General features: G+C 38.7%; 2 protein-coding genes and 1 pseudogene across 2 annotated transcripts; 1 reads left to right on the top strand and 2 right to left on the bottom strand.

Moving 5' to 3' along the window:
* The first annotated feature begins 9,231 nt into the window (after positions 1-9,231).
* TBC1D12 (TBC1 domain family member 12) lies at positions 9,232-108,709 on the top strand. The gene is made up of 13 exons (XM_036265030.1): positions 9,232-10,266; positions 42,269-42,392; positions 71,429-71,544; positions 85,567-85,649; positions 88,403-88,520; positions 89,846-89,952; positions 95,325-95,405; positions 99,945-100,033; positions 101,458-101,529; positions 104,033-104,161; positions 104,668-104,777; positions 107,176-107,434; positions 108,351-108,709. Exons 1-13 carry the CDS (start codon positions 9,314-9,316, stop codon positions 108,417-108,419), a joined length of 2,310 nt encoding a protein of 769 aa, XP_036120923.1. The 5' UTR covers positions 9,232-9,313; the 3' UTR covers positions 108,420-108,709.
* Positions 72,526-72,773, bottom strand: LOC118632191 (annotated as a pseudogene).
* On the bottom strand, positions 78,658-81,774 carry LOC118632189 (ubiquitin-conjugating enzyme E2 D3-like). The gene is given in 3 exon segments (XM_036265031.1): positions 78,658-78,943; positions 81,622-81,687; positions 81,689-81,774. Coding segments are annotated over 3 exon segments (438 nt in total).
* Positions 108,710-130,795: the final 22,086 nt, after the last annotated feature.

Raw genomic sequence — 130,795 nt, 5'->3', positions numbered from 1 at the left:
CGAGGGTGTGGAGAAAAGGGGACTCTAATACACTGCTGGTGGGAATGCAGACTGGTGCAGCCGCTATGGAAAACAATATGGTGTTACATCAAAAAATTAAAAATTGAACTTCCATTTGACCCAGTGATCCCACTGCTGGGAATATACCCTAAGAAGCCTGAAACACCAATCAAGAAGAATATATGTATCCCCATGTTCATAGCAGCACTATTTACAATAGCTAAGATCTGGAAACAGCCCAAATGTCCACCAGTAGACGAATGAATAAAAAAGCTGTGGTACATATACACAATGGAGTACTATGCAGCGGTAAGAAAGAAAGATCTCTTATCCTTTGAGACGACATGGAGGGACCTGGAAAGTATTATCCTAAGTGAAAGAAGCCAAGCAGAAAAAGACAAATACCACATGATCTCACTTATATACGGAATATAATGAACATAACAGTCTAAGGAATACAGTAGACCCAGACACATGGAAGTAGGGCACAGACTGACATCCCTCAGAAGAGGGGATGGGGGGTGGGGGGTTGGGAAGAGATAAACCACAGAACTTATATGCATGTGTGCATGACCAATGGACATGGACAACTAAGCCGGGGACAGGGTGGAGGGGGGGTGGGGTGGGGGTGCCAATGGGGTAAAAAGGTAAAATATCTGTAACAAAAAAATAAATAAAAATTCATAAAATAAAACAAAATTAAAAAAAAATTTAAAAAAAAACACAAAAAGGTCCTCAGGTGAGGATAAAAACAAAACAAAACAAAAAAAATACTGAGTCCCGCCTTGGCTGTGTAGCTCAGTTGGTTAGCATGCTGTCCCAATATACCAAGGTTGCAGATTCAATCCCCAGTCAGGGCATATGCAGGAATCAACCAATTACTGCATAAATAAGTGGAAAAACAAATCTGTCTCTCTCTCTTTCTTTCTTCCTCCTCTACTTCCTCTCTCTCTAAAATCAATTAAAAAATGAAAACTAAGTCCTGAAGAAAGAGTAGGACATAGATTAACAAAGTGTGGAAAACCCTATAAGCAGGAGGACAAACTTGCACAAAGATCCTGAGAGAGAGAGGGCTTACTTAGCACACGATTTTAGAAACAGAGAAAAGGGCCATGTGTCTGAAACATAATCAGAAAATAAATGTGAGATGAGGCTGGAGATGTAGACAACAAAGATGCTGATCATCATGGAGAACATTCTAGTTATATAAGCTTGGAAAAAGAACTTTGCTTTATAGTATCTAGGATGAAAAGAAGGCCAGTGTAACTGAAATTCAGGGAGTTTGGGAGAGAAATGGGAGAAAGGCTAGACAAGAAGACCATGAAGATCTTTGTAGGTCATGAAAAAAGATTTTGTCTCTGGCCTTAAGAAAATAGAGTCCAGCCAGTGTGGCTCAGTGGTTGAGCATCGACCCATGCACCAAGAGGTTACCAGTTCAATTCCTGGTCAGGACACACGTCCAGGTTGTGGGCCTGATCCCCAGTGGGGGACATGCAGGAGGTGGCCAATTGATGTTCTCTCTCATCAATGTTTCCATCTCTCTCTCCCTTTCCCTTCCTCTCTCTCTCAAAATCAATAAAGGGAAGGAAAAAAAAAGAAAATAGAAAGCCACTATATTTTGATTAAGGAAGAAGAACTCTCCCAAAGAGTACTTAGAAGAAATAGCCAAAAGTGTAGGAGGGAAAAAATGGAAACAATAGAGTAATGGAAAACTGAGGGAAAAGTGTTTCTTTAAAAAAGTTGAAAGGTTAATATGATGATGACTAAAATGCAGGGCACTGACATGATCAGATTTGTGTTTATAAAAAAGTACTTAGACTACAGCATGGAGAATTGCTTGGATGTGGCCCCAATTAAATGTAGGGAGACTGGAGGTTAATTCTGTCACCTAGGAATGAGATGATAGTAAATTAGTCTGGGTGGGTGGAAATAGTGTGAAATGAATAAATGTAAAAGACATTTGCATTAGATCCTCAGACCTTAGTCATCTTACAGCTGAAAGTTTGTAAAGATCTTTCAGCTATCTCATTTTAGAGTATGTAATGTAAAAACATGGTGAGCATAGTTGATAATATTGGATTATATAATTAAAAATAAAGATAGGAGGTAAAACAGAGAAACTTTAATAAATACTTGGTATATTAGTTTCCTAGGGCTATGATAACAAATTACCACAAACTTGTTAGCTTAAAACAACAAAAAGTTGTTCTCTCACATTTTTGATGACCAGAAGTCTGAAATCAAGGTGTTGGCAGGATTGCTTTTTTCCAAAGGCTCTAAGGAGAATTTATTTCATGTCTCTCTCTTCACTTACGGTGTCTGTCAGCATTTTTTTTGTGTGTGTGTCCCTTGGCTTGTAGATATATCACTCTAATCTCTGCCCCTATCTTCACATGGACTTCCCTGTGTCTCTGTCTTATATGAGGATACCCATCATATCCAGTTATTAACTCTATGAGGAGAGGGAGTATGTCCAATCCAGGATGATTCTGAGTGCCTTACCTTGATTATGTCTGTGGAGACCCTGTTCTAAATAAAGTCATCGGTACTAGGGGTTAGGACTTAGTCATATATTTTTGAGGGACACATTCAACCCACTATACTTGGCTAATGGGGTAAGGAAAAGGTAGGTATCAAGGATGACACTAGGGTTTTAGGTTTGTAAAACTAAATACAATACTGTCATTCAGTGATATACAGAATGCTATAATAAGAGCAGATTCAGAGGAGGCAATTATGAGTTTACACTTGGACATATTGAGTTTGAAGTGACTTTGAAACCATCAAGCAGAGAAGTTGGGTGTACAGTTAGCATATAAGATCTGGAGAAACTGAGTAGATAGTAGTGGTATCTATAAAGATGAGAAATGCCAGAAGAACTAGGAGAAACTCATTTTGGTCATGTTATGTTTATGATGCCTAGAACTATCCATATGGAAATAATCAAGAAGGCATTTGGATTTTGACGTGAAAGCTGTAAAAACAAAGTCTAGAGACATCAGTTTATAGATGATCATCTAAATCATGAGAACTGATGAGATTGCCCGGGTAAAGAGGGTTGAATGGGAGGAAAAAAGGGTTAAAGCCCTGGCTGGTTTGGCTCAGCGGTTAGAGCGTTGGCCTGCGGTCCAGAAAGACCAGGGTTTGGTTCCCGCTAAGGGCATGTACCTGGGTTGTAGTTTGTCCCCGGCCCTGGTTACGTCGTGTAGGTGGCAGCCACTCGATGTGTCCCTTTCACGTTGATGTTTCTCTCTTTCTCTCTCTCTCTCTTCCTCTCTCTCCCTCCCATTCTATCTGAACAAAAAATGAAAAAATGTCAAGTGAGGATAAAAAGTAAATAAATAAATAAAAGGGTTAAAACTATTTCATTAGGAAATTTCAGTTGAGGAATTACATCACTTGAGAAAACTGAGACATATTGGCCAAAGAGGTAAGAGGAAAACCAAGATAGTATTGTGGCAATAAAGTAATGAAAACTAAAAAAAAAGTGTTTCTTGTAAAGGGGGAAAGAGTGATTTAAAATGGAGGGAATGGTCAACAGTATAAATGCTATTGAGAGATCAAGCAAGATGGGGACTGAAACTTTCTATTGGTTTAAGAACAGGAAAGTCATTACTGAGAGTAAAGAATTATGGCCAGAAGCTAGAATGGAGTAAATGGGAGGAGAGAAAATGGAGATATCTTAAATATTTGTCTTTGGGAAAAAACCTTAAACTTACAATAAATTGTAAACATAAAAATAGTACCAGAAACACATATATCTTTTCCGGATTTGCCTATTGTTAACATTTTATCCTATTTACTTTATCCCTTGCTTTGTATGTATTTGTGTGCATGTGTTTTTTGTTTGTTTGTTTTTTTAATCATTTGACAGTAAATTACAGATATTATGGACCTTTATCTTAAATATTCCAGTGTGCATTTCCTAAGAGTAGAAATGTTTTCTTATAGATCTGATATAGCAATTATCCATTGTAAATATCAATAGTTACATTGACACCTTTATTGAATCCACTGTGTATATTCCAGTAGTGTCAGTTGATCTAATAATTTCCTTCATAGAATGTTTGTTATTTTATTTAGTACAAAATCCAGTTTAGGGGCAGGCAATGCATGTAATTATCTTGTTATTTTATTTAATTAATTAATTAATCAATTTTTAATCCTCACCTGAGGATATTTTTCCATTCATTTTTTTCAGATAGAGTGGGAGGGAGGGAGAGAGAGAGAAACATGAATGTGAGAAAGATACATTGGATTGGTTACCTCCTGCATGACCCCACCTGGGGCCAGGGATTGAACCTGAAGGTACAGTACCCTTGAATAGGAATTGAACCTGAGACTCTTTGATCCACAGGCCGACACTCCAACCGCTGAGCAAAACTGGCCAGGGCTATCATGTTATTTTAATCTTTAATCTCAAGCATGTCCACAGCTTTTCTTTGCCTTTGATGATACTGACACTTTCTGAAGAACAGAGTCCCCCCATTTCATTTATTTAAACAGAATTTTCTTCATTTTGAGTTTGTCTGATGTTTTGTGTGATTAGGGTGAGTTTATACATTCTCAACTACATTGTATCTTTATCAAGGTATCACATCTGGAGGTGTACAATGTGTAAAAATCTTTTCAAAGAAGCTTGCCTATTCAGGGAAGCAGAGAGATAAGCTTGTAGGTATAAGGCAGTATTTATCAACTTTAGCTGCACATTAGAATAATTTGAGTAGCTTTTAATGCCAGTGTAAGGGCCCCTTCTCCAGAGGGGTTTAACTGGTCTCGGGTTTGGGCCAGACATCACCATTTTTTATTTTTATTTATTTTTATATTTTATATTTGTTTGTTTGTTTGTTTGTTTATTTATTTATTTATTTTTTGGTATGTGCCCCTAGCAGGAACCGAACCCGGGACTCTCTGGTCTGTAGGCTGACGCTCCAACCGCTGAGCCAAATTGGCCAGGGCTCAGCATTTTTTTAAAACTTCCTAAATATTACTAATGTGCAGCTAAGTTTGAGGAACTTTTCTGTAAGGGTTTGTGGGTGGTGATGGTAGTGATTTAACATGATAGAAGGTAAAGCATGTTTGAATGCTATTTGGAAATTCAGTATAATAAGCAAAAGGTTGAGGATTAAAGAAAAATATGAGGAGTTCTGAAGTCTTGTTTAATGTAAGTACAACTGTAGCAAAATAATAATATGGGATAATGATATCATATTTCACCCTCCAATAATGAGATTGAGTCATACATGTATAATATGACCACTTATATGTATTGTCTATGAAAGTCATATTTCCTTAGAAAATGTAAGAATCTGCCCAGCCAGTGTGGCTCTGTGGTTGAGCGTCGATCCATACACCAATTGATTGTCAGTTCGATTCCTGGTCAGGGCACATGCCCAGGTTGTGGGCCAAATTCCCAGTGGGGGCCATGCAGGAGGCGGCCAATTGATGTTCTCTCTCATCAATGTTTCTATCTCTCTCTCCCTATCCCTTCCTCTCTTTCTCAAATCAATAAAGAAAATGTAAGAATCCAAGTATACCAATAGTTTTTCATATTTTAACTAAGTTAATTAATATTTTACAGCAGAGATTATGATTATATTTTCTTATAGTAATTTGATCTGATTTATAGGAAAGTACAGTATATTATTATTTATGCCTAGATGAAGTAATGTAGGAATATGGTATCAAAAGTTTTTAACATCAAACTGATCAGGACTGCAAAAATATATGCTACACCTTGAAAGTAGATATTTTTTCTTTGTAAAGTAAGATATGATATTACTTACCAGATAAGACAGAAAATTTCAATGTTGAAAGTGGGAAGTAAAACCACTAACCACGAACAAGAACCACTACCATAATTTAGTATTATGCAATACATATTATTGTAGACAAAGTTGCAGAATATAAATGTGTTTCAGTTTTGAAGTCTGCACTGAGAAAATAGCAGGATCATATGAGCTAGTATGGTTCATAAAACCTTTGTTGCTATTGACTATGGAAAAGGAAGGAGATGAGCAAAATAAACCATGTAGAGAAACTGAAGTTTAAAAATAGAACGATTTCATAGATGAAGAAATAGAGTGGTAGCTAAAAGGAATAAGTTAACAAGTTAGTTCGGAAAGCTTTGACAGCCGAGAGAAAAATTACAAGGATAAATTCTCTAGGCAGAGAGGGAAAAGGTTGAAAAGACAAAAGATTGAGATTAGACTCTCAGCTACCCTCATCTTTACTATCACACAACTATACTTATGTCTAAACATCTCCTATATAACTTAAATTTTTTATTTGAGGTAACATTCACATACAATGAAGCCATTTAAAAAGGTATAATTCAGTACATTCACAATGCCATGAAACTACCGCCTACATCTAGTTCAAAAACATTTTCATTACTCCAAAAGAAAACCCCATATATATTAGTCCCTCCTTCTTTCCCCCTTTCCCCAGCTACTGGCAATCACCAGTCTGCTTTTTTTTTCTCTATGAACTTACTTATTCTGGATAGTTCATGTAAGTGGAGTTATACAATATATGACCTTTTGTGTCTGGCTTCTTTCACTTAGCATAAATTTTTTTGATTCACCCACTTTGTAGCACATATCAGTACTTTATTCCTTTTAGTGGCTGAATAATAGTCCATTGTATAGATATACCACATTTCTTTTTTTTTTCTTTATTCATTTTAGAGAGGAAGGGAGAGGGAGAGAGAGATGGAAACATCAATAAGAGAGAACATCAACTGGCCATCTCCTGCATGCCCCCCACCAAGGATCAGGCCCACAACCTGGGCATATGCCCCGATCGGGAATCAAACCAGTGACCTCTTGGTGCATGGGTCAATGCTCAAACACTATACCACATTTCTTTATACATTTCTATGGTGATAGATAGTTTTAGGTTTCCATCTTTTGGTTTTTATAACTAGTGCTGCTGTAAACATTCATGTATAAGTTTTTGTTTGACCATCTTTTAACTTTTGGGGGTATATACCTAGGAGTAGAATTGCTGGGTCATATGCTGATTCTATGTTTAACTTATTGAGGAATTTTCCACAGCAGCTGCACCATTTTACATTTTTTTCCAGCAGTGTATGAGGGTTCTACTTTCTCTGCATTCTCTATAACACTTGTTATTTTCTGCTTTTTTATTATAGCCATCAGATGTGAGTGCTATCTCGTGGCTTTGATTTGCATTTCTCTAGTGACTAATGATGTTGAGCATCATTTCATATACTTATTAATAGCTATTAGCACATCTTCTTTGGAGAAATGTCTATTTAAGTCCTTTACCCATTTCATAATTGGGTTGTTTGTCTTGTTGTTGAGTTGTATGAGTTGTTTATATATTCTGAATACTAGATCCTTATCAGATATATGATTTGCAATATTTTCTCACTTCCTATATTAACATTCCTACCTGTGTCCTAGAAGTCATTTTTTTCTTCTGGAAGATCTTGACAATAAATGCATTACTAACTATGCCCATGTCATTTAGTCCTTCCTTAGGACCTTCAAAAAATGCTCATTATAGAAAACCATTGATGATTCTTAAACTAGGTGCTGGGTGCATGGCTGTGCATTTTTTAATATTGATTTTAGAGAGAGGAAGGGAAAGGGAGAGGGAGAGAGAGGGTTTTATTGTTTTACTTATCTATGCACTCATAGGTTGCTCCTTGTATGTACCCTAATCAGGGATTGAACCTGCAACCTTGGTGTATCTGGATGATGCTCTAACCAAATAAGCTACCCAGCCAGAGCTGGATGTCCATTTCTTAAGACATATAGCCCTGGCTGGTTTGGCTCAGCAGTTAGAGCATTGGCCCACAGACCGGAGAGTCCCGGGTTCCCGGGTTCGGTTCCGCTAAGGGCACGTACCTTGGTTGCAGTTTGTCCCTGGCCCCAGTGGGATCGTGTGGGTGGCAACAACTCTATGTGTATCTCTCACATCGATGTTTCTTTCTCTCTCTCTCTTCCTCCCTCTCTCCCTCCCATTCTATCTGAAGATCAATGCAAAAATATCCTCAAGTGAGGATTTTTTAAAAAGACATATATATTATCACTCATATATAGGTTATATTTACTCTTTTGTGTATATATATATATATATATATACTTAAAAAAATTTTTTAGGGTTGACAATGCTGCTTCCTCTACTACTTCATTGTCTTGTTTCTGCCTTCTTTTATTGACATACATCTAGAATGAGTGGCCTATATTTGCTGCTTCATTTTATCCACAAGTAGTGCCTCTTTAATCCTTTGCATTACTTCTTTGTCTATCCTGAAATAATGACACTTTTGAGTCTCTGCCCCACCTCCATCTTTATTCTTTCTTCCCAGGTGATGTCATTCATTATGCAGATGACTCTTCCATTTGCATCTCCATCTAAGTTCTAACCCAAGTTTTAGACCTCTAGCTATATGCCAGATAGTCCAAGTCTTTTACTTCACCAGATATATTTCCTCTATTAATCAAGTTTTCCCAATCCCTATTTCTTCAAACCATGTCAGTTTCAATCTCAAGAGTTTTGTAGTAATTGCTCTTCAATCATTCCTTATAAGCGATGTTATCACGTTTTGTGATTTCCACTTTAAACCCACTTCATTTCCACTCAGTGGTTATCATCGTGTTTTAATCCATTTTCACAGTGTGCTAGAATTATTTCAATAGCCCCTCTCTGCCTGACTCTACTTCCTCTCCCCTCTTGAGTATAAAGGAAATCTTTAAGAAGAACGTGGTGAAGTGTGGTGCTAGATAAGAAAGATAACTTTAGTAGTGTTTTGGAAGATGAAGTGGAGAAGAGAGGGTGTTGACATGAGGAGATGAAGCCCTAAATTATGGCAACGGTGATGGAGAAGATGGATGTAGAAGGGTAATTAGAGCTGGAAGGACTTAACATCTAACATCCTCCATCCTACTCCTATAAATTAAGTGCGCCAAGTGAATTTTTGCTAAGTGAGCCATCCCATGCTTCTGTAAGAACTGTCATGCTCATAATGGACCAACCAACCTCCACCATCCAGATGGCGGATCCCAGATTGGCTGCCTAAATGTTATGGAGAGGGTCCCTCTAGCTGGCGTCTCTATGGTTCGCGGAATCTCCGGTCCGGGCTTGACCGGTCCAGCTTTTGCGCGTGCGCAAACCCAGGCACTGGCCCGCCCTCCTGCAACTGCCCGAACCCCCGTGGGAGGGGAGGGTTTGGGAAGGTTGCTGCGGCGGCCGGCGGCCCTAGCACCTAGGGCTATTCCCGGGTCGAGCCTGCGCCGGGGAGTCTTCTGTCGCCTCCTCGGGCGGCACTCACCCGGCCCAGATGGTGGGTCCGGAGGATGCCGGAGCCTGCACGGGAAGAAACCCCAACTTGCTCCCTGTGCCAGCGCCTGAGTCGGCGGGCCAGGACGGGAAGATGATACGGGCCACGGGCAGCTTTGGCGGAGGCGTCGGCGCTGTGGAGCCGCCGGAGGAGGAGGGGGAAGAGGAGGAGGAGACGCCGCCTCAGCAGCTCCTTCAGCGTTACCTCGCGGCGGCCGGGAGGCAAGTGGAGCCTGGGCTGTGCTACCGTCCGCTCGCCGCCGGCCAGTCCAGCACTCCGCCCTCGGCAGCCCCGCGCTCGGACACCTGCCCGCCGGACCCGGGTTCCAAGCACCGAGGCGCGGAGGCGGCGGATGCCGGCACGCCGCGATACGGAGGCATGACCAACGGGGACTCGGGATTTCTGCCGGGCCAGGACTGTCGCAACCTGGAGGAGGCTCACGGGCTGGCTCGCGCTAGCGGCCGGGACCCACGCCACCGCCACCGCCGCCTCCGCCCGGAGGGGCCTGGCGACGAGGGCGCGGACGGCGCGGGCAGCCGGTCCGACTGGGCCGCACCGCTCGAGGACCCGCTGCGGAGCTGCTGCCTGGCGGCGGCGGACACAGAAGAGCCCGAGGGCGCGGGCAGCGGCGTGGGGGGCAGCACAGCCAGCGGTGGCAGCAGCAGCAAGGACTTGGAGCAGCTGGGAGCCGGTGCCGGGGGTCCCCAGGAAGGCACATCCCCCGACACCTTGGCCGAGAGGACTAGCGGGGGCGCAGGCGCCGAGTCGCGCCTCGGCTTCTCCGACGTTCACTTGAACTCTCGGAACACGTTCGAGGTGAGCCGTCGCCAGAGCGCCGGCGACCACCTGCCCCCGGCAGGGCCGCCGGTGCCCTCGTCCGCCGCGGAGCAGGGCCCCGCGGGGACCTCGGCCCGGGCTCGACGAAGCGGTGGCTTCGCCGACTTCTTCGCCAGGTACAGCGCAGGCTTCTCGGGGGCTCGGGGTGGGTTCGGGCCGAGGCCGGGTGCCAGCCGAGAGCGGCTGGGGGGACCGCCTCCTCGCGGGCTCTTGCTGGCGTCTTGACTTAGCTTTGATTTGTCACCGGGGGAAGAGGAACTGGGTCTGCATTGTGCTGTCTGTGGAAGTTTGAGCTCTGTGGGGAGCGAATCTCTGTTCCTTTGTCGGCTGGAGGGTATACTCACCTGGTTTCTGTGTATTCAGGTCCTGCCAACCTGGTAGTATGTCCTGTCTGCAGTTTTGCCTCTTCTGGGAAGGCAGCCTGCTTCGTCCCCAATTTTTAAAAATTGTACTACAAGGATTGGGGCGGGGAGGGTGGTGGTGTGTGTAGGGTTGTGGTTGTGAAAGAGAAAGGGAAGTCGTTTTTCAGAGCTGTCTGCATGGAGTCAAATCCATTCAAATTATTTGGGAATTCTTGAAAATAGACGAGGTTGAACTTCAGTGTCCCCCCCCCCCCGCCCCCCGTGGCCTTTATTTAATTGTATTGGTGTTTAGAATTTGATCCCAGCCTTTAAAACCAAATTATGATGGCAGTTTATCTGGAAAATCCCTCTTATCTCCTTCTGCCAGATAGGCCTCCACTTTTTTCAGCATTATTTATATCATTTGACCTCTATTCTTGAAACTAAATTATGGTGTTGGACATTGCAAATGTCAGAATGGGGCTTTGTTGGTTTGTCAGGAATGATTCAGTAGTCAAAAAATACTCCTCTTAATGCACATTAATGAAAAGCAAAAGCAATCTCCCTTGAGTCAGATTTTGACCCGCTTAAAAAAAATCTATAAGCAAATAGGAAATTGTTCCCAACTTGTAAAACCCTGCCTTTCAGAGTTCTCTCGCCTGTGTTATTGTTAGTTTTTCAGGTATCTTCACAAAAACCAGAAATGAATTCTGCCCAAGCCGGTGCACTCAGTGGTTAGAGTGCCAGCTGGTGCACGGAAGGGTAGGGGGTTTGATTCCTGGTCAAGGGCAAATACTTGGGTTGCAGGTTGGATCCAGTTGGTCAGGGTGTGTATGGGAGGCAACCAATCAGTGTGTCTCTATCACATTGATGTTTTCTCTCTCTCTCTCTCTCTCTCTCTCTCTCAGATTAACAAAAAAAAGAAAAAAATTCTACAGCTCAAATTATAGAGGATTATACAACTAGTGTGCATTATAAACACACAGTCACAATTATCTGATTGTAATTAATATTTCTTATTCTTTTTTCCACTTTATTATCCCTTTTCTGTCTTGTATAAATTTACAGATAAATTATAAGGTTGTTTAAATCAAGATTGATAAATCCTAATTTTGTGTTACTTGCAGAACAAAATATATAGAGTAGTAAGACCTACATTTGTGCCTGTAGTTGCAAAAATATACTTAAAGCTTGTAGTGGCAGTATTTTTAAAGCTTTCAAGGTAACTTAAGTGTATATATTTGTAATCTTGTGTGGCCTTTAGGTATTTATTGGTCATATTTTGATGTCAGGTGTCAAATAATTTTAGACCTGGGCGGGGCTTTGGAGATCACTAATTCAACCAGTGTATGGAGAGTACTTGCTGTGTGCCAGCCATTGGGAATAGAGATGTTTTGGACAATGGTCATTGTCTTTAACTTGGAAGTGGAGGATGGGCTAGTGGGGGTTATATATATGCATTGCAATTTATGAATAATAAGGCAAATCTATTATAAGAGGCTTTCATTATTAAGTGTTGGCAGGAATTCTGATAGAATTTTTAAATTTTTCTTTATCCTGTAGGTTAATAGGACTGTAATTAATGCAGGTATTTGACATTCATATAACCACACTAATCGTGTGTATCAAATCACTGGGTTTGAAGTTAGAAAACTTAGGTACTCTGAAGTTAATTTCATTAAGTCTCATTTTTCTTAATTGAGATCTGAATGTAAAGATTTTAGGTGTCATTGCTTTCTTTATATAACATTGATAGGAAAGGACAGAGTCAGACAGGCACAGTTTTTTCCTTAGCATTTAGCCAAAACCTTAACTGGACTTTGAGTCTTAAAGGCAGAGATTATGGCATTCATCTCTGAAACTTTTAATATCTAATGCTTGTATAAAGAACCCCACTTGGGTTATGTTGAATTGGTAACTTGCAGGGACTCTGCCTCTACTGTTCTCTAGATGGTAATTTGTACCTAGTAATTTTGAACAGTCTTCCATCCCCAGGCAAAATAATGAGAAATGTTCCTTGCTCCAGCTGCCTAAGAGGTTTTTTTTTTTTCTTCCTGTGCACAGTTGCCATTCTCAAATCTGAAGCTCTGAGCCAGGGCTCCCTTTGGGGATACCTAGTTCTAGGATGTATTCTTATTCTTGTGTGCAACCGCTACACCTACTTCATTTTTTGATGCGGAAGTTCACTGTCTAAAGAAGGTAGTTTAGTCCAGCTGGTGTGGCTCAGTGGATTGAGCATTGTTCCATGTACCAAGAGGTCACTGGTTGGATTCCTGGTCAGGACACACATCAAGGTTGTGGGCTTGATCCTAGGTAGGAGGCATTCAGGAAGCAGTCAATTGATGTTTGTCTCTCATTGATATTTCTTTTTCTCCTTCTCCCTTCCTATCTCTCTAAAAATCAATAAAAACATATTTAAAAAAGTAAAGTAGGTAGTTTAGTTAGCTAATGGCAAACTGGGATTAGAAACCAGGATTCCTAATTTTCAGTCCTGGTTTACATTCCATCACAATTACTGTTCACCTGTGGCTCTTTTCTCTCCCACCTGATTATCCTCCATCTTTTCCTTCTTCCTGCTTACTGTCTTTCCCTTCCCTGGGCAAAAATCTATAACAGAAATACTTCTAAAGATTAGCTTCAGGTTTGTTTTGCCTTAAGTAAAGAGAGGGGAACATTTTACAGCAATTTATCTATTCCTATATAGTTGTGTTCAGTTAAGATACATTATTGGCAGGAGCTCCATTGATTGGGGTAGAAGCCTAATGGGAAGGAAAGGAATTTGGTCCAGGATGGGACTGCTGTCATGATCACCTGCTTTCTCTCCCTACCAAATGAGGTGAATTGTAGTTCTGTCCCTGTTGGGAGCTTGCCTCAGCTTCACAGGGGCATCTCTGTGTTTATGGTGATTGGACGATGATGGGAGCCCTAGAGGTAACATTCCCTTGGATCTTTAGCCCTTTCCTGTCTAGAAAGGTTTTATTGTGTGTTTTTATTTTATTTTATTTTATTTTAAATCCTCACCAGAGGATATTTTTCCCATTGATTTTTAGAGAGAGTGGAAAGAAGAGAGGTTGGGGGGGGGGGACATCCATGTGAGAGAGACATCAATTGGTTGCCTCCTGCACACATGATGAACAGTGCTGGGGATCAAACCTGCAATCCCAGGTGCATGCCTTTGACTGGGAATCAAACCCCAGACCCTTTGGTCAGAGCGCCAACACTCTAACCACTGAACCACACAGGCCAGGGCTCTATAAAAGTTTTAAAATGCTGGGTGGGGTCTGGCCGGTGTGGCTCAGCAGTTGAGCATCGATCTATGCACCAAGAGGTCACCGGTTCGATTCCCGGTCAGGACACATGCCCAGGTTATGGGCCCAATCCCCAGTGGGGGTCACGCAGGAGGCGGCCAATAGATGTTCTCTCTCTCATCGATGTTTCTCTCTCTCCTTCTCACTTCCTCTCTCTATAATATTAATAAAGAAAATAAATAAATAAATAAAATGCTTGGTGGGTACTACTACCCCCACTGTCACCAATTCACCTGGCTGGTATGGCTCAGTGGATTGAGCATTGTTACATGGACTGAGGGTCCTGGTTTGATTCCTGGTCAGGGCACATGCCCAAGTTTGTGGGCTCAATCCCCAGTGAGGGGCGTGCAGGAGGCAGCTCATCAATGTTTCTTTCTCACATTGATGTTTCTATCTCTCTCTCCCTTCCTTTCCATGTTTAAAAAAAAAAATCAATAAAAACATTAAAATAATAAAAATAAGGTAGCTTTAAACCATTTTTATGGGTCCTTCAAGCAAATTTATGTCTTAATTGTTTTTAAACTAGAATGGTTTATTGTTTTAGGTAGATTTACTCTTTATAGATATATTTTATTAAGCTATTTATTACTTTTGAGGCTTGTTCAGACTGCACTGGTATCATTACTTTATTTAGAAACCCATAAGTATCTATCTGTGTTTCCTGGTAGTTCTTTATTCTTCCCAATAGGAAAATTGTTAAGACTATATATTTTTGTGAACTATGATATTGAGAATTTAAAATTTCTACAGTTACAATTTTTCTTAATTTAAGGTTCTCAGAAACAACAAAATCAACCTTCTTTTTAACTCCAGAATTTGTGGTAGTTGACAAAAATCTTAATTCACTTGAATGAGCCATTATAGATCTTGCTGTTAGATAGGACTTTCTTACTTTTTCCTAAAATAAAAACTATAGTTCTAAAACCAGCTTCTTAGGGGAAAAAAAAAAAATCCTTCTTCAACATCTTGATTAAGTAAAGGCGCATAATGTCAAAAGATTTTTATAGTTCCCCAAAGCAAGCAGTTTTTCTTTTCTTTTTTTAATGTTTTTAATGATTGTTAGAGAAACAGTGATGAGAGAGAAACATCATCCATCAGCTCCTTCCTGCACACCCCCTACTGGGGACACAACCCAGGCATGTGCCCTGACAGGGAATCAAACCAGTACCTCTTGGTACATGGGTTGACATTCAACCACTGAGCCACATTGGCCGGCAGCAAGCAATTTTTCTAATACACATGTGGTATAATTATAAGAAGAATGAAGAATTATCTTGATCTAAATATTAAATATGTTACTACAAGATATAAAAATAAATGCAAAAGTATTCATTTCTATGTCACTAATGGAACTTCTTTGAACATTACTTATATATTAATAAAGTAAAATACTTTAAAATTTTTGAAAAGCTATATAAAATGTGTAATTAATTGCTCTGGAATAAAAAATAAGAGTCTATAAAGATTTTAGAGTGTTGTGAAGCTACCCATTATATGTTAGATGGGGATGCCAATGGCTCAAGAGCCTTTTGTATCTTTTCCCTGTGTCTGATCCCTTCTCCCCATCCTCTTCCCCGTGATTTGGTATTTTCTTAAAAAACAAAACAACCAGTCACAAAACACTGTAGAGAATAGAGATCTACACTGAACTGTGGGAAGTGTCTAGCATTGGTTCAAGGAATTCAGTCATGGTTTTAAGTTGGATGGTTAGAGATGTGACAATATGAATATGAATAATTTGGTAGGACAGTTTGGGGAAACTTCAGTTTTTGTGGGACTAAGATATTTCAAATGCTCAAACATCATTTGGAAATGTTGAACTAAGTTAACAAAGCAGACTATTAATCCAATATTATCTTGCAGTTACTTGTTCAGTAGAAATTTTCTGTATTATTCAAAATGGACATAGATAATTACTTTTTATTTTACTTATTTATTTTTTAATTTTTAAAATATTTTTATTGGGTTTTTTTTAGAGAGAGAAACATTCATGTAAGAGAGAAACATTCATGTAAGAGAGAAACACTGATCCACTGCCTCCTCCACGCCCCCACTGAGAATGGTGCCTGAGACCCAGGCCTGTGCCCTGACTAGGAATTGAACTGGTGACCTCCTGGTGAATGGGAATGCTCAAGCAACTGGGCCACACCACCGGGCTTTTATTTTATTTTATTTTATTCTATTTTATTTTTATTTTAGAGAGAGAGAAAGGGAGAGAGAGATAGAAACATCGATGTGAGAGAAAAACATCGCTTGGCTCCCTCCAGCACGCCCCCTACTTGGGGATTAAGCCTACAACCAAGGCATGTGCCCTGACCGGGAATAGAGCTAGGACCTCTCAGTATATGGGATGATGCTCAGTCCACTGAGCCACACTGGCCAGGCATAAGCTTTTGTTTTGTAAAATATTTTTTATTTTAGCCCTGCCCGTGTGTTTCAGTGGTTGAGCATCAACCCATGCACCAAGAGGTCACTAGTTTGATTCCTGGTCAGGGCACATGCCCAGGTTGTGGGCTCGATCCCCAGTAAGGGGTGTGCAGGGGGCAGCCAATCAACCATTCACATGATGTTTCTACCTCTTTCTCCCTCTTCTTTTCTCTCTCAAAATCAATAAAAATATATTTTAAAATAATAATAAAAATAAAATATTTTTTATTTTATAATAGTTTTAGATTTGCAGAAAAGTTGTACAGATATTACATAAGAGAGTTCTCCTATACTGCTCACCCTGTTCCTGTATTGTCAACATCATATTACTCTGATACATTTGTCACAACTTAGAAATCAACATTTGTATAGAAGTCCTCACTTAACATTGTCCACAGGTTGTGCAGCTTTAAGTGAAACCATGCATATGAAATTAGGTTTACTTTAGGCTAACTGATATAAACCAAAGTTAAGTTCCTACAGTATCTCAGCATCTTATCAATTAACGAAACGACATTATTCAAGGACCTGTTGTACATTCTATAACTTAAACCTCACAGTTTATTTGGCATAGAGTTTTTTGGGAAGCAGTGTGTTTTACTGTAAGGTCAGAAATGTTTAAAGTAGAAAGAACTTCAGGGATCACTTTATTCGTTGTTTAAGACCCTGTGGAAAACTGACAGTGCTGTTCTCAGTGAAATCTTTTATTTGCTAGACATCACCTAGAAAGGTGCTATTAATTTAATATTGGAAATGAGTTAGACATGGTAATAAGTTGTTAGTTAGGGGTACCTATAGCAATGGTTTTTGAAGCTTTTCAGTTCAGGCTATTTGGGGTAGTTATAAGATTTAACCAGTACCTGTTTGCCTCTAGAAAAAAATTTGAAAGTATATCTTAATTCTACATAATATTTTTCCAGAATTATTTTCCTATGTATTATCCTTGTAAGTTTTCTTTTTTGATTCTTGAAATATATTTGTGACCTAGGAAGGGTAGGATTTTTAAATTTTTAAAAAATAAATTTATTGAATTTTGAGAGAAAGAGAAACATCAATCAGCTGCCTCCTGAACACTCCCAACTGGGATCAAGCCTGAAACCCAGGCATGTGCCCTGAATGGGAATCGAACTGGCAATCTTTAGGTGCACATGATTATACCCAACCAACTAAGCCACACCGGCCAGGGCAGATTTATTTTTATTTTACAATTATTTGCCTAGAGTCAGATAGTTAATAAAAAATAAAAATCAGAACTAGACTATAGATCTGATTTCTGGGGTTGGAAGTTAAGGTGCTGACTTCTATGAATTATAAGAAGTTTATGAACAAAACATAGCTTTTGGTGTAGTGAAAATACTACTGGCTTGAGAAATAAAAACTGGCTTTTGTCCTGGGAAGCTTCTTTTACTATTAAATAATTTGGTAACGTTGGGCAAATTACTAAATTTCATTTTCCTCATCTGTGAAATCAGAAAATTCAGAATCCCTTCCATATCCAGTGTACAGTACTGTAATATTATATTACACGATTCTCTTGCACACACTGTTGTAGACCTCAAATATTTGCTGGCTAAGTGATACAAATGTGAACTGAGTTAAAGAGGATGCTTTAAAAAACAGGATTGTGCCCTGGCCGGTTTGGCTCAGCGGTTAGAGCGTCGGCCTGCGGTCCAGAGAGACCCGGGTTCAGTTCCCGCTAAGGGTGCATACCTCGGTTGCAGTTTGTCCCTGGCCCTGGTTGGTCGTGCGGGTGGCAGCCCCTTGATGTGTCCCTTTCATGTCGACTCAATTCTACGTTGAACATTTCTTTCAGTAAAGATCTAATTGACGCAGAGTAATCATGCAAAACTTCAGTGATCTTTGTTTAGTTTCTTGGCTGTAGACAGTATAGACCAGCAGTTCTAATTTTTTTTCTTTAGAAAAAGCTAGATTTTTTTCCCCCCTGATAATTCTTTGGAATGGGGTGTGTGTGTATCAGGAAAGAGAGAGAGAGAGGGAGGTAGGGCAGGAGAAAGAGAGAAGTAATAAGTAAATTCTAGTTAATCAATGAACTGGAATTTGAGACTTGAACTTTATGACTGACTATAAGTTATTTCTCAAAGGTTGCCAGTGCTCCACTTTGGTGAACTAATAGCCTAGTGCAATAGTTCTTAGTCTTTGTTAAACTTCAAAATCTCCTAGGAGAAAGCACATTTTAAAAAATCAGATTCTCCAGAATCTACAACCCCTACCTGGCCAGATTCAAGATACTTTCTTTTTTCTTTTTTTTTTTTTAATCCTCATCCGAGGACATTTTTCCATTTTTTGTACAGACAGAGTGGGAGGGAGAGAGAGGAAAAGAGAGACAGGGAAACATTGATGTGAAAGGGACACATCGAGTGGCTGCCACCCGCACGACCAACCAGGGCCGGGGACAAACTGCAACCGAGGTACATGCCCTTAGCGGGAACCGAACCCGGGCCTCTCCGGACCGCAGGCGGGCGCTCTAACCGCTGAGCCAAACCGGCCAGGGCCAGATTCAAGATACTTTCTTTTGGCAGATGGCATCTTCAAACTACAGGAGATTGTAGTTGTTTAAAATGCTAATTCTAAAGTTAGATAAGTGCCTGGGTTTAAATTAGTTTACTAGCTGTGTAATTATGGACAAGTTACTTAACCTCTCCGGACCTTAAAACAAGTCATCCATAAAGTAGGGATAGTAGTGATACCTACCTCATGGGATTGTCATAAGGATTAAGAATCTTTTTTTCTTTAATACATTTTTTTATTGATTTTTTAGAGAGAGAGGAAGGGAGAGAGAGATAGAAACATCCGCGTGAGAGAGAAACATTGATTAGCTGCCTCCTGCATGCCCCTCACTGGGGATCGAGCCCAAAACCCAAGCATGTGCTCTGACCAGGAATCGAACCGGGACTTCTCAGTCCGTGGGACAATGCTCAGTCCACTGAGCCACACCGGCCAGGCATGAGGGTTAAATGACGTAATATTCGAAGTGCTTTGTATTTATTATGTGGCATATCGTGACGGCCTGGCCAGTGTGGCTCAGTGAGTTGAGTGTTGCCCCACGGACTGAGAGGTCCTGGTTTAATTCCCAGTCAAGGCACATGCTCAGGTTGTGGGCTTGATCCCCAGTGGGGGGGAGGGGGGTGTGGCATGCAGGAGGCAGCTGATCGATGTTTCTCTCTCTCATTGATGTTTCTATCTCTCTCTCCATTTCCTCTCTCTCTCAAAAAAAACCATATTTAAAGAAAGGAAGAGATAAATGAATTATATATATATTGCTGAAGAAACATTACACAATTTATGTAGTTGATTTTTACACATAATTGGTATTTGGGATTGGATGGGTGTTAAAATGGACTCTAGTGTAGTGGTATAAAATTTCCAGAAGTCTTGAAGCTTTGACTAAAACAAATCTGAGAAGGAACTGAAAGGTAATGTTGAGAAAGATTAAAATACTTGTTATGAACTTTTTTTTAAATCCTCACTCAGAGGACATTTTTGCATTTATCTTCAGATAGAATGGGAGGGAGAGAGGGAGGAAGAGAGGGAGACTCATCAACTGGTTGCCACCCACACAACCCCAACAGGAGCCGGGGACGAACTGTAACCAAGGTACGTGCCCTTAGCGGGAACCGAACCCAGGTCTCTCTGGTCTGCTGGCCGACGCTCTAACCGCTGAGCCAAACCAACCAGGGCAAGGATTAAAATATTTGTATCTTTTATTGTTTTAAGGACCTTTTGTAGACAGGCAAAGCCAGTTTTTAAGTTTAAGTTCATGAAATGTTTAACTTGGCTTACTCAGACATTTCATACTAAGTATGTTGCGGTAGGAACGCTTTGGGGAAGAATGGAAACATTTGGAGCTTTTGAGGCAATACATCTGTTACCCATCTCTAAATGTATTACTCAGAAAAGGAAAGGCAGTCCCTTTTGAGGCTGCGTATTTCTTCCTAGGAACTCTGTTGGCTACACTAAGAGTTGTCCCCAGGTAGTTCTGGTTAATAGTTGCTTGGACCCTACTACAGTGATTCTTAAACTTGAGTGTTTTAAGGAGGGGGTAGGGATGTTAGCAATGCAGATTCCTTGAGGGCCTCCCCTCCCCTTTTTTAAAAATATATTTTCTTTATTGAGTTTAGAGACAGAGGATGGGAGAGGGAGAGAGAGAGAGAGAAACATTGATGAGAGAGAACATCAATTGGCCACCTCCTGCATGCCCCCATTGGGGATTTGGCCCACAACCTGGGCGTGTGCCCTGACCGGGAATCAAACCAGCGACCTCTTGGTGCATGGGTCGACGCTCAACCACTGAGCCACACTGGCCAGTTTCCCCTTCCCTTTTGATTGAGTAGATCTTGGGTGGGGCCCAACAGGAATCCAAATTATTTACCAAGTAGTACTCTCAAGTGATTTTCTTTTTTTTTTTTTTTTTATTCTCACCCGAGGACATTCTTCCATTTTTTGCTGAGATAGAGTGGGAGGAAGAGAGAGAGGGAGAGAAACATTGACGTGAAAGGGACACATCAAGTGGTCGCCACCCCGTACAACCCAACCAGGACCGGGGACAAACTGCAACCGAGGTACATGCCCTTAGCGGGAACTGAACCCGGTCTCTCTGGACTGCAGGCTGACACTCCAACCGCTGAGCCAAACCAGCCAGGGCTCAAGTGATTTTCATATAGATGGTTCCCAGACTATAATTACTGAAATAATTGTTTACAGGCAGTTTTCCTCAGGTAATTACTAAAAGAAGTTACAGCATATATTTATAGCTCAGATTGCTTTATTTATTTAAAATTGGGTCATGCTTATGTACAATGTAATTGATGAGTATAAATAGAGATATGACAGAGAACAGATATAAATACAAATGTAGAAGTATTTTCCTGCCTGGCTGGTGTGGCTCTGGATTGAGCATCATCCCATGGACTGAGAAGTTCCAATTCAATTCCTGGTCAGGGTACATTCTCCCTCACATCAATGTTTCTGTCTCTCTCTCCCTTCCTTATGCTGTAAAATATCAATAAAAAAAGAAGTATTTTCCTAACTTTCACCGGTTGAGAAGTTATCTCTGCCTACTTAAATCTTAGCTTCCTTTTTGTTGGTGACAAGGGTCTTTTACTTTCATTTTATGCTGTTTAGATAGCCATGCTTCCCTGTTCTGTAGCTTTAGCTCACAAAACTTGACTCATAACTCTTTAATGTAGAGTCATAACTTTACCTCTCCTTATTTACAGCTTATAAAAAGGGTGTTACTTTTTCTTCCTTTTGCTGCTAGTTATAATTATTTTCCATGCCTTTAAGAAAAACTCCTGCATATTGCACATGGCTTAGTCCCCTTTAGAATTTGCTGCTTCAGCCTTTCTTGCACTTAATTTTGTGGCCAAAAGAAGAAAGAGAGGGAAATCCATGTGACTCTCTAGGTTTTCAGCAGGCTCTTTCCTGCAATTAAGAGTTTACCTTAGGAAACCAAACTACAAGTTAGGCACCTACTTAGAGCTAGTTTGACAGTGAACTTAATAATGTGTTTTATTTACCTTTGAATTTTGCTGTTGATTTCTTTTTAATTAGAATTTTATTTTGGGATGCCTTTCTTGGTTAAAAAATATTTCTATCTGCCGGTCTCTAACCTCACACGGATTGAAACATTTTAAGTTTGGAACTGAACATGATAGTTTTGAAATCAAATTATGTGCTGTTTTCTAGTGTTTTCCCAAATACTGTAACGTACAACTACCCATCATACAATGGGCATTATTTAGAATTTCCTAATCTAGTTTTGACTGTTGGTAGTCTTCTGGTCAAGTAGGGGATATACTTTTCTGTTGTCTTAGGAAAAAGTTATTCAAAGACTGCAACAGTTTTATTTTTTTTATTTAAAAAACCATCAAATGCTCATATTATCTGCTTTTGAAAAGCAGGACAGGAAATATAAACTAAAACTAAAGATAAATACTTTGTTTCCATACTATTACAGTTGAGGTGGTAAAAAAGAAGATAAGCCCTGGCCAGTTTGGCTCAGCGGTTAGAGCGTCGGCCTGCGGTCCGGAGAGACCCGGGTTCGGTTCCCGCTAAGGGCACGTACTTCGGTTGCAGTTTGTCCCCGGCCCTGGTTGGTCGTGCGGGTGGCAGCCACTCGATGTGTCCCTTCACGTCGATGTTTCTCTCGCTCTCTCTCCCTCCCACTCTATCTGTACAAAAAAAAAAAAAAAAAAAAAAAAAAAAAAAAAAGAAGATAAAATCAGAGAGCGTTGGAGGTATGGTTACAGGCAGGAGAAGCTGTTAGAGAATGAATTTGAAGAGGCTTGTACAGAGAATTTCTGGGGAGAGAATAATTGTTAGCTGGAATTTAGCTCTGTACTTTGGCCTGTGGGCTTTAGAGTATTATCACAGATTATCTCCGTATTTATTTTTCTGCTTACCTCAATGCCTCTGTGGATGTTTCTGGCAACTGCTTTCCCTAAAGATATCTGCTATGCCTCTCCTTTCTTTTTTATTAAATTGATTTTTAGAGAAAGAGGATGGGAAGGGGGAGAGGGAGAGAGAAACATCTACATGAGAGCAAAACATCCATCAGCTTGCCTCCCCTGCTGGGGATTGAGCCCACAACCTAGGCATGTGCCCAGACTGGGAATGGAATCGGCAACCTTTCGTTGCATGGGACGAAGCCCATCCAACTGAGCCACATTGGCTAGGGCTATACCTCTCCCTCTTAACTTCCCTAATGTCCTCATCTGCTCATGGCCTCTTTTTTTCTTTATTAATTTTAGAGAGAGAGGAAGGGAGAGGGAGAGAGAGATAAAAACATCAATTGGCTGCCTCCACTCCACTGGGGATTTGGCCCACTACCTGGGTGTGTACCCTGACCAGGAATCAAACTGGCGACCTATTAGTGCATGGGTCGATGCTCAACCTCTGAGCCAAATAGGCCAGGTTGTCATGGCTTTTTAATAGGCTATATCATGCAAGTGAAATAGTTTTTAATGATAGGTTGTTTATTATATAAGGTTTAATTTAGGCTTCATAAGTTTAGATTGTATGTTAGATTCAGGTATTATTAAAAAGTATATGTATCAGAGGGTAAAATAAACACAATATACAGTTTTAGCCCTGGCCAGTTTGGTTCAGCGGTTAGAGCGTTGACTTGCGGTACAGAGAGACCCGGGTTCGGTTCCCGCTAAGGGCATGTACCTCGGTTGCAGTTTGTCCCCGGCCCTGGTTGGTCGTGCGGGTGGCAACCACTCGATGTGTCCCTTCACATCGATGTTTCTCTCTCTCTCTCTCTTCCTCTCTCTCCCTCCCTTTCTGTCTGAACAAAAAAATGCAAAAAAATGTCCTCGGGTGAGGATAAAAAAAAAAAAAAAAAATACAGTTTTACACAATGTTTTCTTACTTGAGTTGCAGTGCTAAAAGGAAAGTTTCTGTTATAAGCACCGCGGTAAATGTAGCAAACAAAATTAAAGTTTCTCTTACCCATGAAGAGAAAATTAATTGTTCATTACCAGGAAGATATAGTTCATAAAAATTTAAGTTCTGAAGTAAGTTACTGAAGTTTTAAATTAGTAAAAGGTTTCAATTGAGTAAGTAGTCTCTGTGTTTTTGAAGAGTGATAAAATTTAAATTTAAGTTCTTTTTCTTTTTTTGCTTACATGGCCCTTGACACTCCTCACCCTCACCCCTGTTGGACTGACTTTTTTTTTAATCCTCACTCAAGGACATTTTTTGCATTTATCTTCAGATAGAGCGGAAGGGAGAGAGGGAGGAAGAGAGAAAAACATCGAGGTGCGAGAGACATGACTGGTTGCCACCCACACAACCCCAACTGGGGCCAGGGACAAACTACAACCAAGGTACGTGCCCTTAGTGGGAACTGAACCTGGGACTCTCTGGTCCTTGGGCCGACGCTCTAAACGCTGAGCCAAACTGGCCAGGGCTGGACTGACTTTTTAACTTCATTGGTACTATCTAGAATTAAAGAGATAGATAACCATTGGATGTTGTTTGGAAAACAAAGGATTTGTTGTTATTCAGAATTGTGTGTTGATCACCAAAATTTGTTAACTAACCAAAGACTAATAAAATAAAAATTTTGATGGATAGCTCTGGCCGGTTTTCCTCAGTGGTTAGAGCATGGGCCTGTGGACCAAGGGTAGTAGACTTGATTCCTGGTCAAGGGCACCTGCCTCAGTTGCAGGTTTGATTCCTGGCCCTGGTGTGGGTCATGCAGGAGAAACCAGTCAATATGTTTCTTACATCCATGTCTCTCTTTCTCTCCCTCTCCCCCTCCCTCCCTCCCTCCCTCCCTGTCCTCCTCCCTCCCTCCCTCCCTCTCTCCCTTTTTCCCTTTCATTCTGTCTAAGAATCAATGGAAACATATCCTCAGGTGAGGATTAACCAAAAAAAAAAAAAGAAAAATTTTGATGATGATTATTATTTAACATAACTGGCACAACAGTTGAATGCATAACCAGAGGGTGATGTCCATCTTTATAATATACTCCCAGAAGCATAGTAATACAGTCAAGAATAGTAGGACAGTAATTGACTTTCAGTATGGGGCATAGTAATAAAACTGAGAATTATAATGCCTGAAGGAAAAATTTAGAAGATAACCACTATAAAACTTTGTTGAGTAAAATAATAACTAGGTACATGTTTTAATGAGGACATAAGTTTGTTTTGCTCTTAGACCACCAAAATACAATTTTTAAATGTTTAATTTGGTTTTTAATTTGTAATTTTTTAAATTTGATGGAAACATCATAACACTTGTAGAGAGAGAGGAAAAAAGACAACTACCTTGGTTAGGAGAAATATTTCAACTTTGCTACTAGAATGTAGGATCTATCACAGGTTGTATCATAGGTTCTATCAGTTCAAGAAGTACTTCTAGGTTAGCTCAAAATTCAACAAAAGAAAACAAAGTGACAACAACAACCCTAGAGCAAAGTTTCTGCCTCTTCTTAGATAGTTTTAAAGCACCTGATGGGTGTTGTTTAGCCCCTGCTTGAATTCTTTCACTAACAGGGAGCTCAATTTCCTCAAGGCAGCCTATTGAGCAATGTTATTGTTAGAAGGTTCTCTTTATGTGGAAGTACAGTGTATCTCTTTGTAATGTTTCTAGTCCTAATTTGCCCTTTAGAGCTACAAAGAACAAGTCAGGTCTTTTACATAATTTCCCTTCAGAAATTTAAAGATTGCTCTAGAACCTTGTTTTTATTTTTGTTTTTGGAGCCTCATAGCTAACCATATATAGTTCTTATGAGGTAGTTTGCATTTTTTTTTATCATTTATTCATTCACAATGCTATTGAGCCTTATGTAAATGAAGCACTAAGGAAATTAGATAAACAGAATATTAATAAACTTAAGATGGAGAAGTCATATAAATCAATACTTAACAATATTACCTGATTAGTGTTGTGAAAGAAGCCAAGGATGCAGCAGTAGCACTGGAAGAGTGATAAACTTTGGGGTGGGAAGTTAGAGAATCTTCATGAAGAGTACTAACTCTTTTACTAATGAGTTTGGATTGGAATGAGGCTGAGGACAGTACAGTTACACAACAGCATATGCAGAATTTATGCATGAAACAGCACAGCACTTTAGGGGCTGCAGATGTTCATTAATATGACTGTCCTTAGGCAGGTGAGGTATAGTGTCAAAAACAGTTAGGGCTAAATTATGGAGTTCGTGTGACAGAACTAAGCAATTTGAATTGATCCCATGAGGCATGGCAGTGCGTGGGACCGTAGATGGGTTTTAAAACATGGGCAGCATGCTTCAAATTGTGTTTTAGAACAGTCATTCCTGTAGCGGTGTGGCACATGATTTGGGACTTGAGAAACTGGGACTTGGATACACTTGTGGTAGTTTTTGGGTGCTTGTCAGTCTCTTTATTAAAATGCAATATTTAGATAATTGATTTAAATAACATTAAATTCCTGCCAGGAGGGATAACTAACAATTTGAATGACATGCTTATATCAGTAGCATTTTTGTGAAGCTTTAATGAAGGTAAATTTTGAATCTGATTTTTGTTTTGAGGGAGGACATGAAAATGGAGAGTCATGTGAAAAAGTATGTCTACCATGTTTTGTAAGGAATTTGATGAGGGAGGAAAGAGCCAGAATGGCTTAGACTAGTTGTTTTGCTGTCATCAATCAGAAAGGAAACAACCTCAGGGAAAACCTTGAGAGTGTAAAATTGTAAAGTCAAGTCTTTACATCCAATGCACAAGTTCTATATATTGCTTCATAAAAGTGGTTGGTAGCAGTATACCTATCAGCCATCTTTGAGGATTGAATGAAATAAAGACAAAATATTGAGACTTTCATAATTACTTGTATGCATGTGTGTCTGTTCTACTAAGATGCAAACTTCCTGGAGATAGGAACCCTATCTCTTTAGTCTGTATATAGACATAGAGCCTAATATATAACAGGAACACAAAATTATTGAATTTAAAACTTTTTAAAAGGAACCAGAATTTATATAGCCAAATGATTGGAACCTTTGAAGTGGTCATCTTGGGAGGCTCTCTACTTACTACTTTAGTGGTATCATTTCTCAGAGTATGTTTGTTATCTGTCTGGGAAATGTTTCTGTAGGAGAGAAATCAGTTGTGTCAATATTAGAACTGAAGAATTGAATGTTGGAGGGGAATCATAGCTGAAATACATCAAGAAAACAACTAAGCAAGTTCAGTTATATATTAATTGTAATAAGTAATGTCCTGAGTATAATTGAGTCATCCTCAGGCAAATAATTAGACATAATATGTAAATGGTTGAGGTTTGTACAAACAGGCATAAATGATTTCCCCTCTGCTACTCTTTCCAAAGAATAAAGTCAGATTTGGGGTCTGCCACCCTTAGATTTGATCATCTTTGGGTGGGTCTAGCTGTATCAGTTTACTTTTGGTGAAGCTTAAAACTCTTTTGTTACCAGTGTGTTTGCAAAACAGTCCATATTTAAAGGGCTAATTGACATAGATTGTGGTAAAATCCTTAATACAGCATCTGTAACTGACAATGTTATAAAGTAAAAGAAGTGTTGAACTTTGTATTATAAATATTGCCTAATGCTGTTGCTAGTTTTGAAGTATCCTTTATACTTTCCCACTTGTGAAGTAAATTCTTCAGCTTTCCTAATTAACAAAACAAATTACTATCAATTTTAGTAGAACTAAGGTATGTCTAGCTTTTTCTTGCACTCTGTTCTTATACTTTGATTTTCTATTAATAGCAAACATATCTTGTCATTTAACTCATTCTTAGGAGTCCATATTAAATGAAGTTTGTTCACAATTACTGAGATTTTTAATTTTTATATATTAACCTATATTTTGATTTGATAAAAGTTAAAAATAGCTTGTGTTGAATAGACAGCATTTGATATGAACAATCATTTCTGTTTGTTTATAAAGCCTTAGCCAGTGGAATTTAGTTTTCTACTCAATATATTTAATACCAAACAAGAGCCAGAAAATATTTGACTTCCTTGAAATAGTTATTTTATAAAAATATGTGGTTTAGCTATGGCTTTTGGTTTAGCATACTTATTCCTACTGAAACACATGAGTTTAATGTATTAATTAAACTGGTGACCATATTTTAAAAACTGATAATTGGAATTTCAGTTTCAGAAACTTGTTACAATTTTTTATTATGGTAAATACATATATAAAATACATAAAATTTACCATTAGTGACATTTACTATATTCACACTGTTGTGCAGTCATCACTATTCTCTAATTCCAGAACATTTCATCATTCCAATAGGAAACGCCATACCCATTAGCAGTCACTCCCCTTCCAACCCCTCAGCCCTATAGCAACCACCAGTCTGTGTCCTATCTCTATGGATTTGCCTATTCTGGATATTTCATACAAATTAAATCATAGAATATATGGCCTTTTGTGTCTGGCTTCTTTCATTTAACATATTTTCTTTTTAAGTTACAGTTTTTTTAAAAAATATGTTTTTATTGATTTTTTAGAGGGAGAGAGAGAGAAACATTGATGTGAGAGAGATACATCAATTGGCTGCCTCCTGCATGTCCCCAACCAGGGATCAAGCCTGCAACCTGGGCATGTGCCCTGACTGAGGATCGAACTGGGACCTCTCAGTCCATGAGGTGACCACTGACCCACATCAGCCAGGCAGTACTTCATTATTTTTGATGGCTGAATAATATTCTGTTATATGGATATACAACATTGTACCATATTTTGTTTATCCATTTATCTGTTGATGGACATACAGGTTATTTCCATCTTTTGGCTGTATGAATAGTGCTGCCATGAACATTCACGAACAAGTTTTTGTTTGAACACCTCTTTTCAGTTCCTTAGGGATGATGCCTAAGAGTAAAATTGTTGCCTCATATGATAATTCTATGTTTAACTTATTGAGGAACCGCCAGTTATTTTCCATAGCAATTGTACCATTTTACATTCCCACCAGGAATTTTTGAAGGTTCCAGTTTCTCCACATCCTTTCTAATACTTATCATCCCCATACCCCCTTCTTAAGTTATACCCATCCTAGTCGGTAACATTTCACTGTGGCTTTGATTTGAATTTCTCTAATAACTATATTTTGATCATGTTTTCATGTGCTTGTTGGCCATTTGTATATCTTCCTCGGAGAAATGTTTATTCAGCTCTTTTGACCATTCTTTAAAATTTTAATTTAATTTAATTTTTTTATCACCATTTATTTTTTGTCCTTTTTTTTTTTTTTTTTTTTTATCCTCACCCGAGGATATTTTTCCATTTTTTGTACAGATAGAGTGGGAGGGAGAGAGAGGAAGGGGGAGAGAGAGAGAAACTTTGACGTGAAGGGACACATCGAGTGGCTGCCACCCGCACGACCAACCAGGGCCGGGGACCAACTGCAACCGAAGTACGTGCCCTTAGCGGGAACCGAACCCGGGTCTCTCCAGACCGCAGGCCGACGCTCTAACCGCTGAGCCAAACTGGCCAGGGCGATTTTGTCCATTTTTAATTGGGCCGTTTGTATTTTTGTTATTGTGTTATTGAGTTCTTTACATATTCTGGATACTACACCGGTTCCCGTTACATGATTTGGAAATATTTCCTCCTATTCTATGGCTTGTCTTTATACTTTCTGGATGGTATCATTTGATAGACAAAAGTAGAAACTTTTTTTTTTATTATTATTTATCCCGAGGACATTTTTCCATTTTTTGTTCAGATAGAGTTGGAGGGAGAGAGAGAAACATCGACGTGAAAGGGACACATCGAGTGGTTGCCACCCACACGACCCCAACCAGGGCCGTGGACAAACTGCAACTGAGGTACATGCCCCTAGCGGGAACCGAACCCAGGTCTCTCTGGACCACAGGCCGACGCTCTACCGCTGAGCCAAACCGGCCAGGGCGAAACCTTTTAAATTTGGTGTATTACAGTCTTAAGTATGTGTAACCAACTTAGATTTTACTTTCATAGGGATTTAAGATGTGTATGTATCTATCCAGAGCATAGAGGTAGGAAACTACGCAGTGTATGAAAAAGAGTACAGTTTGGTTGCTATATTAGGATTTGTTTTACTTATGAGCAACAGAAGCCCACTTAAGCTACATTAAATGAAAGAGGGTTTATTGTAGTCATGTAATAGGCATCTTATGAACATTTTAAAGATAGAAAATAAAATATACCTGGGCTACAGAGTACTTGGAACAGTGGTTTATCTGCCTTTCAAGAGATATTTGAATGTTTTCTCATCTCTTTTCTGTCTCTGATTGTTCAATGCATAGTTTCTATTGACAAAAGTCATATATAGCTCTCCTAACTGTATATGATTTATTAATTCAAGCATCTATTATCCTTTGACTCAGTCTCTAAGTCTCCTGTTTAAAAATTATTAGAATTGTCAGGCCGGTGTGGCTTGGTGGTTGAGCGTCGAACCATGCATCAGGAGGTCGCCGGTTCGATTCCTGGTCAGGATACATGCCCAGGTTGTGGACCTGATCCCCAGTGAGGGGCATGCAAGAAGCGGCCAGTCGATGTCTCGCTCCTTGATGTTTCTATCTCTCTCTCCCTCTCACTTCTTCTCTCTCTAAAATCAATAAAGAAAAAAAATTTTTTTTAATTAAAAAAAAAATTCTTAGAATTGCCCGAGCCAGTTTGCTCAGCGGTTAGAGCGTCTGCCCGCGGACTGGAGAGTTCTGGGTTTGGTTCTCGCTAGGGTCATGTACCCTGGTTGCAGTTTGTCCCTGGTCCCTGTTGGGGTTGTGTGGGTGGCAACAAGTTGATGTGTCTCTCTCACATCGATGTTTCTCTCTTCCTCCCTCTCTCCCTCCCGCTCTATCTGAAGATAAATGCAAAAAATGTCCTTGGGTGAGGATAAAAAAATTATTGGAATTGATTGTCTCAGCCTACATATTAATTTGTTCCTGTTTTATCCACCGTCTAATCTAATTAGTACTCACTGAAAGACAATACAATAAGATACAAATATGGCCACTTTGGGCTGCTGCTTTAATAGGGGTTGAGCAAAGGCACTGTCAAAGAAGTGGGAGTGGGTTGTAGGATACAAAAGTCACATATATTTCTCCTAGTTGTAGAAAGAGTAGTAAGAAATTATGTTGGAAAGATAATTTAGGTCCAAATTGTGAAGAGCATTTAATGCTAGGATAAAGATTTAAAACTTTCCCGTAGATATTAGGGAGCGTTGAGTATTTGGGAACAAGGAAATCAAATGCTCTGTTCTTTTCTACTTGTACTTTGTCATTTATTCTAGCCAGAATGAGTTATCTGTCATTCTTTTCCTCTAAGTTTGGTTTGTCTGAATCTTTTCTTGTTCATTCAGCAAGCATATTTGAGCACCGACTATATAGGAGGAAAAGAAGAAGCTAGAATAAAGCTTTACTGGTAAAGCCGTGATGATCACATTGAAAACACAAATTGAAATGCTGTGATGTGATGCTAGCAGGGAGTATGAGATGGGGAAAGCAAGGTTTACTCCTCTGGCTCGAATCTGGCTTTAAGTTCATCTTCAGGCTCATTTCAGTGCTTTACAGGGGTTGGGGAGGGGTAACTACAAAGAGGTAACACGATGGAATTTTGGGGGGTGATGGAACTGTTCTATACCTCAATTGTGGTAGTTACACAAATCTATACATGTGGCAAAACTTTTAGAACTGTGCACAATGAAAAGACAGCCAATTTTTATCATGTTAGTTTAAAAAATAAAATATTCACTGAGCATTTGAATACCTTATATGCAGGGCATTGTGAAGGTTACACAAATTTTGTTCTCAATGCATCTATAGTTTAAATGTAGTATTCAGATCCGTATATAAGGTAGAAAGTGGAAAGTGTCAGAAGAGAATGATTTTTAGAAGAAATGACTTATAGAGGAGAAAGTTTCATAGAAATAATGGCTCACCAGACTGCACTCCTCCATTAAACTAATGCTATAGACTGAATGTTTCTGTTGCCCCCAAAATTCATATATTGAAACCTAATCCCCAGTATGACAGTGTTTGGAGGTAGAGCCTTTGGTAGGTGCTTAGGTCATGAGGGTGGAGCCCTCGTGAATAGGATTAGTGCCCTGATAAAAGAGGCCCCAGAGAGTGCTCTTGCCCCTTCTGCCATGTGAGAACGCAGTGAAAAGGTGGTAGCCTGGCTGGTGTGGTTCAGTGGTTGAGCATTGGACCATGTACCAAGAGGTCACTGATTCAATTCCTAGTCAGGGCACATGCCCAGGTTGTGAGCCAAATCCCCACTGGGGGGCATGCAGGAGGCGGCCAGTCAATGTTCTCTCTCATTGATGTTTCAATCTCTCTCTCTCCCTCTCCCTTCCTCTCTCTCTCAAATCAATAAAGAAAAAAACAATTTAAAAGAAAGAAAAGGTGGTAGTCTGTGGGCCAGGAAGCTGGCTCTCACCAGAAACTGAATTCTGCCATTGCCTTGATCTTGGACTTCCCAGCTTCCAGACTAGAAGACTCACGTGTGCCAGCACAGCACTAGGGATGCAGTGGTGAACAGAGAGCTCACAGTCTAATGCAGTGATAGCATCACAGAGCTCACATTCTAATGCAGAAGATAACATCTAAATAAATTTTCAAAATCATTTTGACTATTCTACTCTTTGCCTTTCCATATCAATTTTAGAATCAGCTTGTCCGTATTTACAGATAATTCTTGTTAATTAACTTGGAGAGAATTGACATCTTTGTTGTATCTTCCAGTCCTTGAACACAGTATGTCTCTCCATTTATTTTAGTCCTTTTTAAATTTCCTTCATCAATCTTTTGTCGTTTTTAGCATACATATCCTGCTCATGTTTTGTTAGATTTATTTCTAAATATTTAATATTTGTTGGAGCTATTGTAAATGATACATTTTCTTAAATCTTCGTTTCTAATTATTCCTTGTTAATATATAGAAATATGATTGATTTTTGTTTGCCTTAAATCTAGTAGTCCTGTTAATAAACTTACTTCATAGTTCTAGGAACTTATTTGTAGATTGCATGGAATAGTTTATATAGACGGTAATGTTGTCTGCAAATAGGAAAAATTTAATTTTCTTTTGTCAATCTGTAAGACCTATTTATCTAGCCTTATTACATTGCATAGGACTTTCCTTATGATTTTGAATGGGAGTGATGAGTGTATGTACATGCTAACATTGTTTTCAATCTCCAAAACATTTGGTCTTTCGTGATTAAGTATGCTATTAGCTGTAGAGTTGTTTGTTTGTTTTTTGTTTTATTTTGTAGATGCCCTTAACTGGGAACTTTCATTCTATTCCTAGTTCTCTCTGTATTTTGTTGTTGTTATTGTTGTTAATCCTCACCTGAGGATATTTTGCCATTGATTTTTAGAGAGAGAGGGAGGGAGGGAGAGACAGACAGACAGCAGACAGACATTGATGTAAAAGAGACACACCGATTGGTTGCCTCCTACATGGCCCCCGTCAGGATCAAAACTGCAACCCAGGTACATGGCCTTGACCGGAATCAAATCCTCTACTCATTGGTCGGCAGGCAAATGCTCTAGCCACTGAGCAGAACTGGCCAGAACTATTTTTAAGTCAGGATGGATTTATTATATTGTCAAATGCATCAATCGATACGATCATGTGGTTTTTCTTTAGACTGTTAGTGTAGTGAATTACATTGATTGACTTTTGAGTATTTAATGAGCCTTGCATTCCTGGGATAAACCCTACTTGGTCTTGTTTTTCTTTTCACATATTGTCACTGTTGACTTTTTTTCACTTAAAAAAGAAACAGCTTGCCTTGGCCAGTTTGGCTCAGCGGTTAGAGCGTCAGCCTGCGGTCCAGAGAGACCCGGGTTCGGTTCCCACTAAGGGCACGTACCTCGGTTGCAGTTTGTTCCTGGCCCTGGTTGGTCGTGCGGGTGGCAACCACTCGATGTGTCCCTTTCACATCGATGTTTCTCTCTCTCTCTGTTCCTCTCTCTCCCTCCCACTCTACCTGAACAAAAAATGGAACAATGTCTTCGGGTGAGGATAAAAAAAAAAAAAAAGAAACAGCTTTATTGAGATAGAATTCATATACTGTATAACTTATTTATATAAAGTATACAATTCAGTGGCCTTTAGTGTATTCAGAGCTGGGCAACCATCACCACAATCAGTTTTAGAACATGTTTTATCCTAGAAGGAAACTCAATACCCATTATGAAAATTAAATATATGTGAAGCTATTTTATTCTTATTATAAACAAAAACACTAACATAGTTTCTTTTTTATTTTTACAAGAGGCATAAATGGAAAAGTAATCACAATGTGGTTAGTTTTATTCATCATCATCAGTCGTTATCTTGCCTTTATTTCCCAACTTTCTCTTAGGGTTAAAAGATAGCTTATGTACTGGTGACTGCAGTATTTTGCATGTTGTTCCTTGTTACTGTTTATGTTCTTAGCCTAAAAGTTCTTTCCTTATTCATACTCTTTTCTTCTTCTGGTGGTTTCTAGCTTCCCTCTGAATGTCTTAGATATTACATTGGGCTTACAGCAATGGAGATTCCCTTAATGAAGCATTTGATAGATGGCATAAATAGTATCCAACACAAAACCAAGAATATTTTTATAATTACTTTTTCTTTTCTCTTGATTATATGCAGTTTTGTTCTCTCCCTGCAACAAAATAATGAAAAGATCTCACTCAATAAGATACTGCCTGAAACTTATTTGCTATAAACAAGACATACCATTAGGTGACTTGCTGACATGAACAAGGGAGGAAGAAGAAAATAATTTATGTTTTTGAACTGATTGAATGAATATCAAGAGGCCTTTTGGCAAATGTGTATGATGAAAAAAAAAAACAAGGATAGTTGTAGCTCTTACATCTTGATTGTTCTGTGGAGGACATGAACAAGATAAGTGTAATTAGGGAAAAAGGAACTATGCAAGAGACCTGGCTCAAACACTAGTTAGTGGTGTGACATGGGCAAGTGGTTCATGAACCTTTCTCAGAGGTGATGGGGTGGCATATTAAATCCTTGGAGAATTTGATGAAAGCTCTAGATAGCTGGGCAAGAAAAATGTTCATAAACATACTGTGTACTTCAAATTGTGCATGTAGTTTAAGGAGGCTTATGGACCTTCTCTGGCCCATTCATGTAGGTTTATTGATTCCTGGTGGAGAACCTTTGACCTGGTTGCTCTCTTAAGTCCCTGGAAGCTCTAAAATACTTTAAAAAAATTTTAACCTTTACTTACAGCCTTGAAATTCTGTTTTTTGATGAAGAGTGATACTGAATTCTGTCCCTTTTTTTATAGTTCTGATCCATGAAAATACTTGTTAGTTAAGCAGTGTGTATTAACTAAAAATCTGTATTTTTATAATTTTTAGGATTTGTAGTAATGACAAAGACAAGAGCCAGAAACAGCCTGAAAAAGAAAATTCTTGTAATTAAATAAAGTTTAAGTTATTTGGGGGAAAAAAAAAATTCTGTGTGTGTGTGTGTGTACAGTCAGCTGAAAGCCTTTTTCAAGTGAAAAATGATTGAGGTTTGGAAAGAATGTAAGTAATCTTCATGCCAGATCTTTAATCCAAATTACTCAAGGGTAGCCAAAGTACTGCATTTTAAAGAGACAGCACTTCAGTACTTAGACTTCTTTGAATTAATTGTGTAGTCAACCACGGCATTCCATAATCACTAGATAATGTTTTCTTTTTGGCCTTCTATTATACTTTGGGGAAACTTAGTACAAAGTTCAGGAAGTTGATGTGTTTTCAGCAGTCCAACTTCTGCTGAGACAGTTTGACGATCAGGTCACGATTTCTAATTTTTAAACTGATTTTACTCTTTTCATTAAAGTATGATTTTTTTGTTTGGAAAAGTATTCAGACCCCTTTTTAATGTACAGTTTTATTTAAAAGGTTATCAGAATTTAATGACTCTAAAAAGTTAAGTCATAGATGTAAATGTTAGGCAAAAATGGTGATTTTTTTTTTTGGCTAGAGTTGACATTGTTGGCAGAAGATTCAGAGTTAGGCAGCCAGTTTTCTGTAGTGTCAAATTCCAGTCTGAAAAACTATGGAATTTACGTGGCTTTGTCTCCGTTTAAAAGTGGTTTTGCCAATTCTTAAAGACCCAAGCATTGGATATTCTGTTAGAAATCATGAGCAGAAAACTTACATGGTATAAATCAGATTTGCCCCTTTAGGTTAGCTTTATCCTTCAGTAAGGTATAAGTGGTATGACTCTTTAATATCCTATGTAACTCTGTGTGATAAAAGAAATCTTGGAAAATGAAACAGATACGTGAAGCAAATATTAACAGGTATTAATAAGCAAGAGTCATTCATTCATCAACTTTTCTTATAAAAGCCACTAAGAGAAAAGTCTAGGGCCCTGGTTGGTATGGCTCAGTTCGTTGAGTATCAGCCCATGCACCGAAAGGTCACTGGTTCTGTTCCTGGTCAGGGCAAATGCCTTCCTGGGTTTCCAGCTCAATCCCCAGTAGGGGATGTGCAGGAGGCAGCTGATTGATGTTTCTTTTCTCATATTGATGTTTCTCTCTCTCTCTCTCTCTCTCTCTCTCCCTCCCTTCCTCTCTCTAAAATCAATAAAAACATTTATTTTTACTTTTTATTTTTTTATCCTCACCTGAGGATATTTTTCCATTTTTTGTTCAGACAGAGTGGGAGGGAGAGAGACAGGACCACAGGACGCTCTAACCTCTGAGCCAAACTGGCCAGGGCAATAAAAACTTTTTTTTTTTTTTTTTATCCTCACCTGAGGACATTTTTCCACTTTTTGTTCAGATAGTGTGGGAGGGAGAGAGAGATAGAAAGAGAGAAGCATCGACGTGAAAGGGACACATTGAGTAGTGGTTGCCACCCACATAACCCAACCAGGGCCGGGGACAAACTGCAACCGAGGTACGTGCCCTTAGCGGGAACCGAACCCTGGTCTCTCTGGACCGCAGGCCAACGCTCTAACTCCTGAGCCAAACCGGCCAGGGCCAATAAAAACATTTTTTAAAAGGAAAAAGTTAGGGCTTTTGTCCAAACCCTTCCCTCTTTCTCTCTAATCCCCACATCAGTTTTTTCTTGGTATGCCTCTTATATTTTTCTTTTTTATGTTTCAGCAGTATAGAAACTTTGAACTGCTATTCTCAACTGGTGCAACAGAATTTTTTTTTTTTTTTTTGCTGAAAGGAGTGGACACAAATTAGTGGAGAGAATGGATAATGGTGTGTTTTTGTCTCTGTGTGTAGATGGTTGCATATGTGAACATAGTGTTGGCTGGAGTGGAGAATGAAAAAAAAATGGATTACCTTTGCCATTCCCTGTTTTCTATATATATTGACAAAATAGGTTACAGAATGAGAAAGAAAAAGCAAACTCAAACTAGAAAACATATTTGTAAATATTCCCCATATCTGAAACAATAAGATACTTTACAGTTTAAAAAAACTTGACTATTGGGGTTTAGGCAGAACCAGTAAATAACACTTCTTTATCAGCCCATCTGAGTTTGGAATCAGTAGATAAAAAGACATAGGACACACACAAATGGGACTTCACAACATCAGCTTTAATACTGATGAAATCTGGATCAAAAGACATGCCTTTGGCTGCAGTGGGCCTCCTAATACGTCACTTCATTAAAATTTATCCAGCTAGTTACTAGCACAGCAAGGCCTTTCCTGTGGGGATAGGGGGACAGATGGGTGCAGAGGAAACTAATTTAGCCTCATATTTGGAAAGCAGAACAAACTGAAATGTCTCTGCTGTTAGGCAGCAGTGTCTGGCACAAAAATTCAGCTCCACGGGTGGAGATGAATAAGGGGACAGAGAGAAGCTAGGAGTGTCTCTCCCTTCCACCTCTCCCAAAACTAGTAGAATACAGCCCTGGCCGGTTTGGCTCAGCGGTTAGCGCGTCGGCCTGCGGTCCTGAGAGACCCGGGTTCGGCCCCCACTAAGGGCGCGTACCTCGGTTGCAGTTTGTCCCCGGCCCTGGTCGGTTATGCGGGTGGCAGCCACTCGATGTGTTCCTTTCACATCGATGTTTCTCTCTCTCTCTCTTTTCCTCTCTCTCCCTCCCACTCTACCTGAACAAAAAATGGAAAAATGTCCTCGGGTGAGGATAAAAAAAAAAAAAAACTAGTAGAATACAGAATAACAGAGACTTCCAGTCAAGATGGCGGCGTAGGTAAACACAATATCGCCTCCTCCCACAACCACATCAAAGTTACAAGTAAACTACAGAACAGCCATCATTCAAAACCTCCTGAAATTGAGCTGAATGCAAATCCTACAACTACAAGGTTAAAGAAGCAGCCACACCGAGACTGGTAGGTGGGGTGGAGGTGCAACAGACTGGTCCCACACCAACTGTGGCAGATAAAAATCAGGAGGACACCTCAGCTGGGAAGGTCCTCCCTGAGGACTGAGGGGTCCCCGTCCCACACCAGGCACCCAGCTCAGGGTTCCAGTGCCAGGAAGAGACTCCCCATAACTTTTGGCTGGAAAAACCAGCGGGAACAGAGACTGAGGGAGGCTGAGGCAGCTGGAGCTCCAGGCAGCACCTATTAAAGGGCCCACGTATGGACTTACTCGGACTCGCACCCTCCAGGCTCCAGCGTGGGGGAGGCAGCTTGAAAGGCACCAGAGACATATGGAGAACTGAGTTGTTAGGCATTGGAGCGAGGGCTGGAGAGGCAGCTTTCTCCTGGACAGACGTGCTGTCAGAGGCCTTTGTTCCTTTGGTGAGCCCTTCCCTGGGACCACAGACAGCCGCCATATCTGGGACTCCAGCAACCTGGCTCACACTGTTGGCCCCATCCTGGTGATTCCCTGAGGCCCCGCCCCACAACTCTCAGGCCCACCCAAGTGGTTGCCAGTTGCTTTACCATTGGATTGGCCTGTCTTGGATCCTGCTTCAAGTTTTCCTAAGATCTTTCAAACAAGCAGCATCTGGTCTCAGCTAGCCTCATACCTCTCATTAAGTAATACATAGAAACAAACACAGGGAGGCAGCCAAAATGCAGAGACAAAGAAACAGGTCCCAAATGAAAGAACAGAACAAAACTCCAGGAAAAGAACTAAGCGAAATGGAGATAAGCAACCTAACAGATGCAGAGTTCAAAACATTGCTTATAAGGATGCTCAGTTGACTTAGTGAGAACCTCAGCAAACTTAGTGAGGGCCTCAGGAGCATAAAAAAGGACCAGTCAGAAATGGAGGAGGCACTAACTGAAATAAAGAATAATTTACACAGATTCAGTAGTAGAGTAGATGAACCCAAGAATCAAACCATCGATTTGGAATATGAGGAACCAAAAAACACCCAATCAGAACAACAAAAAGAAAAAAGAATCCAAAAAAATGAGGATAGTGTAAGGAGCCTCTGGGACAATTTCACACGTGCCAACATTTGCATCTTGGGGATGCCAGAAGGAGAAGAGAGAGAACAAGAAATCGAAAACCTGTTTGAAACAATAATGGCAGAAAACTTTCCTAACTTGGTGAAGGAAACAGACATACAAATCCAGGAAGCACAGAGAGTCCCAAACAAGATGAACCCCAAGAGGCCCACACCAAGGCACATCATCATCAAAATGCAAAAGGTTCAAGACAAAGAGAGAATCTTAAAAGCAGCCAGAGAAAAGCAGTTATTTACCTACAGGGGAGTTCCCATAAGACTGTCAGCTGATTTCTCAAAAGAAACTTTGCAGGCCAGAAGGGAGTGGCAAGAAATATTCAGAGTGATGAAAAGCAAGAACTACAATCAAGATTACTCTATCCTGCAAAGCTGTTATTTAGAATCGATGGCCATATAAAGAGTTTCCCAGACAAGGAAGAGCTAAAGGAGTTCATCACCACCAAACCATTATAATATGAAATGTTGAAGAGTCGTCTTGAAGAAAAAGATAAAAAATATGAACAAACAAAATGGCAGTGAATACATATCTGTTGACAATTGAATCTACAAACAAAATGGACAAGTAGAACAGAAACATTCTCATAGATACAGAGAACATTTTGTTGGTTGCCAGATGGGAGGGGGGTTGGGAGAATGGGTGAAGGGATTAAGAAGTACAAATTGGTTGTTAGACTGACAAACCTCAAAGGGAAAGGGGTTGGGGGATGGGAAGAAATAAACCAAAGAACTTATATGTATATATGCATAACCAATGGACACAGACAACAGTATGGGGAAAGGCAGGAGGGGGGCTGGAATGGGGAGGAGGGGGTCAATGGGGGGGAAATGAGGAACAGCTGTAATACATTCACCAATAAAGATAAGTTTAAAAAAAAAAAAAAGAGTGACCCTTTCCCCTAGCACTGCCATATAAATCTCATTCATAGAGTCAGGCTCTACCTCTGGAATCCAGAGAGAGAGAATTTTCCTTACTTCCGTCTAGGACACATTTGGTTTGTTTTGTTAAGAAGCCTTTAGTGTTGATTTAAATTTAAGAAATTTTAATTTCTTGGGGGATAGGAAAAAGGGAAGTGTGTGTGTCTGCCTGTTTGTCTGTCTTCAACTTGAAAAGGTGGTAAGGAGGAAGCTAGTCCCAATTTTTTTTTTCTTAATTGATTTGAGAGAGAGAGGAAAGGAGAGGGGGAGAGAGATAGAAACATCAATGAGTAAGAACATCTATTGGCTGCCTCCTACATGCCCCCGGATCAGGCCCACAACCTGGGCATGTGCCCTGGACTGGGAATTGAACCTGTGACCTCTTGGTGCATGGGTTGATGCTCAACCATTGAGCCATACTGGCTGGGCTAGTCTCACACTTTTTTTTTTTTTTTTTTAATCCTCACCGGAGGACATTTTTGCATTTTTTGTTCAGACAGAGCGGGAGGGAGAGAGAGGAAGAGAGAGAGAGAGAAACATCTATGTGAAGGGACACATCGAGTGGTTGCCACCCGCACGACTAACCAGGGCCGGGGACAAACTGCAACCGAGGTACGTGCCCTTAGCGGGAACCGAACCTGGTCTCTCCGTACCGCAGGCCGACACTCTAACCGCTGAGCCAAACCGGCCAGGGCTAGTCTCACACTTTTATTTGTATTGGGACCTCTACTTCACCAGTCCCCTGACAATTGATAGGGAGGACAAGGGATGGCGCATGAGAACAACAGAGTATTACACATTATTGGCTTATTTGTGTACCTTTTCATTGGGTTTTTTTTACCCCTTAAAATGTAATAAACTGGTGATTCTCTTCCTAGGCTAACTGGTAGAAGACCAATTGATCTGTAATGTTTTATTTTTAATTTTATTTATTTCAATTTTTAAAATTGATTTTAGGAAGAGATAGAGAAACATCGATTTGTTGTTCCACTTATTTATGCATTCATTGGTTGATTCTTGTATGTACCCTGACTATGGATCAAACTCAAAACCTTGCGGCATCTGGACAATGCTACAGCCAACTTAGCTACCCTGCCAGGGCCTGTAATGTTGTTTTAATACAACTCCATACATTTGTAACAGTATTTTAAAATTACTTTTTAGTGCAGATGTATGCCAGTTAGCTACATTATAAGTTGTTTTTATAGCAGGAGATAAACTGAAAACCCAATCCAAAATTTCTTGGTGGCATAAGAAATTAATGTGGAACATTATCTAATGGCCTTACTTAGCAATTGGATACCTGTGGGTTCATATTTCTTTTGTGGAAATTTCTTAAAGTAACCAAAGTGTTTGGGATATGTAAATTTAAAGTTTTTGGGTTTGTTTTGATTTTTATGATTTAATGAGAATTTAAACTTTATTCTGAACTTACTATGATTGTAATAGTACTATAATACATACTGGAACCAGGTTTTTTATTATGGAGGTTATTTATTTATTTATTTTGCTTCTTTCCTTTTATCCTTTTCAGTGAGAGACACTTTCTTCCTAGAAAAAAACAATTTACGTACACAGTCGTCCCGCACCACTTTGCACTTTGACTTTTGCGGCTTCACTCTGTTGCAGTTTTTTAAAATACTGCGAGGGACGACTGTATAAATAAAGAATCCTACTTCGTGGAAATTAATTTATCGCGGTAGAGTCTGGAACTGATTAACCACGATAAATGAGGGCCATCTGTACCTATATTATGACAGTGGAGGATCGGTTGATACCCTTTTATTACAAACAATAACAAATTATTACTGGAAATCATTAAATAATATTTTCCCAAAAGATTTTTACTTAACCTTTACATATTTCATATAGGTTCTCTTGAATTTTGTTGTTCTCAATTTCTTGGCTTTTATTGTCAAGTGCATGTATAGTCAGTTCGAGTCACTTTGTATCTGAGTCACAGCAAATATTTGTCTTTTTTTATAGCTATGATTTTCTTTCCAATTTATTTGTCTCTCTGTCTCTTTGATTATTTTCTAATATTTCTATAGAGCCAGGTATTCTTAATTGAGTCTTGTTAGTCTAATAGTAGTATAAGTAGTAGAAATAATTTTAAATTATTTTGTGTTTGTCTTGGGAATAAACATACTTTAGAAGTTATTAGTAAGGAGTTCCCTGGTTATCAAAAACACAATCCATGTCACTTTTCTGTGTTTCAGAAACCTTTTTCCAAAAAGGACAAAGGAACTCAAATCAGTTGTCCATAGTGCTCCTGGTTGGAAATTATTTGGTAAAGTTCCTCCCAGAGAGAATCTTCAGAAAACTTCCAAAATTATTCAGCAGGTAAGTACTAATATAGCCATGTGGTTTGTCTTAGCTTTTAAAATACCTTTTCTTGATAATTAACTATATCCTACTTTCATTTATATATTTGGACATATAAAATTTGGGGATTATAGATATTTGTAGTAACCCTAATATTTTTTTAAAAAACATTTTCAATTATCTTTCATGGTTATGAAAATTATTTAAAGTAATAGAATATTGACTTTGTTTCTTAGTACTCCTTGGATAGCCTTTTATTGTTTTGTTATTAGCTAACTACTCTCACCGCATACTTTGACTTCTAATTGAACACGATGTTATTTACCAGCAGCACAGATTTTATGGATATAGGTAGTTGTGAACTTATGAAACAGTAAAAAACTAAAACAGTAAATTTTGAGGTTGAATTCTTTCCTTGGTTACATTTCTGGTGTTCTGCCTAAACCCAGGACTTTGTGAGATAGGTGGGTATATAATTTTTTTTTTCGTATTTAGGAGCTAATTCTTCTAATGTCTCTATTAATATTTATATTCTTGAGTTTTAAGATTTCAGATCTTATCTGACTTTTAAACTTATGCTCCTCAGTACTAGGAGATCAGTGAGACTGGTAAGCAGCAAGACTGGATCAATTTGTAGTATTTTTAAGTTGGGAGAACTTGCTGTTCAGAAAGAGATATATAATAAAGTTCCTGTTTCTCTGCTTCCCAGTTGTAGTTTATCAGATTAATACAACCAGCATTTTAAAATAATCACATTAAGTCAATAATCATTCAAATTGGAAAAAATATGTTCCTTTAATAATTTAATAGTGTTCCTTTTATTGCTCAAAGGAAAGACTGGTTTTCCAAGTAATATAAGAAAATAATTTTTAGATATTTAAAAACATTAGTTATAGTTAATTTTATTTACAATTAATTTAAATATTGACTACTTTAAATAGCTACTGGGACTTAAAACTATGCTGATTCCCAAGATGTGTGCTCAGGCACCTGTGTGCTGTAGCTAATGGGGGAACCATGGCAAGCTCAGTGATACTCCACATCTGTCAGATAGGTACACTGTTAGCTCAGGGTGGTATGCAGTTTCAATATTATATGGCACGATATTCTTTTCTGTGGCTTCATATCTTTGTGCATCTAGTTTTTCTGAGGTTGTTCTTATAATAATCACTGTGGTACAGGAAAAATGAGGGTGATGATGACCAATCTGATTTCAAGTTTTGCGAAAGTGTACAGTGCACAACAGGTATAGATGCTCAATCAGTAATTAATTGTGCTTATTTAAGAATGAAATAAGACTTTTTCTTTAATTTACATGTATTATTTTTTCAAATGGCTACTTTTTCAAATGGTAGGACATAAATAATTTTTGGACATAACTACTATACTTATTAAACAGCACAATTAGTTATTTTTGTTGGTTTGTGGGGCACCATAAAAAATTAGAGACACTAAGGGTTCTGTTAACAGAACGTTTGGGTATCTTTGCTATCTCAGCATCTTAAATTTACCTTTTTTTTTTGGTAAAGACTGAAAGTAACTTCTCTTATTTGAGTTTTCCAGAAGACCAAGTTCGCCCTCTAGAGGCAAAACAGTGGTCTTCATATTGAAGGTTTGTATTCCCACTTTATGGTAGTTTACCTTAAATATGCATGTGTATACACTTTTATATCTTTATGTAAACTACCATTCTACAATAGGTAGAAATCTTATCATAGGTGTCTAAATAAATTGCCCGGTGGATAATTACCTGTTTATTGATATTCTGTATGTCTCTAATCTGCTGTTTCTATTTTGGAAAGCCACATTCTTTTTTTATATATATATGTGTGATAATTTGATGACTGGTCAGGAAAAGAACAAGTCTTGTTTTCATATGGGAAGAAAGAGTGGAGTTGAAATGCAGTTGCTGTCCTCTGCAGCCCCTTCTCTGGCTTTTTATAAATGGTGGTTTCTTCAAGCTACTTCTTTTAATTTTTGAACTTTCAAGTTGTGTGTAGGTGCTAGTGTGTATTTTGGTGCCTTTTTCATGGGTCTCTTTGTTTTTGTGAGGTATGATGGACGGTGAAATTGTTCCTCTGACCCTTTTTCACCCTCAAAAAATGTATCTCTTTCACCATGTGATGGGACATGTTTCTGCCTCTCCCTTTCTGCTTCCTCTTTCCCTACTTCCCTGTGTGCCCTCTGCTCCCCGTTTGTTTAAATTTGCTGCCCTTTTCCCTGCAATTGTAATTTTCAAGGAGGGCATGATTTTCCTTTATTAGCAATAGTAAATTTACAACTTTGTGTCTCTGTTCCTACCTGAAACATTTTTTAATAACTCTGACTTTTGAACTCTAAAATATTATGAATATAAAACTGTTTTTGAGCCCTGGGCAGTTTGGCTGAGTAGTTGGGGCGTCGGCCACACACCAAAGGGTCTTGGGTTCAGTTCTGGTCAAGGGTACGTACCTGGGTTGCAGATTCAATTCCTGGCCCCAGTTGGAGTTCTACAGGAGGCAGCCAATCAATGTGTCTCTCTCATATCTATGTTTCTCTCTCTCTCTCTCTCTCTCTCTCTCTCTCTCCCCCTCTCTCTCCCTCCCTCCCTCCCGTCCTCCCTTCTACTCTCTCTAAAAAAAAAAAAAATCAATGGAAAAATATCCTCGGTTGAGGATTAACAAAAACAAAAAAACTGTTTTTTAGATTCTTTACCACATAGTCCTTTCATATGCTTGGAATCAGAAATCAAAATGAAAATGTTAGTAAAGCCATGAAGAATGTTAGGACACATCTATCATGTTTTAGGGCAGGATCTTACGTTATTAAGGCTGTAGAAAATGAAAGTAGCTAGTAATTCCAGTGTAAATCTGCCTGAAAAAGTGAGCAGTGTCAAAAGTACTATGGAAAAATAAATTTCTTTGAGCTTTCTAAAGATGCCTTTTGTGTTTTTTGAGAGACAAATCAGTAAAATTTATTAGGATATTAGAGTACTAGTATTTTATAGAATAATTACTTATTTATTTAAAATATTTTCATTGATTTTTAGAGTGAGAGGAAGGCAGAGGGAGAGGGAGAAAGCGAGAAACATGGATCAGCTGCCTCCTGCACGCTCCCTATTAGGGATTGAGCCTGAAACATGGGCATGTGCCCTGACCGGGAATTGAACCAGCAACACTTTCCTGCACAGGACAATGCCCAGCCAACTGAGCCACAACAGCTAGGTCTAGGATAATTATTTTTAAAGCAGATATTCAGAAAGTAGTTGCCGTATTTTTAAGTACGAGTATAATTATGTTATTGGGCCAGACTTTTTTTTTTTTAGTGGAGAGATACAAGATTATAAACTAATTATATAGGAAAATAAGATTTGACTTATAAACTTTTTCTGTTAATTGTTATTTACACAAATAACACATGATTATATTCTGCCTATGAAATAGAAAACATTATAGGAAGATATGTCTCATTTCACTTTTTCTTCACATTTTTAGGACTTAAAAAAAAATTTTGTGTGTGGAAAACATAATTTTACACATGTATATATTTATATATGGTGTTACATATATTTTTTCTGTAACATTTCAAAAACAAAATATGTATGTATGTGTGTATATATATATTTTGTTTTGTTTTGCTTTATTTAACTTTACATGTTGTACACCTATAGCTTTTCAGAGATACATGAAGTGCATAAGTGAAAGACAATTGTAGGTTAAATATTTTTTAATTGTATTATAATACATTTGTTAAAGATTTAATCAATTTTAGCTCTCCATGTTAACAGAGTAAAGAAACATAAAAATTATTTTAGGATAAGAGCAAAATCAAACTGATTCAAGTTTGGCATTTAACTTGACAATCACTTGCCAAATCACGTGAATATTCATAATGTTATTTTATGAGGATTATCACATGTGTTCTCTTGCAGGTGTGAAATTCCTGCTTGTGGCCTTTTGAACCAGTTGGTGAGCCATGTTAAAAATTGCATCTCTTAATTATAAATAGTATTTCAGTTATATTGTAATTCAGTTGACCTAAGTTGTTGGTTTTCCTAAATTAATAGGCTGAAATTTGAATAAAGCTACATAGGTTTGTCTTACGACCTCCAAACTGCAAGTAAGGATGATTACAAATGAGTCATGTTTTGTATATTTATAACACAATTTCATACTAGATTGAATATATATACCCTATTTATGTCAAACTGAAAACCTTTCAGTAAAAAGTAAATTTTTTTTTTTTTTTGGCTAGGCACTGTTTTTATATTGGCATCTTTAATGAGAAACTGAGATTGTAGTACTTAGATGATGTTTCATGTTTTTCATCATTCATGTATTTTTCCAAGTGAAGTTTTAGTTCAGTGATTGAACCATTCTAATGTAACTTTTCTCTGTACCGCAGGCCGACGCTCCAACCGCTGAGCAAAACCAGCCAGGGCTAATGTAACTTTTGATAGGCAAGGAAAAAAATTTTAAGACACTACACTGATTTCTCAATCTCAGCATTTTAAATTGTATAAAAGTAGAATATGTCGCTCTCCTCAGTTAAATCTTTGCTTTTGGAATTTTTTTACTGCAGGAACACTAGCATGGCAAGGACTTGAATACATGTGCTTTGTGTGCAGTAGCTAAATTTATAACATTTGGAAAATTTTAGAGTATAATTTTCTGGTTACTATATTGGTATGTGTAGCATTAGAACATTTGAGAAGAGTTCATTGGCTTTAATTGTGATTAAATATAGATTTCTTTGGTGTAAAATTTTACTGAGTACTATAAAAATTAGTGACTTCCTTCTTTTTAGTTAAATTGTGGAGGGGCTGGACTATGTTAAGAATTTATTTATTTTATATTTTTTAATCCTTACCCAGAGATATTTTTCCATTTATCTCAGATAGAGTGGGAGAGAGGGAGAGAGAGAAACATCGATATGAGAGAGACACATCGACTGGTTGCCTCCCGCACGACCCTGACCAGGGCCAGGGACAAACTGCAACCAAGGTAACATGACCTTGCCCAGAATCGAACCTGCAACTCTTTGGTCCATGGGCCAACACTCTAACCACTGAGCCAAACCGGCCAGGGTCAGAATTTATTTTTGAAAAGTCCTTAAAAGTCTTAACCCCCTAAAATGTTTATTTTCACCTTAATTTACCTAATGTATTATCACCTTAAAAAGGTAGTGAATAACTACCTTTGCAGCTGCATGTGTGTTCTTTATTTATAGTTCATGATAAATTATTGTCTTTCCTATGTGAGAATAAATTAATTTTATGAAAGTTAATTTGTGGTCTGAAGATTGAGGGAGGAGTTTATAACAGCTCTGGGCCTGAGCTTCTGGGAGAGGGAAGAAATATGAACCTTGCCCTGGCCAGTTTGGTTCAGCGGTTGAGTGTCAGCCTGCGGATCATAGAGTCTCGGGTTCGGTTACTGCTAGGGGCACATGCCACACACACACACACACACACACACACACACAGAAAAGAAATATGAACCTTAAGAGAGAAGTTTAAATTAGTTAAACTAAAAGAGTAAAAACAGTAAGTTTTCAAATTGAATAGGGCAGGATTTGGGGCAAGGGGATTTTTTTTTCTATTATCAGAGACAGATTTGGAAAGGGATTGCAGTTTGGAAATACTAACTGTTATTTTATTCCATAGATACAGTTTGAGTATCAAAGTAATGGTAAAAGTTGTATTCATCTCTTTATGTCAGTCAGACTTTATATTATGTTAGGCTTCACATTAGACGAGACAATATTGTGCTAATAACTTTGCCAAAATAAAGTTTATGAAAACACCCTTATATGCCAGAGGGATATGAAATACTTCTCCTCAAGGTTTCAGTCAAGCTTGAATTATGGGATAGGTTTTTATCTCTCCTAGTTCACAGATCCTGGAAGAAAATTTAGAGTTAGTCAAGGCATCATAATCAGGGTAACCTCCTCTACTTGTAAGCGTGGTGGTTTCCCTGGCTCTTGGATCAAGTTGAGGAAGAGAAAGAACCTCTTTATCTCGAGCAGACATGATCTTGAGGTGGTAGAAATGTTCACATGGGGAGTTTCTTCCATTTCTGAGATATTATTCTGACTATCTATAAACTATTCACAGCATATACAAATATGAGGGTTTACCTAGTCATTAACCCATTTAGGAGGAGTGTTCTCAGTGTTCACTGAAACTAAAAGTTGAGTCAGTGTACAGGGTGGGGCAAAAGTAGGTTCACCGCTATTCATGTAAAAAATAATATAATAGCCCTGGCTGGTTTGGCTCAGCGGTTGGAGCATTGGCCTGTGGACCAGAGAGTCCTGGGTTCGGTTCCCACTAGAGGCATATACCAAAAAAAAATAATAATAATACAATAATAAATAAATAATAATACAAATAAACTGTGGATAATAGAGCCAGAATACAAAAACAGTGGGAATAAGCAGAGTATCGCAATAATAAAATCTGGGTTTAAAAAAAAAAAAAAAAAGAATAAACTGTGTTTCACATATAACTGTACACCTACTTTTGCCCCACCCTGTATGTATATTAGGCTATTTTGGTTTTCTTATGTCTTTAGAAGAGAAACTACTATTCTTTATTCTCCCCAGTTCACATATATTACTTCTTTTTTTTATCCTCACTGGAGGACATGGTCATTGATTTAAGAGAGAGAGTGAGAGCACAGGCAAGAGAGAGAGAAACATCAATGTGAGAAATATTGATTGGTTGTCTCCCACACTCGCCCCAACTGTGGATCAAATCCACAACTCAGGCAGGCATGTATTCTGATTGTGAATCGAACCCACAAGTCTTTGGTGCATGGGACGATGCTCCAGTCAACTAAACCACCTGGCCAGGGCACATTTTACTTCTTTGAAAATCTATTCATATACTCCTGCCACCCTACATTTGAACCTATAGTTTGATATTTTCTCATCTTTCCTTCCAAGAACATCTCTCCCTCCTAGAACACCTTTCTGGTAGATCTCTTTAGCTGCAGAGTCCAAGGTATTAGAGACTGGTAGCAAACTAAGCCTTTTCTCCAGCAGAAATTGAAGAACAAAATTCTTGAATTGATCCTAGATTCTTTTCTAAGATTGTCTGGCTTTCACTTCAGTGAATGCATAATGTATTCAACCATACATTTACTGTGTTTAATACAATAGTCATGGTTCACGTTCTTGGGATATAAATAAATGTGAATCCTCGCCTATTCCAGTATAATTGTGTGTAGAGGGGAGGTGGAGAGGTTCATATATAATTTTAATTTAGTGTAATGAGTGTGATATTTGAGTTGTGAACAAAGTATGAGAGTACTGATGAATGATTCATTCTGCTCAGATATATGTGGGTTATGTTGTGAGGTATGCTAGTGGTAGTTCTCCAAGTAGACAGGGTGGGGAAAACCATTCCAGAAAGAGGAAATTGAATAAGCAAACCAGGAATGCACAAGAGTTGTTTAGTTAGTCAACCATTATATCAGGGATGTAGAGTAGATGGTCACGGGTCATTAGTCACAGGGTTAGAGAGTTGGGTTTTAGCAAAAATACTGTAAAATAAGGCACTGAGTCCTGGCCAGTTTGGCTCAGCTATTAGAGCATTGGCCTGAGGACCATAAGGGTTGTGGGTTCAATTCCCAGTAAAGGGCACATATCTGGGTTGCAGGTTCAATCCCTGGTCCTAGTCGGGGTCATGCAAGAGGCAACCAGTCAATGTGTCTCACTCAAATCAGTGTTTTTACCCCCCACCCCCATCTAAAAATTAATGGGAAAATGTCCTCAAGGAATAATCAAAAAAAAGTTTTTAAAAAAGGCACTGAGGTAACAAATTCATATGTTAGAAAAGTAATTCTGGAGTCATTATACAAGCTATAGTAGAAAAGGGTGGGTTGCAAACGAGGACATTAAAATTTATTGTAGTAGTCTATGATTCTGGTTCCCAAACACAGTGGATTTCCTAGAGAATGTGTTAAGGATACAGATCCTTTGGCGACATACATTGGGGTTCTTAATGTCAATTTTGTGTTTTTCAATTCTTATGTTTCTAGTTGGTTCTTTTTCAAATCTGCTATATCACTTTTTACAGTTTACAGTTCCCTGCTGAAATTTCAAGTTTGGCCTTTATCTCCTTAAAACATAGTAAGTATAGTTGTTTCATAGCCAGTGTCTGGAAATTCTGTAGGTCTGTTTCTATTGAATATTGTTCCTACTAGTTTTTGTTAGTAGATGCTGTTTTATCTCTGTATGTGCCTAGTTATCTTTGCTTGAGTGCTGAACATAATATATGAAACATCATATGTAGAAAACAATTTGAAGACTAAGGTGATGCCATCCTTCAGAAATTTGAATTTGTGTCTCTTAGGTGCCTGATTGCCACTAGTTATACACTTTTTTCATCCATCCAGATGAGGCAAAGCTCTATAAAGTCTGTTTGGGCCATTTTTCTTATTAGGTTGTAAACGCTTTTTTATTGTTAAACCAACTTTGCATTCCTGGGATAAATTTCAGTTAGTCATAATTATTATCTATTTTGTATGTTGATGGATTCAATTTGCATGTGTGTGTATTTAAATTAATAAACTTTTTTTTAGAGCAGTTCTGGATTTACAGCAAAATTGAGCAGAAAGTACAGAGAGTTTCTATATATCTTCTGTCCCCACACACCCACAACTTCCTCACACAGTGTGGTACATTTGTTACAATCATGAACCTACATTTATTTACACATTATTATCACCCAAAGTCCGTAGATCACATTAGAGTTCACTGTCTGTGCTATATATTCTGTGGGTTTTGACAAATGTTTGATGAAATGTATCTACCATAATAGTATACAGAATAATTTAATTGCCCTAAAAATCCTTTTTATCTGCCTGTTTATCCTTGCTTATGCCCCTAATCCCTGGCAGCCAATTATCTTTTTACTGGTTCAGTAGTCTTGCCTTTTCCGAAGTGTTAAATAGTTGGAATAATACAGTATTCAGCCTTTTCTTATTGGCTTCTTTCACTTAGCAGTATGCATTTGTTTCCTGTATGTCTTTTTTTTTAATCCTCACCTGAGGATATTCTTCCATTTATCTTTGAGGTGGGGCAGGGGGGAGAGAAACATCAATGCAAGAGAGACACATTGATTGATTGCTTCCTGCAGGAGCCTGACCAGGGCCTGGACTGAACCGCAACCGAGGCACGTGCCCTTGACCAGAATCAAACCCGTGACTCTGGTCTGTGGGCTGATGCTCTAAACACTGAGCCAAAACAGCCAGGGCTCCTTTATGTCTTTTCATGGCTCAATAGCTTATTTCTTTTTAATGTTGAATAATATTTTAATGTTTGGATGTGCCACAATTCATTTATCCATTCACATCTGAAGTACATCTTGGTTTCTTCCAGTTTGGCAATAATGACTAAAGCTGCTATAAACATTCGTGTACAGGTTTTCTTGTGATACAAGTTTTCATTTCATTTGTTTAAATACCAAGGAGTCTGATTGCTGGATTATATGGTAAGAGGATGTTCAGTTTTGTAAGAAACAGCCAAACTGTTTTCCAAAGTGGCTGTACCATTTTGTATTCCCACCAACACAGAATGAGAGTTCCTATTGTTCCACATCCTCACCAGCATTTTGTGTTGTCAGTGTTTGGGAATTTGACAAATCTATTAGATGTATAGTAGTATCTCATTGTTTTAATTTGCAGTTTCCTGTTAAGATATGAAGTTCAGAACATCTTTTCATGTTTCATATGTTTACTTTTCCATCTATATATCTTCTTTAGTGAGATATCTCTTCAGATCTTTTGCCAGGTTTATTTATTTATTTTTGTTGTTAATGCTCACCTAAGGATATTTTTCTATTGATTTTTAGATACAGTGGGAGAGAGGAAGGGAAAGAGAGAAACATTGATGTGAGAGAGACATTGATTGGTTGCCTCCCACATGACCCCAACTGGAACTGGAGATCAAACCCGCAACCCAGGTATGTGCCCTTGACCAGAATCGAACTCACAACCCTTTGGTCTGTGGGCTGATACTCTAACCACTTAGCCAAACCAGCGAGGGCTCTTTTGCCATTTTTAAATTGGATTGTTCATTTTCCTATAAAAATAAGAATAGAACTCAAGAGACTTTTAGGAGTTCTTTGTATATGTTATATAATAGTCCTTTATCAAATGTATCTTTTGCAAATATTTCCTCCCACTTTGTTGCTTCTCTTTTCATTCTCTTGATAGTGTCTTCACAGAGCTGAAGTTTTTAATATTAATGAAGTCCTGCTTCTCAATTATTTCTTTCATGGATCATGCCTTTAGTGTTATGTCTAAAATACCTTCATTATCCTACCCAAGGTCATATAGGTTTTCTCCTATTATCTTCTAGTAGTTTTATAGTTTTTTAACTTTACATTTTGATCTTTTGAGTTAATTTTTATGAAGAGTGTAAGTTCTGTTTCTAGGTTCATTTTTTTTGCATATTGATGACCAGTATTCCTCACCATTCATGAAAAGATTTCCTTTGATCCAGTATATTGCCTTTGCACCTTTGTCAAAGATCAGTTGACTCTATGTGCTGTCTGTTCTGTTGATCTATTTGTCTCTTTTGTCAAAACCACACTGTCTTTATTTATTTATTTTTCATCCTCTGCTGAGAATATTTTTCCATTTATCTTCAGATAGAGTGGAAGTGAGACAGAGAGATAGAAACATCAATGTGAGAGAGACACGTCGACTGGTTGCTTTCCACACAACCCTGGCTAGGGCCAAGGACCGAGCCGCAACCAAAGTATGTGCCCTTGGCTGGAATCGAACTCGAGACTCTTTGGTCTGCGGTCCAACGCTCTAACTGCTGAGCCAAATCGGCCAGGGCACTATCTTTATTTTTTTAATACCACACTGTGTTGATTACTGTCACTTTATAGTAAGTCTTTAAATTAGGTAGTATACATCTTTCAACTTTATTCTCCTTCAGTATTGAGTTTTTTATTCTGGGTCTTTTGCCTCTACATGTAAATTTTAGAATCATTTTGTCAATATTCACAAAATAACTCGTTGGAATTTTTATTGGGATTGTGTTGAATTTATAAAGTTGGAAAAAACCGACAGCTTGACAATAGTGATTCTACCCATGAACATGGAATATCCATTTATTTAGTTCTTCTTTGATATCTTTTTTTTATCCTCACCCAGGACATTTTTCCTTTTTTTTTTTTGTTCAGGTAGAGTGGGAGGGGGAGAGAGGAAGAGAGAGAGAGAAACATTGACATGAAAGAGACTCATCGAGTGGCTGCCTCCCGCACGACCCCAACTGGGTCTGGGGACAGACTGCAACCAAAGTACGTGCCCTTAGCGGGAACTGAACCACAGGCCAACGGCTCTAACCGCTGAGCCAAACCGGCCAGGACTCTTTGATATCTTTTGTTAGAGTTTTGCAAACTTTATTAGATTTATACCTATGTATTTTTTTGGAATATTGATGTAAATATTAGTTTGTTTTAAATTTCAAATTCCGTGTATTCATTGCTGATATATAGGAAAGTGATTGACTTTCCTTGTATCCTGTAACCTTGCTATATTGCTTATTCATTCCATGGGGGTTTTTTTTTTGGTCTGTTCTTTGTATATTCTACACAGACAATCGTAGAATCTGCAAACAATGACAGTTTTCTTTCTTTCTTCCCAATCAGTATACCTTTTTATTTCCCTTTCTCATTGTATTGGCTAGGACTTCCTATAGGATGTGGACAAGCAGTGGTGGAAGGGGCCATCCTTGCCTTGTTCTTGATCTTAGCAAGAAAGGTTTGAGTTTTCACTATTAAATATGAAATTATATACAGGTTTTTTTTGTAGATGTTCTTTATCAAATTGAGAAAGTACCCTTCTATTCCAAATTAGAATTTTTGTTGTGAATGGGTGTTGAATTTTGTCGAAAGCTTTTTCTGTGTCTGTTAATATGATATGTGGTTTTTCTCCTTTAGCGTGGTAATGTGATGCATTACATTAATTGATTTTTAAATTTTGAGCCAGCCTTGCATAACTTGGATAAATCCCCTTTGGTCCTGGTGTATAATCCTTTTTATACATTATTGGATTCAATTTACTAATATTACTTTGTTGTGGTTATTTACATCTAAGTTCATGTGAGATACTGGTCTGTGGCTTTCTTTTCTTGTAAAGTCTTTACCTGTTTTGATATTAGCCTCATAGATTAAGTTAGGAAGTATTCCCTCTGCTTCTGTCTTCTGGAAGAGATTATAGAGAATTGGTATTATTTGTTCCTTAAATGTTTGGTAGAATTCACCAGTGAACCCATCTGAGCCAGGCGCTCTTGAAAAGAATTCTGCAGATGTTGGGTGAGTGTAATATAAATGTCCGATTATGTTAGATGATAGTGTTGTTCAAGTCTTGTGTAATTTTGCTGATTTTCTGTTTACTCCTTCTATTAATTACTGAGGAATAATAAATTATCCATCATAATCTATTTGGCTTTTTCTCCTTTTGCTCCGTGTGTTTTGAAGCTTTGTTTTAATAATAGCTTCTTGATGAATTGGCTTATTTACCATATTGTTTTAGTTTAATTATGTGAAGAAAATCTGGCCTCACAAAGATGTGTTGATAGCAGAGGGAAGACATTTTAAATAGAGTTTTCAGATAATTGTGGATATTCTGCTTTGAAACTACTCTAAAACTCATAATGGTAAGTTACACTGTGGAATATGAAATCATATAACTTTGTTATATTAAAATCCATTGGTCTCTCTTGCACTTTGAGTGGATGATTTTACCCTACATGGTTTGCATTGATCATTTGGAAAATACTGTTCCACCATATTATGCAGATCATTCAAATGTTGTAATATTTCATTGTATAGTGTAGTAACAGAAATTACAGTATATCACCAGTGATTTCTTCTGAAAAATTTAAGTTTTGGACACTGTCAAACATAGTGGCTTTTACAAGTTTTGCAGAATTTAATTTTCACTTGAACGGTTGACTATTATTGGCAACAATTACATTATTTGCTTTCTTTGAAATCACTGACTCAATTTTCCTTTTTTGTTTTTATAAATTGTTTATGTTGGAATAACTTTAAATTTACAGAAAGGATGAAAAGAATATACAGAGTACTGTGTACTAATTCAGTTTTCCCTAATGTTAACATCTTGCATTACTCTGGACAGCTATCAAAACTTAAGAAACCAACATTGGTACGTTACTATTAACTAAACTTCAGACTTCATTTGTATTTTACCAGTTTTTACATTAATGTCTTTTTTCTTTTTCAGGATCCAATCCAGAAACCACATTGTATTTCATTATTATGTTCCTTTGTCTTTGTGGCCTTTAACAGTTTCTCAGTCTTTCTTTGACTATGACCTTGATATTTTTGAGTACTCTTCACATAATTTCCAATCTCTTGAAAGAAAATTCGATTATTTCTTGTCAAATGTCAATAAATATGACACCATTTGCATAGGGTTTCACACACACACACACACACACACACACACACTGATCAGTTCTATGACACCTATAATTCAATTCAGTTCTGACACTGTTTACCTAGAGTTAGCATCAGATCCCACAGTTAAGGGCTCAGTTCTACAAGAGTGTACCCCCCATTTCAGATGCCAGTCACAAGTCCAGGCTTCTAGTACTTATGGCCAACTGGTGAAATCAGAGACTCCTTGGGATTGACAATTTACTAGAATGGCTCACAGAACTCAGGAAAACGGTTTACTTACTAGATTACCTGTTTTTTATGGAAAAGATGCAACTTGTGAACAACCAGATAGAAGTGATACATAGGGCAAGGTATATGGGAAGGGGCATGGAGCTTACATGACCTCTTCAGATACGTCACCTTCCCAGGGCCTTGATGTGTTCACCAACCTAGAAATGCTTCATTAAGTAGGCACAATTGATTGAATTATTTGCGAGTACCTCAACCTCTAGCACCATTCCCCTCTCCAGAGATCAGGGGTGGAGCTGAAAGTTCCAACCCTCTAATCACATGGTTGGTCGCCCTGGCAACCAGCTCCCATCCTGGGGATATTTGGTAGTCTGTGCCACCAGTCCAGACACTTATCACTTTGGACATTTCAAGGCAGAGACCAAATATATATTTCTTATTATATTATAACTTCAGGTTGGGTTTGTCTAATGCCTTCCATATAACTTGACTGGGATAATGATTTTTGGGAGAAATACCATGGAGGTGAAGTGCCCACTTTGTCTAAATTTGAGAAAATGTCTACCAGACACCCAAATCTGAATAACTGTAGTTTGCTAATCAGTTTTCCTTTTAAGTAAAAATAGTGTTCATGATCAATGAAGATTTGTCCAGTTCACCACTCAAATAATTGCATAGATGCTTTTCCTCTAGACAGCCATTGTACTTTGGTGTTCAGCAGAAGTTCCTTATGTATACTTCCCCTTCTGTCACATAGAGTATTAAGGAGATGTTTACTCATAGTGAAGATTTAATGTAATCAATCATTGTTATTGTTTCATCGTAGACATTCTTAAGTGAAACTGGCCCTACCCCATCCGTTATTGTTTTTTTTAACTGTGAGTGCATGTCATGAAGAATACAGTGATTAGTAGTATAATTTTGTGTCATTGCTCTGATTTGTGCTAGGACACCAACAGTTTTATTCAACATTGCTGTAGCACCATTAGTGTTAATGTCAGTACATTAACAAAGGCAAACTATTAGCACTATTATGAATATAGTGTGACTTTCAGACCTCATGAAAGCATCTCTGGGGCACTGTTGAGAACTGCTGCAAAAGGGCTATGATAAGTATCTTTATCACAATCTACTCTCAGTGTTAATGCCACTTTGAGTGCAATGTAATAACCTTACAGCAGTATACTGCCATTCTCTCCCTTCTGAATTTTGTGCTGTAAACCCCTCAATACATTGGTGTTATTTTTGCTTTAAGTAGTTAGAGATTCTTTAAATGTTTTTAATGATTTTTATGCCCTGACCGGTTTGGCTCAGCGGTTAGAGAGTCGACCTACGGTCCAGAGAGACCCGGATTCGGTTCCCACTAAGGGCACGTACCTGGTTGCGGTTTGTCCCCGGTCCCAGTTGGGGTTGTGCAGGAGGCAGCCACTTGATGTGTCCCTTTCACATCGATGTTTCTTTCTCTCTCCCTCCCACTCTACCTGAACAAAAATGGAAAAATGTCCTCAGGAGAGGATAAAAAAATATATATATATATATTAAAACAAAAATGATTTTTATATTTTTGTTTATGTCTTTTCTAAAGAGTTTTTTATATTTATCCATATTTACTACTTTTGATGCTTTTTATTTCTTTGTGTACAGGGTGGGAAAAAAGTAGGTTTACAGTTTGTGTGACAATAATACAATTAATAAATAATACATGATAAACTGTTTCACATACTCAACTGTAAACCTACTTTTGCCCCACCCTGTGTATTCATGTTTTCATATGTTACATTCTTTCTGCCTAAAAATTTTCAATATGAGAGAGATAGACACATTAGTGAGAGAGAACATCAATGGGCTGCCTCCTGCATGCCCTCCACTGGGGATTTGGCCCACAACCTGGGCATGTGCCCTGACCAGAAATTGAATGGTTAACCTCTTGGTGCATGGGTCCACGCTCAACCCCTAAACCACACCAGCTGGACTGTGCTGTCATTTTTTAAAGATACTTTCTCATGGTATAGGATTCTTAGTCAACAGGGTTTTTTCCCCACATTTTTTTTCTTTCAGTATTTTAAAGACTTTTTCCATTGTCTTCTGACTTGCACAGTTTCAGATGAATCTGAACATTCAGGTCCCTCCTGGATGTCCTGTGATGACTTTCCATTCTGGTTGGTGGGAATGTGAATACTTCCAGCCCTAAGGGAGTTCTGGGAAGTGTTTTGCTTATCACTCCCCAGTAATTTTTCTGTCCCCAGAAGTTGTTTTTTCCCAGCTTTGTAGTGTTTTGCCTTGCCCATGTGTAGATTAGTATTCAGCTAAAGACTCAAGAGGACTCCCTTGCAGATTTCTGGAGCCCTTTCTCAATGGAGTGCTTTCTTTTCTATTACTCTTACACCAAGTCTGGCTCCCCTTGGCCTTTCCAAAGTAACAGTCAGGCTTTCTTTGAGTTCCCCCTTCCTGAACTGATGTTCAAAATTGATTCCATGCATAGCACTGGGTGATCATTAGGCTCACCTTGTTTGTTTCTCTTTTGTCAGGGATCACAGAGGTTGTTTTCAGCAAGAAAGCTGTATGAATTACCCAGTCCACCTAGTGCAAATCTACTCTATCTTTCTGCAGAAATTTTGGCTAACATGTATATATATATAACTTTTAGGAATGTAGATGAAGATCAAATACTTATCTGAATTTCTGATTACATATTCAGATCACATTATATGAAATAATATATTCAGAAATAATGTATTTTTATTCAATATTGTTTGCATATATCTTTGATGTCAATATGTTCATTATCACTGTGACCAGTATTTTTAATTTATTTAGTTATTTTTTTAATCCTCACCCGAGGACAATTTTGTATTTACCTTCAGATAGAGTGGGAGTGGGAGTAGGGGGAAGAGAGGGAGAGAAACATCAATGTGAGAAAGTTGCCATCCACACAACCCCAACTGTGGCTGGGGACAAACAGCAACTGAGGTACATGCCCTTAGCAGGAACCAAACCCAGCAGTCTCCAGTCCGCGGGCCAACGCTCTAACCGCTGAGCCAAACAGGCCAGGGCTTAAATATGTTTTTATTTCATTGATTTTTTTTTTTTAGAGAAAGTGGAAGAGGGAGAGAGAGAGACATAGAAACATGGATGAGAGAGAAGCATTTATTTGCTGCTTCCTGCGTGCTGTCCCGCGCTCCCCCCTCCCAGCTTAGGGGGGTTTGAGCCCACAACCCAGGCATGTGCCCTGACCAGGAATTGAACCCTCAACCTCTTGGTCCGTAGGATGATGCTCAACCAACCGAGCCATACCAGCTGGGCCTGTGACTGGTTTTGTAGTCTTTAATACCAAGCACATGATTTTCTCTTTTGTCCAAGTTGTAGGGAGACAGTGCTTTTTGTTAATCCTCACCTAAGGATATTTTTTCCATTTATCATCAGATAGAGTGGGAGGAAGGAAGGGAGAGAGAAACATCGATACAAGAGAGACACATAGACTGGCTGCCTCTCTCATGACCCAACCAGGGTTGGGGAGGAACCGCAACTGAGGTACATACCCTTGATCGGAATAGAACCCACGACTCATTGGTCTGTGGGCCAACGCTCTAACCACTGAGAAAACCGGCCAGGGTGATATAGTGCTTTTTAATTCTGTATATTACCTTGTTATGAGAAATTTTATATCAAGCCACAAATTTTCAAATGTGTTATATTTTTTTCTTTTATTTGTCCTATACATATAAAATTATCATCTCTACAAACTATTCTCTTATTCTGGGGTTTTTTTTTTCAATCATGGTTTATTTTCAGTATTATTTTGTATTGGTTTCAGGTGTACAGCATATTGATTAGGCAGTCACATACTTTACAAAGTGTTTTCCCAGATGTTTTCAGTACCCACCTGGCACTATACATAGTTATCACAATATTACTGACTATATTACTATGTTGTTTTTTAAGGTAATGTGTAAAGGGTTTTTTATGACAGTTTGCAATTGGATGGTTATACTTCTGGTAATCCTTGCTTACATTTGTTCAGTTTCTTCCTCTCCTACTCCAGGTAAACAGACAGCAACAACAATGACAAAAAAACCATTGATCAAAAAGTTACCTTCCAAACTAGCACTGATTGGGATAATTTCAGGATAATGCATTTTCTCCAGATAGTACTTTGCTGTTTAAAATTAATAGAGTAAAAGCACCCATAATATGAAAATGTTGTTAAGCAAATGTACTTGCTCTTTTCTGAGAGACTATTTTAGGAAAAACATCTTTTCTCTTTATGTGTATATGGTATTTCTTGGCTTTGGAATTGTAAGTCATTTTATTCTACTTTACATTTATGAAGATGACAACAATTGCCTACCATCTTTTGGTCAGCCTTAGAATTAATTGCCTATTTGATTTAAATTTTCTTATAGTGGCTAGAATAAATGATCCTACAGATAATTGCCAGCCTGCTCCTAGCACTAGTTTCATCTATTCTGGTTACCCCAATTGAAATAAACACATTTTGTAATTAAATTAAAAATAAACAGGCTTCATTACAACATCCCATAGAAATACTTTCCCATAGAAATATGTTAAAAGAAAAACTAAATGCTGCTTGTCTTATACTTGGCAGGTAGCTAGGTCCCAATGTCTCATAAAATAGGTCACTTAAACCTGAGCTTTGCCCTGACTGGGTGGCTCATTTGGTTAGAGCATCATCCTGTACACCAGCGGTTCTCAACCTGTGGGTTGCAACCCCTTCGGGGTCGAACGACCCTTTCTCAGGAGCTGCCTAAGACCATTGGAAAACATATTTTTGATGGTGATTCATAACAGCAAAATTACAGTTATGAAGTAGCAATGAAAATAATTTTATGGTTGGGGGTCACCACAACATGAGGAACTGTATTAAAGGGTCACGACATTAGGAAGTTTGAGAACCACTGCTGTACACCAAAAGGTAGCGGGTTTGTTGCTGGTCAGGGCACATACCTAGGTTGCAGGTTCGATCCCCAGTCAGGGCTCTACAGGAGGCAACCAATTAACGTTTCTCTCTCACATTGATGTTTCTGTCTCTCTCCCCACCCCCCAACCCCTTCCTCTCTCTAAAATCAACAAAAACATGTCCTCAGGTGAGGATTAAAAAGAAAAAAAAAAACTGGGCTTTGTTGGCAGAAAATTAGGCATATTGATAAGTTATTTTTCAACAGTGAATGTACTATAGTTAGCATTGCTTATTAATTTCCTTGGATTATGATTTTTCTTGTTGCTTTTTTTTTTAATTCTCACCAGACAATATGTTTTTTGTTTTTATTGATTTTAGAAAGAGAGGAAGGGAAAGGGAGAGAGAAACATCGATGTAAGAGAAGCATCAGTCAGTTGCCCACTGTACATGCCCTGACTGGGGATCAACTGGTGATCAAATCCACAACTTGGGTATGCGCCCTGACCAGGAATAGAACCCTCAACCTTTTGTTTCATAGGACAATACTCCAACCAACTGAACCACACCGGCCAAGGCTCTTATTGCCTTTTCATATTGTAAAAGTTTTTTTTTTAAATAACCTATGAAATAATCAATATTTAGTTCATTATTAAATTTTTATAGAATAAACACAGGGAATGTTTATGACATGATACATAGGAATTTAAAGTGTAATTGAGCCCTGGCTGGTTTTGCTCAGTGGTTAGAGCTTTGACCTGCGGTCCGGAGAAACCTGGGTTTGGTTCCCGCTAAGGGCACGTACCTCAGTTGCAGTTTGTCCCCGGCCCTGGTTGGGTCGTGTGGGTGGCAACCACTCGATGTGTCCCTTACACGTTGATGTTTCTCTTTCTCTCTTCCTCACTCTCCCTCCCACTCTATCTGAACAAAAAGTGGAAAAAATGTCCTTGGGTGAGAATAAATAAATAAAGTGAAATTGACTTCAGGGACTCTACCCATTAGATATTGTTTGGTTATATTTTTAAATGAACACTTATGTATTTTAACTACTTCTCAATAATAAGCACCGTTCTTTCTCTGCTGCCCTCAACTCAAGAGTTAAGAGTCGTATGATTGCTCGGCTGGTGTGGCTCAGTGGTTGAACATTGACCCATGCACCAAGAGGTCACAAGTTCAATTCCCGGTCAGGGCACATGCCCAGGCTGTAGGCCCAATCCCCAGTGGCAGCATGCAGAAGGTGGCCAATCGATGTTCTCTCTTATCAATATTTCCATCTCTCTCTCCCTCTCCCTTCCTCTCTCTCTAAACTCAATAAAGGGAAAAAATTTAAAAAAAAAAAGACGTGTATGATTTGTCACAACTGCGATAGACCCTGATTGACTGTAGCTCATCTATAAAGCTTACTTCTCAGGTCATTGTGATTGCTTGTGGAATGGATAATTACTGGGAACTTTCTGGAAGAATGCTTTCTTTTTTGTGGGAGTTACTAAGAAGAGCCACTGGAGGATCTTTGAAAATTATGCCACAAAGATGTGACCATTGGCATTGCTGTAGTCATTTCTCTGAGCAGCAAGCTAACCTCCAGATGAAGCCCACTCATGGAGGAGGGCATAGTGGAGAGAGTGGTAGAGAAGTGGAGTCTCTGACTAATGTTTGACCCTCTTAGACAGAGTCTGAAATTAGCTAAGTGCATGGAATATTCAGTGCTGTGATCTGATAACTTTGCCTAACCCCATGTGAGTTGTTTTTTGTTTTGTTTTATATAATAAACATCCTAATTGATAATTAGGATTCATCTTGTGATCAATTTTGAAAGTACTGATATTTAACATTTTCCTATTTCTAATATAATTTGCAATTTTAATCATATTAGGATACCGTCTTTATTCAGCAGATATTTGAATCATTCAGGGTATATATGTCTATGCTATTTTCTGATAATGATGGATTGATACCATGATTTTTTTTTAATATGCCTTTTGTTTGTTCATATTTTTTTATCTTTTTCTTCAAGAAGACCCTTCAACATTTCATATAATAATAGTTTGGTGGTGATGAATTCCTTTAAGTGTTTTCCTGTCTGGGAAACTCTTTATATGGCCATCGATTCTAAATGACAGCTTTGCAGGATAGAGTAATCTTGGTTGCAGGTTCTTGCTTTTCATCACTCTGAATATTTCTTGCCACTCCCTTCTGGCCTGCAAAGTTTCTTTGGAGAAATCAGCTGACAGTCTTATGGGAACTCCCCTGTAGGTAACTAACTGCTTTTCTCTTGCTGTTTTTAAGATTCTCTCTTTGTTTTGAACCTTTTACATTTTGATGATGATGTGTCTTGGTGTGGATCTCTTGGGGTTCAACTTGTTTGGGACTCTGTGCTTCCTGGACTTGTATGTGTGTTTCCTGCACCAAGTTAGGGAACTTTTCTGTCAATATTGTTTCAAACAGTTTTTCGATTTCTTGCTCTCTCTCTTCTCCTTCTGCCACCCCCAAGATGCGAATGTTGGCACGCTTGAAGTTGTCCCAGAGGCTCCTTACACTCTCCTCCTTTTGGATTCTTTTTTCTTTTTGCCGTTCTGATTGGGCATTTTTTGCTTCCTTATATTCCAAATCAATGGTTTGCTTCTTGGATTTACGTACTCTACTATCGAATCTGTGTAAATTATTCTTTATTTCAGTTAATGCCTCCTTCATCTCTGACTGTGCATCCATCATTTCTGACTGGTCCTTTTTTATGCTCTTGAGTCCCTCACTAAGTTCGCTGAGGTTCTCACTAAATTCATTGAGCATCCTTATAAGCAGTATTTTGAACTCAGCATCTGTTAGGTTGCTTATCTACATTTCGCTAAGTTGTTTTCCTGGAGTTTTGTTCTGTTCTTTCATTTGGGACCTGTTTCTTTGTCTCCTCATTTTGGCTGCCTCTCTGTGTTTGTTTCTGTGTATTACTTAACGAGAGGTATGGGGCTAGCTGAGACCAGATGCTGCTTGTTTGAAAGAATTTAGGAAAAACCTGAAGCAGAATCCAAGACAGGCCAATCCTGTGATTAAGCAAGTGGCAACAGTTTGGGTGGGCCTGAAAGTTGGGTGGGGCGGGGCCTCAGGGAATCAGCAGGGTGGGGCAACCAGTGTGAGCCAGGTTGCTGGAGTCCCAGATATGGCAACTGTCTGCCACCCCAGGGAAGGGCTCACCAAAGGAACAAAGGCCTCTGACAGCACGTTTGTCCCAGAGAAAGCCCCCTCTCCAGCCCTCGCTCCAGTGCCAAACAGCTCAGTTCTTCCCTGTATGTCTCTGGTGCCCCTCAAGCTGCCTCCCCTCCAAGCTTAGAGGGAGAGAGTCCGATAAGTCCATGTGTGGGCCCTTTAAGGAGCTGCCTGGGGCTCCAGCTGCCTCAGCCTCCCTGAGCCTCAGTTCCCGCTGGTTTTTCCAGCCAGAAGTTATGGGGACTTCTCTTCCTGGCACTGGAACCCTGAGCGGGGCGCCTGGTGTGGGACGGGGACCCCCAGCCCTCAGAGAGGACCTTCCCAGCCGAGGTGTCCTCCTGATTTTTATCCGCCACACGTGGGTGTGGGACCAGCCCATCCGCCTCCACCCCTCCTACCAGTCTCGATGTGGCTGCTTCTTTAATTCCGTAGTTGTAGGATTTCCATTCAGCTTGATTTCAGGCGGTTTTGAATTTTGGTTGTTCTGTAGTTTAGTTGTAACTTTGATGTGATATCATGTTTTTAAGCTTTTAAAATATCAACCTCTAGAAACTTAAAGCATTTTTACACTAAGGGTCTGTGTTGGAAAATGCTAGAATAAAACTTTTTTCTCATGTGAAAAATATTTGAGTGACAATTCTGTGTAAAGTTTATTCATAGGGTAGATAAATGATATATAGATAACCTCATTTTGTATTGCCTTTTATATTAAATGTGTACTTTTTCAGTTACATTTTAATAAAGGACTACTTTTTTTTTTTTTTAATCTTCACCTGAGGGTATTTTTTCCATTTTTCTTCAGATAAAGTGGAAGGGAGTATGGGGGGGGGGGGCATCAACTGTCCACCTCCCACACAACCCTGAACAGGGCCGGGAACCAAATCGCAGCTGAGGTACATGCCCTTCACCAGATCAAACCCACGACTCTTTCGTCCAAGGGCCAACGCTCTAACTTTTAGCCAAACTAGACAGGGCAAGGACTACTTTTATTAAAACTAGGCTTTTCCAAACTTTCATTGGCTCTCCATTTTGTTCATCATAAATTCCAAATTCTATTTTTGCTGATGAAAGGCCCCATAACTTAGCCTACACCTTTCAAACCTTATTTCCGATTCTTTTTCATATTCAGTGAAATTAATGTGTTTCACTGAGCCATGCCTTTGCTTGCTCTCCCTGTCTTGTTCTTTCCAATTCTTTCTGCCTATGTAATTAATACCCATTTTTCTTGCCCCAGTTCTGAATCAACTTCTTCAGTAAAATCTTTGTCAATTATCCACCATGACTATAAGTGATCTCACTTACAAACTATTTTATTTCTTGTAAGAAAAGTCAGCAATACTGAATAATTTAAAGAAAAATAAATGCCCTTCATTTCTAGTCATTTAATAGTTCTGACTCCTCAATATCATATATTTAAACATATATGACTTATTTGGTTATCACTTGATTTTCCTTTTGGCAAGAGTATTTCAGGAATGGTATATGTACTTCAAATTGCAGTGTAACAGAAAGCATATACTATCTGCTGGTCTTTTCATGTAATATTTAGATTGAGCATTCATTGAAGTATTGCAGCCTGATCTACCTATCAGCTTCTCACTGAATGATTTTATCTATCTCGTTCTTTTAAATGGTCATAAATAGCTACTTGATTGTTACCATAGAAGATAACATGTAGATGTTGAAAGGTCAGGCACTAGAGCTACACTGACTGCCATTTATGTCCTTCGGCAAATGATCTTTATGCCTCAGTTTTTCCTACTGTGAGGTGCCTCACAGGGTTATTTCAAGGAATAAATGTTTTAAGTATTTAAAACAGTGTGTATAGTACATTATAGGTGTCAGGAAATACTAGTTACTAACATATTTTGCTGTTTATACACTGGCACTTATTTGCACGGAAAATGCTTTATTGGATAATACTTATTGTATTCTGTCTAGCAGTGAATCAAGGTCACATTGTAGGAAAACAGTGCCATTTAAATAATAAACCTCATATATATCATATGTGATTTTTTAAACTCATCTTTATTGTTGAGTGTATTACAGAAGTTTCTCCCTTTTTTCCCCACTGATCCCCCTGCTCCCCAACCCTGACCCCTCCTGCTTCCCCACACTATTGTCAGTGTCCATTGGTTATGCATATATGCATAGAAGTTCTTTGGTTTATTTTATCCTGCCCTCCCTCCCCACTTCCCTTTTAGGTTCATCAGTCTAACTACCAATTTGTACTCCTTAATTCCTTCATCTTTTCCACCCATCTCCCCGGCCCCCACCCATCTGGCAAGCAACAAAAAGTTCTCTATATCTATGAGTCTGTTTCTGTTCTCTTTGCTCATTTTGTTTGTAGATTCAGTTGTTGATAGATATGTATTAATTGCCATTTTCTTGTTCATATTTTTGTTCTTCTCCTTTAAGACCCTTCAGCATTTCATATAATACTGGTTTGGTGCTGGTGAACTCCTTTACCTTTTTCTTGTCTGGGAAACTATGATATGTCCATCAATTCTAAATGATAGCTTTTAGGATAGAATAGTCTTGGTTGTGGGTCATTGATTTTCATCACTTTGAATATCTCTTGCCCCACTCCTTTCTGGCCTGCAAAGTTTCTTTTGAGAAATCAGCTGACAGTCTTATGGGAACTCCCCTGTAGGTAACTAACTGCTTTTCTCTTGCTGCTTTTAAGATTCTCTCTTTGTCTTAAACCTTTTACATTTTGATGATGATGTGTCTTGGTGTGGACCTCTTGGGGTTCAACTTGTTTGGGACTCTGTGTGCTTCCTGGACTTGTATGTGTGTTTCCTGCACCAAGTTAGGGAACTTTTCTGTCAGTATTGTTTCAAATAGGTTTTCGATTTCTTGCTCTCTCTCTGGCACCCCCAGATGCGAATGTTGGGACACTTGAAGTTGTCCCAGAGGCTCCTTACATTATCCTCAATTTTTTGGATTCTTTTTTCTTTTTGCTGTTTTCATTGGGTGTTTTCTGCTCCCTTATATTGCAAATCAATGGTGTGCTTCTTGGCTATTGATTCCCTGTAAATTATTCTTTATTTCGGTTAGTGCATCCTTCATTTCTGACTTGTTCTTTTTTATGTTGTTGATGTTCTAAGTTCCTCAGAGGTCTCCTTAAGTTCCTTGAAGGTCTCACTAAGTTCCTTGAATGTCTCACCGAGTTCCTTGAGCAACCTTTTAACCTGTGTTTTGAACTCTGCATCTGTTAGATTGCTTATCTCCATTTTGTTTAGTTCTTTTTCTGGAGTTTTGTTCTTTTCTTTTATTTGGGACATGTTCCTTTGTGTCCTCATTTTGGCTGCTTTCCTGTGATTGTTTCTATGTATTAGGTAGAGTTGATATGACTCCTAGGCTTCGTAGAGTGGCCTATTGTTGTAGGTGTCCTATAAGATCCAGTGCCACAGTCTCCCAGATCACCCTAGCTGGGCCCTCGAGGTATACTCGTAGTATGGACTGTACACCCTTCTGTTGTAATTGAGTCTTGATTGCTGTTGGCATGTCAATGGGAGGGATTTACTCAGGCTGATCAGCTGCAAGAACTGGCTGTGCCCAGTAGCCACTGGCCTCTGACTACCTTGAAGGATCAGCTGTGTAGGGGCCCACCACACAGAGCAAGACCTACTTCATCAGGGCTCTGGCACCCACTGAGTCTGCTCTTTGAGTGTGTCACTTGTGGAGGTGGTTGAGTGGTGGAGTTTCTATGTGGTCTGAAGCTGCCCACTGGGTGTGCTGTCTCTGGGGCAAGGTCAGCCACTACCTATGTTATATCCGGGGCCACCCAGCATAAGCTACAAAGTGATCTGCAGATGGCTGCTGCTTGTGCTGGACTTGGAGGTGTCCAGGAAAAGCCAAGTTGTGAACCAAAGCTGGTTGCTTCTAGTGCCAGGACTGGGGCCACTTAAGGAGAGGTATGGGGCTCACTGAGACCAGATGCTGCTTGTTTGAGAGATTTTAGGAAACTCTGAAGCAGGATCTGAGACAGGCCATTCCTATGGTAAAGCCTTTGGAAACAGCTTGAGTGGGCCTGGAAATTGGGTGGGGTGGGACATCAGGGAATCACCAGGGCGGGGTAAACAGTGTGAGCCAGGTTGCTGGAGAACCAGATATGGCGGCCCCAGAGAAGGCCAGCCTGATGCGCCTCCACCCCTCCTACCAGTCTCGATGTGGCTGCTTCGTTAATTCCGTAGTTGTAGGACTTCCATTCAGCTTGATTTCAGGTGGTTTTGAATGATGGTTGTTCTGTAGTTTAGTTGTAATTTTGATGTAGTTGTGGGAGGAGGTGATAACCGTGTTTGCCTACGCTGCCATCTTGACAAGAAGTTGTCATATGTGGTTTTTAATAGGAAAAACATTACCAGAAAGGGGGATTTGTTAATACTTGAGTTTGTAATGAAAAAAATAAATGTTTTATATATAGTAAGTGTATCCTAGTTATTAGAAAATTGAGAAAGAAAAAAAGAAATGAGTGACCCCATCAATGGCTTTTGACTCTAAAAGACTGTTCAGTTCCTTGGGTTGGGAGTTACAAACGAATGTACACAGTTCTATTTAATTTGAGAAAGAAGTTTCTAAAAATCCAGTGCAGTTATACAAACAAAGGGACTCAGATTAACAGAGATGTAGATGGAAGGGGAGATATAGAACTAAAGATAATTATAAAATTACAAACCTTTGTAAAACAGCAGCAGGAACCATAAAGTAAGTTGAAGTTTACAGAAAATACTTAAGATAACATGAATTATATTTTAAAGTAATATCTCAAATAAGATTAAGCTTCAACAAGATCGTCAAGTTTTTAAGAGGGATAGAACCATCAGTTCATATTTTCAAATGTCTGATTTAGTAGGGAGAAATAGTCTTTGAGTTGTAAAAGCAAATAATATAAAAAGAATATTAGACCATGATAAGAAAGCAGCCATACATGAAACAATGAGCTACCGTAAGTGAATTGAATTTTCTTCATTGAAATTAATATGTTCTCGCCCTGGCCAGTTTGGCTCAGCGGTTAGTGTCGGGCTGCGGTCCAGAGAGACCCGGATTCGATTCTCGCTAAGGGCACGTACCTCAGTTGCAGTTTGTCCGTGGCCCTGGTTGGGTTGTGCAGGTGGCAGCCACTTGATGTGTCCCTTTCATGTTGATGTTTTTCTCTCTCTTCCTCTCTCTCCCTCCCACTCTATCTGAACAGAAAAAAGGAAAAATGTCCTCGGGCGAGGATAAAAAAAGAAAAGAAAGAAAGAAATTAATGTGTTCTCTAGCTGTCAGTGGGCTTACAAATCTATTCATGAAATTGAGTAATCTTTGAGAATTTCATGAAAAATATGTTATGTATTTACTTAGTGATGAGAAAGCACTAGCTTGATTTAAAAACAAAATTTTTTTTAATCCCCACGAAAGCATTTTTTTCCCCCATTTATCTACAGATGGAGTGGGAGGGAGGGAGGGAGAGAGAAACATCAACATGAGAGAAACACATTGACTGGTTGCTTCCCGCATGACCTTGACCAGGGCTGGGGAGGTACATGCCCTTGACTGGAATCAATCCCCAGACTCATTGGTTCACTGGCTGACACTCTAACCACTGAGCCAAACCAGCCAGGAATAAAATTTTTTTAGAAAGGGAAAATGTGGGTTCTGGCAATTACAAGTCATTAAATTTTTATTGATCTTTGGCAAATTTCTAGAAACAATTTTTGTAGAAGTTTGTGAACATTTGTGAAAAAATGCCCACATGTAGAAATTTAAGTATGTCCACCAAGAACATATCATATCAAATTAACTTTATTTCTTTAAAAAAAATTTTTTTCCCCTTATTGATTTATGAGAGAGAGGGGGAGAAAGATAGAAACATGATGAGAGAGATCATCAACTGGCCGCCTCCTGCATGCCCTCCACTGAGGATCGGGCCCTCAACCTGGGCATGTGTTCTGACCGGGAATCGAGCTGGCAACCTCTTGGTGCATGGGTCAACGCTCAACCCACTGAGCCACATCGGTCAAACGTACCTTTATTTCTGTTAATAGGATTATCAGTTCAGAGGAATTTGAAAAATACTATGCAGTAGTTTCCCCTCTTACCCTTGACCCCCCGTGGGTTCCTCAAACCATGGATAGTGCAGAACCCTGTATGTATGCTGTGTGTTTTCTTATACATATATATACCAGTGATAAAGTTTAATTTATAAATTAGGCACAGTAAGAGATTAACAACAACAATAATAAAATATAACAATTATAACAATATACTGTAGTAAAAGTTATGTGAATGTGGTCCCTCTCTCAAAATATTTTATTGTACTGTACTCACCCTTCTTACGAAGATGTGAGATGCTACAGTGCCTACCTGATGAGGTGAAGTAAGGTGAATGATGTAGACACTGTGACATAGCCTTAGTATACTATTGATTTTCTGACAAGAATTAGGAACACAAGCACTACCATATGATAACTACTGCCATATGAAGACTACTAAGAGACTGCAATCTGATAACCCTCAGGACTACTAAGGGATGGTTCATGTCCCACTGAGATGGCTCGAAATTGCATCATGCTACTCAGGACTGAATGCAATTTAAAACTTATTGTTTATTTTTGGAATTTTCCATGTAATATTTTTGGTTTGCGGTTGACAGCAGATAACTGAAACCACAGAAAGTGAGCCCGTAGTTAAAAGGAGACTACTATAGTAACAGTTTATTAATTTTAGTGAGGTATTTACCATTCTTTGGACATATTATTGGATAAGATATATTGGTGAATTGTTTAAATTTGGAATAAGTGGGTAGATTTATAAAAGTTAGATTCAAAGTAGGTTGGAATTCAAAACCAGCATTTGATTAGAAGTTCAGTGTCACCCTTGAAAGACATTTGAAAGCATTTTAATGGGATAATTTTGTGTCAACATTTCCATCATTGATTTGGCTGAAGGTTTAGAAAGTAGGTTTGTCTGCTTGTAGAGTATTCAGAACTAGACTTGTACTTAGAAGGCAATCAAGAATATCTCCCTAAAACCTTACCTCATTAATCTACTGTATTTTTATCTTCCCTTCCTTCTCTTACCATACTTTGATACTTTATATGTAATGTACATGCATAATTTAGTTTGCTTTAGGGAAAAAAGTGACTTATTTTTTGGTCTGCCTAATATTTTTATCAGATTAATATATTAATTGTATGTGTCCCTTTTATAGCGTAATGATACAGATTTTTTTAATGATACAGATTTAGGATATTATGAAAATTGGGAAAGTCTCTGCATATAGTATATTTTTATGTATTCTAGGAATATGAAGCCCGAACAGGGAGGACCTGTAAGCCACCACCTCAGTCTTCAAGACGTAAGAATTTTGAATTTGAGCCTCTTTCTACCACTGCCCTAATTCTTGAGGATCGACCATCGTAAGTAGTCTAGTGCTCATCAGGCACACTGTTTATATTTTAAACTTAAATTTAATTTTGCTTTCTGTTTCACACAAAAGATAACAAGAAATTAGATAGAGAAATTGATTTTTAAAAGTTTTAAATCCCAGTCATGCATCTTAAAATGAACGGGGAGGAATATATTGTTAATATTTAAGCCTCAGGCATATTTTCTCTATGAGCCAATGTATAAGACATAAAATTTTGGCTTTTTATATTTGTTTATGTTTTGACCCTCCTCTGCCTTATCTGAATGTGACAAGGCAATTATTTTTTCTTTTTTGATGTTTAATATGTACTTAAGATGAATTTGTCCTTGACTTTTGGACAGTTTTTGAAATTGGAACTTGAAATGTTAACGACTAACCATCAACCAGTTGGTTTACTACAGTATTACTTAAAATATACTATTAATACCCAGCAAACCATCTTAAATTCTTCTCTTCCCATTTCTGCCTTTCCCATCTCACTGGTCCACGAAGTTGCTGATCTTCAAAATATTGTTTCTGATTTGTTATTTAAAAAAGCATACCTTCCCTAAAGCAAGATCACTTGGTTCTTAACTTCTTTTCTCCTTCTTGGGCTCTCTGGGTATTTTTTTCTTCTTCTTCTAGCCTTCTCTTTCCTTCCAGTGTAATAATTCCTAACATTTTTGACATTTTCCTGGTCTACAGCTTTTTTCTGCCCGTTATCCTGAGGAGCAAATAAAAGGATCTGGATCCAAACAGTCAGAGGTTGAATATTTTTTACACATTGTGAGAGAAGAAAGGCTGGACATAAGTACATTATTCTTTAATTCTTGTTGCATTTCTTTTTTTTTTTCAATTATGACATTTTTGTATTTCAGAGAAGAGGCATTAAGGACTCATGCCATAAGATTATTTACAAACATATCTAGTATGTTGAGTTACACAGTTTGATCCATTTTTCAAAGCAACTGCACCTCTTAAAATGCTCCTCTTCATATCTGTTTCATGAATTAACTAAAACATCCTCATTTTTTAAGCAGTTGGTGTCTTACTATAAAGAAAGGGGCAGCAAATCCAGATCCAAAGTACAAAGTCATCATGGCTAGTAAGCGCCACTTGTTCTCCACTGAAAATGGCAAATTCTTCCCTGGGCCCTCCTCAAGTGGCTCCTACGGACCACAGAGGTTGTGAACCTCCGAATGCTCTGTCCCAACATTTTGCTGTTGGAAGCCCTGCAAAAGGCGCAGAAGCCAAAAGAAGAAAATCACATTTCTTATTTATTTATTTATTTTATCCTCACCTGAGGACATTTTTTCATTTTTGTTCAGATAGAGTAAAACACTGATGTGAAATGGACACATCGAGTGGTTGCCACCCGCACGACCCAACCATGGCCCAGGACAAACTGCAACCGAGGCACATGCCCCTAGCGGGAACCGAACCCGGGTCTCTCTGGACCGCAGGCCGACGCTCTAACCGCCAAGCCAAACTGGCCAGGGCTCTTGTTACATTTCTTTACGTGAAAGAATTGTGATCCCAGTGCTTCTTTTTTCTTTAAGGATTTGATGAATATGTTCATATTTATTTTTCCATTGGTAAGAAAACTAAACAGCTCTTCAGAAATTTAGTTATGAGAACATGTTAAGTCTTTTATTTTTTATTTCTTTATTGATGTTAGAGAGAGGAAGGGAAAGGGAGAGTTAGAAACATCCATGAGAGAGAACATCGATTGGCCACCTCCTGCATGCCCCCCAATGGGATTGGGGCCCACAACCTGGGCATATGCCCTTACCAGGAATCGAATCGGCAACCTCTTGGTGCATGGGTCGATGCTCAGCCACCGAGCCACACCGGCCTGGGTTCAAAGTTTTATTGGTCTTGTTGACGAAGAGAAGAATGAGCCAGGCAGATTCAAAGAGTGATTAGATAAGCAAGAAAAGAATACCTGGTTAAAGATCTTTTGACTCTTGACTGACAGCTGAGTAGGTAGAAAATAACTAAGATCCCAGAAGAAAAGCTTTCTTTGTTTCTTTTTAATCCTCATCTGAGAATATTTTTCCATTTATCTTCAAATAGAGTGGGAAGGAGTGAGGGAGGGAGGGGAGGAGGTAGAGGGAGGAGAGAGAGAGACAAACATTGATGAGAGAGAGAGATTACAGTCGGCACTCGTTTATCGTGGTTACTCAGTTCCAGACTCTACCACGATAAATGAATTTCCGTGAAGTAGGATTCTTTTTTTTTTTTTTTTCCCTCACCCGAGAACATTTTTGCATGTATCTTCAGAAAGAGCAGGGGGGAGAGAGAGAGAGAGAGAAACATCCACATCGAGTGGTTGCCACCCACATGACCCCAACCAGGGCCAGGGACAAACTGCAACTGAGGTACATGCCCTTAGCAGGAACCAAACTCAGTACTTTCTGAGGTCCGTGGGCCGACGCTCTAACCGCTGAGCCAAACCGACCAGGGCAAGAAGAGCTTTCTTAAACTTATTAAATGTATCCAAAATGGATTAAGCTTTTTACCAGGGATGTTAATTTCTTCCCAGAAAGAGTTTATAAAAATACTATGCAGCCCTGGCTGGTTTGGCTCAGCGGTTAGAGCATCGGCCTGTGGTCCAGAGAGACCCTGGTTCGGTTCCCACTAAGGGCACGTACCTCAGTTGCAGTTTGTCCCTGGCCCTGGTTGGGTCGTGCCAGAGGCAACCACTCTCTGTGTCCCTTTCACGTGAATGTTTTTCTCTCTCTCTCTTCCTCTCTCCCTCCCACTCTAAAATGGAAAAATGTCCTCGGATGAGTATTTAAAAAAAAAAAAAGGCAAATAAGTACACATACACAAAAAAATACTATGCAAAATCTTCTGTGCTAGATAGTCTTTGGGACAAATTTTTCTTTACACCATCCTCTATTTTACAGTCAAACGTAAGTCTTGCCTTCATGCCTTTGCTCATGGTATTGCCCTAATTTGAAATACAGTTATCTTTTTACTGCTCACATACCTAATCCTTTAGAAATTAGGCTTTATCTTTTCTATCAAGTCAAGTCTTTGTTGACATCTCCAACCTTCAGTGATAATCTACTTAAATTTTTCTTGTAACTTAACATGGAATTTGAACTTGAAAAAAATACACCATACACAATAACATTATAAGATCTCAGTGTACCAAAAATGAATAAACAACTGAAAAGTAGTTTTTTTCACTATGCTATTAACTACCTGAAATTAATATGTTAATTGTAATAAATATTGTAGCTTGTGTGATGTTTCTGTGTGTGTGTGTGTGTAATATAGAGATTTAAATTGATAGCTACTGTTCCACTCAACTCTTAGATGCTGTGATTTAATTTAAAATGTTGCTCACCTTTTTAGATTTGAAGTGGTCTTTTGGGGGGGAAATGTCTTATATGATTTACATTTGTGTAACTGTAACCAACAAACAAAGGCTTTCTGTGACGTTGGAATAGGGAGTAGTACCTAATCACTCAGCCTTCCTCTACTCCAACAATTGAAATATAGATATAGAGAACAGATGAGAATGAAAACTTCAGTTTTATTGAGGATAAAACCAGATGAGAATACATGGGTGCAACCTGAGTGTTAAATGGCACTTCCTCTTTATCTCCCCCAGAATACTCTTCTAGCAGATTTGGACCAACTAACATCCATCCCTTCACAGGCTGAAAAGCTGGAAGAGAGACTTGTATAATTTTTAGGTTTCTTCTGTTTGTGGATGCAGCCAGGTTCTGTTAACACTACTACAACTATGAGATAACATCTATGAGGAGGTGGAGAAAAAGGCAGAAGTATTTCCCCATCTTGGAATTGATGTTGGAAATGTCCTCTTCCATCGGTCAAAGTGATAATACCAGGAAGGAGGAGTTTCCCATTGCAAAGGGAGTTTGTGAATTGGTGCTATGTTTCCTTTCTTTGCCTTTAATTTGTAGAAACACCCAAAATCATTTACAGCATAGGTTTTTGCAGTAAAAACTTTTTACATATGATGCAATTATAGTATTTAATCATCTGAAGTATCAGGGGACTTCAAACATAGGAATTTCTGTAATTTCATCTTTTTGTTAATTTTCTCTCTTCCTGTTCCAATCTTAGTCCATCCACCTCACAATAAAGACAGCCGTGGCCAGGAAGATAAGAACATTCATGCTAGCTGACTGTGTTAATATGACCCTCTTAATTTTTTAAATCTTATGCTTACAGAACTTTTTTTTTCCTTTGAAAATCACCAATGGTTTTTTCTTTGAAAACCACCTCCTTTTCTCTTCTAGCTTCCTCATTGAATTACTGTTCACACTAGTATCAAATGAAGTGGTAGAAATATTTGATAATACAAGTGAAAGGTGACAAAAAAGTAAGTATAGGTTTTTGTTGTTGTTAATCCTCACCCAAGGATATATTTTTTCCATTGATTTTTAGAGAGTGTGAAATGGAGGGAGGGAGAGAGAGAGAAACATCAATGTGAGAGAGACGTATCCATCAGTTGCCTCTTGCACACATCCCAACCTGGGCTGGGGATCAAACCTGCAACCTAGGTACATGACCTTGACCAGGAATCGAACCCAAGACCTTTCAGTGCACAGGTCAACACTCTAACCACTGAGCAACACTGGCCAGGGCTAAAGTATAGATTTTTTGTGTAACACCTTCAAGTAGCAGCAAATCACATGCAAAAAAAATCACATAACGTGATTTTTAGCATGATTTACTATCTTAGGTATTTATTAATGGTTTCTTGCCTTGACCACATAACTAAGTGACACTTTCATTAGAAAGAGAAATAAACTATATCTTTTTCTTATGGCGATTAAGTGCTAAGTGAGGTGTTTAATACTTCTTTATCAAAAATATTCATTCAGCCTTTGACAGAAGAATTTGATTTTTTTATTTACTTCTCCAAACAGATGATTGTAACATTAGTGATTTTTGGGGGAAGGGAAAAGAAAAGTCTGCATATGTATTTGTCTTTGTGCTTTATTTACTTACTGTAGAGCCTATAGTTACTTAGCAATTATGGTACTGAGGCTCTGTTCTTCCTTAGACTGTCAAATATTGGTAAGATATTGCCCTGGCCAGTTTGGCTCAGTGGTTGGAGCATTGGCCTGCGGTCTGAAGAGACCCAGGTTCGGTTCCCGCTAGGGGCATGTACCTTGGTTGCAGTTTGTCCCCAGCCCTGGTTGGGTCGTGCGGGTGGCAACCAATCGATGTGTCCCTTTCATGTCGATGTTTCTCTCTCTCTCTCCCTCCTACTCTATCTGAACAAAATGTCAAAAAATGTCCTCGGGTGAGGATAAAAAAAAAAAAAAAGATTGGTAGGATATTTATCATATGGATCTTCAGCTTTGGATCATGATTATTGAATACCTACTATATACCAAGGTTTTTTTGCATATGATGATTCAAAGAAGGGAATACCAAGACATAGAATAATTATTATTTAAGTACTATTGTGTTTTATAGTATAAGTATTCATTTTCAAAAACATGAAATCACAATAAAATACACCTCATGTAGGATGATCTGAAAAGTTCTGTTTCCTGAACAGTGTTTAATTCTTTTTTTTTTTTTTAATCCTCACCCGAGGACATTTTTCCATTTTTTGTTCAGGTAGAGTGGGAGGGAGAGAGAGGAACAGAGAGAGAGAGAGAAACATCGATGTGAAAGGAACACATCGAGTGGCTGCCACCCACACAACCGACCAGGGCCGGGGACAAACTGCAACCGAGGCACGCGCCCTTAGCGGGAACCAAACCCGGGTCTCTCAGGACCGCAGGCCGACGCTCTAACTGCTGAGCCAAACTGGCCAGGGCCAGTGTTTAATTCTTTTATGTAAATCATTTAATGTGCCCTAGCCGGTTGGCAGAGCATTGGCCCTCAGACCAAAGGGTCTTGAGTTCGATTCCCAGTCAAGGGGCACATATTTGGGTTGCAGGTTCAATCTCCAGCCCTGGTCAGGGTCATGCAAGAGGCAACCAATCGATATGTTTCTCTCACATCTATGTTTCTCTTTTTTTCTCTCTCTCGCCTCCCCCCCTCCCTCCCTTCCACTCTATCTAAAATCAATGGAAAAATATTTTTGAGTGAGGATTAACAAGCAAACAAAAAATCGTTTAATGCTAAGATATAAAGCTATACACTAGCCTCTTTTTTTCTTTTTCTTAAAACTCGCCAAATGATATGTTTAGAGAGAGGAAAGGTGAGAGAAAAACGTGAATTAGTTGCCTCCCATATGTGCCCTGAACTAAGATTGAATCCACAACCTAGGTATGTGCCCTGAATAGGAATAGAATCCACAGCCTTTTCTTCTTTGGCTTATGCAACTTTATTGAAGAAAAATAAATCAATGATTATCAGAGGTGTTACTCATCCATTGACAACTTGCATCATTTTTTCAGTGCTATATTAAATAGCGTATTGAAAGATAAATTAACTAATAGCTCCAAGCCTCCTAACAATTTAAATGAACATTACAAAATGTTTGAGACCCTATTTTGGAATACAAAGGGGTATTTGACTTCCAATTTCCACTCTGTGTAGAACAAGAACAGGTCATTCCTTTATTGACATGCTTGAAATGCATCAAATTCTCTGTTCTGCTGATGCTATAAATTCAATGCCAATTCTCCAGTCATATCAGTTTTGAGCATAAAGTATATCATGCAACCTCAGATCTCTAATGGTGGAAGGCTTAAACAAGAATGGATACTGCTAGAATAATGCTGTTTCCTTTGATGCGACAACTGAGCATTCATCTCCCTCCCCCTCAGATGATTTCTTTAGCATGATAGAGCAGTGAGGAATGGTTTTACTCTCATAACCAAGTTAGAGTGAAGACATTAGCCACATAATACACATGCTCCATTTTTTAAAAAATTCTAGATCTTGGACAGCTATTCTCTTGTAACTACTTTATAGTTTCTAAAAGCAGTTATTGTCCAAAGCTGGAAGAACAAGTCTTCTTAGATGAGCATGTGAATGAATGGAGGGAGTTAAACAAAAAATAAAATTTAAAAAGATGAGGTCTGATAGGGAAGCAGCCAAATAAGAAAATCAAATCAGGAACAATAAAGTTCATTCCAGATGTAATGCAGGTTAGTCTGACTTGAAGGTAGCATCACATGGCATACTTCTGAGTCCATTCCCGAGATATTCTGTTGCACTTATCTTTGTTTTTATAGATCCATGCAGTCTCTGGCACTAGAGGGTCATCTGAGTTTGGATCATATAGCAGTGAACAAATGGATAAAAGAACTTTAGAAGTAGTTAATGCAGGATACCACTGCAATCTTAGAATATCGAGACAAATGCTGCCATTACTATTAATATTTGGATGATAATTTCTTGTTGTAATTTCAACCTTCAGTGATTTGAAGGGGTAGTCTGTAGGAAAATGAATGTGTCAAAAAGAACACACTGCCTTGGACTTCCGGTCAAGGTGGCGGTGTAGGTAAATGAGGTATCACATCCTCCCACAACCACATCAAAACTACAGAACAACCATTATTCAAAACCACTTGAAATCAAGCTGAATGGAAGTCCTACAACTATGAGATTAGAGGGGCCGCCAAGCCGAGACTGGTAGGAGGGGCAGAGGCGGACAGGCTGGTCCCACACCCACATGTGGCGGATAAAAATCAGAAGGACAACTCAGCTGGGAAGGTCATCCCTGAGGAGTGAGGGGTCCCTGTCCCACACCAGGTGCCCAGCTCAGGGTTCCGGTGCCAGGAAGAGGATCCCCATTGCTTTTGGCTATAAAAACCAGCAGGAACTGAGGCTGAGGCTGCAGGAGCCCCAGGCAGCTCCTCTTAAAGGGCCCACACACGGACTTGCTCGGACTCATTCCCTCCAGGCTCCAGCATGGGAGGGCAGCTTGAGGGGCACCAGAAACGTGTGGGGAGAAACTGTGTTCTTTGGCATTGGAGCTGGGGCTGGAGAGGCAGCTTTCTCCTGGACAGATGTGCTGTCAGAGGCCTTTGTTACTTTGGTGAGCCCTTCTCTGGAACAGCAGAGAGCCGCCATATCTGGCACTCCAACCTGGCTCACAATGTTGGCCCCACCCTGGTGATTCCCTGAGGCCCCGCCCCACCCAACTTTCAGGCCCACCCAAGCTGTTGCCAGTTGCTTTACCACAGGATTGGATTATCTTGGATCCTGCTTCAAGTTTTCTGAAATTCTTTCAAACAAGCAGCATCTGGTCTCAGCTAGCCCCATACCTCTCGTTAAGTAATACATAGAAACAAACACAGGGAGGCAGCCAAAATGAGGAGACAAAGAAACAGGTCCCAAATGAAAGAACAAAACCCCAGGAAAAAAACTAAGCTAGCCCTGGCCGGTTTGGCTCAGCGGTTAGAGCATCAGCCTGTGGTCTAGAGAGACCTGGGTTCGGTTCCCGCTAAGGGCACGTACCTTGGTTGCAGTTTGTCCCCGGCCCTGGTTGGGTTGTGCGGTGGCAGCCACTCGATGTGTCCCTTTCACGTCAATGTTTCTCTCTCTCTCTCCCTCCCGCTCTATCTGAACAAAAAATGGAAAAATGTCCTCGGGTAAGGATAAAAAAAACAAACAAAAAACTAAGCTAATGGAGATAAGCAACCTAACAGATGCATAGTTCAAAACACTACTTATAAGGATGTTCGATGAACTTAGTGAGAACTTAAATGAACTTAGTGAGGGTCTCAAGAACATAAAAAAGGACCAGTCAGAAATGAAGGATGCACAGTCAGAAATGAAGGAGGCACTAATTGAAATAAAGAATAATTTAGCCCAGCTAGTGTGACTCACTGGTTGAGCATCGACCCATGCAGCCAGAGGTCACCAGTTTGATTCCCAGTCAGGGCACATTCCCAGGTTGTGGGCCATATCCCCAGTGGGGGGGGGGGCATGCAGAAGGCGGCCAATGTTCTCTTTCATCGATGTTTCTTTCTCTCCCTCTCCCTTTCTCTCTCTCTGAAATCAGTAAATAAAAAATATTTTTTCAAAAAAAGAATAATATACACAGATTCAATATTAGAGTAGGTAAAGCCACAAAGCCAACCATCGATTTGGAATATAAGGAAGCAAAAAACACCCAATCAGAACAACAAAAAAAAAAGAATCCAAAAATATGAGGATAGTGTAAGGAGCCTCTGGGACAACTTCAAGCGTGCCAACATTCGCATCTGGGGGTGCTAGAAGGAGAAGACAGAGAACAAGAAATCGAAAACCTATTTGAAACAGTAATGGCAGAAAACTTTCCTAACTTGGTGAAGGAAACAGACATACAAGTCCAGGAAGCACGGAGTCCCAAACAAGATGAACCCCAAGAGGCCCACACTAAAACACATCATCAAAATGCAAAAGGTTCAAGATGGGGGCGGGGAGCCCAAGTCCTTCTGATCGAGCCCCCCCCCCACCCCCAAAGACAAAGAGAATCTTAAAAGCAACAAGAGAAAAGCAGTTAGTTACCTACAAGGGCATTCCCATAAGACTGTCAGCTGATTTCTCAAAAGAAATTTTGCAGGCCAGAAGGGACTGGCAAGAAATATTCAGAGTGATGAAAAGCAAGAACCTACATCCAAGATTACTCTGTCCTGCAAAGCTGTCATTTAGAATCAATGGCCACATAAAGAGTTTCCCAGACAAGAAAAAGCTAAAGGAATTCATCACCACCAAACCATTATTATATGAAATGTTGAGTCTTCTTGAAGAAAAAGATAAAAAATATGAACAGACAAAATGGCAATGAATACATATCTATCGAAATTGAATCTACAAACAAAATGAACAAGCAGAACAGAAACATTCTCATAGATACAAAGAATATTTTGTTGGTTGTCAGTTGGGAGAGGGATTGGGGGGAATGGGTGGAAAAGGTGAAGGAATTAAGAAGGACAAATTGGTTGTTAGACTGACAAACCTCAAAGGGAAGGGGTGAAGGGAGGTGGGAAGAAATAAACCAAAGAACTTACATGTATATATGCATAACCAATGGACACAGGCGACTGTGAGGAAAGGCAGGAGGGGGGCGGGAGTGGAGAGGAGGGGTCAATGGGGGAAAAATGAGGAACATCTGTAATACATTCAACAATAAAGATAAGTTAAAAAAAAGAATACACTGCCTTGATATGGGCTGTCATTAGGTCCCATAATTGTAGCTTGTCAATGAAACATCATCCCCAGCTGGACCTGCAGAACATTGTGCTGGTGGGTCATGGGCCAAATCACTAAATTCCTTATTAATCTGTTTCAGCACCATAGACTATGCTTTGCATCTGGCTCCTCACTATCTCATTGTGTGCTCAGAGGAGGTCCAGCCAAAACTGGATTATCCTGGCGGCAGGGAAGGATTGTCACTTTGTCTCACATCTGCTCTGCCAGACACAGGCGTTGAGGGGCCAGGTCCTCCCTCAAGCTGCAGCCTCAGCCTCCTCCCCGTGGAAGCTGGGTGCCTCTCTGGCCCTACGGGGCTCCGAATCCACAGCCTTTTGATTCTTGGGACACTTCAACCAACTGAGCCACCCAACCAGGGAATCTCTTTTTTCTTGAAACCTTCTGTGAGGACTAGGTCAGCACAGTGTGGGAAATATCAATGTGTGAATTGTCAGTAAAACATGTGTATAAAGGAACTTATTAACTAGGCCTTTATAACTATGGTTTTGAGACATACAGTTCTATAATTACTTAAAATTTGTGACTTTGTGCTTATTCATAGTTTAGTTCCATTCCCTTACATAAATGACCAAGATGGCAGTTACTGCTTCCTGTTTCTCTAGAGTCTAGACCTATACTGTCCATTATGGTAGCAACTAGCCACGTATAGCTATCTAAATTTAAAATTAAAATTAAAATTAAATATGCCCTGATTGGGTAGTTCAGTTGATTAGAGCATTGTCCCAATACACCAAGATTTCAGGTTGATCTTCAGTCAAGGCTCATTCAACAAGTAACCAGTGAAGGCATAAATTAGTGGAATAACAAATTAATATGTGTGTCTTTCTCTCTCTGTCCCTCTCCCCCTTCCCTGCCTCCCTTTCTCTCTCCCCCCCCTTTCTCCCCTTTTCTCCCCCCTTTCCTCCCTCTCTTTCTTCCTTTCTCTCTCTAAAAATCAATTAAAATTTTTTTTTTTAGCCCGGCTGGTGTGGCTCAGTGGATTGAGCGTCATTCAATGGACTAAGAGGTCCCAGTTCATTTTCCAGTCAGAGCATGTTCCCAGGTTGTGGGCTTGATCCCCAGTGTGGGGGTTGTGCAGGAGGTCCCAATCGATGTTTCTATCTCTCTCTTTAAAAAAAAAAAAAAAACAGTAGAAACATATTAGAAATATTTTTAATTAAAAATTTAGTCCTTTAAGCATACTAGCCACATTTCCAGTGCTCAGTAGCTACATGTGGCTAGTGGCTAATTTATCCTTACTACTGAATCAATACTCTAAGGATTCCACCTGATACCCTATCTATTAGGAGATCTTTTCACTGTTGCTGGTCCAATGTGATCTTTGAGAATGTTCTACCTATTCCTTTCTGGTGTTTCTTTCCCTGGCTATCATAGTTTAATCACACAGATACATAGATCAGTACTCAAACAGAGACTTCAAAGGAATTCTCTGTACTTCTTTCTCTCTGGTACTCTGATCTTCAAGGTCTAGCTGTCTCAGACTTTCTAACTCCAGACTGTTTACATACTGCCTTTCCAGCACTGAGACCTGGAAACTCCAGGCTGTAAAGTTCAGGCACTTGAAGGCTTACTTTGTGTTTGTTTCCTTTCTCATAACAGTCATTGCCTTCTACTGCCTGTTGTCCAGTGTCTAAACACTGTGGTTTAAAATATTTTGTTCATTTTTTAAATTAAGGTGAGGGTAAACCTGGTCCCTCTTATTTTATTATGGTCTGAAGCAGCAGTCTTAATCATTATTCATCCCTGCTACAACATACCTGAAGAATCTGCCTTTCTTGAGAGGAGAGGAAGAGGTACAACGTATAATTTGAAAGTTTATCACGCACCTTTCCTTACCCTAACATGTTGAAAATAATTTTAAAAACTGACTGTAACCCTGGCTGGTTCAGCTCAGCAGTTCAGAGCGCCAGCCCACATGCTAAAGGGTTGAGGGTTTGATTCCCTGTCAAGCCCACATACCTGGGTTACAGGTTCCATCCCTGGCACTGGTTGGGGTTGTGCAGGAGACAGTCAAATCGATGTGTCTCGCTCATATCAATGACTCTCTCTCTCTCTCTCCCCCCCCTCCCTTTCTTCCACTCTATCTAAAAATCAGTGGAAAAATATTCATATCCTTGGGTGAGGATTAACCAAAAAAAAGAGAAAAACTGACTCCCAAAACCAGACATTATTATGATACATTTGAATATGTGATAATACTTAAATATATTTCTTTTTGCATAATTATATATATATATATCACTGTGAAGCCATTAATTTTATAAATCAAAATATAGTATAGGCAAGTGATCAACTGATTATCAAATTTTTATTCATAACATTGTCTTAAAACTCTAAAAGTGCAAAGCAGTTTGTTATAAAAGTATACCTGCACTTACCATGTGACCCAGGAATTCTAGGTATTTTCCCATAGAGAAATGAAGGCGGATTCCCACACAAGACTTGAAATAAATATTTATAGTAGCTTTATTTATAGTGGCCCCAAACTGGAAAATCTAAATGTTCATCCATATGGATAAATGGAACACTACTCACCAATTAAAAGGAATGCATTAGTAATACACAGAACAGCATGGGTGAATTTTTTTAATATGCTGAGCAAAAGAAGCCAGACCAAAAGCAATCTTTGTGAAACTCTTTAAAAGTTAACCAACTAGCCTGGCCGTTGTGGCTCAGTGGTTGAGCATTGACCCATGCACCAAGAGGTTGCCAGTTCGATTCCTAGTCACGGCACATGCCCAGGTTGTGGGCCTGATCCCCAGTGGGGCAGGCATGTAGCAGGCGGCCAGTCGTTTCTATCTCGATCTTTGTAATATTAATAAGGAAAAAATAAAAGAATCACATAATGATCTATCATCAACAATCATTACCAAAAAAAAAAAGACAACTAATGTATAGTCATAGAAATCACAGATGTGTTTGCTTAAGGTAGGAGGTGGGTAAGTATTGAGTGCAAAGGGTCATTAGGAAACTCTGGAATATTGGGAATGTTCTGTATCTTGCTTGGTATGTTGATTGCAAACGCTTATAAAATTGTCAAAACTCATCAAACCATATTCTAACAATATATTCATTCATTTTATCCCCTGTAAATTATACCTCCAAAAACTTGACTTAGAAAAATAAACTGTAGTGCTCAGCTGGTATAGCTCACTGGTTGAGCATCGACCCATGCACCAAGGGGTCGCCGGTTTGATTCTCGGTCAGGGCACATGTCCAAGTTTGTGGGCCCAATCCCTGGTGGGGAGCATACAGGAAGTGGCCAGTCAGAGTTCTCTCTCATTGATGTCTCTCACTTCCCCCTTTCCTCTCTAAAATAAGTTTTTAAAATATTTTTTTTAATTATTTTTTTTAAATATGTATAGTAGGTTTAACAGATAACCTAGAAATATTGACTAAAATTTGACATTCAAAAATGATGCATAACCATATATATATGACATAAGTATATATAACATATATAACAAATATTCTGGTTCTTTTCTAAACTGCAGATTTCTATTCGACCTTTTACTTTCTTTAAAAAAAAATTTATTTATTTTTTACTTTATTGATTTTAGAGAAGAAGTGAGAGGAAGAGAGAGATAGAAACATCGATGACAGAGAACATCAATTGGTCGCCTCCTGTAAGCCCCCTCCAGGGATCAGGTTCACACCTGGGCATGTGTCCTGACTGGGAATCCAGCCAGCGACCTCTCAGTGCATGGGTCAATGCTCAACCACTGAGCCACACCGGTTGGACCAACCTTTTACTTTCTTAATGTATGAAATAAAGTGAGGCTAGAAATTCTTGCCTCACCTCATTTCGCTATTAAAAATAAGTTAGTACATTTAAAAGTTAGTCTTCTAAAAATTGACTTAAATTTTTTTCCCCCAGAAATCTTCCTGCCAAATCTGTGGAAGAAGCTCTACGTCACCGACAAGAATATGATGAGATGGTGGCTGAGGCTAAAAAACGAGGTATAAAATTTAACTCCAGTTGGTAAATTTAATTTACTGAGTTTCAACAGGAAGGTGGATGGTGAAATTGATGAGGTCTTTATGGTGATGGTGATTTCTCATTTTTAAAACTATATTTGTTCTTAAAGGGAAATAAAATGTCATACTAGGATCATAGTCCTTCTGTAAGTATTTTTACAAAACTAATATGAGGAGAAAGGCAGCAGACAAATGAGAGATCTTGTAATCACAGTCATAAATCTTGGACTACTTAACTTATAAATGAAGATATTTATGAATTTATTCATGAAATTCACTTCTTACACACTTCTTAGGCTTTTGATATCTTATAATTTAATAATTTTAACGCTTTACGATAACTTCTTCTTATATGGCCTTGAGAATATGATTTGAAATTAAAATATGCTTTTGTGACTTAATGGAGTCTCTGTAGAGTCCCAGTTGTATTATGTGGACAGGCACATAAATGTGTATTCTTGTGTGCATAAATTCACACATTTATTCATTCATTCTATCCTTCGACCAAAAAGTATAACGTAAGGATAATTTAACAGTGTTTATTTAGTAAGCACTGTTAGTTCAGGATATATTTTTAGAAAATATTACACAGCTATGTGTGTAGGTGTCACACACACTTTTTGACATATGCTTTTAAAAAAAATTCTCACCTAAGGATATTTTTCCATTTATCATCAGATAGAGTGGGAGGGAGAAAGAGAGAAACATCGATGTGAGAGAGATACATTGACTGATTGCCTCCCACACGACCTGACCAGGGCCCAGGATGAACTGCAACCGAGGTAATGTGCCCTTGACCAGAATTGAACCCGCAACTCATTGGTTCGTGGGCTGACACTCTGACCACTGAGCCAAACTGACCAGGGCGATGGATGCTCTTTTTAAACAATTGATGGTTTTTTCTTAACTTAAGTGAATGGAATGTTATAATAGTATACTGTTCTATTTTGTGGTAGTATTTTGGAAATGAATTTAATTCTTTATTAAAAATTTATTTATACAAATGGCCTCAGGGATAGGGGACCAGGGGAGCAGGGAGGAGGGGAAGCGAGGAATGAATTTAATTCTTATAGTAAACCTTTAAGGCCAGTTATATCTTTCTAAAAGGCCTAATTAAGCTAATAAAATAAAGGCCTAATTAGCCCTGGCCGGTTTGCTTAGTGGTTAGAGCATTGGCCCATGGACCAAAGGGTCATGGGTTTGAGTCCCAATCAAGGGCACGTACCTGGGTTGTAGGAGGCAACCAATCAGTGTGTCTCACATCAATGTTTCTCTCTCTTTCCCCCTCCCTTCTACTCTCTCAAAATCAATGGAAAAAGTATCCTTAGGTGAGGATTAACTAACAATTAATTAATTAATAAAGTCCCGATTATTTAAACATTGGTTGAATTTATTTTTTTATACAGAATTTGAAATCTTTCTAACATATCCAGTGAATTTTGACTCTCAACAATGTCTTTAATATTTAATTTATAGTTTAGATAGTTACTGATAAGTAGATAATCCTAAGAACATGATATGATAGCAGTAACAGTGAATTGGGAAATCAAAAGGTCACAGCTTTAATCCTGTTTGACACTACCTGGATGTAACACTCTGAGTAGACCTAATGTTAATTTTCTCATCTGAAAAAGGGGTGTGGGGGCAGGTCAACTAGATGCAGACTTTCAGGTCCCTCCACCAACACTGGTTTTTTTTTTTTTTTTTATCCTCACCCGAGGATATTTTTCCATTTTTCGTTCAGGTAGAGTGGGAGGGAGAGAGAGGAACAGAGAGAGAGAGAGAAACATCGATGTGAAAGGGACACATCGAGTGGCTGCCACCCGCACGACCAACCAGAGCCGGGGACAAACTGCAACCGAGGTACGTGCCCTTAGCGGGAACCGAACCCGGGTCTCTCAGGACCGCAGGCCGACGCTCTAACCGCTGAGCCAAACCGGCCAGGGCAACACTGGTTTTTAAAATTTTTTAAAGCAGTGGCACCTTCTCCAGAGAAATCTGACATAACATCTGAATAAATAAAACAAATTTTAAGAAGTGGATCTGTCATACTTGGGTTCTTGCTTGCCCCTTAAGATAGTTCCTAATGCATATGTGAAACAACTTAGAAAACACTTTAGCTAGCTGATCTGTGAAGTCCCCACCGGTCCTAAAATTTTATTTTTATGTGTGTGGGGTGTGTGTGTGTATATTTCACTTCTCTATTTTTGAGGCATCTCTTCTGAAACTGTGACTTCTGTTTTGTGCGTGTGTATTAGGGGGACTTAAAATTTTTAATCTAATTAGTGAAGTGAAACATCATTTTCGGTTTTTAATGTCACATGGTTTTATGTGAAGAAGTTCATAAACCCTTTGTATGAAAAAAGAGTATTGGTTAGTTGCTCACGGTTGTTTATTTTTTGCATAGTTAATTCATGGCAAATTTCATTTCATTAAATATAAATAGAATATGTGATACTGTAATCTTTGTAAATGTTTTTTCTGGCCTTTGTACCATTTTGTAGAATAGGAGATGTTATTTTAAAATTACATTAATCAAATTTATTTTCTTTCTCTTTTTACCTCCTTCTCTCTTCCCCTTTCTTTTCTTCCTCTCCTCTCTCCCTTTTTTTTCTTCCTTCCTTTTGTTAGTGTATTCTTTTTGAAAAAGCCTCTTTTGTAGGCTTAGGTAGAAGGAGAAGGGAGTTTTGATCTAGCTCTTTTGTTTTAAAATAATTCTTACTTGTCTAAAACAGAAATTAAAGAAGCACACAAAAGGAAAAAAATAATGAAAGAAAGATTTAAACAAGAAGAAAATATTGCAAATGCAATGGTAATTTGGATCAATGAAATACTGCCCAATTGGGAAGTAATGTAAGTAAGCAGACTTTTCCTAAATTCCAGTCTTTCTCCAAAGATCTCATGTTTCCAATTCTCTATTTTTATTATCTCTACCATGTAGCTTATTCTTTGGCTAAGTTATACTGTTAAGCAGTGTCTGAAATTTTCTTTTCTCTGTGTCTTTGCTTTTATAAAACCCTCAATTTCTAATACCTTCTTTCTTACTGACCACCCTCTATGCCTGCCAGAATCTTCCCTATTCTTTGAGTCCCATTTGAAATGCTAGTTGATTCATGAAACTTTTAATTTTTCCTTAGTTAACATATTTTCTTAATTCTAACGTATAAATCTATTGTAAGATGCACTATTGATGTCATAGCCGGTTTTTGCAAAGAAAATACTAAATCTTATATATATTCATTACAAGATGCAATTATTACATGATAAATATAAAAGTGACTTTTAATATGTTTCTCTCATAATCAAGAGAATGTGGTATGTGTATATATATATGTATATAAACATCATAAAATATATGATGTTTTCCTTCTGTAATGTCCTATTATACTTCAAGACTAACATATTTCTTGCTTTACTTTGTCTCGTATAATATTTTTGTACATGCCTTATCTTCCCTCTAGACTGGCGGGTAGGAGATGTCTTCTGTAATGCCTAGTATAGGATATGCATTAGGAATTTGTTGAATATTGGACAATGTGACAGATATTATATTAGGCTCTTTACATAAGTGATCATTTGATTCTTACAACCTTTACTCCCACTTATTTTATAAGGAAGCTCCACGTCAGACAGGTTAAGTGATTTGCCCAAGGTTATACAATTAATGAATGGTTAATCAGATTTGAACTCAGGTCTATCTGACTCTAAAGCCCACACTCTTTAAGCAGACTACATTGCCTCTCAAAGACTAGGGCCTTACCCATAATAAATACTTCATCATTTTCTTTTGAGTACTGAATTAACAACAGATTTTTATGTTCCTTTTATCCTGTTTTTTCATAATCATCATATATTTTTTATTCTTTCATTTTATCAGTATAAATGGCAGCCATAGAAGGCAGTTCCCTTTAAACTGCAGTTCTCTCTTTAGGGTGCTATATATTTTTTACGCCTTTTTTTTTTTTACTACAAACATGAACCCAATGGAAAGAAGGCATCATATACTTAACTTTCAGTGTTCTTTAAAATCATTGGGGGGGGGGGCAGCTGTAATATTTTCAACAATTAAAAAAAATTCATTCAGTCACTTGGCCATAAATGTAGGTAAACCATGATGCAGCTAGTATTTTTTGGTGTAAAAAGTAACTTTCTCCTTTTTTCTCCCCCTTTAATTCTAGGCGTAGTACGAGAAGAGTTCGAGAATTGTGGTGGCAGGGATTGCCCCCTAGTGTTCGTGGGAAAGTTTGGAGTCTAGCTGTAGGAAATGAACTAAATATCACTCCTGGTTTGTATTCTATATTCAGTTACTCCCACACATACAGGTAGCCATCTCCAGAGTTACAAAGCAGATTAGTAGATTAGCCATTTAAAAAGGCATTACCATGTACAATGTCATCTTAAGAATGTGTTTCATTCACCATCCCCCTCTAAAACCTGCTTGATTTTGTTTATTATATTTCATATTATCAAAATAAGATTTGTGGGTTTTCCTTTAGTTTACAACCATCAATAATATTTTTGACATCCAAATATCTTTATTATAGATAACTGCAAAAACTTCTGGGATTCTAGGTAACAGAATATATATATATTTGGAAAAACATGAGATAGTCTAATTGTGGAAAGGTTTCCCCTTTATTAAAAACAAAAACATGAATATTGGGGAAAGGCTAGATATTTCTTTTTCTACATCTCTACTCAAACCAGTTCTTTGGATTTTGAAATTTTTAAAGTTTAAAAAACAAAAAGAAGACTTGTTTTATTTTATTAAGTTTCTTGAAACTTTGAAGGATAGAAGTAAAATGTAGAGTAGTTTGGATGAAGTTTAAAAATTTAAACAGCCCTGGCCGGTTTGGCTCAGCGGTTAGAGCGTTAGCCTGCCATCCAGAGAGTCCCGGGTGCGGTTCCTGCTAAGGAAACGTACCTCAGTTGCAGTTTGTCCCTGGCCCTGGTTGGTCGTGAGGGTGGCAGCCACTCGATGTGTCCCTTTCACGTCGATGTTTCTCTCTCTGTCTCTCCCTCCCACTCTACCTGAACAAAAAATGGAAAAATGTCCTCAGGTGAGGATAAAAAAATAAAATTAGGATAATATCAAATGGAGGAAATGTAAAATAGTTAATAATAAAAGGTACTACATAGGTCTGAGTAATAATAATAATGCTATACAATGGCAGCCTATACAAAGACAGGGAACTTGGGACAGTGAACACAATACAATATACAGATCAGGTACTATAGAATGGTACACCTGAAACCTATATAATTTTGTTAACCAATGTCATTCCAATAAATTCAATTAGAAAAAAGAAACTTCAGTTGAACAAATGTTTGAAATAGTTCATCACTTATTTTTGTATATTTTGTGGCACAAGTAAAAGATGTCATGGCCTTTTCTGGAAAGGGAAATTTATCTTCCAAGAAGTGTATTGGTTCACCTTCGAATTTCCAATGCTGAAACTACGGTGACCAATGAAGCCCCGCCCCGCCCCAACATAGTGGGATTTAATCGCATATCCTGCCCCCACCCCTACTTATGTGTTCTGTTTATACCTTGCAGCAATAAAAAGCAGTTCATTCTTGTTTATATGGTTAAAAAAAAAAAAGAGTTAGAGATAATATAAATAATATATTGTTACTATTACTTAATATATTTATTGTAAAGGAGTCAAGCACCAGTAAAGTATAAACTGTATGTTTCTTCCTCTTCCACACAAATTCTGGCTTTTGATCCTACTTGTAAGTACAAGTAAGCAATTAGGTGGATATTCTTTCAGATCTTTTATCTGTGCACATAAAAAAATGTGTTTCTACATATGATAATTTTTTAGGCTTCTCTTTATCTTTCTTTTAAACAAAAAGGAGTTTATGCCCTGAGATTATTCAGTGGCTTGCCTTTAATCTATAATCTCTCCTGAACATCCTTTCATGTCAGTACATACAACAGTGTCTTAAGCATACTACTGTAGCTGCACTGTATTCCAGTTTGGCTGTACTATATTTAATTTAACCATTTTTCTAGCGATAATCAATCAATGACATATATGTTTACTTTTCGAATCAAAAGTGATTAAAAAGAATGCGAATTGCCCTGGCCAGTTTGGCTCAGCGGTTAGAGCATCGGCCTGTGGTCCAGAGAGACCCGAGTTTGGTTTCTGCTAAGGGCGTGTACCGCAGTTGTGGTTTGTCCCTGGCCCTGGTTGGGTTGTGCAAGTGGCAGCCACTCAGTGTGTCCCTTTCATATCGATGTTTCTCTCTCTCTCTCTTCCTCTCTCTCCCTCCCACTCTATCTGAACAAAAAATGGAAAAATGTCCTCGGGTGAGGATTAAAAAAAAAAGACTGAGAATCACCCACATAAATTGTGACTGAAAATAATTTAGATTTATCAGGAGCCTCAAAAAAAAAAACACATAACCTTTAACCTGTTCATTTCAGTTCTAAGAATCTACTTAAAGGAAATAATCAGAATTGGGTGCAGAAGCTTTTTTGTAAGGGTGTTCATTGCAGTAATCTGCATTATATATAACTGGACAGAATTATAATAAAAATATTTGTTCTAAAAGTGATGTCAACTTTGAAAAACATGATTATGTATGATTTTTAAAATTGATTTACACAGGTATCCCATAATGAACATGTTTGTTTTAACTGGACTTTTTTTTTTTTTTTTTTTTTAAATAGAATTTAGAGGAAGAATTGAGAGTTTTTAAGTTAACTTAGCAAAGGTTAGATTCTACATGACTTAACTCTTCTTTCCAAATAAAACAAAGGTTTCTTTTAAGCCTTCTGTGCTCGGAACAGATTAAAAGGAAATGTTTTTACATTATAGTTAGAACTTTCCATTAGATAATTAAAATCACGAATATTAAGGATTGTTGAACATAATGTAATTGTTTAAAGTGTTAGGAATTGGTTTTGCATACAGATGAGGCGATGAAGTATTGGTGGCTATTTGAAGTTTTTGTTTTGTTTGCAGTATTTTTTTCTTGAGAACGTTGGCTTTAGAATGTTAGGTATCCTGATAACTTAGACATTGAAATATTGGTTAAATTGGTATTAACCTTTTGTGATATTGTACTCAAAATGTGTTGTTTTCTTTAACCTTGAAATAACTGGGCCATTTATTTTCAAAGTAATTTTAGGTTTTCTCTAAAAAAACAATTATGTATTTAGGAATGGAATGGATACTCATTCTCTCTTTCATTTGTGGTGGAAAGGAAGCTAAATTTTGATAAGTAAATATACTTTTGATAACCTGTTTACTTTCAGTAGCTATACTAGTTTAACTCCTTACCTATTATATTTGTTTTAATCGTGAAATTTATCACCATTAAGGAATAGTAACTAAGAATAAGGGTTCTAACGTCAGTCAAATGTGGTTCATATCTTGGTTCTACTAAATATTAGGTTTGTAACCTTGGGCAAATTACTTAACATCTAGAAGTCTTAGTTTTCTTCATCTGTAAAATGGAGGTAAGATTGTTAGTTATCTCAAAGAATTGTTCTTACTTTTTTGGGTGTGATAATGAGTATAAAACTATAGTGAAATTGAAATTTGCCAAGAGTATATACAATACCATCATTGTCAGAAAATCAGAAAGCAAAGTATAAACTGATAAAGTATTTTCTGTTCCTATGATACACCTTTTTTTTTTTTAATCCTCACCCGAGGATATCTTTCCATTCATCTTCAGATAGAGTGGGAGGGAGGGAGAGAGAGAGAGAGAGAGAAACCTCGATGTATCATCAACTGGTTGCCTCCCACACAACCCCAGGGCCGGGGACAAACTGCATCCAAGGTATGTGCCCATGGCTAGATTTGAACCCGGGACTCCTTGGTCTACAGGCCAGTGCTCTAACTGCTGAGCCAAATCAGCCAGGGCCCTGTGATACACCTTTAAGTCTGCTTCAAAGCTTTACAGTTGTAGATTCAAAATAAAATAAATATAACATACAAAGTCAAGCAAGAAATTGAATTAAGATGCAGGTCTTCTTCTTATAGATAAGCACTGTAAATCTTACCTGGAGTGATGTCCTTTGATGTTTTGAATTGCATTACCACAGTTTTATCGTTGGATCAATTTTGTAGCTTTTAGAGGTGATAGATTTGTTTGGTGAGCCTATTTTCTTCCAAGACAATTTTAAAATTTGAGTATAAAAATGAAACTGGACCTGGCTTGGAAACAGTTTGAAATAAAAAGTCTGAACTTTAGTTTAGTTCCTGATAACTGCAAAAAAATTAGATATCTAAATTTAAAACTTATATCCAGATTTTATACCAAATGAAGTGAAGCACAAATAATAGAAATTTTGAATTTGATTTCTTTCTTTTTTAATTTCTTCCTTCTAAACCATTAGTAATAATGAAAAGTGAACAGAAAGAAGAAGAGATCAGAATAATCCGTTTGGAATATATCTACTAAGTTATTTTATAATAATCTGATTCTTGCAGTATAAGAATACTAATTATGGTGCAATCATACATTGGAATACTGTGCAGTTTTTAAAAAATAAACTAAAGCAGACATATTCTACTAACCTGGAACAACTTTCAATATAATAAGCAAGTTGCAGATCAGTGCTATAATTAATTTGGTGCTACTTTGTATTTTTTGAAAAATGAAGATAAATATGTATGTACTGGTGCATGCATATTTTCTTCAGAGTTTTGGTAAGCATAGTTGCATCTGAGGGAAGTAAATTTATTTTTTATTCTGTACTGTTCTGTACTTTTTGAAATTTAAAAAAAAATTCTGTACCTGTATTACCTTTAAAACATGCTTTTTAAACAAGATTAATTGAAGCAAAAAAAATGTTCTTGGTATTTGGGGCAAAATATAAATGGTGTTTGGGCAAGAAATATATATTTGTTGTTCCTCTGTCTTTTTTTTTTTTCTTGGTAGAATTAAAAAATATCTATAATGGTTAGTTAGAAAGTAAAGACAATTAAAATTTGAGAATTGAGAAAAATCTCAGTTTTTATGTTCTTGAAGTTTTAATGAGATCCTGCACATGAAAGTGTAAAGTGTGGTCTCAAAAAGTGATTATCAGGCACTTAAAGTAAAAGACAGGGGTAGAGATTTTTGTATGTGAACCTTTGCTCGAAGTTTATGTAGCTTTAGATAGCAGTATCATAATGGAGAAACCAGTTTCAAAGGAAAAGGAAGCAAGAACTAGCATTTATTGAGGGTCTGTAAGGAGCTTTAACTAAATGAGCTTGTTTAATCATTAGTAACCCATGAATAGGTATTATTTTTCTCCAGTTTATAGATGAAGAAAGCCAAGTTCCAGAGTTGTAAAATAGCTTTCTTGAAGTCCCACAGGTAGTAAGTGGCAGAGCTAGAATTTGAATATAGGTCTGACTGACTCCAAAAATCATTTTTCTGCTATTCCACAATGGCTCCTTTAGCAGAAGCGTCTCTACCTGCCTCATACAGAACAGACCTTCTATATTGTAACTATTTGGATGGCTGCTGTGGAATATTTTTATTTGCTATCTTTCTGGTGTGTAATAAGTAGTTTTGGTATAATCAAGTACTTCAATTTGCCACATTTTTTATGCCAGCTACGTAAGGGATCTTTTTTTTAAGAGTAAAAATAAAAATATGTGAATGTATTTCTTTCCTACTATTTATGAATTTTTGTTCTTTTCCCCCCAGAACTTTATGAAATCTTCCTATCAAGAGCAAAAGAACGGTGGAAAAGCTTCAGTGAAACAAGTTCAGAGAATGATACAGAAGGTGTGATTATTATTATTATTATTTTCAGTGAAAGGGAAACTCTACTGAGGCCCCTGGGCCATGGGGTTCAGGGGGAAGGCCACCCTGCAGGCTAGAGGAGGAGGTGGTGTAGGGGCCTTATTTAACCTTCTTCTTGGGGTACAGGTTGTAGTGTGGCCACACTTCTTGCAGCGGTTTACAGCACGCGGGTACAGGCAGTGTAGTACTTGCAGCTTGATGCAGTTGTACTTCTGGGAGAGCTGGCAGAGGAAGGGCTTCTGCAGAGAAGCACCATGGTCAGGGTGGAGAATATTGCAGTCTGAGAGAGTGCGGCCATCCTCTAGCTGTTGCTCACAAAAATCAAACACTGCTGGTGAGGCAGGATGCCCTCCTAGTCTTGGAATTTAGCTTTGACATTCTCAGTGATGTCACTGGGCTCAACCTCAAGGATGATGGTCTTGCCAGTCAGGGTCTTTACAAAGATCCATATCTCTTCATCTGCTGGGGAGGCTGCTCCACTGCCTTGTGGAAGAGAAAAGGTATGATTCTTTTTTGTTAACAATTTCTGGATGAAAATCTAGTCACTGAAGATAATAGTGTGATTTTTACCGTGTGTCAGGAACTATAGAATTGTTCTACATATATTATTTCATTTAATGTTAATAACTTTTTAAGTAGGTGGTATTTTCCTGGATGATATAAAATGAAACTCATAGTAGTTAACTTGTAAGCAGTGAAGCCATGATGTAAACCCAGGTTGTTGGAATCTAGAGCCCAGGATTTGTTTGTTTGTTTTTTTATCATTGAAAGTATTACAGATGTCCTTCCTTTTTTCCCCCACTGACACACACCCCCCAAATCCAACCCCGCACTGTTGTCTATGTCATTGGTTATTCATATATGTTTGTAAGTTCTTGGTTTATGTCTTCCTACTCCCCCACCCCATCCCCTCTTCTCTGAGATTTGTCAGTCCGTTCCCTACTTCTATGTCTTGGGATGTATTTTGTCAGCTTATTTTGTTCATTATATTCCACAAATAAGTGAGATCATGTGATACTTGTCTTTCTCTGACTGGCTTACAAAATACTCTCCACGGAGCCCAGGATTTAAATCACAATAGTCAAGACTAATGGGGTGAAGCATTTTAGGCCAACTCTTAACTTAAAGATAAATGATCTTTTTTTTTTTTTATCCTCACCCAAGGACATTTTTTCCATTTTTTGTTCAGATAGAGTGGGGAAGAGAGAGAGAGAGAGAGACAGACATCGACATTAAAGGGACACATTGAGTGGTCGCCACCCGCACAACCCAACCAGGGCCGTGGACAAACTGCAACCGAGGTACGTGCCCTTAGTGGAAACCGAACCCAGGTCTCTCTGGACCGCAGACTGATGCTCTAACCGCTGAGCCAAACCGGCCAGGGCAAGATAAATGATCTTTATATCTTACTTGTGACCTCCTGTCTCCCCTCTCATTGACTTTCACTCACTCCCTAATATATTAGTTTTAATTCTTATCATGACTAATTTTTGTTTATTTAATTCACTCATATACTCCTTTTTCCCTCCAATCTCATCAATTTGCTTCCTAATCATTTTGGAAAAATTATTTTTTCTGTTGTCATAATTTATTAAATTTAGGTAAATTTGTTCAACCATCTCTTTTTTTTTTTATCCTCACCCGAGGACATTTTTGCACTTATCTTCAGATAGAATAGGAAGGAGAGAGGGAGGAAGAAAGAGAGAGAAACATCTACTGGTTGCTACCCACACGACCCCAACCAGGGCCAGGGACAAACTGCAACCAAGGTAGTACGTGCCCTTAGCGGAAACTAAACCCAGGTCTCCTCGTCTGCGGGCCAACGCTCTAACCCCTGAGCCAAACCATCCAGGGCTGTTCAATCATCTCTTGTCCTTCAGTAATGGAAATTCATTTGCCAGTTACTTTTCTTATATTTGTTCTACTCAGTAGAAAGTAAACCCTCTTGTCCTGGCCGGTTTGGCTCAGAGGTTGGAGCATCCGCCTGCAGACCAGAGAGTCCCAGATTCGGTTCCCGCTAGGGGTACATACAAAAAAAAAAAGCAAACCCTCTTCTCTTGCCTGTAAGTACAACTATAAAGATGAACATGGCTTAGTAGAGAGAATTGATCCATATCTTATACTGGTTTTCTATTAGTATGTAAACGAGTCTGTTAAATTCTTGAATACTCTTTTTTTCTGTTTGAGAAGAGTAAACAGTACACCTGAAACTAATGTAAAATAATATTGAATATAAATTGTAATTGAAAAAAAGAAAAGTGAACAGTAGAGAGAGGAAAATTGACTAACCAAAGTTAGAGAGAAGACTTGATTTTGACAAAGGTTCATGTAAGTATCATCCCTGTTAGCTATATTAGCTATTTGCGGGAAACGAAAGATAAAGATGTAGGTGTTGCATCATTCTTTTTATGTTCATTTTTATGAAGTATTGAAAGTATAAGAATGAAAAATTTAAGCATTTGTTTTTTATATTTTCTCATGATTAAGTGGTAAAAGTTGTACTCTAGTATAGATTAATTTAATGTAGCCCTAGCCTGTTTGGCTCAGCAGTTAGAGCATCAGCCCATGGACCGAAGGGTCGCGGTTTTAATTCCCGGTCAAGGGCATGTACCTGGGTTGCAGGTTTGATCCCCAGCCCCAGTGAGTGTCGTCCGGGAAGCAACCAATTGATCTGTCTCTCTCACATTGAGGTTTCTCTCTCTCTGTCTTCCTTCCACTCTATCTAAAAAGCAATGGAAAAATATCCTCAGGTGAGGATTAAAAAAAAATTAATATAAATGAAGAATTGTTCTAATGAAAGTAATGTTCTATTTAAATTTCTGATTTCTTATTTCCTGGGTGTTTATAACTTTCAGTTGTCATTAAACGTTTTTGGACATTTTTTTTTTTAAATATGTTTTTATATATTTTTTAATATGTTCTTTATATCAGCCATATATACGAAAAATGTCTAAACTGAAGCTGATGCCTTTCCTGCAGAGGGAGCTTGCTCTTTGTTAGGTAGTTGGGTTATCACCTCAATTCAGTCAGTTAACTGAGCTAGGCTGGGGCAAGGTTGCAGCTTTATTTATTTATTTTATTGATTTTAGAGAGAGAGGAAAGGAGAGGGAGAGAGATGGGAACATTGATGAGAGAGAACATCGATTGGCCACCTCCTGCGTGTCCCCCACTGGAGATTAGGCCCATGTGCCCTAACTGGGAATTGAAACAATGAGGTCAACGCTCAACCACTGAGCCATTCCGGCTGGGCAAGGTTACAGCTTTAGATAGACTTAATTCATCTTGGGTTTCAAATTTTTTAATGGGAAGAACTGTTCTATTTAGATTACAGGCTCCTTCTTCAATGAGACATTCTCCAGGACCATGTGATTTTGGATGATTTCAATCTGCCTTTTCTGCCCTGCTTTCTGCACTATACCAGGCTAGCACTCAGCAAAAGTCCCATAGGGCAAAACCAGATGTGCATTCAGGCTTTATCACATAGTCTTATTTGTCCCTGGAAAGTTCTTCTGGTTTCTTTTTCCCCAAGCAAAGTACCTTTTTCTGTGGCACACTCAATCCTGAGCCCATGTGCAGACTTGGTGGATGGTCCTAGAAAGAAAAATGACCATTGGTACAACTTACCTAGGAAAGGCTCTTCTCTTTCTAGGATTTAAATTCTCTAGATCTCTCTGTGTACACAACTCCCTTATGCCTTTTTTTTTTTTGAGATTTTTTTTAAAAATTGATTTATAGAGAGAAAAAGGGAGATGGAGAGAGAAATACACCAATGTGAAAGCAAAACATCAGTCAGCTGCCTCTTGCACACTACCTACTGGGGATCAAGCCATAACCCAGGCTTGTGCCCTGATTGGGAATTGAACCAGCAACCTTTTGGTGCATGGGATGATGCCCAACCTACAAAGCTACACCAGCCAGGGCTCTTATGCCTTTCTTTAAAAAAAACTTGATACTTGCCTGGCCAGTGTGGCTCAGTGGTTGAGTGTCAACCCATTCACCAAGAGATCACCGTTTCAATTCCCAGTCATGGCACATGTCTAGATTGTGGGCCCAATCCCCAGTGGGGGGTGTGCAGGAGGTAGCCAGTACATGGTCTCTCTCATCAATGTTTCTATCTCTCTCTCCCTCTCCCTTCCTCTCTCTCTAAAAAAATCAATAAAGAAAAAAAGTTTTTTAAATAAATGTAATATTTGAAATGTATTTTTTTTCCAGTAGCTATTGTGGGAATGATAATCTACATACTCTCTATTTAAAATAAAACAAAACAACAAACACTACCTTCTACAAAAAAAAAAAAACTAGTAGAAATTCTTCACTATATAACTTTCTGATAAATGTATAAATATTTTTCTTCACAGAAGAGTTGCTAAGTTCTAGCAAAAGCAATGTGGCGTTTTTTAAAATTTCTTGATTATTCAGCTTTTAACTTTCCTTATATGCTATGTGATCATTCTGTGTTTACAAGATTGAACTGGATTTGGCCAAGTAATAATTTTAACTGTATTTACCTGCCAAATACAGGTGTATCTGTTGCTGATCGGGAGGCCAGTCTGGAATTAATTAAGTTGGACATATCCCGTACATTTCCATCTCTCTACATCTTTCAGAAGGTGAGGGTTTCTAACAGTTTTTAACTACTTTTTAAAAAATCCAAGTGAACAGATTCTCTAAATTCATAGCTATTATTATTTAAAAGGCAAAACTATAATTATTGGGGAACTATATATTTAAAAAATGTGAAACTAGTAGGAAAATTTATCATTTTATTCCACTGACTGAATACATTGCTGTTAACATAGCACATCATAATTTTATGTTGTAGGTACTTGATGAATTATCATTAAGGTGAATTTCTTTGTTTTACGTTTTATTCTGTAAGATCTTTGAATTTTAAAAGTTTTTCCTAATAAATTGTTAAAATATAAAGGAATTTGTCCCCAAACTTAAACATTTTTCAGAATTACTATTGAAATGGGGGGGGGGGGGTTGTGCAGAGGGTATTAAGAAGTTTTTTACAGAGATACAGCATAGGGAATATAGTCAATAGTATTTAATAACTGTATCGTGCCAGTGGGTGCTAGACTTATTGGGGGAGATCACTTTGTAAGTTATATAATGTCTAACCACTATATTGTACACCAAAAACTAGTATAATAGAATGTCAACTGTAATTGAAAAAAATATTTTTAATTGCTTATACTTTATGAGAAATAATTACATTTTATATGTACTTTATATTTGACTCAAATCTTTAATATATGGGATTTCTCTAACTTTAGACTGATAAAATGAGATATTTTTTTCTTATTCAGATAAAAATTATTAATTTAGTGTAGCTTGATGACATTTCTTTTGTTGTGAAATTGTATTATATAAAATGAAACAATCTGGCCCTGGCCGGTTTGGCTCAGTGGTTGGAGCATCAGCCTACGGTCCCGAGAGACCCGGGTTCGGTTCCCGCTGAAGGCACCTACCTCAGTTGCAGTTTGTCCCCGGCCCTGGTTGGGTTGTGCGGGTGGCAGCCACTCGATGTGTCCCTTTCACGTCGATGTTTCTCTCTCTCTCTCTTCCTCCCACTCTATCTGAACAGAAAATGGAAAAAATGTTTTCAGGTGAGGATTAAAAATAATGAATGAATTAATTAATTAATTAATTAATGAAAGAAATAAGCAAACAAACAATCTGTTTTCCTTATAATCTTATTGTACCAAATCCAGAGTCTTTAAAAATGTACATAAATTATATAGCTTATATCCCTCAAATGAGTTTATTTGACTTTTTTGTTGTTTAGTATTTTTTTACTCTTTTTGTTTGTTTTGTTACAGATGTTTCTCTCCCTCTTCCCCCCGCCCCCGGTACTTTTTTGTTCTTTAGGAAACATCTTGACAGAGTGTATTTAGAATATTTCTGACAATGATTAAATATACTAATTAAAACTAGTCATTTAGGAAATGCTAAAGTTTATTAACATGTTATTTAACAGTTAACTTGGAAACAATTTTTTTAGTTTGACATTTCATTTTTCTCTCTGAAGGGTGGCCCATATCATGATGTCTTACATAGTATCTTAGGGGCATATACATGTTACAGACCTGATGTTGGTTATGTAAGTATTTGTTCAATCTGTTTTTTGAGTATAAACATTTAATCTGTCTTATCCAAGTATATTATATTGTATTAGCTCCCAAATGTGTATATCTCTGTGTCTTTTTTCTTCGAAACTATGAACTTACCCAGGGAGGAGGAACCTTTTTATCTCCTACCAGAGATTTATGAGGCTGGCTGCCAGCTTCCTAAGAGAGTAGCTGGATTTCACCATTCAATTTGTAAAGTTTTATTTATTGCCACTGCTGTTGGTGTGGTGCCTTATCTCCTTATCCCTAACCTTCCTTTTCCTGACTGTGCCTCCACATTGAGGGAAGCACAGGGGAGGAGATTTGCTCCTTTTACAGACTGTCAACCAATCCTAGTTTTAGTTACCCCTCATTTTCAGAGATACCTGATAACCTCAGTTCCTGAGCCTTTTAGAGTTTGCAGCTGAATTGGCTTGCTGCTTGTTGGCTTTTTCCTCTGTAGACATTTTAGTTTCGACATTCTCTGTTTAGTTAAATTAAAATTTCTAAAATGCCATGTTTATTTTTAGAGTTTTACTTACAGGCAAGAGAAAAGTTTTTGCTTTCTAGGAAGCAAAACAAATACAGAAAGAAAAGTGACTAACAGTCAAATACCTTCCCATTCAAAGAACAAGAGCTGGTTGGATAAATTTACCTAAATTTAATAAACTATGATAACAGAAAAAAAAAGTGTTCTGTTTTCTCCAAAATGATTAGGAAAAAAAGGATGAGAGTAGAGGGAAAGACGGGGTCTGTGGGTGAATAAATGAACAAAGAGTAAAGTATGATACAACCTGCCCCATCCCCAAATCTGGCACTTTCCCTCTTTACTGTGCCATACTTTTTGCATAGCACTTACCACCTTCTAATATAACATATGATTTACTCGTTTGTTTAGTGTGTGTCTCTTCCTTCTAAACTGCAAGAATCTTATTCACTGAAGTATCTCAAGTACCTAGAACAATGCCTGTCATATAGCAATAAGCACATAATAAATAGTTGTTGAGTGAATGAATGAATGAAAAAATGTACGGATGAACATGCAACAAAATAGAGTAAGCTGTACCAGGTAGCCACCCTATGGTGAGGTCTCTAAAATTCTTCTATTTTGAGACAGCGGTGAAAAGATGAAGGTTTTATGACTTCTGGTTAAACAGTCACAGAAGAAGCCAGAGAAGTAGGAGGAAAATAGAGAAATACTGAATCACAGAAGCTAAGAGAATTCTGCTTAGAGGGTAGGAAAGTGCCCATTGGGTTTTACAACAAATATCATTGGTTACCCTGGTAAGAGAAGTTTCAAGACAGTATGGTAATGGAGTGGGAATCCAGATTGAAGTGTGCTAAAAAGTTTAAACGTTGCTAAGAAAGTTGAAAGAGACAGAGGTATTTTTGCAAATATTCTTAGTGGCCTCTCTGTAAGTCTGTTATACAAATTTCTACCAGAAGTAAGTGCTTGATAAACTTTTTTTAAATGAAAGAATGTTTTTACAATAGCCGTTTTATACCATATGCCTGTTCAGAAAGGTACAATAGCTCCTTATAACTCACAAACAAGCACCTATATAGCTTAGTCTTTTACTCAAGGCCTTTTCCAGTTTGTAAATATATCCTCCTTTTTCTAATTACTCCCATTATTCCCTTCGTAAGTCTTGTGCCCCAACTGAGCTGGTCTTGTATGTCTTTACTTATAGATCTTTCTTGTCTTGGGATGTTTTCTTTTCTTTTTTCTCCTCCTGCTTTTCCAGGAATCCAGCCTCTTGTCCCAGCCTCCACAACTTCTTCTTTCTTGGAATTTCAACCTGCACTTACACTTCGCATAGATCTCTTTTATTCTTTGTTTCTCACTTCCTGCCTCAGGCAGATTTGTTATAACAATGAAGACAATCACCTGATTTTCATTAAATTTTGTGGATTCTGTACTCTACTTTGAAAGACATCAGACAAATAGGAAATAAACTAGGTAGTACACTGAGATAGGCTTTTTGTAGCATGTAAAAGCTGTTACTTTTCTCCAAAATTTTTCTTAATACTTTTTTTTTTAATCCTCACCCAAGGATATTTTTTACATTTATCTTCACACAGCATGGGAGGGGGAAAGAGAGAGAAACATCAATGTGAGAGAGACACATCAATTGGTTGCCACCTGCACGACCCCAACCCGGCTGGTGACAAACCGCAACTGAGGCATGTGCCCTCGGCCGGAATCAAACCCTTGGACTCCTTGGTCCACAAGCCGACGCTCTAACCACTGACCCATACTGGCCAGGGTTCCTTAACACTTTTTAAACCACACCATATGATCAAGAAATTTAAAATTAGGGAGATTTTATAAGTATCAATGACTTCTCTGTATATACTTTTGTTGGGGGAAAAAAGAAATCTTGGTTAATTTTACCTTGTAATAATCACTTTGTAATTTTTCAGGAATGCAATAAAATAAACTGTATAGAATTATTATTATAAGCCCATTTTGATTAATTTCTCTTCCCTTTGAAGGTCCAAGGGATGTCCTTCATAGCAGCAGTTCTCATTCTCAATTTGGAAGAGGCAGATGCCTTCATTGCATTTGCAAATCTCCTGAATAAGCCATGCCAGTTGGCCTTCTTTCGTGTGGATCACAGCATGGTATGAACATTGGGAATGAATCATGTTTATTGTTGACTGTCAGTTTCAGTAGTCTGAATGCCCTTTTAGAATGAAAACAATAGAAGACTAAAAATAATCTGGTCTAAAATAAACTTTCCTTAACCTAAGTGAAATAAGAAAAAGTGAAGAATCATATTATTTCACTCATGTGGGATATAATAAAACTGAAGTTCATGAACACAAACAGCAGTGTGGTAGTTGCTAGAGGGAAGGGGATGGGAGGATTTGACTTAGGTTGGTGGACACACAGTGCAATATACAGATCTTGTAACATAGAAATCTATACCTGAAACCTATATGATCCTGTTAACCAGTGTCACCCCAATAAATTTAATAAAATAAAATAAACTTTTCATTGAAAGTATAAGTTTATGAATACTTGATGAAAAGACTCAGAAAGAGATTTTAAGTTAATTTATGTTGAGGATTTAATTTCTCTATTTATATAGTACACTCTTTAATAATTTTATTATTGCCATCTTTAGATGTTGAAATATTTTGCAACATTTGAAGTATTTTTTGAAGAAAATCTCTCCAAACTATTTCTTCATTTCAAATCTTATAGTCTTACGCCAGACATATACTTGATAGACTGGTAAGTGATAACTTATGTACATAAAATATAATAATGAAAGGAAACAAAGTATAATATTTTGTGTGTTTTAGGAACTAGAGTAAATCTCATGCACAGACTTTTGCATATAAAAAACTCTTCTTATAAATAGAGAAACTCTCGCCCTGGCCGGTTTTGCTCAGTGGTTAGAGCATCAGCCTGTGGTCCAGAGAGACCCGGGTTCGGTTCCCGCTAAGGGTACGTACCTCGGTTGCAGTTTGTCCCCGGCCCTGGTTGGGTTGTGTGGGAGGCAGCCACTCAATGTGTCCCTTTCACGTCAATGTTTCTCTCTCTCTCTCTCTCCCTCCCACTCTATCTGAACAAAAAGTGGAAGAATGTCCTCGGTTGAGGATAAAAAAACAATAAATAGAGAAACTCTCATATTTTTGTGGGGAGGCATTTGATTAAGAGCTTGGACTTGGGGGTTGAAATCAGAATCTCTCAGTTTGTGTTTTAGTTTCTTAGCTCTAAAATGGGAATAACAATATATTTTGAGTTGTAGTGATGGTGTTTTACATGGATTATCTCATTCAATGCCTAGTACATACCAAGCTTTCAGAAAGAGTTGGTTGCTATGTCTTTATTTAGTTAACTCCCAATGGCTTATTGTAGTTATTATGATAGTGTTTTTTATAACTGAGGGCTTTGTTTTTTTCAAGGCTTTGTCCAGCTTTCTGACAGAGGAGTGGTGTCTTATTTAGGTGCTAATGTCTTTTCAACTTTGTAATTCCAGCTCTTCTATTTTAACTTAGAGAGTTTGCCTAAGATTCTGGTGAATGACAGCCAGTTGATTATAGAATGGCAGATGAATTTTGCCAAAGAGATGGGAGAATTGGTCTTAAGATAGGTTAAGAGTACATATGAAACATTTAAACCTTAAATCCTAATCATTTGAAATCAGTGGGTTTCATGTAAACGATAATAATTTTTAATATAGAAAAATAATTAATGGCACTGAGCAAATGTGATATTTTTCCAGTTGTTTGGGCTTCTTTTATTTAGGGTTTTAAAAAAAAAATTTTTTTCAGTGTATTTTTCATTCCCACGAGGAACATTTAGCGTTCCTCTGGGAAAGTCCCAAGTTAATGGTTATTATATCATGGTACCTAGAGGAGCCAAGATCAAATACTAAATCTGTAAAGAAATGGGTAAAATAACTTAATTGTCAGTCTTGAGTAATGTGAACATGAGGCAAATCAGGATCACAATTGAGATAGGAAGCAGGATGGAACTGATAATAAGGGAGTACTCTGTATTAGAAACTGCCTAAGGCACTGCTGGTACCCTTTCTCATTTTGAATAGTGAGTATCCTCCGTGCCACCAAGAGTCATCAAGAGTATTCTTTTTGTTATGCAATTAAATAGGTGTTTCTACTTTCAGAAGTAGACACAGATTTTTGTTTCACTGCCTCTGTTGAACTTATTACATACAAATCCCAGGATCAGTTGTGCAGGAAAACAGAAGAATAAATAAGTGGCAGTGCTAAAGAGTCCTCTTTTTTTTTTTTTGGTTGGAGAATTTTTACTTCCCTTTCTCAGGTTTCAGCCCTAACCATAAAGAGATACTGTGTACAAACTGTACTTTCTTTGTCAATGCAACCTTAAGGAGTTCTCTACCCCCTATTCTCCCTACTTCACCAACCAGAATGCCACCCCGAAACACCACAGGATAATGCATTACATGATCAGACATTGTCAGCAAGGATGTGAAGAAACTATTTGTGATTCTGTTGGAGCTTATACATTGCTCCAAAAGAAGTAGGAAATAGTTTGGTTAAGGGCGGGGAAAAAAACCAGTGGATGTTTGTGGAAGGAGAAGAGAAAAGAGAGACGTAAGACTTTATAGTTTTGTATTTAGGTTACTAGAAGATGATACTTGGATTTCTTATATAATAATAATAACTTATATTGAGTATTTCTTATGTGCTAGTCACTGTTCTAAAAACACTTTACATTTATTAACCCCTTTAATTTTCAAAACAATCCTAAGAGGTAGGTGGCATTATCTTTAGCATACTAATAAGGAAACTGAGGCACAACAAGAATGAATAATCTTGCTCAAGGTAACACAACTAATAAGTTGCATATCTAAGTTCACACTCAGGCATTCTGGTTTCAGAGCCATACCCTTAACAGCTAGGCTGTTCTGCCACTGTAGTTTGTATTGGGCCATGTCCACATAAGGTTGTAAATTCACAGAATTCACTTATTTATTACTTAATTTTGTGTTACTCAAGCTTTTTGAGGGAAGGAGCCAAATTTTATTTGCCTTTTTATCCCTAATTAAGCACAGTTCTTTTTATATAGAAATGCTTAATGAGTGAATGAATAAATAAATGAAATTTTTCAATGACTATTTCTCCCCCGCCCCTAATTTTAGGATCTTCACCCTATATAGCAAATCACTACCACTTGATCTGGCATGTCGAGTCTGGGATGTATTTTGCAGAGATGGGGAGGAATTTTTATTTAGGACTGGATTAGGGATCCTCCGGTTATATGAAGATATTCTCCTACAGATGGATTTTATTCATATAGCACAGTTTCTAACTAAATTACCAGAAGATATTACATCAGAAAAGCTGTTTAGCTGCATTGCAGCAATTCAAATGCAGAATAGCACCAAAAAATGGACTCAGGTAAAGTGATATTTTCCTACTTCTAATAGATGTGTTAAAACAATCAGCTGACTTTTTATAAAAATGTTATGTATTTCTCAAATGTTAGTGCTTAAATTTTTGAAAATCTTTTAAAAATAATTCTTGGCTTTGAAAAAGTAAGAGTTTAAAACAGATTGATTCTCTTCCACCCCTCCAAACCTATGGATTTATTTTTCTGTAAATACAGTAATATTTTATGAGTTTAGTCAAGTAAAATCTACAACAGTCATGTCTTTGCCAAAGCAAATTTATTATTTGCTATTTCAAATAGACAACAATTGTATTAAACACCTGCTGTGTACTAAGGATTTGCAATAGAAAGAAAATGATGTATGATCCTGATTTTTTTAGATGCTTAGTCTTATTAGGAAAGCAAACATTGGCAGTCTAAGTTAAATGACATAAAAGATAGCATTATTATTTGTTCCATGAATGATAGACAATAGGCATTATAAATAAACTCAGTTTTATTGCTTATGAAAATGAAATGTAAGAATATTGATCCAAAAAAATGTTCTATTACCAAACAATAATTTAAGAATACAGGGTGGGGCAAAAGTACGTTTACAGTTGTGAGTACATGAAACACAGAGTTTATTCTTGTTTTATTATTTATTAATTATTGTATTATTTTCCATGTGAGCAACTGTAAACCTACATTTGCCCCACCCTGTATTTAACAAGTGATGAAGACTAGAAACTAATTATATACCATAAGATTGGGTTGAGTCAAACAGGGATTTGGGAATGTTAGGCTCAAACTTAGCTTTGGGGACAGAGTTAACATACACTTACAGTAAAGCTTTTTCACGTTAATAAACTAAAGTTATTTAAATCTCTTAAATTTATATGGTAGTTTTTTGAGGATTAATCTTTTTACTCTGTATGATTTCAGGTCTTTGCATCTGTAATGAAGGATATCAAAGAAGGAGACAAGAATAATAGTCCTGCTCTGAAAAGCTGATCTTCAAAATTAACAGACTAATTGGAATACAAATATTTTTTTTTTATAAAAGCTTTTTGTTTCCTATGTAAAAAGCTTGGAGAAATCTAAAAGAATCAAGATATGGAAAACTGCTGATTTCGAATTCCATGGCTGAAGTAAATGAAATAAGTAACCTATTGACAGTATTAATAAAAAAGTATTTTGTAGGGAGAGTCATTTTACAAAAGAAAAGTTTAAATGGCTAGTTCGTATACCATGATTTGGAGTGAACAGTAATGCAATAAAATTTTTTTACAGCTTTGGAAATACTTCAATTTTTTACTTTTTAACAGTTACCATAAAGGCACTTTGGAGGTCAGAGCAGGAGTGTTAAATACTACTTTAACTTCCAAAATACTATTTGAAATACATACCTTAGTACAGATTTTGTCTATCTCTAGTTCTGTCCTTTTGAAGATATTGTAGACCAAGATTAAGCAACTTTGGTTGAAAATTATTTAAATTACTGAAGTTGTTTATCTTCATTCACAGGTTGGGGCAAATCTTGGTTATCTAGGAACTGGAAATAGTTGGGAAATTGATTTGCATATGTTTAGGTGTTTTTCCACTGTATCATGTCTATTTGTTTTTTAAGGGAAATTGTTTTTCCCCTTAAAGAATTCCTGTTACTCAAAGAAGTTGAGCCTTTCTGTTTCTAGTCTAAAAAATCATTCATCTAGTAATTTAAGAAACCTAACTGGTAGAAGGAAAGTTCTTTGCACTTTAGTGGACTGAAGACTTGATCTGAGAAGTAAGTCCAAAAATATAAATGGGTTTTTCACTGGTGAGAGTAAAAAGTATGAATTCTGACAGTTCTTGGCAAGACTTGAGATTTTTTTTTTTATATGTTTTTATTGATTTTTTTTTTTAGAGAGAGAGAGAAACATCTATTCGAGAGAGAAACGTCAATTGGCTTCCTCCTACACGCCCCCTACTGGGGATCAAGCATGTGCCCTGACCTGGAATCAAACCGGGACCTCTCAGTCCATGGGATGATGCTCAATCCACTGAGCCACACCAGCTGGGCAAGACTTGAGATTTTTTAGTTAAAATTCCTTCACTGTTTGTAGAAATAAAATTTGTTAATTTCAGTTTGAAATTTGAAATCTTAATATGTAGCCAAGTCTATGACTTGTAAAATACTGTGCATAATTTTCTAATCAAAGGAAATAAGAGTAAAAGCAAAAGATAAAATGAACTTTTTTCTATTGAGTCAAACATTGATGGTATAGTGGATAAAGAAATGATTAATTATTGGTAAATTGACATAAAATTTATTATAATATGTTTAATTCTTAAACCTAAAATAAATCACTTGAATATTATGAGTGGTATTTATATAACATGTTGTTCAGTTAATAATTAGATTTATGATGTGCTTTTATGTTACAGTTTGGTTTGAAACAACACTTAAGCACACTGTTTCTGTTAGTAGTATATTGTCTTCAAACTAACAAGCCCGAGAACCTTGTTAGTGTAGTGACTGCCTCTTTAGGAGTATGGGACCAGATGTGCCCATATATTTTTACCCCATGGGTCATTCTAGCCTAGGGACCACTAGTGGAACCCTCAGAAGTTAACTCCTGTCATAGGAGCTTGCTTAGTGGAAACTAGTAGTGTAATAAAATATTAGGGGGAGTACCCAGTGTCTTACAGGTTTACAATAACATTTTTGACTCTGGTAACTACTTCCTTCACATTGGTGACCCTGATAGAGGGAATGTAAGCCCTGGCAGTAATCTCACTGAGGTTATACTACCTGCCTGAGTTTAATCTTCCTTTTGTGTATTTCTTTTCTGAGTTGGACCTAAGTTATTGTATTTCTTTTTCTCATCTTTATTATTGTACAGTTTCTTTACCTTTGAAATATAAATGTGTATATAAAATGTAAATACAAGGAATTCACTATAAACCACTATTAACAATTACTGTGTAAATAAAACTTATAAGCAGAGTAATTACTTGAAATGAGTCTTCATTACTTTTTTTTTTTATCTTCACCCGAGGACATTTTTCCATTTTTTGTTCAGATGGAGTGGGAGGGAGAGAGAGAGAAACATCAACGAGAAAGGGTCACATCAAGTGGTTGCCTCCCACACAACCCAGCCAGAGCCAGACAAACTGCAAGAGAGGTATGTGCCCTTAGCGGGAACCACACCCAGGTCTCTCTGGACTGCAGGCCAACGCTGTATCCCCTGAGCCAAACTGGCCAGGGCAAGTCTTCATTACATTGGGGATATCTGATTTATTTAACCACATTTGGAGGAAAAAAAAAAAAAAAGAAATAAACTTTTTTTTTTACCACATTTCTCTTCCAAGGGATGTACTAAGCCTTCGGCCTCTTGAGACTGACAGTACTGGCAGCTAAAATACTGTACTGTATCTCCCCTTGAACCTCCCATACAGGCCATATGGGTTATTCATAGTCAGTATATGACGGTTTTTCTTTTGATTAAAGTATATTTTCAATTAAAAAAAATAACTTTTGCTACAGTCCTCAAGATAATGTGATATTTAATATGGTATTTCATTTTGTCTATTTAAAATATATATATGTGTGTGTGTATATATATGTATATATATATTTGTCTACTTAATCAATATATGTATTTCTCACTTCATTGTCCTTTTAGCCAAGGTCCATGTTGTATTATTTAAGTGCTACTAGAAGATTTTAGGAACTAGCATAGTTTTCAAAAGTCACAGAAGTCACAGAACATAGTCATAGTTTTTGCTGATTTATTTTGCATTAATGACCTTCATATAATGTTAATGGTTTGAGTATATTTGACTTTACAAAAGTTAGATAGCATTTGCAAAGGGGCATTGAGCTTTTTAAAGCCTCTGACTTCAAGATAACAGTTTTCATTGTAATTTAGGAATTTTTTAGAGTCTACACTGTTGGAGGGTATAATTCTAAATCATATAATCATGGAATAATTTACCTTCATAATGTCATAGGTTTATTTTGATTTTTCATATCTTATTTTTGTTTGGATAAAATTATTTTGTATTCTGTGAGTATATCCAAACAGTAGAGATTGGTATATAAAAGGCAAAATATGTGAGATAGCATTGGAAAATTAGATTTTGATGTGCCATGACTAATTAACATCGTGTCAGAAAACAAAGTCTTACCTCTGGGGAAAATTGATTTTTGTACTAAATTTTTGTACATATTATTTTGAAGTTGTCAAAGTAGTACTCAAAATATGAATTCCCAAATGTAGTAAAATTTTATTAATTAGAACTTCACTGCTTTATAACATTTATAAACCAAAAATTAAATAGTTTTTAAAAGATTTCAGGGAAACTAGCCACTTCAAAAAAAAGCCTTGGCCTTTAATTATTTTTTTTCACTTCTCACTCAAGGATATGCCCACTGATTTTTAGAGAGAGAGAGAGGAGTAAAAAAAAAAAAAAAATGAGAAAGAAACATCAGTTGGCTTCCTCCCACTCATCCCCCACTGGGGACCGACCCCGCAACCCTGGCATGTGCCCTGACTGGGAATCAAACCTGTAACCTTTTGGTGCATGTGAAGAAGCTCAACCACCTGGCCAGTATGGCTCAGTGGTTGAGCGTCGAACCATGCACCAAGAGGACACTGGTTCGATTACTGGTCAAGGCACATGCCCAGGTTGTGGGCCAAATCCTCATTGAAGGACATGCAGGAGGTGGCCAGTCGATATTCTCTCTCATTGATGTTTCTATATCTTTCTCTCCCTCTCTCTCTCTCAAATCAATAAAGAAAAACAAAATTTAAAAAAAAAACAAAAAAAAAACCAACTGAGCTATATTGGCCAGGGGCAAAATTGCATCTCCTTCTAAACATTCTACCATTCACATTGATTTTCCCTTGGTTCCAATTAATGAGATTTTACTATGTGTAATTCACATAGTAAAATATGTTGATTGGGTTTATTTTCTAGTAAACACCAAGAAGGATATTTGACTTTCTTTATTTTTTATTCTCACCCGAGGACATTTTTCTTTCTTCTTTTTTGGTTCAGATAGAGTGGCAGGGAGAGAGAGAGAAACATGGATGTGAAAGGGACACATCGAGTGGCTGCCACCCGCATGACCAACCAGGGCCGGGGACAAACTGCAACCAAAGTATGGGCCTTTAGCGGGAACCAAACCTGGGTCTCTCTGGACCACAGTCCATCGCTCTAACCGCTGAGCCAAACCGGCCAGGGCAGGATATTTGACGTTTTTAAAAATTGCATTACGAAAGTGTTTCATTTCTTTTTTTTTTTTAAATTTAATTTAATTTAATTTAATTTAATTTTATTTTTTTTACTTATTTTGTTAGTGCCCATTTTATTTTTTTTTCAAGTTTTATATGAATTTTTATTTATTTTTTTATTACAGATATTTTACCTTTTTACCCCATTGGCACCCCCCACCCCACCCCACCTCCGCCCCGTCCCCGGCGTAGTTGTCCATGTCCATTGGTCATGCATAGATGCATATAAGTTCTGTGGTTTATCTCTTCCCACCCCCCCCACCCTCCCCCCCATCCCCTCTTCTGAGGGATGTAAGTCTGTGCCCTACTTCCATGTGTCTGGGTCTACTGTATTCCTCAGACTGTTATGTTCATTTTATTCTGTATATAAGTGAGATCATGTGGTATTTGTCTTTTTCTGCTTGGCTTCTTTCACTTAGGATAATACTTTCCAGGTCCCTCCATGTCGTCTCAAAGGATAAGAGATCTTTCTTTCTTACCGCTGCATAGTACTCCATTGTGTATATGTACCACAGGTTTTTTATCCATTCGTCTACTGATGGACACTTGGGCTGTTTCCAGATCTTAGCTATTGTAAATAGTGCTGCTATGAACATGGGGGTACAAATATTCTTCCTGATTGGTGTTTCAGGCTTCTTAGGGTATATTCCCAGCAGTGGGATAACTGGGTCAAATGGAAGTTCAATTTTTAATTTTTTGAGGTAGCACCATATTGTTTTCCATAGCGGCTACACCAGTCTGCATTCCCACCAGCAGTGTATTAGAGTTCCCTTTTCTCCACACCCTCGCCAACACTTGTTGTTTGATGATTTGTTGATGGTGGCCATTCTGACAGGTGTGAGGTGATACCTCATTGTTGTTTTAATTTGCATCTCTCTGATGATTAGTGATGTTGAGCATTTCTTCATATGTCTTTTGGCCATTTGTATGTCCTGTTTGGAGAGGTGTCTATTCAGCTCCTCTGCCCATTTTTTAATTGGGTTCTTTGTCTTCCTTTCGTAGAGTTGTATGAGCACTCTATATATATTGGAGATTAACCCCTTATCTGATACATCATTGGCAATGATGTTCTCCCATACAGTGGGTTGCCTTTCCATTTTGATGATTGTGTCTTTTGCTGTGCAGAAGCTTTTTAGTTTGATGTAGTCCCATGTGTTCATTTTCTCCTTTATTTCTGTTGCCTTAGGTGATATATCAGTGAAAATTCTGCTCCGTATGATGTCCGAAATTTTGTTGCCTACATTTTCTTCTAGAATTTTTATGGATTCACGGGTCACATTTAAGTCTTTTATCCATTTCGAGTTTATTTTTGTGTATAAAATAATTTTGTGGTGTAAGTTGATGGTCTAGTTTCATTTTTTTGCATGTAGCTGTCCAATTTTCCCAACACCATTTATTAAAGAGGCTGTCTTTACTCCACTGTATGCTCTTGCCACCTTTGTCAAATATTAATTGAGCGTATTGCCTTGGGTCCATTTCTGGGTTTTCAGTTCTGTTCCACTGGTCTATATGCCTGTTCTTGTGCCAGTACGAGGCTGTTTTGGTTACAGTCGCTTTGTAGTATAACCTGATATCTGGTATTGTGATCCCACCTACTTTGTTCTTCTTTTTCAAGATTGCTGTGGCTATTCGAGGTATTTTTTGGTTCCATATAAACTTTTGAAGTAATTGTTCTAGTTCTATGAAATATGTCGTTGGTATTTTGATGGGGATTGCATTGAATCTATAGATTGCTTTGGGTAGGATGGACATTTTAATGATGTTAATTCTTCCAATCCATGAACAGGGTATGTGCTTCCACTTTTTTGTATCTTCCTCTATTTCTTTTTTCAATGACCTGTAGTTTTCTGCAAATAGGTCCTTTACTTCTTTGGTTAAGTTTATTCCTAGGTATTGTAATTTTTTTGGCATGATGGTAAATGGGATTGTTTTTTCAGTTTCTCTTTCTGTGAGTTCATCATTGGTGTACAAGAATGCCGTCGATTTCTTGACGTTAATTTTGTATCCTGCTACTTTGCCAAATTCATTTATTAAGTCTAATAGATTTTTTATGGAGTCTTTAGGGTTTTCTATGTACAATATCATGTCATCTGCAAATAATGACAGTTTCCTCCTTTCCAATTTGGATCCCTTTTATTTTTTCTTCATGTCTGATTGCTGTGGCTAAGACTTCCAGTACAATGTTAAATATCAGTGACGAAAGTGGACATCCCTGTCTTGTTCCTGTTCTTAATGGAAATGTTTTTAGTTTCTGTCCATTTAGTATGATGTTGGCTGTAGGTCTTTCATGTATGGCCTTTATTATGTCGAGATATGATTCCTCTATTCCTACATTGCTGAGTGTTTTTATCAGAAATGGATGCTGGATTTTGTCGAATGCTTTTCAGCATCTATTGATATGATCATGTGGTTTTTATTCTTCATTTTGTTTATGTGGTGTATCACGTTTATTGATTTGCGAATATTGTACCAGACTTACATCCCTGGAATGAATCCCACTTGGTCATGGTGAATAATTTTTTTGATGTATTTCTGGATCCGATTTGCTAATATTTTGTTCAGGATTTTGGTGTCTATGTTCATCAGGGATATTGGCCTGTAGTTTTCTTTCTTTGTAGTGTCTTTTTCTGGTTTTGGAATTAGAATTATGCTGGCTTCATAGAACATGTTTGGAAGTCTTCCTTCTTCTTGAATTTTTTGAAAGAGTTTGTGGAGAATGAGTGTTAATTCTTTTTTGAATGTTCGGTAAAACTCCACCGTGAAGCCATCTGGGCCTGGGCTTTTGTTTGCTGGGAGAGTCTTGATTACCTCTTCAATTTCCTTAGTTGTTATTGGTCTGTTGAAGTGTTCTATCTCTTCCGGGAGTAGTTTTGGGAGACTGTGTGTTTCTAGAAATTTGTCCATTTCACTTAGATTGTCGAATTTGTTGCCATATAGTTGTTCGTAGTAGTTGTTAACGATCTTTTGTATTTCCGTGGTGTTGGTTGTTACTTCTCCTCTTTCATTTCTTATTTTGTGTATTTGGGTTCTCTCTGTTTCTTGGTGAGTCTAGCTAAGGGTCCATCAATCTTGTTTATCTTTTCGAAAAACCAGCTCTTTGTTTCATTGATCCTTTGAATTTTTTTTTGGTCTCTATGTCATTTGTTTCTGCTCTGATCTTTACTATTTCCTTCCTTCTACTTGCTCTGGGGTTTTCTTTTTATTTGCTTTCTAATTCTTTAAGTTGTGAGGTTAGACAGTCAATTAGAAATTTTTCTTGTTTTTTGAGGTAGGCCTGTAGTGCTATGAACTTCCCTCTCAGAACTGCTTTCGCTGCATCCCATAGATTTTGTGTTGTGTGTTCATTTTCATTGGTTTCCAGGAAGTTTTTTAATTTCTTCCTTGATCTCCTCGGTGACCCAGTCATTGTTTAATAACATGCTATTTAGCCTCCATGTGTTGAAATGTCTTTGCATGTTCTTGTTGCAATTGATTTCTAGTTTCATGCCATTGTGATCTGAGAAGATGCTTGATATGATTTCAATCTTCTTGAACTTGTAGAGATTTAGTTTGTGTCCTATCATGTGGTCTATCTTTGTGAATGTCCCATGTGCACTTGAGAAGAATGTGTATTCTGTAGTTTTGGGGTGTAATTCTCTGTAGATATCTATTAAATCCATTTGGTCTAGTGCTTCATTTAGAGTGTCTGTTTCCTTGCTAATTTTTTTGCCTAGAGGATCTATCCAGTGCTGTCAATGGGGTGTTGAAGTCCCCTGCTATGATTGTATTGTTGTCGATTTCTCCTTGGAAGTCCTCCAGAAGATTTTTAATATATTTTGGTGCTCCTATATTGGGTGCATATATGTTTATCAAGGTTATATCTTCCTGTTGGATAGATCCTTTCAATATTATGCAATGGCCTTCTTTGTCTCTAGTTATGGTCTTCATTTTGAAATCTATTTTATCAGATATGAGAATTGCTACCCCAGCTTTTTTTTGCTTTCCATTTGCTTGGAAAATTTTTTTCCATCCCTTCACTTTCAACCTATGTGAGTCTTTTGTTGAGAGGTGGGTCTCTTGTAAACAACATATAGATGAGTCATGCTTTCTTATCCAATCAGCTACTCTGTCTTTTTATGGGAGCATTCAATCCATTTACGTTTAAGGTGATTATTGATATGTACTTATTTATTGCCATTTTTGTTTAGTGTGGTTCTATTTTTCTTCCCATTTCTACTGCTAATTACAGCAGTCCTTTTAACATTTCTTGCAGTGCTGGTTTGTTGCTAATGTATTCCCTTAGCCTTTTTTTGTCTGGGAAGCTCTTTATTTGATCTTCTATTTTGAATGATAGCCTTGCTGGGTAGAGTAGTCTTGGATTCAGATTCTTGTTTTTCATGACTTTGATTACTTCATGCCATTCTCTTCTGGCCTATAGTGTTTCTTGTGAGAAGTTAGCTGAGAGCCTTATGGGGTTCCCTTTGTAGGTAACCTGTTGCTTATCTCTTGCTGCTTTTAGGATTCTCTCTTTGTCTTTAATTTGTGGCATTTTAATTACTATGTGTCTTGGTGTGGGCCTGTTTGGGTTCTTCTTACTTGGGACTCTCTGTGCTTCTTGAACTTGAATGCCTTCTTCCTTCACCAAATTCGGGAAGTTTTCTCTCACTATTTTTTTGAATATATTCTCTATCCCTTGCTCATTTTCTTCTTCTTCGGGGACTCCTATGATGCAAATATTCTTACGTTTCCAGTTGTCCCATAGTTCTCTTAAGCTGTCTTCCTGTTTTTTAATAGTTTTTTCCTTTTGTTTTTCTGATTGGTTGATTGTTTCTACCCTGTCTTCTAATTCACTGATCCGGTCCTCAGCTTCCTCTACTCTGCTTTTTAAACCTTCCAATGTGTTTTTCATTTCTGATATGTCATTTTTTATCTCTTCTTGTTGGTTTTTAATTTCCAATTGGCTTATTTTCAGTGTCTCTATGTCCTTACTCATGCTGTTCAGCTTCCTCAAGATCATGGCTCTGAATTCTAGCTCTGTTAACATGCCTAATTGCTCCACATTGATCTCATCTTCGGTGGAGGTGTCTTGCTTTCATTTGGCTTCTGTTTCTGTGTTTCACCATTTTGGCTATCACTGTGGGCTTTGGAGCCTGTCAAGTTCTCCCTGTGGGTGTTGGTGTTCTGCTGTTTGTGGCTCCCTCTCCTGTGTTTAGATGAGCGAGGGAGGACCCACGTTGAACACCACTGTCAGGTCTTACTTTCCTGGTTAAAGTTGCCAGCCCAGGAAAGGTACTGTTATCCTCTAGCTTTTTGCCCGGAGGCTAGCAGTCTAGGTTACGTGATGAGTTTTGGGTTGTCAGTTGATTGAAAAACTCCCTCTGGTGCCCAGCCAAGGGGCTTTCACGAGGGTGGGGCAGATGCTGGTTGTTAGTGAGCCTCAATTAGCACTTCAATGGCCCACAGGGTGGGGTTGGATCTCCGAGGGAGGGGTTGCTGCCTCTCCTCAGAGCCCTGGGAAGGAGCAATGTGGCCACCGTCCTGGGTGGCAGCAACTCAGCCAAAGCTCTGAGCACCCTCCAAACCCTGAGTGTCCCGACACAGTTCCAGTCCAGTCCGCCCTCCCTCTGCCGGAGCCCAAGGTGAGTGGCTGTGGCTGTTTCAGCCTCTGTCCCGGCTCTGCGCTGTGGAGCCGCCTGGGAGTGTAACCCGAGGGCGCTGCTCCCAGCTAAGGCCGCTGCCGAGCTGCCGACTGTGGGCTCCCAGCCCCGCCTCGCGCCTTCGCAAGCCTACCGGGATGGAGTCACTGTCCCTCGTTGTATGGTCCTCTCAAGCTGCTTTTCTGTTGGTTTTTCCCGTCGATTTGTCTGTGTTATAGTTGTAATTCCAGTTTGGTTCTGGGAGACGGTCTGTGTAGCTCCGTTCACTCTGCCGCCATTTTTCGGTTCCCGTGTTTCATTTCTTGAACATTTAAGTAAACAGTACTTTTATGATTTCATTTAATGTAAAATGACTTTTGTACTAGTGCTATGTATTTGGAAAATCACTTTTGTAATAACTATGTAAATGATAACTATAGACTCACTATATAAAATTGACAACAATTATACATATATATTTGTTCTCATTGTTCATCTTCAGGCATACTACTATGCACGATGGTGTTGTAAAAGCAGAAGGTAAAACTTAAATTTTCCTGGTCTGGGCAGTATTGATAATCAATATTTTAAGTAGATGCTGTATTTTGATTATCACCTTAATCCCTCATGGCTTTTAATTTCAGCATCTATATTCTTAAGAAACTTCGAGAGGGAAGTCTTTACTTGACTAAAACCTTTGTAGATTGTAAAAAGCTCTGAATGCTGTGTTTTAGATTTTAACTTGAGAAGATAAATTGGAAAGTGTTTGGAAGTGTTTGTTCTATTCTTAATACTAAGTGATTTTATTTTTAAATAAATTGTGCTGCAATAAGGTAGTTTATCATTACTTTGTTGTAATATTTCTTATGATTCTGTAAGGTTTTTCACCGAGTAAGAAAGAGAAACGGAGCCACAAAAGCAGGCAAGAAAATTTTATGGGAGCACTCCGGGGCGAGGTTTGCTGGTCCGGGGTTCGGGCCAGGGAAGTCGTGCTGTTATGGCCGCCCAGGAAAGTTTTATAGGGGAGGTTGAGGAACGAAGAGGGGAAGTACTTGATTGGTTGAGGGGTAAGGTGGGGTGATTCTGCATAACGAAGAGGGGAGGTATTTGATTGATGGTTTCGATTTCTCAGGCCATCTCTTTCCCCAGCCATGTGACTCTTTGGAGCCTTCTGACTTTACATTCTGACCTTTTGTGTTGGATATGGGCGCCGTTTTCTGTCTGGCTGCTTCCTGCTGGGTAGGGGCATCCTGAGGAGGGAAGGTCCGCAGCTCAGAAGGGAGTTCCATGCAGGGGTGAAGTAGCATCTGGTTGACAGTTACTCCAGAGCCTGCGTGGATGCGGCTTTGTAAAAATCTGAGGAAAAATGGAGCAAACATCAGTAATAGGCAGATAATTGGGAGAGGGCCTAGGATGAGTGCAATCCGTGTAAATGCTGGTGATTGCCACCATCCTGAGCAAGGGTTATCCGTTGTCTGCTTCCAGCGGAGCTCGTCTTGCAAGCGATTCTGGATGTTGATATTTTCTTCTACTAGACCAGTCTCACTGATATAGTAGTGTCCGATGGCCTGGGCACTGGCGCCAGGCAAAGTGCTCGACCATTGTCTCACTTGCTCAGCCTTGTCTCCCACCCTGAACGGCCTGCCTCGAGCCTATAGATTAACTCCCATCTTGCTCTTATCCATCCACATTCCAGAGGCTCCATGCATAGCCCCTGCAGGGCCAAACCCTAAGGGACAAATTCCAGATACAACAGGCAGATATAAAAGACACAAGCCCCTACATTGAGCGCGGCTTCTAGGACTTGACCCCCGGAGTCTGTGAACCCGCCCGGAGTGTACCCAATAAAGCCTGATCCCTGTTTATTCGGCTGATTGGCTCTCCAGTCTCTTCTCTGTTTTATTCGGCGGCGCCCCCGATTCCTTACAAGTAGCAGCATTGTTCTTGGAGGAAGAGACAGGTTCCTCCCCTGTCCGCTATTAGTAGGTCTAGTGCCCATTGATTTTGGAGTGTAACCTGAGCAAGGGAGGTGATCTGGCAATGGAGAGAGGCTAGGGATGTTGCTGACGCCTCTACAGCTATATGGAGTTTTTCTTCCAGTTGGGAAGCAGTTGTTTTGCTGTGTCCTATTGCAGCACCTCCCATACCTGCAGCAACAAGGGAGGAGGCTAAAGAGAGCCCCACCAGGACCAGGAGAAAGACTGCTCTTTTCTCCCGGTGAGCCGGTTGGGATAGCAAGGAAAGGAATTCCGCTTGGCCATACATCATCAGTTGGGGTACTAGAGTAACCAGTAAGCAGGGAAAAGGGGATGTTTATAGATTTAGTTAGGGTTTCATTGTATCAAAAGAATCCTGCAGGTGGTGCATTAAGAAAAGCAGTGACCATGATAGGGTAGTTACAAGGAAGACAAGATGAGGAGGTAGAAGAGCCTATGTAACAGATAGAGAGGTTTTGGGTGAGGAATTCCCAGAATAGGGGTAACTCTGTTAGTGGAGGAAAGGGTGGGCTGGGCGGAGTCAAGTCATTGAAGCCCTGGATTAGGGGAACTGCCCTGAGGGGTGAACGGCCAAGAAAAGCACACATGAAGCAGCCAGTACCATTACTCAGTCGGGAGTGATTCAAGGTTTCTGCCCCTTGACGTATCAGGGCCAGCCAGGGGAATGGGTCTTTTCGGGGTCGCAGGTGACTGTCCAGGGTGGCCTCATTATGTAGAATGGTATTGGACATTTGTCTCAGTTGTCCTATGGGCTCTGGGATCATGCAGGTATAGGTCCGGAAGATTTTTAAGGTACCTGAGAGGTAGCTATCCACGTGCCATCTGTAGACTTTTCCTACTACACCTTTTATCCATTTCTCATCCCAGGGGTCTTCAATGATGAGTTTAAATTTGGATGGCCCAAAGTAGTTTATGGCACAGGCCCAGTAGGGGCAGCCTCCAAACATCTCGAGCCCCCGCAGCAGTGATCCCAGGTCTTTTCGTGAAGGAAACAAACGGTGGAGCTACTGGAATTAGGTGCACTTTTCTTTTCTTTTTTCTTTATGTTTTATATCATTTTCTTTCTTTCTTTCTTTCTCTTTCTCTCTCTCTCTCTCTCTCTCTCTCTCTCTCTCTCTCTCTCTCTCTCTTCTCTTCTCTTCTCTTCTCTTCTCTTTGTTACAGATGTTTCTCCTTTTTCCCCCACTAATTCCCCCCTCCCATTCCCTCCCCGCCCTGTCCCCAGCTTTGTTGTCCATGTCCATTGTTCATGCATACATGCATATATGTTCTGTGGTTTATCTCTCCCCCACCACCCCCTCTTCTGGGGATTGTCAGTCTGTACCCCACTTCCACGTCTCTGGGACTACCCCATTCCTCAGACTGTTATGTTCACTATATTCCATAAGTAAGTGAGATCATGTGATACTTGTCTTTCTGTTTGGCTTGTTTCACTTAGGATACTTTCCAGGCCCCTCCATGTCGTCTCAAAGGATAAGAGATCTTTCTTTCTTACAGCTGCATGGTACTTCATTGTGTATATGTACCTCAGCTTTTTTATCCATTCATCTACTGATGGACACTTGGGCTGTTTCCAGACCTTAGCTATTGTAAATAGTGCTGCTAAAAACATGGGGGTACATATATTCTTTCTGATTGGTGTTTCAGGCTTCTTAGGGTATATTCCTAGAAGTGGGATCACTGGGTCAAATGGAAGTTCAATTTTTAATTTTTTGAGGTAACACCATATTGTTTTCCACAGTGGCTGCACCAGTCTGCATTCCCACCAGCAGTGTACTAGAGTCCCCTTTTCTCCACACCCTCACCAACACTTGTTTGATGATTTGTTGATGGCAGCCATTCTGACAGGTGTGAGGTGATACCTCATTGTTGTTTTAATTTGCATCTCTCTGATGATTAGTGATGTTGAACATTTCTTCAGATGTCTCTTAGCCATTTGTATGTCCTGTTTGGAGAGGTGTCTAGTTCCTCTCCCCATTTTTTTTTTTTTTTTTTTTTTATCCTCACCCAAGGACATTTTTCCATTTTTTGTTCAGGTAGAGTGGGGAGGAGAGAGAGGAACAGAGAGAGAGAGAGAAACATCGATGTGAAAGGGACACACTGAGTGGCTGCCACCCGCACAACCGACCAGGGCCAGGGACAAACTGCAACCGAGGTATGCGCCCTTAGCGGGAACCGAACCCGGGTCTCTCAGGACCGCAGGTCGACATTCTAACCGCTGAGCCAAACTGGCCAGGGCCTCTCCCCATTTTTTAATTGGGTTCTTTGTCTTCCTATTGTTGAGTTGTATGAACACTCTATATATATTGGAAATTAACCCCTTATCTGATATATCATTGGCAATTATGCTCTCCTATACAGTGGTTTGCCTTTCCATTTTGATGATTGTATCTTTTGCTGTGCAGAAGTTTTTGAGATTGATGTAGTCCCATGTGTTCATTTTCTCCTTTGTTTCTGTTGCCTTAGGTGATGTATCAGTGAAAATTCTGCTGCTAAAAACATGGGGGTACATATATTCTTTCTGATTGGTGTTTCAGGCTTCTTAGGGTATATTCCTAGAAGTGAGATCACTGGGTCAAATGGAAGTTCAATTTTGATGTCTGAAATTTTGTTTCCTACAGTTTCTTCTAGGATTTTTATGGATTCATGAGTCACATTTAAGTGTTTTATCCATTTTGAGTTTATTCTTCTGTATGGTGTAAGTTGATGGTCTAGTTTCATTTTTTTGCATGTAGCTGTCCAGTTTTCCCAACACCATTTATTAAAGAGGCTGTCCTTACTCCATTGTATGCTCTTGCCACCTTTGTCAAATATTGATTGAGCATATTGCCTTGGGTCCATTTCCGGGTTCTCTGTTCTGTTCCACTGGTCTATATGCCTGTTCTTGTGCCAGTACCAGGCTGTTTTGATTACAGTGGCTTTGAAGTAGAACCTGGAATCTGGTAATGTGATCCCTCCAACTTTGTTCTTCTTTTTCAAGATTGCTGTGGCTATTCGAGGTATTTTTTGGTTCCATATGAACTTTTGAAGTATTTGTTCTAGTTCTGTGAAGTATATCGTTGGTGTTTTGATGGGGATTGCATTGAGTCTATAGATTGCTTTGGGTAGTATGGACATTTTAATGATGTTGAGTCTTCCAATCCATGAACAAGGTATGTGCTTCCACTTTTTTATATCTTCCTCTATTTCTTTTTTCAATGACCTATAGTTTTCTGCAAATAGGTCCTTTATTTCTTTGGTTAAGTTTATTCCTGGGTATCTTAATTTTTTTGCCACAGTGGTAAATGGGATTGTGTTTTTAGTTTCTCTTTCTGTGAGTTCATCATTGGTGTTTAAGAATGCCATCAATTTCTTGACATTAATTTTGTATCCTGCTACTTTACCAAATTCATTTATTTATTTATTTATTTTATTTATTTATTTTTATCCTCAACCGAGGACACTTTTTCATTCTTTGCTCAGATAGAGCAGAAGGGAGAGAGAGAGAGAGAGAGAGAGAGAGAAACATTTATGTGAAAGGGACACATCGAGTGGTTGCCACCCGCACGACCAACCAGGGCCGGGGACAAACTGCAACCGAGGCACATGCCCTTAGCGAGAACCGAACCCGGGTCTCTCTGGACCGCAGGCCGACACTCTAACCGCTGAGCCAACCCTGCCAGGGCCAAATTCATTTATTAAGTCTAGTAAATTTTTGATGGAGTCTTTGGGGTTTTCTACGTATAGTATCATGTCATCTGCAAATAATGACAGTTTCACTTCCTCCTTTCCCATTTGGATCCCTTTTATTTTTTCTTCCTGTTTGATTGCTGTGGCTAAGACATCCAGTACTATGTTAAATAAGAGTGGCAAAAGTGGGCATCCTTATCTTGTTCCTATTCTTAATGGAAATGTTTTTAGTTTCTGCCCATTGAGCATGATGTTGGCTGTAGATCTTTCATATATGGCCTTTATTATGTCGGGATATGATCCCTCTATTCCCAAATTGCTAAGTGTTTTTATCAGATATGAATGCTGGATTTTGTCAAAGGCTTTTTCGGCATCTACTAATATGATCATGTGGTTTTTATTCTTCATTTTATTTATGTGGTGTATCACATTTATTGATTTGCGAATATTGTACCACCCTTGCATCCATGGGATGAATCCCACTTGGTCATGGTGAATAATTTTTTTGATGTATTGCTGGATTCGATTTGCTGGTATTTTGTTCAGGATTTTTGCATCTATGTTCATCAGGGATATTGGCCTGTAGTTTTCTTTCTTTGTAGTGTCTTTTTCTGATTTTGGAATTAGAATTATGCTGGCCTCATAAAACGAGTTTGGAAGTCTTCTTTCTTCTTGAATTTTTTGAAATAGTTTGAGGCGATTGGGTGTACGTTCTTCTTTGAATGTTTGGTAAAACTCCCCCGTGAAGCCATCTGGGTCTGGGCTTTTGTTTGTTGGGAGAGTCTTGATTACATCTTCAATTTCTTAGTCGTTATTGGTCTGTTCAAGTTTTCTCTCTCTTCGCAGTCCAGTTTTGGGGAGACTATGTGTTTCTAGAAATTTGTCCATTTCACTTAGATTATCAAATTTGTTGCCATATAATGTTCATAGTAGTTGTTAATGATCTTTTGTATTTTTGTGGTGTTGGTTGTTACTTCTCTTTCATTTCTAATTTTGTGTCTCTTTGTTTCTTGGTGAGTCTAGCTAAGGGTCCATCAATCTTGTTTATCTTTTCAAAAAACCAGCTTTGTTTCATTGATCCTTTGAATTGTTTTTTTGGTCTCTATGTCATTTATTTCTGCTCTGATCTTTACTATTTCCTTCCTTCTACTTACTTTGGGGTTTTCTTTTTGTTTGCTTTCTAGTTCTTCAAGTTGTGAGATTAGATAGTCTGTTAGAGATTTTTCTTGTTTTTTGAGGTAGGCCTGTAGTGCTAAGAACTTCCCTCTCAGAACTGCTTTCGCTGCATCCCATAGATTTTGTGTTGTTTTGTGTTCATTTTCATTGGTTTCCAGGAGGTTTTTAATTTTTTCCTTGATCTCCTCGGTAACCCATTCATTGTTTAATAACATGCTATTTAGCCTTCATGTGTTCAAATGACTTTGCATGTTCTTGTTGCAATTAGTTTCTAGTTTCATGCCATTGTCATCTGAGAAGATGCTTGATATGATTTCAATCTTCTTGAACTCTAGAGACTTAGTTTGTATCCTAACATGTGGTCTATCTTTGAGAATTTCCCATGTGCACTTGAGAAGAATGTGAAATCTCTAGTTTTGTGGTGTAATTCTCTGTAGGTATCTATTAAATCCATTTGGTCTAGTGCTTCATTTAGGGTCTCTGTTTCCTTGCTAACTTTTTTCTAGAGGATCTATCCAGTGATGTCAGCAGGATGTTGAAGTCCCCTGCTATGATCGTATTGCTATCGATTTCTCCTTTGAAGTCTTCCAGAAGATTTTTAATATATTTTGGTGCTCCTATATTGGGTGCATTTATGGTTATCAAGGTTATATCTTCCTGTTGGATAGATCCGTTCAGTATTATGTAGTGGCCTTCTTTGTCTCTAGTTATGGCCTTCATTTTGAAATCTGTTTTATCAGATATGAGTATTGCTACCCCAGCTTTTCTTTCCGTTCCGTTTGCTTGGAAGATTTTTCTCCATCCTTTCACTTTCAACCTATGTGAGTCTTTTGTTGTGAGGTGGATCTCTTGTAAACTATATATATATATATATATATATATATATATATATATCATGCTTTCTTATCTAATCAGCTACTCTGTGTCTTTTTATCAGAGCATTCAATCCATTTACATTTAAGGTGATTATTGATATGTACTTATTTATTGCCATTTTTGTTTAGTGTGGTTGTATTTTTCTTCCTATTTTTCCTGCTAATTACGGCAGTCCTTTTAACATTTCTTGCAGTGCTGGTTTGGTGCTAATGTATTCCCTTAGCCTGTTTGGTTTGGGAAGCTCTTTATTTGACCTTCTATTTTGAATGATAGACTTGCTGGGTAGAGTCGTCTTGGATTCAGATCTTTGTTTATCATGACCTTGATTACCTCATGCCATTCCCTTCTGGCCTGTAGTGTTTCTGTTGAGAAGTCAGCTGAGAACCTAATGGGGGTTCCTTATCTCCTGCTGCTTTTAGGATTCTCTCTTTGTCTTTAATTTTTGGAATTTTGATTACTATGTGTCTTGGTGTGGGCCTGTTTGGGTTCTTCTTACTTGGGGCTCTCTGTGTTTCTTGAACTTGAATGCCTTCTTCCTTCACCAAATTAGGGAAGTTTTCTGTCACTATTTCTTCAAATATATTCTCTAACCCTTGCTCATTTTCTTCTTCTTCGGAGACTCCTATGATGCGAATATTATTACATTTCCAGTTGTCCCACAGTTCTCTTAAGCTGTCTTCCTGTTTTTTCATTGTTTTTTTTTTTTGGTTTTCTGATTGGTTGATTTTTTTTTCTACACTGTCTTCTAATTCACTGATCTGGATCTCCGCTTCCTCACTCTGCTGTTTAGACCTTCCAATGTGTTCTTTATTTCTGATACGTCATTCTTCATTTCTTCTTGGTGGTTTTTAATTTCCAACTGGTTGATTTTCAACATTTCTGTGTCTTTACTCATGGTGCTCATGTCCTTACACATGTTGTTGAGCTTCCTCAAGATCATGGCTCTGAATACTAGTTCTGTTAACTTGCTTAACTGCACCTCATTTATCTCATCTTTGGTAGAGGTCTCTTGTTCTTTCATTTGGCATTTGTTTCTTTGTTTCACCATTTGGGCTATCAGTGGGCTTTGGAGCCTGCCAAATTTTCCCTGTGGGTGTTGGTGTTCTGCTGTTTGTGGCACCCTCTACTGCGTTTGGATGAGTGTGGGAGGAACCACGCTAAACACCACTGTCAGTCTTACCTTCATGGGAAGAGTTGCACGCCCAGGAATGGTACAGTTATTCTCTAGCTTTTTGCCTGGAGGCTAGTAGTCACAGTTACTTGAAGAGCCTGGCTTCTCAGTTAAATGAAAAAACTCCCTCAGGTGCTCAGTGTAAGGGGATTTCCTGAGGGAGGGGGCAGATGCTGGTTATTAGTGAGTCTCAATTTGTATTTCAATGGCCACCTGGTGGGGTTGGATCTCCCCAGAGCCCTGGGAAGGAGTAAGATGACCACTGTCCTGCGTGGCTGCAACTCAGCAAAAGCTCTGAGCACCCTACAAATCCCAAGCATCCCCTCACAGTTCCAGTTCAGTCTGCCCTCCCTCTGCTGGAGCCCAAGGTGAGTGGCTGTGGTTATTTTAGCGTCTGTCCCGGCTCTGCGCTGTGGAGCCGCTTGAGAGTTTAACCCACGGGCACTGCTCACAGCTAAGGCAGCTGCTGTCTATGGGCTCCCAGCCCCCTTTTGCGCCTCCGCAATCCTACCAGGATCCAGTCAGTGTCCCTGGTTATATGGTCCTCCAAGCTGCTTTTCTGTTGCTTTTTCCTGACGATTTGTCTTTATCTTCATTGTAAATCTAGTCTGGTCTTGGGAGATGGTCTGTATAGCTTCTATTCACTCTGCCGCCATTTTTGAATCTCTCGCACTTTTCATTTTTGACATCTGGGCTGTGATGGTAACCACTGCCTGGCAGTCCCCAGGCTGGCAGCCCACTGTGGTTAGGAAGTGGGTGTGGGTTGTCTCACCTTCAGACCAGCTTTCTTGTGCATAGAAACGCCAGACATAGGCCTGGATCTGGTTAGACTTACTGGGAATTCCCAGAATAAGGATCAGGAGAAGGAGGAGGGGCTGAGGGAGTCGGCCTCCAGGTAATCCAGAAGCGGGTGGGGCCCAAGGCTTCGGATTGCCAGTGGTCTTGGGCTGGGGCCAGTTTGAGGCAGGAAACATGGTACCAGGGCATCTGTCCCAGGAGTTTGGTCACCGTGGGGGTGGTTAATATTACCGTATGGGGTCCTGTCAACCAAGGCTGCAAGGAGCCAGGCTGGAGTTCTCATAGGAGGATGCTGTCTCCTGGCTGGAGGGGAACCGTAGGCTGGGCACTGTCAGGGCCCCCTATAGGCTGGAGGGTCCAACTTGCGTGTTCCCTCAAGTGGTGGCGGGAGTAGCGATAGGAAAGGGAAGTATGTGGCCAGAGGTGGGGGTTTATGGAGAAATTGTGGTTAATTAGAAACGGTCTCCCATAAAGCAGTTCAAAGGAGCTGAGCCCTGTAGGGCCCCACGGGTAGCTCTAGTCCTGGTGAAAGCGAGAGGGAGAAGGATTGGCCAGGAGAGTTTGGCCTCAATAGAAAGTTTGGTCAGGTGGTTTTTTAGGATATGGTATGTGGAGTTTCCAGGTGATGTTAAGGGAATTCGCTACCTGCTGAGCCACTTGAGCAGTAAAGGCAGGACCGTTGTCTGATTGAATGGTCGTTGGCAGTCCAAAACGTGGGATGATCTGGTCAATGAGGATAGAGGAGACGGTGTCTGCTGTTTCCTGGGGGTTGGGAAAGGCCTCGATCCATCCTGAAAAGGTATCAATAAAGGTAAGGAGGTAGCAGAGTTTTATGTGGGGAGGCATATGGGTGGAATCAATTTGCCAGTTTTGGGCTGACTGATGTCCTCTCATTTGGTGGGTAGGAAATCGGGGGTAGAGACCCCCTTGAGGAGAGGTCTTTGAACAGATATTGCAGGCTGCATGTACTTTTTCAATAGCTCGCTGGAGGCCTGGGAGGAAAAAGAGTGGCTACAGAAACCAGTAAAGGTTTTAGATCCTATATGTAGGGAGCAGTGGATGTCAGAGAGGAGGGCTGCAGCCTGCTCCCCCGGCAGGGCAATTTTGTCTTCGAGGAATATCCATCCCAGGTCAGTTTTTCTTCCTCTTTTTATAGAAGAGTCTCTTCTCCCTGGGTAGTATAAGAGGGCTTAATAGGAGTGGAGAGAAACATGATGGGAGTAGAGGAGGTGTCCGAGGTAAGACCCCAAGCTATTGGGTCTGTACGAGCGTTCCCTAGAGAAACAGGATCCCGTGAGGTTTGATGTCCTTTGCAATGTACTACTGCTACCTCCACAGGTAGCAGGAGAACATTAAGGAGCTTAGAGATGAGGGTAGCATTGATAATGGGGGAGCCGTTGGTAGTGAGGAATCCTCGTTCCCTCCAGAGTACAGAGTGGCTATGGGTGATGAGAAAGGCATATTTAGAGTCAGTGTAGATGGTTACCCATTTCTCCCAGGCCAGAGTGAGTGCCCGGGTAAGAGCTAAGAGTTCAGCCTTTTGGGAAGTGGTGCCCTCTGGAAGGCGGTGGGCCTCTAGAGTAGGGGAGTCAGTGTAGGCTGCCTGCCACAACCCATCGGGCCCCAGTGCTGAACTCCCATCTACAAAAAGGATAAGGTCTGGGTTTTCTAAAGGTCAGTCAGACCCTCCCAGGGTCTGCTGAGAGAGTCTATCAGTTCTGGACAGGAATGGGTAGGTTCCGGTAGCGTGGCCGGAATCGGAAGTAAGGTGGCTGGGTTGAGTTGGGGGGAAAGTAAGAGAGTGATGGAAGGAGGCTGACTACTGAGATGTCAGTTGGATGGTAGTTCCAAGGCTGTGGACTATGTCCTGGCCCAAAAGAGATATTGGGCAAGAGGGCATGACTAGAAAGGAATGTGAAGATGCGTAGCCTTCCAGAATGCACGAGAGAGGCCGAGTTCGAGGGGGAAAGGAGGGTTTTCCATCAATTCCCATAACCGAGACCTGAGAAGGAACTAGAGGCCCAGAGTAAGATGGCAGAACAGAGAAGGTAGCCCCCGGGTCCACCAAGAATGAGATGGACTTACCCGCTACCTGTAGCGTTACCCTGGGCTGTCTGGGTTGCGTCAGTCGTCCATGAGGCCGAGGAGCTCAAGCGATGGGCCCGTTTGGCCCGCTTGTCCCTCACGTGGAGGTGCTGAGGATGAGCCCATCACCCCAAAGGGGCAATCGCTACGCCAGTGACCAGGCTGTTTGCAATCTGGGCAAGGTTTTGTAGGTGGCCATGGGCATGGGCACTGACGAGCCTAGTGGCCTTCGTTGCCACATTTGAAACAGACCCCTGGTGGGGTTCCCTTTGGCGGCCCAGAGACCTTATATTCCTTAGGTGGGGCATTCCCCCTACCCTGCCCATGCTGGGCTGCCGGCCCCTGGGCTGCTACTAGAGCCTGGGTTTGGAGGTTTAGCTTCTGCTGCATTCAGGCCTGACGTGTGGCCTCAGCCTTATCTTCCCGGGCACTAAAGACTTTAAATGCCATGTTTATCAGGTCTCGGACAGGAGTCTGAGGGCCCTCCTCTGCCTTTTTTAGTTTCTTTCTAATGTCTGGAGCTGATTGGGAGATGAAGTACGTAGCTAGGACCTTAGCCCCTGCTTCTAGTTGGGTGTGGAGAATCATAGCATCGGTCAGACGATACAGAAAAAGTGCCGGATTTTCATCAGGTCCCTGAGTGATCTCCCTTAGTCTGTCGTAATTAACTACCTTTTGGGCTGCATTCTGCATGCCTGCTAAGAGGCACTGGACCATCTAA

The sequence above is a fragment of the Molossus molossus genome, unplaced genomic scaffold (assembly GCF_014108415.1).
Source record: "Molossus molossus isolate mMolMol1 unplaced genomic scaffold, mMolMol1.p scaffold_m16_p_17, whole genome shotgun sequence".
Classification (NCBI taxonomy): domain Eukaryota; kingdom Metazoa; phylum Chordata; class Mammalia; order Chiroptera; family Molossidae; genus Molossus; species Molossus molossus.
The sequence above is the reverse complement of the archived record's forward strand: the minus strand, read 5'-3'. Positions and strand labels throughout refer to the sequence as shown.

Bases quoted from the DNA above. Each gene is read 5' to 3' on its own strand.
- TBC1D12 (XM_036265030.1), top strand. From the start codon at position 9,314: ATGGTGGGTCCGGAGGATGCCGGAGCCTGCACGGGAAGAAACCCCAAC. The intron at 101,530-104,032 runs GTAAGTATTTGT...TTCCCTTTGAAG, and splicing joins ACAGACCTGATGTTGGTTAT to GTCCAAGGGATGTCCTTCAT. The intron at 104,778-107,175 runs GTAAGTGATAAC...CCCTAATTTTAG, and splicing joins GACATATACTTGATAGACTG to GATCTTCACCCTATATAGCA.